Genomic DNA, 144,179 nt, shown 5'->3' with positions numbered 1-144,179 from the left:
ATGCGCAACTTTGAGGATCCACTTGGCACCATGCTGAAGTAAAATCATAAGGCCAGAGAAAGCAAAAGTAATCACACAGCTTCAGGCTGTAGGCCACCAACACTGCCCTTTCTTGCTCCCACCGTCCCAGGCTTTATCTAGGATCCAGGATCAATGGCAAAAGACTAGGTAACATTGGACTTAATTATATCTTTACACTCATTTTCCAACCCTTTGGGAAAAGGGTTGTAGCCGTAGAAATAAGTCTGTCAATTGGAAATACTGGTGCTGACCCTCCAGGATTTATTAGTTCAGTGATGAACATTAGTAACTGGCATGACTTCTGCGGTGCTCGAGGGAGAAGAGGAGACACATACACTCATTAGGAGCCCCAGTACTCCTTATACCCAGCCTGTGGTTACTAAACTGTCTGAAACTAAGGTAAGTGATTGTCCCGGGGAAATAGTAAGTATCTGTGTCCAACCAAAATCTCAGTCAGACAGAAGACAACTCTTAGGAAGATGGTGTTTGTACTAGTTTTCAGCTTTGTTTGGGAAAATGTTCATAAACTTTTATAAATGTCTGCATTGACCAACGTTTCTTCTAGGCTGAGGCAGAAGAATCACTTGAGCCTGGGAGGCGGAGGTTGCAGTGAGACAAGATTGCACCATTGCTCTCCTGCTCTCCAGCCTGGGCGACAAGACAACTCCTTTTTTGAGACAACTGCGTCTCAAAAAAAAAAAAAAAAAAAAAAGAAAGAAAGAAAGAAAAGAAAAGAAAAAATAAGATTGATCTCTAAAATTTTTTTCTTTTAATTTCATTTTAAACTTTCCTGTGTTTTATTTTTAATTTGAAATTTAGAATTACCGTGAAGAAAAAATATCTCTGTTCAGACTTCAAATACTAGGACAGTAATGCCACTTACTTCGTTAAGACCAGGATATTTTAACCTCACAGCAAAACCAGCAAAGAACCAACAGATTTGCTATGTATGGTCCCTATTGATATCAATGCCTTTTTATACTTGAAGAGTCATCAATCATCTTCGGCCTAGAAAAAGTGAAGAAAGGAAAAAAAGGTCCTGAAGAAATGGTTAAAAAGATTGTTCAAGGCAAAATATGTATTTAAAAAATACAGGGTTATGGAGAGTTTTACTGAACTCCATGAACTTGGGAACTGGCAAACCATTTTTACTTCTGCATAAGGCACATTCAGGGAATAAATTAGACATTTGTTGAGAAGCTGCAAGACAGGTTAATTAACTTTCTTTTATAGAACAAAAGGCTACCATTTGATGTGAAATCCTCAGGAGGCTATTCTGAACTGAGTGATTCAGGCAGTAATATTTATTCCGTTTGAATTCCATTTGAGTTTATTGATTCCTTCATCTAAGAAATAAACAATCAAGAAAAAACATGAAGCAGCTGTAGAGACAGCAACCTGGGTTTTCCAGGCTTTACTCTAAATCACAAGAAAGGATATGGTCTAAATTGCTTCCATTCATATATGCTTCTAGGCTGTTCCTTATGTGAAAAATTACTTACCTTCCAACTTCTTCTTTCATTAAGCTAAGATGGAAGCCTAGTAGCTAGCAATAAAGAACATTGCACTAAACAATTGGAAAAAGATCTTTCCTAGGAGACTAACTAAATGAAAATATGTTGGATTTTATCATCAGCATGAGTTGAGAATGATGTTCTTTTTATCTATGAGATGGTTTTTTGGGGCTATGCAGACCTGGAGTGCCAGCACTTGCTGGAAATCATAGCTGTAGGGAAGACAGCTATGATTAATGATTCCACAGCGCCCCAGGTATATGGCACATAAAGTTCATTTGCATTTCCGTTTACATAACAAAATATACCTAGTAATAAACAATGCCTTCAACCTTGATCTTTTCCTAAACTAATCCTATTCATTAATCAAACTAAACCATTATTCTAAGCCCCAAAAGCTTAATATACTGCAAAACATTGCCAGATACAGTGAGGAAGAGTTGATTTGTGATTGTGGTGATAAAAAGAAGAATGGGCTTTTGTTTCCTTTATTTTTTCCAAAGCTTGCTGTTTAAAACACACCTAAAATTCATAATTTAAAACCTTCAGTTTCTTCAGCGAGTGATATCTGTTTGTCACTCAAATAGCTGCCGCTTGCAAAGGGCCACACATCATAGAAACTGTAGAGCAAAGCCAGTGTTTCCATTTATAAACATGTGAAGACAGATGAGGGGCTAGGAGTCCACCCGGGAATAGAATAACCTAGCATAGAACACGTAAAAAATCTCACTCTGGCTGCAGCCCAAAGGTCTCTGAAATCTTCAATCACATTTTCTTGGCTGACTCATACACTGCAGCATGTTGCCATCATGTTACATATATTTACTCTCTCCTAAATTTTAATTTATCACTTTACCCTAGGAACTGTTCCTTGTAGTATAAAAAATTTACAGTAATCCAATTAATTATTCAGCCATTTTAAGATCCATTGACTTTGACAACATGTATAAACAACCCTAAATATTTTTTATCTCTTAGTCTAGTGATTCCACTTTTAGTAATCTCTCCTAAGATAATAACTGAATATAAGGTTAAATAAGTTTGTGTGTGTGTGTGTGTCAGGATGTTTATCAAAACATTATATTATAGAAAAAAAACAAAAATACAATAATAGAGAAATTTTTAAATTTTTTCAAATCATTTAAAAAATAAAATTTAAAACAATTACATGATAAGATATTAAATCCTCACTAAAAATAATGTTTTAGAAGCTATTTGGGAAAAGTTTTGTTTTCATTTTAATTATAAAAATTCAGACTAAAACAGAATGTTACAAAATTTACTATACATGAAATTTAATATACTTGTGATAAATTTGCAAGCAGCATGCATTTTTTTTTTTTTTAAATCAAAGGAAATACATCAAAATAGTAAACTTGGTTATTCTTGAGTGGTTAATTCTGAATGATTTAAACAATTTTCTTCTATTCACTACTTTCTAAGTTTTTTTCATTTATTAATGATCAGAAAAAAGATATAAAGTCAGTAAGTATAATTATAGAATGCAAATACTTTTTATGTGATTATCACATGCTTTATGCAGTCTACTATTTACAAGACTATATGAAAGTTTTTTATTCTTTTTATTTTACTAAGAAGAAAACTAAACTGTTTCCAGGCTTTTAATTTCCCTAGTATAGCTTCAAGTTTCTCACCCAGGAGGGAGTTAAAGGTAATATATTGCCATCTAGATTTGAATGGCCATCAAAGAAAAATATAGCTAGAGCTAAATTTAAAAATTAAGACACATTAGAAATGTATTACATCTCAGCAAACTAGGAGTAGAGAGAAACTTTCTCAACTTGATAGGAACATCTACAAACTCTAACATCATATTTAATAGTGTAAAACTAGAAGCTTTAGTGCTAACATCAGAAAGAAGGTAAGCATGTCCCCTCTCGCCATTCCTTTTTAACATCATAATGGATGCACTAGCTAATGCAATAAGACAAGAAAAGGAAATAAAAAGTATACAGACTGGGAGCTGGGCATGGTGGCTCACGCCTGTAATCCCAGCACTTTGTGGGGCTGAGGTGGGCAGATCATGAGGTCAGGAGATTGAGACCATCCTGGCTAACACAGTAAAACCCCATCTCTACTAAAAATACAAAAAAAAAAAAAATTAGCCTGGCGCAGTAGCAGGTGCCTGTAGTCCCAGCTACTTGGAAGACTGAGGCAGGAGAACAGCGTAAACCCGGGAGGCAGAGCTTGTAGTGAGCTGAGATCGCACCACTGCACTCCAGCCTCGGTAACAGAGCGAGACTCCATCTCAATAAAAAAATAAACAAAGCAAACAAACAAAAACATAAAACAAAAACAAAAAAACACACAAAAGTATACAGACTGGGAAGGAAGATATAAAGCTGTCTTTATCCACAGATGACATCTTTGTCTATGTAGAAAATCTGAAAGAATCAACAAAAAAACTAATAAGTAAATATAGCAAGTTTTCGGGATATGAGGTTATTATACAAAAGTCAATTGTTGTCCCAACAACAAACAGGTAGAATTTGAAATTAAAAACATACCCCCACTTATATTAACACCCTGGACAATGAAATACTCAGGTATAAACCTAATAAAAATTCATAAGATTTCTACAAGAAAAACTACAAAGCTCTGATTAAGAAATCAAAGAAGAACTAACCAAATGAGATATTTTATATTCATGGATAGACTCAATTTGACAAAATTGATGTTTGTAATTGTGCCATTACTTTTAATGGCAAAAACCACAAATATTTTTGCACCAACCTAATAGACTTTTTAGATACAACACCAAAGGCACAATCCATGAAAGGAAGAATTGATAAGCCAAACTTTGTAAAAATTAAATAAATTTTTCTGCTCTGCAAAAGACACTGTCAAAAGAATGAGAACACAAGCCACAGACTGGGAGAAATTATTTGTAAAGGTGTATCTGATTAAAAACTGATATCCAAAATATACAAACAACTTTTAAAACTCAAGAATAAGAAAATGAACATCTTCATTAAAAAATGGGTCAAAGACCTTAATAGACACCTAACCAAAGATACATAGCAAATAAACATGAAAATCTGCTTCATATCATATGTCATCAGGAAAATGCAAATTAAAACAACAATGAAATACCACGACATACCTATTATAATGGCCAAAATCTAGAACATTGACAATACCAAATACTGACAAGGAAGTAGAACAACTGGAACTCTCATTCATTGCTTACAGGAATGAAGACTGGTACAGACACTACAGAGGTCAGTTTATCAGTTTCTTACAAAACTAAACAATACACTAACTGTATAATCTAGTGATCACACTTCTTGATATTTACTCAAGGGAGTTGAAAACTTAGGTCCACACAAAAACCTGAACGTGAATGTCTTCATCAGCTTTATTAATAAATGCCAAAACTTGGAAGCAACCAAGATGTTCTTCAGTAGGTGAATGGATATACTGTGGTACATGTAGACAACTGCATATTATTCAGTGACAAAGAGAAATGTGGGAAATGTGTATCTTCAGTTCAATTTTGCCGTGAGCCTAAAGCTGCTCTAAAAGTTAAAGCCTATTTAAAAAAACTGTTGCAAAATAGCAAAGTAATTAATAACTTCTCATCCTGAGAAGCAATTTTTAATCTGATGAAATGAAGGAAAGAAGCAACACATGCTAATATATTCATGTTTTTAAAGAGTTCATATAGTCCTCAACTCTCATAGTCCTCATCTCTAATAACTGCTACGTTATCACACAACCAATGGCAAATGTTTTCCCATAGCAGATTACAATTGCCCAGAACATATTGCATTGGTTGAAGAAATTAACAAATTATTTTTATTTGGAAAAAATTTTAAATGACTCATAATTTTTGGTAACAATTTTGCACCATTACCAAGTGTTCAGTGTGTCACATCCAGTGTAGAATCCATATTAGTGGAATAGTATATGGTGTTTAGTTTACCACTTCATTTTGCACATACTCATTATTTCAATTATTTTTTTGGAAAGTGTTTTGGGAAGTAAGTCACATTTGTTTTTTCACTTTCACATTTTTCCAAGTCTTTGTACAACAATGGATTAACTTCCATAATTAGATGATTCCTGTAACATTTATACCATTTAAAAACCTCACTGTTGATCATGACTCTGAAGGGTAACATTTTTCACTTAAAACTTAACTATAAATATCTTTTAGCACTCCAGAGATAATACTGAATTGCCTTTGTTCTTTAAGACACTGATCCAGTGTGTTTGTGTTACGTATACAGTTGGTCCCTCTTATCTATGAGTTCTCTATCAGTGGATTCAACCAACTACAGATCAAACATATTTTAAAGATAGAAAAAATAGTTATGTCTGCATTGAACATGTACAAACATTTTTTTCTTGTCATTATTTGCTAAACATAGTATAACAACTATTTGCACAATATTTACACTGCATTAGATATTATAAGTAATCTAGGGATGATTTAAAGTATACCAGAGGATGTACATTGGCTATATGCAAATATTATGCTATTTTATGTGGGGACTTGAGTATCCATGGATTTTGGTATCCATAGGGAGTCATGGAGTGAACACCCCATGGATACCGAGGGATGACTGTAATACAAGTAAGCACAGCTTCCTTGTACTCCGTGAAGTCTTTGCGACTAAGAAATCCCCAACTACTGTCTTTCAGCCTGAACACTCACCTTATGTAAGCTGTGTCTGTCTCATTGAAAGCAGTTTACAACTAATGCAACCTTTAGTGTTGGTCTAAGCTAGTTGAGATCTCAACATAATCTAACCATTTACAGTTTTTTCACATCTGTTTGTAATTCATCTTTTTGTTTATTGTACATTCACTTTAGTTCTCTGCACATACTATTGGGATCACAATTTTGAAAAAAGCGATCATTCATTTAACAATGTTGAGTAAAATTATTGCCTTCTGTAGCTGAATATAATGAAAGAAAACATGATACTTAACAAAATCAAGTATTCATCAAAGTGGAGCTGCTGCTGACCATCTGGAGTGTTCAATTGAACTTAAAATTTTTCTTTTTTGCTTTCACTTTCTTTCATTTTTTTTGTTTTCCTTTTGAAAGTGTTCTAATTCTCATAAAAACATTTACCTTTTGAGTTGTAATGTTTATTACCTCTTTGGGCTATTTTTTTCAATGTTTATTTATTTATTTATTTTATTATACTTTATGTTCTAGGGTACATATGCACAACATGCAGGCTTGTTACATATGTATACATGTGCCATGTTGGTGTGCTGCACCCATTAACTCTTCATTTACATTAGGTGTATCTGCTAATGCTATCCCTCCCCCCTTCCCCCACCCCACAACAGGGCCTGGTGTGTGATGTTTCCCTTCCTGTGTCCAAGTGTTCTCATTGTTCAATTCCCACCTATGAGTGAGAACATGCAGTGTTTGGTTTTCTGTTCTTGCGATAGTTTGCTGAGAATGATGGTTTCCAGCTGAATCCATGTCCCTGCAAAGGACACAAACTCATCCTTTTTTATGGCTACATAGTATTCCATGGTGTATATGTGCCACATTTTCTTAATCCTTTTTCTTTATCTCATGACTTTGCCCGTGAAAGATTTCAGTTTCCTTGTGATACAACAGATGTTTGAGATTTTAAAGCTGCTGCAGGACTTCTTTCTTCTGAATAGGTTTTTAGCTTTTGGTAGGATACTTCTCTCCATCTTATTTAGATTTCGATAATTCCAATAATTTTGGGAAAACATACAAAATTAATCTGAATATAAGATGCACAGAAGCACAATTCAAATAAATTTTAAAAATGCTCCTACATTGTATAGGGCTACATAAACTAGTAATCAAATTACTCCTATAGTACATACATTGACTTGTTTATGGATAACTGTAGGGATTTTTATCATGGGAATATTCTTTTATTCAGGCCATTTTACTACCTTAGGGGCAATTCATGTGCAGTTTTGCTGTATCAGTTGGTTTTGCTATATCAGTGTCAATATTGTGTGCTTTTTCATCTGAAATTACTGTTGGGATGAGATGCATTCAGGCTAGTATATGATCTCATATAATGGGATGCATAAAACTTCACACACAGCCATTTTAGATGCATGTGGTGCTGCTATAGTTTTGCTCTATAAACACAAGCATTCTTATAAATCCTCTCCTGCATGACTCCTATCAAAAAAGGAAAAAATGTATAGAGTATTTAAAATGATGTATTCAAAATTATTTAGTTTATTCCTGTTAGAACATCCACTTTGATTAAGCATTGTGGAAAACCCAATCCTCGAATTTTGCGTATCTGTTAATTGGAAGAAATTTCAGTAGACTAGTTCCAGGTCTGCACATCCCAAGCTATGTTTTCCTGAACAACCCGCATAGTTCTAGGGCTAGGTAGATACTGCGTGTTGACATTGAAACATAATCTCTGGACCTATATACTTCATGTTTCATGTTGGATGCGTCAGCACCATGAACAGTAGTGGTATTCTTGAAAGTCATTCCTATACCTAGACAACTAACAATAAATAACAATGCCAAAAATAACCATGAGCTTTATATGCCCTATTAAACAAAAAATAAATGCTTCCCTAGGTCAACTCTCTTTGTTGGTATCACCCCAAATCCATGCTATTCTAAAGACCCTGACACCCAAGAGCAAGTATGACAAAGAAAGAATTGCAGTGGAAAGAGACAATTGTCTCAACTAGTGAAAATATCTTACTTTGGTATATTTTACAAAAAATATATGATTATGTGAACACATTTCTGGGTTCCTTCTCAGGCCCTTGGAAATAGTCCATGGAAGTAAAGAGCTCTGAAGTTTAATTAGTTTCACAGTAAATCTGCTTCTACAAACCACCAGCAAGATATATCACAGTTAATTACAGTTTATTGATTAATCTTGACATATTGCTGCTGATAATATATAACTATCAGAGAATTAATGGTTTAATTACACAATTTAATAATTGTGTCAATTCTTAATTATGTAATTATATGATATGATATAGGTATTAATAATAAATTAATTACAATGGCTTACACATTTATAGCACTAATTATGTAGCAGGTGCTTTGCCAGAGTTATTTAATCTTCACATCAACACTATGAGGTATACTATTATCCCCATTTTAGAGGTTGAGGTAAACAGAGGCACAGAAAGGATATGTGATTTGCTCTAGGTCACTCACATTTTAGTAGCGGATCTAAAACAATGCCTATATGGAATTCTAAGACAGGCATCCCAAATGCCTCTCTGGCCAGGCAAGTAGGATAAATGGGTGAAGTCTTTGGGTATAATCACACTAGGCATCCATTTTGAGACTGAGGAAACTGGAAAACTCTCTTAAATTGAAGGACTCAAGCCCCATTTAAAGGTCATTACTGAGAGGCAGTGGGTTGTGGCCCTGTAGAAATACTGGCCCAAATTGTCTGATTTTTCATAGAAAAATCCATAGAAATATGGATTTTTTGGTACATACTCTCCTAATTTAAAAATATTTAATTAAGTCAGGTAGCGCGTGGTGGCTCATGCCTGTAATCCTAGCACTTTGGAAGGCCGAGGCAGGCAGATCCCTTGAGGCCAGGAGTTTAAGACCAACCTGGCCAACATGGCGAAACCATGTCTCTACTAACAATACAAAAAATTAGCCCAGCGTGGTGGCGGCACCTGTAATCCCAGCTGCTCGGGAAACTGAGACAGGAGAATCACTTGAACCCGGGAGGTGGAGGTTGCAGTGAGCTGAGATGCGTCACTTCACTCCAGACTTGGGAAAAGAGCGACAGAGAGAGACCTTGTCTCAAAAAACTAACACAAAATAAAATAATATATTTAATTAATTCAAAAAGAAAACAACTGGCAGGTGAAACAAAAGAGCTGGTGATTCTAGTTTCCAGCCCCTGCTTGTGGGCCAGGACTGCTCAGCCACAATCAGATCTTTGAAAAACTGCGAAGTTTAATTTGTATCTTTACACCCTGTTTTCCATTCTGATTCCAAGTTTCGTGTTTGCTGTTTTAGCTGTTAACAAATGACCTAGCATTATGTTTGTCCCAGGGCAGGTGTTTAATAATTGATTGTTACTGAATACATGAAATCAGGTTACTAGTATTCCCTAAGTCAGAAGCAGGGCTTGAGCTCTCTAATTGGGTTGCTTTTTTTTTGAGAAAAATTAATAGTATAACAACATTTAACAGTTTATTGCAGGTAAAATTCAGGTGGTGCAATCTATCTTTAGAAATATATATATATATATGTATGGTGGCTCACACCTATAATCCCAACACTTTGGGAGGCGGAGGTGGGAGGATTGCTTGAGCCCAAGAGTTCAAGACAGCCTGAGCAACACAGTGAGACCCTGGCTCTACCAAAAAAAAAAAAAAAAAAAAATTAAAAAATTAGACAAGTGTGGTGGCTCACACCCATAGTCCCAGTTACTTGGGAGGCTCCTGATATCCTCCTGGGGTCACCTGAGCCCAGGAGGTCGAGGCTGCAGTGAGCCATGATTGTGCCACTGCACTCCAGCCTGGGAGGCAGAGTGAGACCCTGCATCAAAACAAAAATACAAACTATATATATTAAAATAAAAACTTTATTTATATATGCACACACAAATATATACATATACACACACATATATACATACACACGTATATACATATATATATACACACACACATATATATATAAAGCTGGAAACCATCATTCTCAGCAAACTATCGCAAGAACAGAAAACCAAACACCGCATGTTCCCACTCATAGGTGGGAACTGAACAATGAGAACACTTGGACACAGGAAGGGGAACATCACATACCCGGGCCTGTTGTGGGATAGGGGGAGGGGGAAAGGATAGCATTAGGAGATATACCTAATGTAAATGACGAGTTAATGGGTGCAGCACACCAACATGGCACATGTATACATGTGTAACAAGCCTGCACATTGTGCACATGTACCCTAGAACATAAATTATAATAAAAAATAAAATAAAATAAAGACAAAGTCCTATACATGGCAAAAATATAAAAAAGGAATTTTCAAAAAATGTGCTGGAAAAAAATAAATAAAAAAAAGAAGGACATAAAATGAGATCAAAGTCTGTAATTGCCACAAATGTTTCGAGTTCGAAATATTGCTGTCCCACTTTAATCTCAGCTGTATGAAATACATAATTGCTTTTTAAAAACACATAGCCAGTCAATTCAATAGGATGGCAGAACAACCTTTGCCCCAGTAATCTTGCAGTCCAGAAATCAGTGTTGCTAGTAGCAAAACTCATAAATACAACTAATATTCATGTTGTAGAGAGCTGTAAATTACTGTAAGCCTAGTAAATTCATTACGTTGATGATTTCCATTATCTTCATTTTATGTATTTTATTTTTCTTTTAAAACTTTGTTTATGGCCGGGCGCGGTGGCTCAAGCCTGTAATCCCAGCACTTTGGGAGGCCGAGATGGGCGGATCACGAGGTCAGGAGATCGAGACCATCCTGGCTAACATGGTGAAACCCCGTCTCTACTTAAAAAAAAAAAAAAAAAAATTGTTTATATGTTTCGTACTTTGATGACCAAAAGATATACACTTACATGTCAAATGGCTGAAACTGTTGTTTCCAGGAATTTCAGTAAGATGATTTTACTATTATCTGCCTGATCTGATTTTTGAGTTCATTTGATTCCTGCATATTGCTAAAGTTCATAAATATTGTGCCTAAAGCCAGCCTTTCAGATGTGGAGAACAGAGAAAGGCTCACCGGCTCTCCATCCCCAGCCTCTCCTGCGCCCAGTGGCCTCTGTCTCTGCTCCTGTCATCCGCATTTGGGTCTGTTATATTTCTTCAGTTCAAGCATGTGATTAGGCACTTCTGGAGCTTTGCCAGAGAATGCAGGAGTTTCTGCCTTCCAGTGTCTCATCCCCTAAGGCAGAAAACTCTATCTATTTAGAGAGCTGTTAATTAAGTGAACTACATTTGGCCAGGAATTTATGAGCAGAGAAAATAGGAATGTAAATGACAAGTGTGTCTTTAAAAAAGACCGAGTAAGCTATATGTAAACTTAAAAAAATAAAGCAACCTAACCAAAAGAATCTCTTGGAAAGGGGTTTTCCTCTATTCTAGTTTGGTTTTTCTCCTTAAGCAAATTTGAGAGCACACACTTGCTTTACAGTGATATCAGTCTCATCCCAAATATGCTTGTAAACTTGGGCAAAATGCAGAGAACTGAGAGGAATGTAAATAATGTATGTTCTCTCTTCAGGGCTGTTCAAGGAAATGCTGTTTACTTAGAAATAGAATTTTTGAAAGTATGTCTGCCATCTGTAGCGCAGATGATGATGAGTGTGGCAATGAATTAAACATTGAGAAATAAAATCTAATGGTTGTTTCTGTTTTTAAGGATGAGGCAACTGAAAAACGGCTTCATTACTCTTAATGCACAAAATAGCTGGAATTTGTTTATGTGCCATGTATCCATAACTTAGAAGATATATAAGGAAAGACATGATGATTGCGGATTTTTGAGAGTGTGTCTTGGCACAATTTCTGTATAGATTATCATGCATGAATATGCTAAGACACAGGAACAGTGCCAGAAATTTGAAAGCATTATCATCATCATCATTACTTGCTTTTTAAAGAGGACTCATACTCCAAGATAGAGTCACCATTTCATGTGTTCCTGCTCACATGCATGAATCTACATCTATCAATTAGTTCATCATGAAAATTACCATTTTTATCCAGCATTTATAAAGAACTTAGACAAATTTACAAGAAAAAAAAACATTAAAAAGTGGGCAAAGGACATGAACAGCCAATTCTCAAAAGAAGACATAGAAGCAGTCATGATTCTGGGCATGATTCTTTACTGAGTGAGATGCAAACAAAGCAAAACAAAAAACCAGCACTTCCCATGAAGAGTAGACAGTCTGAAGCATATATAGAAAAGGGTGATGAAAATATTCAATACATTTGTAATATAGCCACAAAATCAAGGCACCATGGAAGTATTTTGGTGTGGCTTAAAAAAACAAGAGCAAATTTGGCGTAGTGGTGGAGCAATGTTGGTGGAATCATCACCTCTCATCCAAAGTCAAGAGACAAATTTGGAATGAAGTGTAATTTCAAAGGTTTCTGCAATCGAGAAGGTTGAGAAGGAGGCACACATAACAGAAAATACAGTTAGACAGAAAATGAGGGACAGAAATCAAGTTGGATTGTGGGAGTAGTGAGGCACAGAAGTGGCCTATGGTACCAAATACAAAATACTAAGTTGAAACAGGCTATTCACCTGCAGCTCAAGATATGTAGTAAGGATTTAGAGAATTAAAGAATGTCCTAACCTTCTTTCTGATCTCACTCCCCTTTCTTACAAACTTTTGTACTTCTCTGCTATTAACCAAAACGACTAGTTGTTTTAATTAAACAGCACATATTTGTGGTGGAGAATGCTAGCAAAGAACTGGTTAAAATGGTCCTGCATGGGGTCTACGCTAGAGGGGGAAGGTTTGAGTACGGAATACAGATTGGAAGAGTCTTATTGAGTGGTGTGCTGGAGTCAACTCCTACAGTATTATAAGAGGAAATGGTGAAAATCTCAGGAATTTCGCAAGCCAATTGTTACATACATCTATGATTTAAAAATATATTAAACTTGCAATTAAATTATATTAAAAACAAAAGTCATAAATATTCTTATTCCTTCACTTCTTATTTTTGCTACAGTTTACTATTATCTATACTCTTGATGCAAATTTCTCATATTGTAACTATCTAATAAAAATGCTATTGAATGATGTGCTACCGACCATCTCTTTTCAATGCTGTGCTCAATGACAACACGCTGATAGCATGAAATCAGCTATATCAATAAAAATTTGCCAGGACGTCACTGGAGCTAGCTACAACATGCCATCTTCAAGAATAGTTCTACTGTTTACATCAGAGATGATTTTAAAGGCAAAATAAAATCCCATTAAAAAGTAGATGTGAGAAATCTATGAGTATAAAAGAAGTACCCAAGCTAACATTTCTCTCATTTTGCTGTCTGTGCTTTTTGACTATTCAAGTATTCATTCAACAGTGTTTGTTGAGCATGTTCTACCACCATGCTAGACTCTCTAGATACAGTGAAGTATATGATACAGTACCTGCCCTCAGGGAGCCTATAGCCTAATACCCTACTCCAGGAGTAATGGATGAGTACAATACAGATTGACACAGGAGGGAAGCACAGGTGCATGGGAACATGGAGAAGACAAACAAGTGTTGAGGCAAGTGTGGGACTAACACCATAAACAATACATTCTGTGCCAGCAAAAATAGGTTGGGGAATCTTATAGAAAGAAAGCATTAAAATGTACATGGTCCTTTAACTCTTAACATGCTTTGGAGAAGTTTGGGTTATACTCTAGGAGAAGGACTCCCATACCTCTATAGCTGGATGAAGTTGAGAGGGACAGGTGGCACCTACCAATTGCAAGATAATGGAAGCTGGGAGGCTTTGCAATCTGAGGAACGGCCTTACTAGTGAGATGAGCATCCTGGTATTGGTAGTTTGCCCATTTCAGTTAGCCACTGTGCAGTTCTTCCTGGGAGCAGCTTCATGCTAGGCTATCTGAGGACATCTGTTCCTTTTCATTCAACCAGACTGACAGTGTTTGGACAAAGAGGAAGGAAGTGTATTAAAAAATAAGGAGGCGTAATCTGTGTCTTGAAGTGGGTACAGTTAGAAGGAGGATCAAGACAAAAGCCATGGCCAGGTAACAACTACCTTGATTTCATGATTAATCCTCATTCAAAGAGCTATTTCTGGGATGTTTAGAAATAAACTTGAAAGATAGAAAAGAAAGGAGATAAGATAGTTTAGGGAAGGGATGAGAAACATTATCACTCAGTTGCTGATAAGATTTTCAGCTGGTGCTTCAGACTGGGCCTGGAACTCTGAAATGGTGATTAAATTCTGATCCAACACCTAGACAAATACTTCTAACAAAAGGTAACTGAGAAGTAAATTGAAATGACATTATTAGAAATAAGTGTCTAAGTATAATAATTTGCATTTCTTTGCTTGAAAGGAGAAAGTTCATCATCTATATTCATTGCCTTTGAAACTGCTAAATAGAATCCTATACTTCTTCATGCCGAATTGAAGCCTGTAGTTATCAAAATGCTGACAAGTTGAGTTATGGCTATTTTCAGGGACCATGCAGAGAGTTTCCCATTAATAATATTCACTGTGTACATTGATAGAAGAGAATTATTTAGAGCTATCAAATGTGTTGTTATAATTTATCCTAAATGCCCTGAAGAAGACTTTTTTGACTTACAGAAAGAAAAAAAATTTGCAGGGGGGGTTGACAAATGGCAAAATATCATTGCCTATAATAAATGGGAAAATGTAGCAATGCAGTTCTATGATAATTCAGTTAAAATCTACCACTCTCTCTTTTTGTTTTTCAGCAAGGTTTATCGTTCTTACGTCTCAGAAAATATGAGGTAAGTCAGAAGACCAGAACTCACATGAAGAAATTTGCTTTAAATTCTGATTTATCATGTGGGCTTAAAAGTTTATACTGAGAAAAAAATTCGATAATTTTCTTTATTTCACCCTAAAAGTATAAACTACCCACCTGAGGTTACAATAGTGTGTCACATGCCTTTAAGAAAAAAAAAAAATTTTTTTAATTTTCTGATTTTAGCTATGAAAGAAATGGCTCAGAGGTAAATATGGGGCTACCACTGTGGAGTATGACAAGTTTTATTTGGCAAATAAGAACCTCAGACTTGCCTCTTGTGGTGGAATTGCCTATATAAATAGTTCTCAAACCTTTTCTATATTTTAATCAGTGAACTATTTTGATAGGTTCAATATAATTTTAGATACATCCCTTCATACGTGATGCTACACAGATATAATTCATACCCCCACAACACACGAAACACACATATATGACCAAGTATGGTGGGGGAAATCATGGTACCGTTAGATGCCACTCACCCATGCAGTTGACGTAGATCATATGGTTCCTATGTGCCAAGTACTGTGCTAGTCACTGGGATAGACACATGAAATTACTTACCTCCTGTCCTTGGGAAAGTATTACTAGTATATAAAGACATAAAAAAGACAAATCACAATATAGTAAGGTAAAAAATCTTGTCAAACATGTGTGGAGAATAATGCAACAGAATTACCCAGAATCGAAGTATTCACCCTTCCCAGGATGAGAGGAAACTTTACAGAGAAACTCACAAAGGAACAGGATTTTGCCAGACAAGGAAGAAGAAAGGGCCTGGAATTAATAGATTTCAAGTCATTCTAAAAAATAAATACTATAGAAACACCATGAAAATTTTCCTGAATACAGTACACAGACTACGTAAAAGACCTTTCTGAACAAGAAGCTAACCTTGAGACATGATTTTAAAAAGTTCTGCCCTTGAGAAAAGAGATCATTTCTACCATATTTTCTGCAGTTCCTAATTCACTGGCAGAGTTATTTCATTAGTTACTGCATTATTTTATGTTCCTTCAAATTGTGCTTTAGGGGTTTTAGGCCAGTGACTGCTTATATTATCTACTTTTTGATGGGATATAGTAACTTTTTCTTACAATTTTGAGAATAAACATTTCAAATTCTCTACAGATTTTTCTCTCTTGGCTACCTGTAGAGACATGTTTTTAATCCAATATATTTTATATTTCACTCATTTCCTGATGCCACTTAGTGTACTCTACATGAGAAGTGTACTGAACTACTCTTTGAGTCAAGAGCCTCCGTTTTGAACTACGTTTCTATAGTATTAAAGTAAAAAGGTGATCCTGGATGATATAACATTCTAGAACTTTTTTGAAGACCTTGAAAAGAAGAATCAGAAAAGTGTTGAGGCTGAGCTTGGTACAACTCCATCTGGGCTGGACAGTTAATATCCCTCACTTGGGTGTAATTGTTGATTGATTACCTAAAACCCTGGGAAAGGTACTGCAGCAAAGATGCTGCTATGCGTTTGCTAATGCACTTCTTCCTGTTGGACTCAGAGAGAGTGTTGGCTCCCCAGGCTCCCCTGGGGTTGGCTGCGCCCCTGAGACTGAGTTCTGGCTGTCTGGGTGGAAGTGATGAAGGCCACTGTACTCCCCTTAACCCTCTGAGTTTCCTTTTCCTGCCATAGCTGTCCCAGAAGCTACCAGATGGCGTATGTACATAATGCAGTAGGACTACTCAATGTAGATCGAGCTTCACGTAAATGAGAAATGAATGTTTGTGTTGATTGCTTTTGACCTGTTGGAGTGTTTGTTGCCAGAGCAGAGCCTATTTTCTCCTTTCGGATACAGTTATGTGATTGTCTTGTTGGAGCGATAGGGTCAGATCATGGTACATGAAGATGAAGATGTAGTTTCTTCTAAAGAAGTAGGTGATCCTAGAATCAATCATCCTGGGAAATGATCAGGCCTGGAATAAGAAATAAGGATTTTGTAGGCAACTTGGGAGAGATAACATTTTCCTTCTCTTTGGGGCCAGAGGTCTAAGGCAGGGAGATTTTGGGAGCATTTATGACATTGGGATGAATATAAGGGATGGAGAATATTTGGGGAGAAATTCTCCATCTGGGCAGGAGAGAGGGAGAGAGCCAGGAGACAGGCTTGTGTCTGGCCAATAACTGTAAACTGTTCTCAGTGTTGCATTTCCCTTCCATTTTCCTCAAATCTTCAATAAAGTCTATTTGGAGTACAGCTTGGTTTCTGCTGTGCTGCAGGAAATCAGGGCAAGACTTGCCCTTGCTTCTAACACCAGTAAAGGAGACAGCACTGTCCCTATCCCCGGAGGTTACCAGCAAAGAACCAGCAGGTCCAGCTGCATGTCAGAGAACAGGGAGTAGGAAGAAGGGTTTACAGGGCAGCACTGTACTTGATTTGGTATCCCTCTTTTCTGCCTGAAACATAAGTAAAGCTAAGATGCTGAAGACCAGAAATATATTCTGTTACTGATGTACCTTTTTGATTTCAGTGAGTTTTGAGCTGAAATTTCATGGTGCAATTTTCCACAAAGTTTTCTCAATAGGAAAAACGTCATTCTGTCAGCCTTGTTATCATCAGCTCCTGCAATGTAGCAGTGAGGATGTTGCATTATGCTGCAGTAACAAACAGACTGAGAATCTCAGTGGTATAAAACAGGAAGGGTTTATTTCGTGTTTATGCTACCTGCCCACTGCAGGTCAGCTGTGGTTTCTGCTCAAAGTCATCCTCTTTCTTGGATTCAGGCTGAGGGGAAGCATCTGAAATGTGCCTAGTTACTGTGGCAGAGAGAAAGAGAACACAGCAAAGCATGCACTGGCCCTTAAAACTTCCACCCAGAAGTGATACAAGCCACTTCTACTTACCAAAAACAAGTTTCACATGTGGGGAAAGGCAAGGCAGAGTTAGGATGTTTGTGTACAGTCTGTTGATTCCTGCACACAACACACATTTCCCATGAAGTCCCTTGCATCCCTTGCTGAAGAGTATGCTGTTTCAATTCAATAAACTATCACCAAATTTAAAATGAACTGAACATGCTATTAGCATTCCTGACAAGAGAAATTCCATAAGGAGGGCTTAGTCATAGGTAGGGAAGACGAGGCGAGAGAGACAAAAGAAGAAGTGAAGAATGGGTGATGAGTGACATATAAAAAGAAAATAATGAAAGAAGAGAAATAAAGGAGAGAGGGAGAAGACTGACTGTGAGCATTGCCCATCCTCGCCCTGAATGGCTTTGTTACCACTTTTCTGTTCCTCTGAGTCCCCAATATTACTCATTTGTCTAGGACCTATTTCACTGAACAAAGAGAAACCACCAGGAAAGAGGAAGCAGAAGAGTAGAAAGAGGTTAAATCACACACATCAATTGGGGCCATCAAAGAAAAGCAACTGCAGGAAAGGAACAAGGATCAATGAGGGGGGAAGGAAAGTGGAGCCCACCCACGGAGAGTCTAAAATTCAAAAAATTCTTAAGCTTGGTAAGATACTGCAGCAACACGAAACAGTGAGTTTGTTGTTCCAGCCTTTGAAATACCAGATTTCCCCCGCATTCTGCCTGATGAAGTTTGCAAAGTTCACAGTCTGAAGATTTTTATGTGTGTCCCAGGGAAGAAGGCAACTAGTTGTCCCAGAATAACTACACTGGGGACTTTACATCTTGGCTTATGTGTTGGATGGACTGCATTGAAATGGGGCCAGCAGGTCAAGTCCCTGAGTCTGCCTCTTTCTGCCCATCTTTAGACATGTTGAGTCTCACCAGCTCCACACAGCCACAGCTTTGGAGGATATGCCAGGCCTGCTGGGTAGAGGTAGCATAACTGTATTCCAGAGAAAACTTACTTTGGACTATGAAAAATCAGTTAAGTTTTTTGTTTGTTTGTTTGTTTGTTTTTTAATGTATTTACAGCTCCACAAGCCAGGTGCTAAATGTATCATTTTAATGTAACCTGAGATGTTTTTAGTAGCACGTTACTAGGGGAAACTAACAGACATCTCTATTAAATATCAGACTATTTTTGCATAAAAAGTATGAAATTATTTTTGAACTCCAGTGCAAGAGAGCTGAGTCATCCACAGTGATGGTGCATACCAGGGAAAGTAGCAAGCTGCTCTCCAAGGTGCTGCTTAGACCTTGCTATGGCAGTGGTTGTTACTCATACCATACAGCCTCTATTTATCTTTTTTTTTCATGACTTGATTGCAAAACTGTTCAAAATATTTTGTAGTTTTCTAAAGAGAGAGCATCAATATTACGAGGCAACTTAAAGCACAGCCAATAGCTTAAGTTCCCTCTCAGTGTTCTGGTGAGTATTTCTCCTTCTTCTGAAATGAATACTTCCCTTTTCTTCCTCAATCTAAAAATATATGATTTCCTCAGAAGCTGTCATACTTTACACATCGCTACCACTAGCGTAATCAATGTGACAAAATGACTCAGTTCCATGGGTGCCCAGCTTGGAAAACCCAGTGTCAGAAAGAGGCAAAGGGAATCCCTTCCTCTGGGAGAATCCCTACTCCATGCTGCATGGTGTGGTGAGCAGACAATGTGCTTGGTTTCAATCTTCGAATGCCCTCCTGCTGGGCATCTTTGAGAAGTGCACCAATTGCACAACTATACATGTCAGCTCTTACATGGTCTTACATGATGTATCTCCTTAACTACATTTGATTGGCCCAGTGGTGGCTTCTTATACAAGTCAGGCCAATCAGAGCCCTTTTGTATAATTGTTTCCAACTAGACCAAGAGAGTCGGACCCTCTCTAACTGGTGAAAGCTAAAATGATGAAGATGAATGCATGAGCTACTGGTGACTGAGATTCCTACGGTTTGAAATAAAAAAGCCACGTGTAATGAGAAAAAAAATGAAAGCAACATACACAAAAAAGGAAAAGCAAGAGATCAGAATGTAGTCAGCACTGAAGTTTCTGATGTCAGTGGTACCCGAGACTAGCAGCAACCTTGCTCTTCTAGCAGGTGAGTGTTTTTGTTGTTTAGCCCTCCCTTGGATTCCATCGCAGCAAGTTGAGAGTCATGAAAAAATGCAGAGCACTGGAAAAGACAACCATGGATTATTGCAGCTAGCGCTTCCCAATGGGGCTCCACCTTGCACAGAGGAAACTCGTGAGCAGCTCAGTCAGAGAGGGGATAACTATAACCCAGGTGTGGCTTGAGTTAAGTGAATAAATGAGAGAGACATGTGCTTGTTAAATGATTAAGAGCCAGTAATTCCCCATATCTAGAAGTATGACCTTATGCAACTCTATAGACTTCAGTTTCTACACCCGTAAAATGAGAATTTTAATAGTTCCTATTTCATAGGTTTGTTGAGGGGATTAAGTGAAATTATGCATGTAAATATTTAAGACAGTGCCTGGCACCTACTCTTCAATAACAGTTAGGTCTGATTTTTATTAATTATTTCCAGTGTCATAATAGTGCTTGACACAGATTAGGCACTAGTAACTGTTACGGTGCATATACCAAACTAATTTTAGCCCTAACTTGATAACTAACATTATATCTTCTTAGGTAAGTGATTTTATTCTTTTTGAACCTGTTTCTTCATCTGTAAATCAGAATAACAGTAATTTTTTGACACATTAATGAAAAGATAACATAAGGTAATCTATATGAACAAATTTCATGAACTGTAAAATTCTACTCAACTATAAAATATAAAAGATTAATTTGCATCTAAGTTTGCTTATTTTCGAAAGTGCCAAGATATCAACATGTTAATGGCTAAAAAATAAATGGAAATTTTAAAACTGTCTTTCCTCTGTTGGATGCAACAGGTCTATATATCCTAAAAATAGAGACTTTTTCTACTTTGGAATCAATAAAACTATTTTTATTATGATTTTAAAAATGTGTCATTTAAATATTCTTATTATTTTTCTGCATTAGCCCTCATACAAAAGTTTTGCTTACCTCTTATGAAGTCTGAGAATTTTGATCTTACTCTAAGGCAAGTCTGGGAAAACGGCAATTTTAAAATTACCAATACCAGACTAGGCAATATAGCAAGATGCTGTCTCTACAAAGTTTTTTAAAAAATTAGTCAGGCATGGTAGATGCACCTGTGGTCCTACCTACTCAGGAGGCTGAGGCAGGAGAATTGCTTAAGCCAGGAGTTCAAGGCCTCAGTGAGCCATAACCGCACCACTGCATTCCAGCCTGAACAGAGTGAGACCCTGTCTCTAAAAAACACAAACAAAAAAAGAAAATAAGAGAAAAAACTATTTAAAATATTAGAAATACGAATGAAATATTTTCCTAATGTTTAAAACATTAGCCCGCCGCTGGACACTGTGGCTCACACCTGTAATCCCAGCACTTTGGGAGGCTGAGGTGGGTGGATCACCTGAGATCAGGAGTTCAAGACCAGCCTGGCCAACATGGTGAAACCCCATCTGTACTAAAAATACAAAAAAGTAGCTGGGCATGGTGGTGGGTGCCTGTAATCCCAGCTACTCAGGAGGCTGAGGCAGGAGAATCACTTAAACTTGGGAGGCAGAGGTTGCAGTGAGCCGAGATCACACCATTGCACTCCAGCCTAGGCGACAAGAGTGAAACTCTGTCTCAAAAAAACAAAACAAAAACAAAAACAAAAAACAAACAAAAAAACACCATTAGCCTGCATACAATGAAAGAAGTTTCATATTAAATTATCTGTTTTCTTAGCAAGCTAGTATTTGATAAGTGGAGATTTTGAATTAATAAATAAAACCGAATACAATCATCTGTGGACCATTTCCATGAGAGAATAACCTAATCAAAAAATTACATTATTTTTTCTATCAATCTGTAGATATAAGTAAAGATGTTCAGCAGAATACACTTAAGTTAAAGTAGAAAAATGTAAGACAAATTATGAGAATAGGAAAGTTGGACATAGTGCTACACCATCCTGTTTCCTCATTCAACTTAGAACATCATTATCTATTCTCTTCATACACCCTCTTCCCTTCTTAACTCAAAGAGTGGCAAGGCAGGACCTGAAAGGTAGAGGGGATCTGAATGAGTCCAGGTGTTTGACCTCAGACGTTTTCTTTCTTGCTTTGTCTTTTGAGACAGGGTCTTGCTCTGTTGCCCAGGCTGGAGTGTAGTGGCACAATCACGGCTCACTGTAACCTCAACCTCCTGGGCTCAAGTGATTCTCCTACATCAGCCTCTTGAGTAGCTAGGACTACAGGTGCACACCACCATGCCTAGCTACTTTCTTTAAAAAGAGAGGATCTCACTATGTTGTCTAGCCTGATGTTGAACTCCTCAGCTCAAGTGACCTCCACCTCAGCCCCCCAAAGTGCTGGGATTGCAGATGTGAGCCACTGTACCTAGCTTGACCTCATCCATTTTCAAGCCTGGTTGTAGACCTATTCAGAGAAGCTACTTAGTGATGTGGTTTCAAGGTTGTGTCAAGATGGTATTGGCTTTCCTTTGCTAGCAAAACCTCCACTTTTCTAAGTCTCAATATGCCCAACCCTAGAGGATAAATCATGGTTTGTTTCCGTCAACTCCTTACTGCTAGAGATGGGAAAATTGACCAAGTTCTGAACAATACGATGTAAGCAGAGTTTGCTGAGGGTTCTGGGAAAGAGTTTCCTCCTAGACAAAGCAGGAAAGGCCCATGAGTCCAGCCATTTTCCTTTCCTTTCTTTTCCTGAACACTGTTATGTGAGAATGTGATGCTTGGCGCTTCAGCAGACCTTCAGGCAATCACAATGGGAAGAGAAGCCTGTCACAGAGACAGACTAGGTGACCTGGCAGTGCTGAGCTGCTGACCCTCACCCAAAAATGCCCACATCTAGAGTTCCTGTTATATGAGTAATTAAGTAACATTCTTGGCTAAACTACTGTTAGATTTTATTTAGTTACTTGTAAGAAAAATCACCCTAACTGATAGAAGGCTTTTCCACAAAGAGTTTTACCCTTCTGCTTTGCTCTGCTCCCCCCACACCCCATAATACCTAGTAAAATATGGCCAAGCTTGATGCTACACATTTAGAACCACAGAATGTCAGAGCTGAAAGTCACTCCACATCTCCAATTCTCAGAAGATAAAATAAGAAATTTAGAAGTGATTCCTCTTGTTTGAGAGGTTGACCCTTGCCTAGTGCAAATGCCAATGGAAAAAGGAAGACACATCACCCATGTGAACTATGGCATGAAGGACTCTCCTAAGATTGTTTTCTAGGAACAGGTTTGTCTGTGGACAGAGAGCATGAGGCACTAGCAACTAGAGGTGAAGAAGGCTCTTTAAGGAGGGGGAAAGGTATAGAAAGGGAATCTGGGACTGGGTGTGGTGGCTAGTGCCTGTAATCTCAGCAATTTGGGAGGATGAGGTGGGAGGATTGCTTGAGCCTGGGAAGTAGAGGCTGCAGTGAGCTACGATCGCACCACTATACTCCAGCTTGGGTGACAGAGAAAGACCCTGCTTCAAAAAAGGAAGGGGGGTGGGGGGGGGAGAGAGAGAGAGAGAGAGAGAGAGAGAGAGAGAGAGAGAGAGAAAAGAAGGAAGGAAGGAAGGAAGGAAGGAAGGAAGGAAGGAAGGATCAATCTGGGGCTCTATTATCAGTTTCTTCTTCAATTTTTCCTAAAGCCAGATCTGAGGTATATTTTTCCACAATAATCATATGAAATGAAGAGTGCATATTGCAAACTGCTTCCAGAAATGTGTAGTGAGCATTTCCTCTAGAAGGCCTGAGCGTTCCAGCCTCACCACACAAGGTTGCCAGTCCCCACTTTGGCCTCGAGAGGGTCTGTGAATTATTAGGGGGAGGCCACTAGGTTTAGAAAACTTTGTGGAAGAGAATTTTAAAGAAACAAAGAACTAAAATAATATTAGGAGTATCAGAGACTAATTTCATAAGTTTCAAATATTTTCTGAACTTCTGTAAATCCAATTTGTCTATGTGCATGTAGATGCAATCTGACTTCTATTCACTTGAGTTTCTGGTTTACAGGTTTTTTGCTGAAATTTCAAAAATTCCTTCCCCTGTTTTTTCCCTCAAACTTTTATAAAAGCCAAGATTGTTTTGATCAGACAGACTATATTCTTTTAACTTAATTAAAAGAGCAATACATGTTTACATTCATGTCTGTCTGCTACATTGCATATCCCTAACTCTACTTAGCAAAGTGCACAAAACTTAGTAGATGCTCAATACATATTTGTGAAATGAACATATGAAGGAATGTAAGCAACTTGGAAATACAAAAAAGAAAAGAAATCAAGAGTTTAAAGAAACTCCTTCATTCTGTATATTCATTTGTAGAAAGCTAAATCTTGTTCCACGTATATGTCTTCTATACATATATATTTTATTTATTTACGTTTATTTATGTATTTAGAGACAGGACCTCATTCTGTTACCCTGGCTGGAGTGCAGTGGCACAATCATAGCTTACTGCAACCTGAAACTCTGGGGCTCAAGCAATCTTCCTGCCTCAGCCTCTTGAGTAGTTAGGACCACAGGCATGTGCCACTGTGTTCACCTTATTTATTTATTTATTTATTTTTTGTAGACACATAGTCTCTCCATGTTGCCCAGGCTGGTCTTGAACTCCTGGCCTCCAGTGATACTTCTGTCTTGGTTTCTCAAAGTGCTGTGATTACAGGCATGAGCCACTGTTCCTAACCCCTTCTCTATATATTTTAAGTTGTCCATTTTCTTTCCTGTAAAGGAGAAGATTATCCTTGTTGTTGATTCCTGAAAAGGTAATTTTTTGTGTAAAATGTCAATTGCATTATTCTCTACTATAACAAGGGGCAGATGGCATGTAAACTGCTTCCACATGTCTACATGTGTGATAAAAACAAACCTAAGTGCTCTAATTCCCATACAAGTTTCTCTACTCTGCTGCAGAAGACAGTCTAAGACATTTAATAGAGTTTTATAATTTAACCACAATGACTTAAAAACCTGATGTAACCAAAGCAAGTAAATAACAAATGTATCTCTTTATTTGCTATGACATGTGGTGAATGTAAGATGTGACATATTTTCTTTGCTCACTGGAAGAGTGATCTATGGACTGATTTCCCAAGCATGTCTCAAGGTCTATTGGATTGTGCATGCATCTTGGGATGTAAATGAGGGGGCTGTCAATGAAACTTCCTGGAAATGTCCTCATTAGCAGTATAATTTAACAAATATGATATTGATGTTCCTGCACTGATCCAGGTTGGACACACACGCCATTTCAGTAAGTTATCTGCAGACCTTCTGCTGTGATCAGAGCTGGGTGGTTTACACAGAAACACTGGGGGAGAATAATTCAGATAGAATTTAGTTTTAAGTTGCACTGGGCAGACCATTATGAAATTTTATTTCCACTGTCAATAAGGAGCCACAAAGAGATGCCACAGGACTTGAGTTAAAATTGTTCTGTATTTCTGGTCATGGATGACCACATTATTTGTGTACTGATTTGTCCTTACCCTTGGCAAAACTGACCTTGGGAAAAACAGGGAAATAAGGACAGTTCGTCTGAACTTCCACTTTTCCCATTCAGCTGTTCATTCTGTCTGTGGAAAGGGGAAGGAAGAGCAGGAGGGACTTTGTATTGTGGTTTGAGTGCCAGGTTAGCTGCAGTAGAACAGAATATCAGTTAAATTGCTAAGGTTTTTTACTCTAATCCCTGGCTCCCTGGACATGTCCAGGGTCTGGGGAAACTCACTGCCATGAAGGGAAGGGCCTTGGATGAGACCCAGTACTGTGCTGGCTTCAGGTCCCAGTGGTGGCCACAAAGGTGCTTGCATCACCACATCCCTAGTTCCAGGTGACCGAGCACAGAGAGAGGCTACATTTGTTTGGGAGAAAGTGAGGGAAAAGAACAAGAGCCTCTGCCTGGTAATTCAGAGAATTCCTCTGAATTTTGTCCAAGACCACCAAGGCATCACCAGGAGCTGACAGAAGAGCCCATAGGCTTTAAGTGAACAGTGGTGGTGGCCTGACAGAGCCCCTCTGTGGACCAGTGGTGGTGGTGGCCACAGGGAGAGGCTCCTCTACCTGTGGAAAGGGGAGAGAAGACTACAAGTCTGCAAAAAACACAACACTATTTGGCATGGGGCCCAAATGCCTCAAATACCTGGAAAGCCTTCCCAAGAAGGACAGGTACAAACAAGCCCTGACTGTGAAGACTGCAGTACATACCTAACTCTTCAATGCTGAGAAACTGATGAACATCCATAAGCATCAACACCATCCAGGAAACATGACCTCACCAAATGAGCTAAATGAGGCATTACGGACCAATTCTTCAGAAACAGAGATCTATGACATTTTCAGACAGAGAATTCAAAATAGCTGTTTTGAGGAAACTCAAAGAATTTTAAGATAACACAAAGAAGGAATTCAGAATTCTATCAGATAAATTTAACAGAAATTGAAAAAATTTTCGAAAAAGAATCAAGCAAAAATTCTGGAGTTGAAAAATGCAACTGACATGCTGAGGAATACATCAAAGTTGCTTAATAGCAGAATTGATCAAGCAGAAGAAAGAATTAGTGAGCTTGAAGACAGACTATTTTTGAAAATACACAGTCAGAGGATGCAAAAGACAAAAGAATAAAAAGTAATGAAGCATGCCTACAACATCTAGAAAATAGCCTCAAAAAGGCAAATCTAAGAGTTATTGGCCTTAAAGAGGTAGAAAAAGAGATAGGGATGGAAAGTTTATTCAAAAGAATAATAGAGAATTTCCAAAGCTAGATAATGATGTCAACATTCAAGTACAAGAAGGTTATAAAATGCCAAGCAGAGTTAACCCAAAAGAAGACTACGTCAAGGCATCTACTACTCAAACTCCCAAAGGTCAAGGATCAAGAAAGGATCCAGAAAGCAGCAAGAGAAAATGAACACATAACATACAACAGAGCTCTAATACCTCTGGCTGCAGACTTTTCAGTAGAAATCTAGGAGGAGCCAGGAGAGAGTGGCATGACTTATTTGAAGTTCTGAAGTAAGAAAAAAATCACCCTAGAACAGTATATTCAGTATAAATACCCTTCAAGCGTAGGGGAGAAATAAAGACCTTCCAAGACAAACAAAAGCTGAGGGATTTCATCAATATCAGACCTGTCCTACAAGAAATGCTAAAGAGAATTCTTCAGTCTGAAAGAAAAGGATGTTAATAATCAAGAAGAAATCATTTGAAGGTACAAAATTCACTGGTCGTAGTAAGCACAGGGAAAACATAAGATAGTGTAACACTGTAATGGTGGTGTGCAAATTACTCTTGACTTAAGTAGAAAGACTAAATGATGAACCAATCAAAAATAATAACTACAACCTTTCAAGACATAAACAGTAAAATAAGACAAACAACAAAAAGCTAAAAAGTAGGGGGACTAAGTTACAGTTATTAATTTTCCTTTTATGCGTTTATTTGCAGAATCAATGTTAACTTGTCATCAACTTAAAATAATGGGTTATAAGATAGTATTTGCAATCCCCACAGTAACTTCAAATTGAACAACATACAACAAATATACAAAAAATAAAAAGTAAGAAATTATACCACCAGAGAAAATCACGTTCACTAAAAGGAAGACAGGACGAAAAGAAGAGAAGACCACAAAACAACCAGAACACAAATAACAAAATGTCAGGAGTAAGTTTACTTACCAATAACAACATTGAATGTAAATGGACTAAACTCTTCAATAAAAAAACATAGAGTGGCTGAATGGATTGAAAAACAAGATCCCCCCCCCCGCCCATGATCTGTTGCTTACAAGAAACACACTTTGCCTTATAAAAATACACAGAGACTGAAAATGAAGGGATGAAAAATGATATTCTATGTCAATGGAAACCAAAAAAGAAGAGGAGTAGCTGTGCTCCAGTATATCAGACAAAATAGATTTCAAGACAAAAACTATAAGAAGAGACAAGGAAGGTCATTATATAATGATAAAAGGGTCAATCAAGAGGATATAATGATTGTAAGTATATATGCCCCCAACACTGGAACATTGAGATATATAAAGCAAATATTATTAGAGCTAGAGAAACAGACCTCAACACAATAATAGCTGGAGACTTCAACACTCCATTTTCAGCATTGGGCAGATATCCCAGACAGAAAATTAAAAAAGAAACACTGGAATTAATCTGCACTATAGAATAAATGAACCTCATAGATATTTACATAACATTTTATCCAAAGGTTGCAGAATACACATTTTTCTCCCCAGCATATGGATAACTCTCAATGATAGGCCATATATTAGGTCAGAAAACAAATGTTAAAACATTCAAAAAAACTGAAATAATAAGTGTTTTTTCTGACCACATGGAATAAAACTAGAAATAACTAATAAGAGGAATTTTGGAAACTATACAAACACATGGAAATTAAACAACATGCTCCTGAGTGACCAGTGAGTCAATGAAGAAATTAAAAAGGAAATTGCAAAAATTCTTGAAACAAATGATAATGGAAATACAGCATACCAAAACCTATAGGATATAGTGAAAGGAATACTATAAGAAGAGACAAAGAGGGAAATTTACAGCTATAAGTGCCTATATCAAAAAAGAGAAAAAACATCAAATAAATAACAAACAGTGCCTCTTAAAGAACTAGAAAAGCAAGAACAGGTTGAACTCCAAATCAGTAGAATAAAATACAAACAATCAGTGAAACAAAAAGTGTGTTATTTTTAAAAAGATAAAGTTGACAACCTTAAACCAGACCAGTGAAGAAATAAAGGGAAAAGACCCAAATAAATAAAATCAGAGATGAAAAAGGAGACATTACAGCTGATACCAGAGAAATTCAAAGGATTATTAGTGGCTACTGTGAGCAATTATAGCCCAATAAATTGTAAAATTTAGAGGAAATGGATAAATTCCTAGACACATAAAATATACCAAGATTGAACCATGAAGAAATGGAAAACCTGAACATACCAGTAACAAGATTGAAGCCATAATGAAAAGTCTCCCAGCAAGGAAAAGCCCAGGGCCTGATGGCTTTACTGTTGAATTCTACTAAACATTTAAAGAAAAACTAATACTAATCCCACTCAAACTCTTCCGAAAAATAGAGAAAAAGGGAATACTTCCAAGCTCATTCTATAGGCCAATATTACTCTGATACCAAAACCAGACAAAGACACATTAAAAAAAAGAAAACTACAGGTCAATATCTCCAAGGAATATTGATGCAAAAATCCTCAACATAATACTAGCAAACTGAATTAAACAATACATTAAGCTCATTCATCATGACCAAGTGGAATTTATACCAGGCATTCAAGCATGGTTCAACATATACAAATCAATCAACATAATGATATTAACAGAATGATATATTACAGAATAAAATCCACATTATTGTTTCAATTGATGCTGAAAAACATTTGATAAAGTTCAGCATCTCTTCATAATCAAAACCCTCAAAAACTGAGTGTAGAAGGAACGTACCTCAACATAATAAAAGCCGTATATGATAGACCCACAGCAAGTATCATACTGAATAGAGAAAAACTGAAAGCCTTTCCTCCAAGATCTGGAATATGACAAGAATGCCCACTTTCACCACTGTTTTCAATGTAGTATTGGAAGTCCTAGCAATCTGGTAAGAGAAAGAAATAAAGGGCATCCAAATTGGAAAGGAAGAAGGCAAATTATCCTTTTTTGCAGATGATATGATCTTATGTTTGGAAAAATATAGACTCCCTACCTAAGAACTATTAGAACTGACAAGCAAATTCAGTCAAGTTGCCTGATACAAAATCAACACACAAAAATCAGTAACATTTCTATATGCCAACAGTGAACAATCTGAAAAAGAAATCAAAAACGTAATTCCATTTACAATAGCTACAAATAAAATAAAATATCTACGAATTAAGTAAACCAAAAAAGTGAAAGATTTCTACAATGATAACTATAAGAAATTGACTCAAGAAATTAAAGAAGACACAAAAAATAGAAAGAGACTCCATGTTCATGGATTGGAAGAATGAATATTTGTTAAAAGTTCATACTATACAAAGCAATCTACAGATTTAATGCAATCTATTTAAATGCCAATGACAGTCTTCATGGAAATAGAAAAAATAAGTCTAAAATTTATATAGAATTACAAAAGTCCCAGAATACTCAAAGCTATCCTGAGCAAAAAGAGCAAAACTGGAGGAATCACATTATCTGACATCAAGTTACACCACAGAGCTATAGTCGCCAAAACAGCATGGTACTGGCATAAAAGCAGACACATAGAACAATGCAACAGTATAGAGAACCCAGAAACAAATCCATACACTTACGGTGAACTAATTTTTGACAAAGGTGCCAAGAACATACACTGGGGAAAATACAGTCTCTTCAGTAAATTGGGAAAACTAAGTATCTCTGCAGAAGAATGAAACTTGACCCCAATTTCTTCAATAAATACAGTCTTTTCAATAAATGGTGCGGGGTGTATTAGTCAGTTTTCACATTGCTATACAGAACTACCTGAGACTGGGTAATTTATAAAGCAAAGAGCTTTACTTGACTCACAGTTCCATAGGCTGTACAGAAAGCATGGCTGGGGAGGCCTCAGGAAACTTACAATCATAGTGGAAGGTGAATGGGAAGAAGACACATCTTACATGGCCAGAGAAGGAAGAGGAGAGAGAAAGGAAGGAAAGTGCTACACACTTAAACAACCAGACCTTGTGAAAATTCACTATCACAAGAATAGCAAGGGGTAAGTCTGCCCCCATGATTCAATCATCTCCCATCAAGGCCCTCCTCCAACACTGGGAATTGCAATTTGACATGAGATTCAGGTGGGGACACAGAGCCAAACCATATCACTGGGGAAACTGGAAGATATCCATATGCAGAAGAAAGAAATTAGACCCCTATCTCTTGCCATGTACAAAACTCAAATAAAAATGGATTAAAGACTTAAACCTAAGGCCTCAAACCATGAAACGACTATAGGAAAACATTTGGAAAACTCTCCAGGACATTGCCCTGGGCATAAATTTCTTGAGCAATACTCCACAAGCACAGGCAACTAAAGCAAAAATGGACAGATGGGGTCATATCAAGTTAAAAAGCCTTCTGCACAAGAAATGAAACAATTAACAAAGTGAACAGCAACACGCAGAATGGAGGAAAATACTTGCAAACTACCCATATGACAAGGATTAATAACCAGAATATATTAGAAGCTCAAACAACTCTGCAGAGAAAAATCTAATAATCTGATCAAAAAATAGGCAAAAGATTTTAATATACATTTCTTAAAAGAAGACATATAAATGTCAAACAGGCATATGAAAAGGTGTTCAATATCACTGATCATCAGATAAATACAAATCAAATCTACAATGTGATATCATTTCAGTCATGTTAAAATGGATTTTTTCCATAAGCCAGGCAATAACAAATGCGTTAAGGATGTGGAGAAACAGGAACTCTCGTACACTGTTGGTCATACAAATTAGTACAACCACGGTAGAGAATAGTTTGGAGGTTCCTCAAAAAAACTAAAAGTAGAGCTACCATACCATCTGGCAATCCCATTGCTGTATATATACCCAAAAGAAATGAAATCATTATATCAAAGAGATATCTGCTCTCCCATATTTGTTGCAGCACTGTTCACAATAGCCAAAATTTTGAAGCAACCTGAGTTTCCATCAACAGATGAACCTATAAAGAAAATGTGGTACTTATCCACAATTGAGTACTATTCAGCCAAAAAAAAAAAGAATGAGATTCTGCCATTTGCAACAACATAGACTGAACTAGAGGTCATTATGTTAGGTGAAATAAGCCAGGCACAGAAAGACAACCATTTCATGTTCTCACTTACTTGTGCGATGTAAAAATTAAAACAATTGAACTCATGGAGATAGAGAATAGAAGGATGGTTACCAGAGGCTGAGAAGGGTAGTGATGGAGTGGGAGGGAGGTGAGGATGGTTAATGGGTTAAAAACAATAGAAAGAATAGATAAGACATAGTATTTAATAGCACGACAGCAGGACTATAGTCAATAATAATTTAATTGTACATTTAAGGATAAATGCTTGATGGGGTGGATACCCAATTTTCCATAATGTGCTTATTTCACATTGCATGCCTGTACCAAAATATCTCATGTACCTCAAAAATATATACATCTACAAAAATTAAAATTTAAAAAAAATTTTAAAAGACTAATTTAGACGACGATATAACTGACCTGAAATAGAGGAGTTTTATGGATGCTGAGCTAGATATGACCCAAGATATTGTGAGCAGAGACAGTATATGTGGAGAATCAGAAGCACAGCAAAATGTTCCCAAGAATATTTTTGCAATTCTTCAGTCCGTAAGGACAAGAGAACAGTATATACCTGTACAGTCACTGACTGAAATGCAGCACCCATGGATCCCATGTTACATTATACCAAAAAACCTATCCCAGTTGCACACAACAGACATGACCAGGGTAGATTCAAAGGAAAAGAAACAAGGCTTGAAACTCAACACTGCAGCACTTAGCATGGTAGGGCACAGAAATCTCTAACAGAGGGTGCATCTGCCTATGAGACACAGACCCCTGCAGCATAGCCAGTTTCCCAAGCAGGATTTCCCCTGAACCAGAAGAAACAATCTCAGACATCCATTATCGTAAGTCCAGCAGATACTACCTCTTTAATAACCATGTTTAATGCAAAGGATTTTCTACAGAATCTTAGATTTGGCCCATCAGATGAAGAGCAGAAACTAGGATGCCAATGAAATGAAAATAAAATGAAACTACAATTCAGAGAAGATAAGCACAGATGCAACCAGATAACTAACTAGTTGTCACCATTTCTTAGAGTAGTAGACCAGTACCTTAAGCATATAAGTGGATGACTGAGGCTGGGAAGTGGTGGGACCAGGTTGTAGCAGTTTTTGTACAGTTTTGAATTGTGTGCTAGTTCAAAACTTTGCCATAACTTTTGCTTGATGGTTGACATATTTGCTAAAATTAAAGACTTTCATACCAAATGTGATGAAATTTGTCTAGAACAAAATGTTCAGAATCAGATGGAACAGGATTAGAACTCAGCTATCACAAATCTAATTTGCCTAGAGTTACAAATGACTACAGTTCTTTTTCTTTTTCTTAATTTGGATTAAGAAACATGGGTATACCTTGATCTCAAGGCTGAAACTCACGATTTAGGAACTTACCAGAAATTACAAATGAAAAAGATCACAGACCGATGTTTTATAAGACCATTTGATGCTTTGTGTTTCAAAGGGATAATGACTCTTATCTGTGTAAGCAAACTTACTGGCTTACAATTGTATTTTAATATTTACCTTCTAGTTTGTAATGGAGAATGTGTATTTTTGAAAGCTTTTTTCCCCATTGGTTAAATTAACATTACTTAAAATTTATTTCTTTTGAAAATAAATGCGGGGTAGAAATTTGTGTATATTTAGAGGGTATACGTCTCTCTAAGCCCCTCGCTTCTGATTTTTCATTGCTCTCTAGTACCTTTTATTGAAAATACTATGTTGTCAGTGGTAACAAACTTTAGTTTCTGAAACTTCCAAAACAAAGCAAAGGAATCTTGAATGAATCAAAATGTGAGCCTGTGTGTATATTTTACCCATACTTTAATCAAGAACAAGTCTTTGGCTGTAGAAGAAATGCTCAGCCTTCCTAAGACTTCTTTACTTATAATGAATACATTTAATGACTGTGCATTCTTCTCATAGATGTCTGACCATAATACCCTTTAATTGAAAATCTCAATACACAAATTAAAACTGAATAGGCTGTAGTATTTTTTATTTTGGGAGTCAATGTATGATTTGGGAGAGGGAATATGTATCAGCCCCATGAGAGTGTCACCTTTAACTATCATGTCTTTTCTCATAAATTCATTATGGCATTTTGAGCAATGCGATCCCATGTTGACCATGTTACTAAGCCCCTTCTTAGTCAGCTTGGGCTGCCATGACAAAATGTTATAGACTGGGCAATGTAAACAATAGACGTTTATTTCTCACAGTTCTGTAAATAGGGAAGTCCAAGATCAAAGTGCCAGAAGATTCAGTTCCAGTGAGATCTCTCTCCCTGGCTTGCAGTCAGCTGCCTTCTTGCTAGCTCCTCACATGGCAAGGAGAGAGAGAGAGGGAAGGAACAAGCTCTTTGATATGTCTTTTTATAAGGACACTAATCCCATTGTCTGGACTCCACCTCATAACCTCATATGAACCTAATTCCCTCCCAAAGGTCTCATCTCCTAATGCCACCACACTGAGGGGTAGGGCTTCAATATACAAATGGGGAGGGCTTGACATGTTAGCAGCAGAATGTATCTGAGTACTGTTGTACCAAATTATGTTACCAGCAGTGAAGCCAGCAACCTCAATTCCTGCCTCCTCAGAAGAAAGAATTTGACCAAGAGGCTTAGGTAGAGTGAGAAACCAAGGCAAGTTTTGCAGCAGGAGTGAAAATTTATTTAAAAGCTTTAGAACAGGAATGAAAGAAAGTATGCTTCGAAGAAGACCAAGCAGGTGACTAGAGAGATGAAGTGCATGGTTTGACTTTTTGACTTGGGGTTTTATACAGTGGCATGCTTCCGGGGTCCTGTGTTACTTCTCCTCTGATTCTTTCCTTGGGGTAGGCTGTCTGCATGTGCAGTGGCCTGCCAGCACCTTGGAGGGGCCGCATGCGCAGTGTGTTTACTGAGATTGTGCACATGCGCACTTGAGGCCTTCCTTATCAGTGGAGTGTTTCTAGAGGAAGGACCAATACCAGTTACTCTGTCATTTTGCCTCTTAGTGCATGTGCTTGAGACTACTCATCCAACTCCTGAGATTTTATTGGGAAGTTGCTGATCCTCAGTTTCAGCTTTTTTTCTATCTATTGGGAGACTGCCTTTCCCTGGCAACGGCTGTGATCAATTATTATTTTAGACAGACAGCTTAATAACTGTCTAACCATCCTGTGATGGTTACCTGACATTCCTGATGGTGGGGTGGCCCTCCCTTGCCCTGCTCATGTCTGACTAGCTACCTACTGTAACAGACACAAACATTCAGTTCATAAAAGCCCTCTGGGGTTTTTAATATTTTTATTCCTTTCACTTACAAGTACCTACTGAATACTCTTGAACCAGGCACTGTCTCTGGGATACAATTGAGTTTGTCAATTATACGATGATTCATTAAGCATACACATGTATCTTTTTACCCTATCATAGATTTACAAAGTTCTATTAGCATGACAAAAAGCAACCCAACACCATCTTCTTCAATGAGATTTTTTTGAGAAATTTCTCTCACTGTATCTTCAACTCAAATGAATTTTGCCTACATACAATTGCACAGATACATTTTTTTTTTAGTCTAAAATTCTAAAACCTTCATACCAACTTATTATTCAGCTTTAGGATAGTTTTAAGACCAGAGATATTTATGTAAAAACCACTTGCAGAAACTTTTGTAATCCTTTATTACAATTTCAAAATCCATAAAGCTCTAAATAATGTTATTTTCTTTTTAACATCTGATCTGAATAGACATGAAACTCTTTATCATCCTTATTCATTGCATTTAATGTGAATATTTTTACATTTTGTTGAAGAAATATTAGGGTTTTGCCCCCAGTGCTAAGAAGCCAGCTACACTAACCAAAAGGAAGCACACTTGTACTGAAGAGGAAATGGTACACTCATTTTTTTTCTCACATCAAATTAATAAAGGAGAACCTCTGGAGTTTTGTGTTCAATTGGCAGTAGCACATTTTTAAAGGGACAAAGACAAATGGTTTTGGGATCAGGGAAGGCCATTAGGAAGTTTGGTGGCTTGAAAAAAGTATGTCTTCCATGAGTTTGCAAACTTTGAAGCTTCTTGGTTCATGCGGTTCCCTCAACCTGGAATTTTGGCACCATTTCTATGTTTTGTCATCCTTCAAGGCCCTGTGAAAATACCACCTGCTTGGTCAAGTTCTCCCTGGTTCTCACCCCCAGCCTCTAAGGTGAATCAGTCATTTTTGTTCCCTGTGCCCTACAGCATCTGCCTTGCATCATTGCAACAAGAGCTTGCTTTTCAGTTATGCCTTACCTGACTAGGCCCCAAAACTGTTATCTCTTCAGAGCAGTGACAATTCTTATTTATATTTCTGTCCTCTAGTACCAGTCACATGACTTGCACATTATAGCCACTCTATTTATATGTATTGAATGAATCTGGAGATGTTTAGCCTGGGGAAAATAAAACTTGGGGTAAACATGAAAGCTAAACCCAAATATGTGAATGTGTATCATTTAAAGAGAGAAAAAAACACATTGATAGTGGCAGGAGATAGACAAATCCCTAGGAAGATAGGGGTGGATCCCTGGTGAAACCCCACCTTCAAACCAAAGACAGTTTAAAACCTGAAAGCCAAGCTACAAGTCTCAGAATCCAGGAACCAGACTGAAAACCTCTCTTCCCATTTGGAACACTTTTGTCTGATTGACCCCCACTCTTCACCTATTTTATATATACCAATCCTTACCTAATTGGTTTTTAATACTGTCATGCCCACCTTCAAGTGATGCCTTTGTTTTAGCCTTTTTTGCATACTCACAAACCAATCAGCCTGCAATCTCCCATTCTGAGCTCATAAAATCCCAGAACTCAGCCACACTTTGGGACTGCCTGCCATTGGGCAGGGGGAGCTACCTGACTTCACAGAGGGGGTTGCCATCTCCAGGTCCCCTCTCTGCTTAGGGCTCTCACTCAGTAAAATTCTCCACCCTGTTCACCCTGTGGCTGTCGGTGTAACGTCATTCTTCTTGGACATGGGACAAGAACTTGGGACCTGCCAAATGCAGATATGAAAAAGGCTCTAGTGATATAGCCCTCCCAGCCTCTGCTAGTGCCAGGTAGTGGCCCCATGTGACAGAAAGCTGCAGTGGTCTGGGCCAGCTCTGGAGCTATAGGCTGGAGTGGAGCAATGGGACTGAAAGAGCTGTTAACATGCCCCCATTCATCAGGCTGTGGACAGGGAGACTGAAAGAGCTGTTAGCATGCTGTAACATCTCCTTTAGGGCTTTGGGGTTGCTGGCATCGCTGTTCATGCTCCACCGCTTTCCCCCTGTCCAGATGCTGGCACTCAAGGCAGAGGCAGCTCGCAGCATGCCCAGCCCAGCTATGGGCTGAGCACGAATGCTACAGTGAGCACAGGATCCACGCCAGAGCACAAGCCAGTTGCAGCCCTGTAGGTCAAGTGAGTGGGTTGTCTCCTATGGTGAGTCTGGGGATGAGCAAGGGACAGGTGGGGGCATCACTGGCCACAGAGGTCTCTGGCTGGCAAAACAGCACCAAAAGCTTCTACATCAATATTCTGTGTTATGACAGAAGGCAATATTTGGATGAAGGCTGAAAATTAAACATAGACTTTATGCAATACAATTTAGCATGTTATTAATAAAAAGACACCAAGATGGAACATACTACCTCAAAAAAATTGGTGAGGGGAAAGTAAGAAGGCATTCCAACAAAAAGAGGGACCTGTTAAAGTGATGTTGGAGCTGTTTGACAGGACTATTCAAACCTGGGACTAGCTTAAGCATCTAAAATAATATTAAAAGTAGTGGACCATAATCCACTGGATAAAACGGAATCCATAAATTAATAATGAGACAAAACTAACAACAACTAAAAATCCCACACAGATCAGAGAGGGGGAGGAGGGAAAGTACTTATTTACAGAAGCTGGTCAACTAACAAATGTAGAAAAATCATCATTTGCAGTCATAATAATAATAATTGGCTGATATGAGATTAATCAATGGACACCAACATTTTGGAAAGAAAAATAGCTTAGAGCTTTCTGAGCTATGCAAGGCATACAAAATGTATTGAACCACAGAGACATGAGTATGCAGCTTCAGCCTTAACCACCACACCCATGCCTTGGAGTAACTGTTTAAAGGCATTTTGTTCCTGACTGACTGCCTCACCCATTGTCTTCTTGTTCCTGGAATTTGTGATAGAAAAAACAATGTATAGTCAATCAATAGCTTATATTATTTTAATGTAAACTCATGGTAAACAACTTAGGAGTTACTTCTTTTTTTTCTTTTAAAACCCACTTGTAACTGCTGCTAATTGCAAAATATATTCAGGGCAACTTCGATCTATGCTTCTGGGCTGCAGTCCTCAAACTCAGCCTGAATAAACTTTCTACTTATATTAGTTTTGCTACAGCTTTTTCTCTTAGGTTGATAAAACCATTGGATGAGGATTGTTTGGAATGGGACATAGTTGCTCAAAGTAAGTCCCCATTTTCACAAAAGGAGAAATATACTTTTATAGGGGAGAAACTCTACAAACCAATGGCCCTGCATGCCTCAAAAATATGAATAACATGAAAAACAAAGAAAGGCTGAGAAATATACCAGTTAAACTAAACTATAGAATAAAGGCCAGGCATGATGTCTCATGCCTGTAATCCCAGCACTTTGGGAGGCCAAGGCAGATGGATCACTTGAGCCCAGGAGTTCAAGACCAGTGTGGGCAACATGGCAAAACACTGTCTCCACAAAAAATTAGCCAGATGTGGTAGTGCATGCCTGTAATCTAGCTACTCCGGAGGCTGAGGTGGGAGGATTGAATGAGCCCAGGAGGTCAGGGCTGTAGTGAGCCATGATTGGGCCACTGCACTTCAGCCTGGGTAACAGAGTGAGACTGTCTCAAAAAATAAAAATAAAAATAAAGGAATGTGACCACCGGATATGTGCATGACCCTGGGTTAGATCTGCTTTGGAAAAAGAAAAGCTGCTCTAACAGACAGTTTGGAGACAATTGGTGAGATTTGAATGTAGCTTGTATATTAGATAATGTATCCGGATTCATTTTCCTGATTTTGATAATTACACTAGGCTTATTTAAGTTCTTGTTCTTGGAGATACACTCTAAAAAATATAAGGGTAAAGGATCATTTTCTCTGCAACTTACAAGTGGTTCTGTGGCAGTGAAAAGGAGGCTTAACATGACTAGCTCCATTTTGCTCCTGACTCCCTCCCCTGCAGTGATATAATGTAGGTTAACTGCTTCTACTTATCTCTGCACATAGGCCAAGATAACTATGGGAGGAATTTAGTTTATAGTTTAATTTTGAAGCAAAGATGATCACAGTTCCTTCCCAAAACTAAAGGCCCCAAGGAGATAAGAATAGTGTACGCACAAGTAACGATGCTATGTTAAAGATTTATAGAAGCATTTTGACCTAACCAAGGATACAATTTTCACAAGACTCCCTTGGACCATTGCTGCTGCCCTGATGTCTGTGATCATTAGCCACCTCTTGATCATAACTCCCTCCCTCTTCCCCTTCCCCTAACATAAAAGGAGCCTAAAATTCTATTAACTTAAGATGGTTCTTTAGGACATTAGTCCACCATTTTCTTGGCTTGATGGCTGTCTGATAAAATCTTCCTTGTTCCAACACCTTGACTCTTGACTTCTTGGCTGTTCTGTGACAAGAGGGGTATAAGTTTGGACTTGTTTACAAATTTGGCAATCTCATCAGCCTGGGGTGACTGCTCATGGTCAGTTGACTTTATCCAGGGAATTGTTGGGTAAACCCCTAGCAGCTGTTAGAGCCATTTGTTCTGTGAGTTCTGCCCTTAATTCCTCAGGATAGCACTGGCTGCCCAAATACATCATTGTTGAAGCAAGGAACCAACAAACTCCTGCGAGTTGATGGATTCAATTGGGAAGTAGAATAAGTTGCTTCAGTGTATACAACTGGGAACACTAGCAAGCAAGTGGGAACAAAAGCCCTCTGTTTGGGCTTTTCCTCAGAAGAAGTCACTTTGTTTTTATATTTGATTGGGGTACCCTGTTAGAGAGGAGAATAGTTGTTGGACTTTTACCTGATTTGAGAACAAATTCATTTGCATTTGTCTGTCGGTTGTTTCTTTGGGCCCCAGGCTTACATGTTTAAAAACATGGGAAAGTTCAAAGGCATGCCTGATTTTCTGGGACTCTAGCTGGTTATATATTACGACCTGCTTGGTGAATATTTAAAAACTGATGGGCAAATTACAGTAAGGAAAATTTAGAGCGCAAATGATTAACCTGCAACTAACTATACAGTTAGAGGCTTCTAAAGCTATTTCTCTTTTCTGACTGCTTTGAATCTGCTGTTATTAAGCTATTGGTGTTCAGATACAACTCACTGTTTATAGTCTAGCTAAAATGTAAACATGAGAAACTCATTTGAAACTAAACAAAAGGGTAAAATAGGTTTTTAAAAACCAAACTGCCATAGAGATTGTTTTATCCAAATTTTGGTCTACAGCTTTCGTTGGATTATTTATTTGGGCTAAATTTAACCATGTGAACAAGTCTCAAATTTGTGAGAGACATAATTTGGACCCAGCTATCTTTTATAAAGTAGTGAGTTTGTATTACTATCTCGTGGCTAGAGTTCCAAGGTAAAAGCTATTGGAACTTTGTGTATGTGTATATATGTAAGTGTACATATACATAAACACATCTACATATACATAGTTTGCTTAAGTAAATGAGTGCTTGTAAATTAAATAAACAAGTTCAAATGCTTTTCGAGTTCACGTGACTTAAGTAAATATTTAATAAGTAAACAGTTTTAAAAAGTATTGGTTAAAAAATAGAAATGTCTTCATAATTATCAGCATCCATTTTTGTCTGGGTTTACTGATTATATTTGCTTCTGCTAGAAATTTCAAGGTGTCAGGGTTTGGCACAAAGGTCATAAGACTATAAATCCAGACAAAAACAGAATAATATTTCTTTGTATAATTTTTTGACAAATAAGACTAATATTGTTGATTCAGAAAAAACAGTTAAATATTCTGGGTTATTGACAAAAATGTCCATGTGTTTAACTTTACGATTCTAACTTAGGTGAACACCTGATATTCACAGGCTTTAAAATAGGGTAACAGGAAAATAACTTTAAATGATGACTAGGTTTGTCTAGTATCTCAGTTCTAACAAGTAACCTAGATAAACTGCTAAAAATGAATGAATTGAGTAAATATGAATGAAATAAATGCTTGTAGATAAACTTTTTGTGTAGCTTTAATATTTAAATTTAGTTTGGATGCTCGTTAGCTGTCTGGGTCACTTTCAATTAAGAAAGGCTAATAATATGGGGAAATGTGTTTCTAAAATTATGGAGTCATTTCATCTATAAAATATTAGTATCTGACAGACAGTTCAATATTTCTTGCTTGCTAGGTTTTTACTAAAATTTAAGATTATTAAAGATAATAATTCTAGTTAATATATAATTCTGTATATAAAGTGAACCAAGGTAAGATGCAGTTTTTGATTAGAGAATAAGTTATAATAAAGACATAAAGTTGTACTTTTATTGGGAAAAATAATGATTGTATATAATATGAAGGTTATTTAAAAGTTATATATGGGCCTGTAATCCTAGCGCTTTGGGAGGCCAAGGTGGGCAGATCACTTGAGGCCAGGAGTTTGGGACCAGCCTGGCTGACATGGTGAAACCCCATTCCTACTAAAAATACAAAAATTAGCTGGCATGCTGGCATGCGCCTCTAATCCCAGCTATGCTGGATGCTGAGGTGGGAGAATCCCTTGAATCCAGAAGGCAGAGGTTTCAGTGAGCTGAGATCACGCCACTGCACTCCAGCTTGGGTGACAGAGTGAGACTCTGTCTCAAAAAACAACAAAAAGATTATTTATGAAAGAAGATAGAAAAGAACCAGTAAGCAGAAGAGAGGTGTGAAGGAAGTTATTAATATAAAGATGTGTTTTGGGTAGGGAAGTTTATAATGAGAAGAAAATTTATAATTCTGTATGTGATTAAGTTGGCGATAATTAAAAGTGAATTATTTATAATAGTCTTTCTAAGATGGATATCCAATATGGTTTAGATCTTTGTCCCCACCCAAATCTCATGTCAAATGGTAATCTCCAATGTTGGAGGTGGGATCTGGTGGGAGGTGACTGGATTATACAGGTGTTTCTCATGAATGGTTCAGTGCCATCGTTTTGGTACTGTCCTCATGATAGTGAATGAGTTCTTGTGAGATCTGGTTTGTACAAGTGTGTAGAACTTCCCCCTCTCTCTCTGGCTTGCTCCCCCTTCATTTTCTGCCATGATTTTAAGTTCTCTGAGGCCTCCTTAGAAGCTGAGCAGATGCCAGCATCGTGCTTCCTGTATAGCCTGCCAAACGGTGAGTCAACTAAACCTCTTTTCTTTTTTTAATAAATTTCACAGTCTCAGGTATTTCTTTATAACAGTAAGAGAACAGACTAATAACAGTCTCCTATGTTAAAATAAGATTTTTGCTTTTTTGAAATCTTTGAGCTATCACTTTAGCTAATTAAATGACTTACTTTACAGTGACTTGTAATACTATTTTATGATATCAAATGTTTTAAATCTTTGATATTTGATGAATTCTCCAAAATCAAATTCTAAATTCAGTGTTATGACCTCAAACTAAATGTTTAGAGGTCCAAGAGGGACATATTGAGTCAATTAGGCCTATTAAAATCATGGAAGAAGCATTGTAAAACATAAAATTGTATTTAACTTTCTTTGGGTTATATTTATGTAAATGTGTTATTAGTATGTATTCCAAAATTATCTGAGATTCCTATAATTCTGATATGTCTCAGTATATGTTATCAGTAATAATACTTATGTTAAATTGTTGTATGGACTTTTAACCATGACTGTCATAAGACTTTTATCACTCTCAATTATTGTTTTACTTTAATTCTTCTCAAAAAGCATTTTATTAGCAGCTACAGTTCAAAACATGCTTCTTTTGGGGAGTTCACGTAAAGGACTTGGGTGAGTATTTTTGAATACAGGTTTTTGATAACTTTGCAGATTGTGCCATTGGACTAGAAATAAAACTAGACTCTAAAAAGCTGATGTGTTCATTATCCCTGTAACCAAAACCCACTTGCTCCCTAAAAACTATTGAAATATAAAATAGATAAATGAATTAAATAAAGAAAGTTAAAAAGGAAGAATAAAATTTTAAATAACCTCACTAACCTACCTCTCATGATAAATTCTGCAATTGGTTGAGAAATTATCATAATCTAGAAAGTATAGGGCAGTGTGACTGAGCACCAAATGCAAAATCCCCAAATACAAACTCCACTAGAAGAATGCAGGCTTCTGAAAGAATTCCCAGCAAGATGCAATAAATATATTAAGGTAAGAGCAACAACAAAAGGCTGATGTGTTCGTTTTTCTGACTTTGATTCAATGAAATTGCTACTACCTTTTTTCCCGAGGTCCTGCAAGCTGAATCTTATACCTTGTGATACAGGTGAAAATTAAAGATGCTTTTAAGTCTTACATCTGATCACCTCAATTGACTACCTGCTAGACTCTAAGAAAACTGGTTTATAGATTGTTCCCAACAATAACCTTTATTTTTCTTCTGTTTGAAAGCCCATCTGCCATGCCATCTCCTAAAATAAGATGCAGCTGTTTAATGGGACTGGTCTATTCCCAGACTGGTTACATTTAAATGTTAAGTCTCCACTGCAAGCTAAACATAGATCATATGTTACATGCATGTTTGTTCAATATGCATGTGTCAGAACCATGTTCATGAATAATCATAGCTTTTCCTGTAACCTATTAAGTATGTATGTTTAGCTAACCTGTTATATCCACACAGGAACCCCAGATACAACTGACAATGGAGAATAAACTTACTGCCTTTCCTATTAATATGGGAGGGACATATATTCTGTAGTTAACACCCATCTATCCTATGATTCAAAGACTATGATGGTTACAGGGGTGTTGAGGGAAACTGTGACTTACCCCTTAGTGCAATCTTTAGATTGTCATCTTGGAGACCAGAATTGATGGGAAAAACTGAAAAGATGAACCATATTCTCAAAAGAAGCATTGTCAAAATATGTCAAGAAATGAATTTGATTTGGGATAAGTCATTGCTGGTTGCCCTGTTGTGGATTACAGTGGCTCTCTGAAGTAGACTCAAATTGAGTCCCTTATGGTAGGCTATTTGAGGTGTCTGCTCCAGTGGGACCGCCAACTGATGCTTTAAGAGATTTAGCAATTGCCAAATATGTTAAGACTCTGGGCATTATACTGACTTCTGTTCATGAGTTTGCTTCTAGCAGGACCACTCATCCCACAGATGTAGCGCTAGATCATTTTCAACTGGGAGACTGTGTCCTCCGAAGACTGAGAAAACAAGGACTTGAACACTGATTTGCTGCCAAGTTGACAGGGCCATTCAAAGTGCTGTCAAATATTCACTCATCAATTAAACTTGCTGGAATAAAGCCATGTTTGTCCTTTGGGGATTTTCATTTGCTTGGCAAAACAACTCTTTAGTTAGGATCTCGCAATCTATTGCCTCTTCTGCTAAACTCTCCCACTGCCAGATTTGTCTTCCTAAACTGTATACAATTTTACTTAGGTTGGTGCAACTGTGGTTTCAGACCATGAATTTTAAATCATTATAACCAGGCTCAAATATATCTTTATTAATCAAAATAGGAACCATTACAATCAACACATTTTTGCCAATGAGAAATAAGTTTGCTTATTCCTGTAGTGTAAAAATCCATGCTTAAGGATTCAGTGAACTCTTGGAAAGCATTTTCGGCATCCTACTGGTTGTGGAAGTTGTCAAGATGCTTGAAGAAGTAGTAGTCGGTTGACAAGAGGTCAGGTGAATATGGCAGATGAGGCAAAACTTCATAGCCCAATTTGTTTAACTTTCGAAGCACTGTTTATGTGACCTGCAGTCAGGCGTTGTCATGGAGAAGAATTGGGCCCTTTCTGTTGACCAATGCCAGCTGCAGGTTTTGCAGTTTTTGGTGCATCTCATCAATTTGCTGCACATACTTCTCAGATGCAATGGTTTTGCTGGGATTCATAAATTTGTAGTCGATCAGACCGGCAGCAAACCACCAGTGACCATGACCTTTTTCTGGTGCAAGTTAGGCTTTGGGAAGTGCTTTGGAGCTTCTTCTTGGTCCAACCACTGAGCTGTTCATCACCAGGTGTTGTATAAACTTATCATAGCACATCACAATCCAACTGAGAAATGGTTCATTGTTGTTGCTTGGAATAAGAGAAGATGACAATTCAAAATGACAGTTTTTTAAATTTTCACTCAGCTCATGAGGCATCCACTTATTGAACTTTTTCAGCTTTCTAATTTGCTTTAAATGCCAAATGACCATAGAAAGGTCAATGCTGAATTCTTCAGCAAAAAAGTGTAATTGTAAGAGGATCAGTTTTGATGATTGTTCTCAATAGGTCATTGTCAATTTCTGATGGCTGGCCACTATGCTTCTCATCTTCAAGGCTCTCGTCTCCTTACAAAACTTCTAACCACCACTGCACTGTACATTCGTTAGCAATTCCTGGGCCAAATGCGTGTTGATGTTGAGAGTTGTCTCTGCTGCTTTATGACCCATTTTGAACTCGAATAAGAAAATCACTCAAATTTGCTTTTTGTCTGACTTCATTTCCATCGTCTATAATAAATATAAAACAAATAGCAAGTAATAAGTCATTAACAAAAAAAAGCGAGAACTGTGCATTAAAATGATGAATAACATAACCACATTTATTTAAAAATGTATTCCAATATCAAACGGCAAATTTCAACAATGCAAAAACTGCAATTACTCTTGCACCAACCTGAAGCCTGTTTCTCCAATCACCTACAGAGTCTGATTGATAACTTCGTACCCAGAGGTCCATGCTTCTTTCTTACTCAGCACTGCATTACACATTATGTGCAAAGAAATAATAAAGACCCACAAGCCTACAAGTGTAATTTCTATTGACCAAATGACCTCCCTAGGTTAAGCCACCTATTGCACTTACATTAATTCCTCCTCTAAAGTAGAGACCCATATTAATAAAATTATACAATAGGCTACCTGACTTCAACAAACCTTAGAACACCAAAGCAGAATTAATCTGGGCACTTTCGGGGACTTGTTTATAGACCTATTCTCTGGGATCCCTAGTGGAATTCAGTTAATCCTGGAAAGCATTCTTAAATTGGGCCTTAATATTCTTCTTTTGTCCTGGTGGCCTACAGACTAGTAAAACTAACTAGGTATTGTGTAACCAAAGGTTGCATGAGTTTGACTAAAACTATCAAAGCAAGAAAGAAGATGTCCATGATCATTGCTCCTAAAAGAAGCACTAAGGAATATTTCCTTAGGCAGGTCAAATGATTTTATTCTACAGGCGCCCCTCATCAACTTGTTCGTCATCAACCTTGTCCAGCAAGAAATAGGCAGATGAGAGACAAAATTCTTTTGTACCCAATCCCACAAGACTGTGGAATGACCTTCAACAGTGCAGAAATTGTAGTAGTGAAAGCAGGTCTAGCATGACTAGTTCCACTTGGCTCCTAAACCCACCAGTGCCCCCAGCACCCTGCACAATGATATCATTTAGGTTAACTGCTTTTGATTATTTCTGTACATAGGCCAAACTAATTATGGGAGGAATTTACAGTTTACCTTTAAAGCAAGGATAATAGTCCCTTCCCAAAACAAATCCCTGAGGAGACAAGGATGGTGTACACATAAGTAACCATGCTATGTTAAAGATTTATAGGAGCATTGTGACCTGACCAAATGCAGTTTCACAACCCTCCCTGAGACCCTTGTTGCCACCCATATGTCTGTGATCATTGATCACCTCTTGATCTCAACTTTCTCCCTTTTCGCCTTCCCCTAACATAAACGCGGCCTAAAATTCTATTAACTAAAGATGGTTCTTTAGGACACCAGTACATTATATTCTTGGTTTACTGGCTGTCCAAAATAAAGTTGCCTTCCTTTCCCCAACACCTTGTCTCTCAACTTATTGGCTATTTTGCAGCAAGTGGTATAAGCTTGGACTTGTTTACAGCTCAGCAATATATATGAAGAAAAACAGAAATTTTATATATATACACATACATATATATATATGAGGAGAGGGAATATGTGGGTGAATCTAGGTAAAAGCTATATGAATGTCAATTTTAATAATCTTACAGATTTTTGGTCAGTCTGATTCTCTTTCAGTATAAAAGTGCATAATTTAAAAAATGTTGAGAGTTCTATTCTGAGAGGTGTTCAAGCAGAGACTGGATGAATTTCTGAGTAATAGGGATTTTTGCTTGGTTTATAAAATGGGACTGGATGATTTCAATTTGACCCTTAATGTGATGATTAACTTTATGTGTCAACTTGGCTAGGCCACAATACCCTGGTATTTGGTCAATCAGCAGTCTGAATGTTTTTGTGAAGGTATTTTTTTTTACATGAGATTACAATTTAAATCAGTAGACTTTGAATAAAGCAGGTTATGCTCCACAGTGTGGGTAAGGTTCATTCAATCCACTGAAGGCCTTAGGAGAAAACACTGAAGTCCCCAGAGGAAGAGGGAATTCTGCCTCCTGACTGTCTTCAGACTGAAACTGCAACATCATCTCTTCCCTGGGTCTCAAGTCTTCCAGCCTACCCTGCATATTTTGGACTTGCCAACCTCCATAATCACGTGAGCTAATGACTTAAAATAAATCAATGGTTTCTGTTTCTCTGGTGAACCTTGATTAATAAACTTAGATTCTATTTCCAGCTGCCTCCTTGCAATTTTCATCTTCCCAGAAGCCCCTTACCCTCTCTCCCACTCCTTGTGTTCAGGGCCTGACATGTAATAGAAGCTCCTCCCCACTACCAATTATGTAATGCAAGGCTGAGAAGAAGCTCAAGGTGCAGTCTAAAAACTAAGATATCATTTGTTATTCTTATTATTGTAAGTTTTGTAATTACCACGATTGCTATATAGAACATGTCAGGATCGTGGCTAGCCTGAAGCCTAACCTCTGAATGATCCATGTCTAATCACAGAGTATGAGTGTCTTAAATGTCATCCCACTCCACTGCTGTGATATATGCCTTCATTAAGATTAAGGAGAAAGAATTTAAATATCGGGGCTGAGCATTTGAACAATCATGTCATTTCTATTGATCACCTAATGAAAATGTATGGCATTTAACAGTGAATAAATCAGTTTACATAAGGATGCTAGCTTCTACCACTCTGCTCATGCCATTTCCAGGAAAGCCTTCATCATATTTACTGTAACAGTGCATTTCTTTTTTGTTTTGTTTTTTTTTTTTTTGAGACGGAGTCTCGCTCTGTCGCCCAGGCTGGAGTGCAGTGGCCGGATCTCAGCTCACTGCAAGCTCCGCCTCCCGGGTTTACGCCATTCTCCTGCCTCAGCCTCCCGAGTAGCTGGGACTACAGGCACCCGCCACCTCGCCTGGCTAGTTTTTTGTATTTTTTAGTACAGACGGGGTTTCACCGTGTTAGCCAGGATGGTCTCGATCTCCTGACCTCGTGATCCGCCTGTCTCGGCCTCCCAAAGTGCTGGGATTACAGGCTTGAGCCACCGCGCCCGGCCAACAGTGCATTTCTAAGGGTCTTCCAATTGCAGAAAGTACACTATGGCTGAAGAAAGGTTCGGCACTTTAGTTCTGCCATTTTGTTACCAAGTGATGTAAATAAAATTTAGACACTGGTCAGCATGATGAGAACCCAAAGAGATGAAATGTAGAGACTGGTTTCCTGCAGATGTGATGTTTTAGAGCAATCATAAAAAAATTCCAAATAGAGAGGATAAATATAAGGATAGAAACAGTCACGGAGTAATAAACTAACACCTTTAAAGAAAAGTAAAGAAGTGTATCACGTAGCTGAAATGGGTGAGAATTGTGTCACCTACAGAATCTAACTCATAGTCATCAGAGGAAATAAAAATATTCCCAAGAAGCCATGGCAACTGTTCCTGGAGGCAACTGTGGATGCCACTCCTGGCAACTGCGACCCTGCCGTAATTTCAGAAGTTAGACATCATTTGCTAAACAAGAAACTTCTGATTTCTTTTTAAATTAATCATGAGGATGGGAAGGGGGAAAGTTTCACTGTCCTCGATTTTGCAGATTCCTTTGAGCTCCAAAGCACACAGAGGGCCACAGGCATGCCTTCTTTTGAGAAAGACACTCTCTAACCTTCTTATCTAAAGCGGCACATGCACCCCATGGCGTTCTAGCCCCTCACTCTGCTGTCTCCACAAAGCCTATTCCTGCCCGAGGCCAGCAGGCTGGCAGCTGGTAAGGCCTACGACCTGAAGCTGGCGGCCTGCATGTGCGGCCTGCTTCTGTGACTTGACAGCTGGGGGGCGGGGTCGGGAGGAGGAAGACCTTGGAGAAGGTACTTAGTTTTTCTGTTCCTCCGTTTCTTCTTCCGAAAAATAGGAATGTTAATAGTGCCTCTCATAAGATTGTGAGAATTAAATGAGTTACTATTGAAAGCCCTGGGAGCACTGTCTGGCAAATAGTCATACTCTGAAATAAAACAGGTGAGCAAAATGTATTCATTGTTTATTGTCTGCCCTATTGGAAGATGAGCTCCACAAGAGAAGGGCCTTATCTTACCCTCTATTGCACCCTCAGTGCTTATGGCAGTGCCTGACCCATGGTGGGCCTCAGTAAATACCTGCAGAAGGTAAGGCTGGGAGCATTGTCGGCTGCTTTTGTGCTGCTTTCCTGGTTTCTCTCTTCTCTTACTCAAATGACCTCATTTGGGTGATCTGGCTTATGTGTTTAGTTAGAAACTCATTAAAATATTTTATGCCAACAAATTCTACAGGAATGTAATCTTGTTAATCCATTCATTCATTAATTCGTTTATTAAGATCATATAGTTGAAGGCCTATAGTGTCTCCTGACTCAAATATATGGCCCAGACAATACTCAGCATGTATTTCAACTATAAGATAATGAGATGTCATTTAAATAACCACTCTAGGCTAAGCCGTTGGGTACAGAGGCCAGCAGGGAAAAGGGATAAGTTAGGAACAGTCAGGGTTGAGATCAGGAACCAACTTTGCCATTGAACATGCATGGGAGGGGTGGCCTGCCTTCCAAATCACAGAATAAAAGGGATCCAACCAAGCTGGCAGCTTTATCTAGGGTCTTCTCTGGTGAACAGAGTGACACAGAGCACCCTGCGGACGGGGTAATCATCGGGTCTGGTCCTAGCTAAATGGAGGGGCAAGAGGACCCATTTGAATTGAAGCAGGTCCTTAGCAACTGAGCTGACCCAGGGTTCAACTCCAAGGAAGTTGGAAGTTGCAGTAGTCTGGGCTTAACTAAGAATTCACACGTTCTCCAGTCCCAGACACATGGCCTGTATTTTAGAACAGAGTCCAGTGCCAGCAAGAAACGGGAGAACTAATCAGTGACCAGTGCGCAGTTGCCAGGGAGACAAAACCAGCCCTACTGCAGTCTCCATGAAACACTTGGTTTTGGCCTTTCCTCATTTGGGGGGCTGGGCTTTCATATGCATTTGAAAACCAACATCCTTTAGTTCTTGGAAATGTTGCTTATTACTTCTTTAGTAATTACCTCCTTTCCATTTTCTCTCTTTCAGAAATTCTTAATTAAATCTATCTCCCAGTTTGATCCTCTATTTTTTTTATTATTTCTTTTTCTGTTCTCCTGTTAGAAATCTATAGGGGCTTTTGTTTGTTTTGCTCACTGGTCTATTTCCTTAAATTTATCTCCTAGCAATTCTACTGATTTCAGTTTTCAAATGTTAACTTCCAAGAGCCTACCAGTTCTTGTTTTATGGATATAGTGTATTCTTGTCTCCCTCTGAGGAATGTGGTTATAAAGTGTTTGTGGCTGTTACTTTTCTTGCCGTATAGTTGCTGAATCTTTTGAGTTCCTCTTTAGTTTTTCCTTTTTTGTCTCTGCCTTGCTTGTTGAAGAATTCCTTGACATCTGCTCCTCTTTGTCAGTCCTTACTCATAAGAGTGAGCCCCTTGAGAGTGGAGTGAAGCTCTGTGTTCAAGGCTAGTCCTTGTTTCCTGGTTAGCTTCACTGTGGGATTATGGGTAGAGATGGCCATTTTGTTGAGTGACCCTAAAATACTGGCATCTGTAGGTCTGTTCTCCTGCTCAATCTGTTTATCCAGAGAGCATCCTCCACTCTCCTAGCCAGAGAGCTAAGGCTGGTCACCAGAGAATGGAGGTTGAGTTGGGCAGGGGCTCACTACTTGGTATTAGACTTTCACTAATCCCCTGCTTCCATCCTCTTGCCTCTTCTCCTCCACTTCTCCCAACTGGTGTTCCTGAATCTGTCCCTTCTTTGGGAACTTCAGAAAGTTAATCAAGTCTTCCTAGCAAATTCTAAAGATCACAAGGAGTAGCTTATTCAGCAGGATCAATTTTACAGGGTTGCAAATCAGAACTTAAAGACTTTTTTCAGGCATCGCCTTTTGAGGACAATGATTAAAAGGGGCTAAAAAAACCATAAAGAGCTTAGTATAGAAGAGCACGATTGTGCAGGCTAGCATATTCACATGCATGCTCCCAGACACTTTAGGGTGTAGGACCGGGCATGGGTGGGAGTGGAGGGGCAGCCCAGGGACTTCCATGTGTGCTTTTGTTTTGGGTTCATAGTAGGAGCCTATTGGGTAAATCACTTTACCTTCACTAGTAAAATTAAATTAGAGGCTTAGAGTGTGGGATCTTTAGGTTCCCTTCAGCTCTAAGATCATCTGTTCTATTCCACAGTAATAAAGTCATCTCATTTTTATCCCTGTAGGTAGCTAGGATGAATCATATACAGACATCATAAATTCTACTTCCGGACATTAAGGTGATATGACATGAATGTCACAAATAACAGTAATATCTCCCACATCTTGTGGTTTGAAGGGATAAATGAAGAAGCAATGTTACCTGTGCTTTGCACTTGTAGTTATTTGAGCTTTTCTTTCAGGCTTGAAAAGGCAAAGGCTGTAAAATGGTTTCTTTTAAGGCTTGTTAACATTGGAATTTTATATTTAAAAACCTGCATTATGTATTTAGGAAATAAGAGTGAAAGAAATCAGTGTTGGTGGCTGGGGATGAATTTGAATGTGTAATTGTACACATCACTTCTGAAGGGCAGCTGCAGGAAGCATGTTGGTACGGTGTGCTGGGGTCTATGAGATTGGTTGCTAATGAACGCTTAGCACACACACATTTACACACACAGACACACTCACGCGTGACCTTGGCATCTGCCCTTGGAAATGTCTGGAAATGCTTTCAACACTGCCTTTGTGTACAGTGAAGTGTCCTAGTAATCAGACTTATGAGATACTGGGATCTATTTCAGCAAAAGAAGAAAAAAATAAAGAGAAGGTACTATTCCTCTGGAAAACCTTTGTTCTTCCATAAGCTTAGTTCCTTTCCCTCATACCTCCTTGGGATAAGAGTTTTCTCAATTAGAAACGCTTTTATCTGCAATTTGTAAGATAATGGCTCCCTGGCACTCTTGCAGGTCTCCACACAGGCCCTGGAGGTGAGGCTCAGCTGCAGCCTGACTTGTCTTGGTGAATGAACGCCTTGTCATGCTCTCAGGAACTTGGCATGAATGGCAGTTCTGTGTGGTGCTGTCAAGGCTGTTGCCATTCACCTCCCCACCTTGTGGGAGGTTGTCACAAGGTCATTTCCCATCTGTTTCCCTGGTTCTGGTGAAGCATGGGACTTTCCATCTGTCCCCCTTCTTCGGGAACAGTTGCAGACTATAATAGTGCTTGGCTGGAGCCTAGCGTTGTTGACTTCTCAGTCACAGGGTGAGGAGTGACCCACTGCTTGTGCTCCCCATCATCTCCCCCCTTGGCTTGTTGTCATCCTGTGGAACAATGGCTGCAGGTAGCTGGCACCACGCTGATCTGTTTTTTTTTTTTTGAGATGCATCGCGCTCTGTGGCCCAGGCTGGAGTGCAGTGGCCGGATCTCAGCTCACTGCAAGCTCCGCCTCCCAGGTTTATGCCATTCTCCTGCCTCAGCCTCCTGAGTTGCTGGGACTATAGGCGCCTGCCACCTCGCCCGGCTAGTTTTTTGTATTTTTTAGTAGAGATGAGGTTTCACCGTGTTAGCCAGGATGGTCTCAATCTCCTGACCTTGTGATCCGCCCGTCTCGGCCTCCCAAAGTGCTGGGACCATGCTGATCTTTTATGCTGTCTATATGAGTTACACATTAGCTAAATCCATTTTGGCTTGTTGTCTCCTTAACCAGCTGAATCTCTAGAAATACGGCCAGCAAAGCTAGCAGCAGCCCTCATGCTACTGCTTAGTGACTGCCTGGCTGCTCGGCAGAAAACTCAACCAGCTTAAGAAAGAAGGGATGTTTCCTTTCCTCACATACCAAGCAGTCAGGACACAGGCAACTGTTAAGTCAGCAACATGATGTCAGGGCTGATCCACTGCAAAAATTCCTCAGTCATCTTGGTCCTAAGATGGCTGTTCTGGTTCTGGACATCACATCACATCTGCATTTAAGGCAAGATGAAGCAGTGAAAGCAGGAATCATCATCTGTCTGCTTTATTATGAAAGCAAAAGCTCTCTCAGAAATACTCCAGCAGACTTCACCTTGTGCACTATTGGCCATAACAGGATCATAACACCCTGAGCTTCAAAAAGAAAAAAACCAGTTTCTGAAAAAGAGGAGCTAGATCAGCATGATTGGCCTACACTAGACCAGACTTGTCAGAGTACACACTTGGGCTGGTCTCCTTTCCTTTCTGAACCAAACATGAGTTTCATTGGTGGGACATAAGAGTATAAGGTGGATAGTCAACAAGTTGTATCTGCCATTTGAACCAATGCTGCCAGTCCCAGTCCCTTATCCCAGCTTAGTAGGAAAGACCTGTCAGTCGCTGACTCTGCTATCTCTTCTTGCTTGCACATCAATTATGTCTCATATTTGAACTGACCAATGAATAACTGGGGCATTGCAAACACAATTTCCAGTTCTTCAGAAACTCTAAGCCTAATCTGAAAGAAATAAGTTGAGAGTTGTCACAATTAAGGACTATAAATGCACCAGCCCCTGAACTCCTTTCTTTTCTTACCTGACAACATCAAATGTTCAGAAGCAAAATGACATTAGGTGAATGTTGAGAGTCTGACGCCACCATAAGCTTACTCACCTTTGCAGTATTCCAAATAAAATAAATTTCTTTCAGGTAAGAGTACTACTATATCCCCTCTTATTTAAGTAAGAGATAATTGGGATTATTGCCTGTGTTTGGCAATTTTTTTTTTTTTTTTTTTTTTTTTTTTTTTTTTGAGACGGAGTCTCACTCTGTCGCCTAGGCTGGAGTGCAGTGGCGCGATTTCGGCTCACTGCAAGCTCCGCCTCCCGGGTTCCTGCCATTCTCCTGCCTCAGCCTCCCGAGTAGCTGGGACTATAGGTGTACGCTGCCATGCCCGGCTAATTTTTTGTAGTTTTAGTAGAGATGGGGTTTTACTGTGTTAGCCAGGATGGTCTCGATCTCCTGACCTTGTGATCTGCCTGCACTGGCCTCCCAAAGTGCTGGGATTCCCTCAGGAGCTAGGCTATGAGAACTTCGCCTACCTTTTCCTTCTCTCCCACATAACTCCTAAATATCCCTCAAGATGCTGCTTAAAAATAACTTTCTTTTTCATGTGTTTATTATAATGCTTACCACTGGCACACTGGAATTATTTACTTAGACAGTTGTCTCACCCACTACATTAGGAAATTTTCCAGGGGAACGGTTTTGTTCCAAACACTGAGCACAAAGTAGAATGCACAGTAGTAAGTTCTTAACATGTTTTCATTGAATAAAATCTATTTATACCTTCCTTGATGGCTGTCAAAAAACTATTTAAACCATGAAGAATTAATAACATAATTAAGTTGTATATCTCCACCGAAGCACATCAAAATAAAAAGTGCATTTATGGTCCAAAACAAAGACATAAGTAAAAAGCAAATTCAAAGCAAGAAAAATATCTGCAACTCCTATCATACAAATATGATTAATTTCCTTAATATGTAAACCCTTAGAAATTGAGATGAAAAAGATCAATCAGCCAAAAGATACATGAGCAAGGACATGAACAGACAGTTCACATAAAAATGATCCTTAGTGAGAAGACACTCAACCTTACCCATACTTTTAAAAATGCAAATGAAATGATAAGTGAGAAGCCATTCTCACTTACCATGTTGGCAAAAATCCAAAAATTCAGTAATATACTCTGTTAGAGAGACTGTGGGAAAACAGGCACTTTCGACATTTCTGGAGGAACCCAAGTGACACAGCTCTGAGAGGGGACAATGTAGCAATTTCCATACAGTATTACAAATGCTTTCATCCTTTAACTCAATTAACCTAGGACAGGGAGTTTATCCTGTAGAAATCTCTGCACAGTTACAGAATGACATGCACAAGTGATGTGTTATGGTATTGTTTGTAACAGCCTAAGAAACAGCCCATTTCCATAAAGAGAGGAGTGGTTAAATAAAGTGCAGTATGTCCTCAAAATGGAATACTAGGTGCTGAAAAAGAATGAGGACACCTTGTCTGTTATATTGTGAGAAGGTATTCAGGATAGATGGTTCAGAAGAAAAGCTCAGAATAGTGAACCCATTACGATGCCTATAGTGTCATAAAGAAGAGGAAAAGAATATGTATTTGGTTTGGTTTGCAACTGCATAAAGTACTGGAAAGGTATACTGTAAGGAGGGGGGCCGACCAGGTGGATAGAATAGAAACAAAACTCAACGTATACCATTTTAATTTTTAAAATCCACGAATTAAAAACTAATAATCCACCTGTGAATTATTACTTATTAAAAGTTAAAACTTTTAAATCCTACACCTTGCACATAGTGTTTAGAGCCAAACTGCATGTGTTTAAATTTCTGCCTCACTTATTACATAAATGAATTTCAGCAAATTTCTTAACCCTTCTCTGTCTTGAAGGAATTTGATGGGTTAATAAATACAAAGGAATCAAGCCTGAAACACAGTGAGTTCTACATGACTGTAGTCTGTTATTAATACTGCATTTAACAGTAATAATTTTGAAGAACTCTTTAACCCTCTAGTGATAAGATTTCTTGAATTCTTCTGATCTTCCTCACTTCCCCCCCACCCCACACCAAAGGTGGTAAAATGAATGCCAAGAGAAATAGAGTAACATCAAACAGCACTGAGCCAGGGCCAGGTACAAATACAGGAGCCAACACTTGGGCATTGCTGGATCATTCCATGTCACACGTATGGAAACCCTAAGAAACAAAGTCATTGATTTCTCTTCCTGTTTAGCAAATCAAAAAGAGAATATAATAAATTGGATTATGAGGCATTATGAGTGCACAAAGTGTTGGAAGATGTGCAGGACATCTATAAAACACAGCTCCTGAAAGTATCTGCTGCAATTCTTGATGAAATCAATAGACGACATCTTTCCTAGATACCCAGAAAACGGGAGTCGCTGTCAGGCTGGGAGTTTCTAGAGACAGAATCTAAGTAAATATGTGGCCACAGGTTCCATAGCACTGCTTGTATTTACAGTTTTGAACACACCCATCCCATGGTTGCTTATTTAAAAAAATAAAAACTCACGGATGCAGAAATGATATAATCAGCAAGGCACTGTCAGTAAATTTGCCAACTCCCTTTGGATGGCTTATATTGCCTGTTTCTGTGGAAAATGAATTTGTGCATGACATTTTGATGTTTGGATTATCGGATAACGCCGATTCAAAACAGCACAAAGAAACAGCTTAGGCATTTTTCCTTCTAATCAGAAAAAGAAGCTTAACACATTGTGGAGAAATTGTGCCCCCTGCTGATTTAATTTGATATTAGCGTCATTGGTTTTTTGGGCTTTTTTTGTTTTTGTTTTTTTTTTAAAGACCTGCAGTGCCGCAGGGTAGCGCAGTGTCTTCAAGGTCAGTAATTTACATGGCCTCCTCTCAGAGGCTGAGGCAGCCTCTCCGTGCAAATAGGAAGTTTTTGCTTGATAGTGACCTTGGGAAAAAGGAAGCAAAGGAGGAATGCCTCCTTTTATGAGCTTTGTGGCAATATTCAAAGAACCTTCTCAGTATTGCCCGTACCTTTGGCGACTCTGAATAGGGAAAGCCAGCAAGCAGTGCAGAGAGAGGAGCTAGTTGCTGGTGAGCACACGCCCCTTGTAATTAATCCCCACTTCCGGACCGAAGGACGGTAGAGCTCAGTCTGCGAAAACTATTATCACCAATGAATAGCAATCGCGATGGAGCATTCCAGATGCTCAGCTGTCATTCTATTAACTAGATGTGAGCCACCCTCTGAAAGGCTCCAGCCCTGGACAATATTGTTAACCAGGGATGTAGCATTAGTAACGGCAGCCTCCTTCTGTGGCCCTCATTTTCATCTTGATGCTTTGTTCCCTTCTTGTTTATTGCCTCTCCACCCGGGCTTTTAATCTGCTTTCCTAGGCTGGTACTTATTTCCAACAAGCTGCCAAGTAATCCCTCTGGAAAAGTCAACGGCCTTTTTTTTTCTTTCTGTTCTTTACTTGTGTTTTTCTTTTTTTATGTATTTTTCTCTGTGTGTGTGTGTGTGTGTGTGTGTGTGTGTGTGTGTGTTTGCTTGTATTTTGCTCGTGTTCTTTGCTTTGCTTGTGTTCTTCTTCTGATATTTGCATCTTTAGGAGAAATTCCTGAATGAACACAGAGAGGACTTTAGCAATGCATTCGGCCTTGGAGAAGATAAAGGAGGAAGTTTTCAAAGTAGGGGAGGACCTTTCCTCACATCTCTCCTAGACAAGGCCGCAGGCTGCGTGGCTGCGTCTCTGCCGACTGGGACAAGAACAGCCTCTTCCAGTCTACATGATGCAATACTTTTCCAAGATTCAGTTAACAGAGAGGTAGTAAATATTGTCTTTCCCTCCTCTGTACCTTAAAAGGGCTTTCACTCTTTCCAAGGGCCCTTTGCTCTTTGGTTAGAGTTGCCAGATTTAGTGAATGAAAGTCCAGTGTACCCAGTTTGAATTTTATTTTAATATGAATTTCAGATAACGATTTTTTAAAAAGTATTTGTATTTGTTGTTTATCTGAAATTCACATTTAACTGGGCTGCCGTACTTTACCTGGCAACCCTATCTTTGATTGAACTCTGTTTTCACGCTATTTAGCGTGAAACTGTTTCCAGGGCATTCTAAATCGAACTGAGTGACTGCTGAGCCAGGGCGGGAGGTGGTGGGTCTTGGAACCCAGGGTGGCCTGGGCGGTGCGTCTCCTCGCGCTGCTGCCTCAGGCTCTCGCCTCCCTCTAGCGGCCGCCAAGGACTTCACACACTCCGAGCGGAAGCCCTACTGGGTGGCAGCTGCCGGCTCCAACCCGGGAAAGGGCACGTCCGAAAGAGCTCACCCTCAGCGACTTTCTCCTGGAGGGCTGCGGTGGGGGCCTGCACAAGAAAGTGGCCTTGTTCCCAATAGCGGAAATGGAGTTTCCCTTGTTTCACTTAAAAATACAATGACAAAAATGCCTCTGTACAACAGCCTAAGTTGACAGTTGATGTCTAACCCTGGGCTGTACTCACCACTAAACACTGATAGATGTTGTCATTTTCATGCTAAAGAGACCCCACTCATCCCAAATAATTTGTCAAGGAATATTCATGTAGACAGCAAGTTTTGGAAGGTGGAGATGCTTATCTGTCTTCTGTGATGTGCCTGTGCCTGTGCCTGATAGCCAGTAAATAAGTTTAAATGAATTGACAGTGAAATACACTGCAGGCTTGGCATTAAAAACAAAGAGGAAACCTATTCCTACCCTCAGAGAATGACCACTTCATCGCAGAGGAGATGATGGCTGCAGTGCTTATGCTCAGCAAAGACTATGGAATTTGAGTCTTGGAATATTAGTTCCTCTCTTAACTTAGGAAATGGATGTCTGGAGGTCTGGGCCAGCCGATAAGGGATTGATATACCTGAGACTGTTTTACAAAACACTGCTTTTAGTGTTTAATGACGTGAGATGGTGTCTAGAGCAGTAGAATGGAGCCAGAACATGGGTTCTAGAATCCAGAGATGACTCCCAGCTTACATCTGAGTTCCTTAAAGGACAGTTTCTGTAATGTAGGTGTTCCATGATTACTTGTTGAAAGAATGAATAAGACTGTGTCTATCACAACCATCTCCACACTCATTGGCTTTAGTGGAGTCAAGGCAAGGTAGAGATTTTAATGACAGAATTCTGGTGATAGGGGCCCCTACCACCAATGGCAGTATTAAGGGGTGATTAGGGAAAAGGGTAGCTTTTAGTCTCTTTCAAGTCACGCAAACAAAGATCACAGAATTTAAGCAGAAGCAAATGTCTTGCTTTACAGTTTCAAGACAAAGTCCCTGGAAGTTGCCCCCTTTTAAATAGATTGTCTCTTAGCCTTGCTATGCAGATACACTGGATCCTGTAACCATGTTAGCCCTATCTGTAATCTTACAAAGTCGGGTGGTAGGTATTTGCTCAGGAAATTGAGACACTAGGTACTCACACTTTTAAAAATAACACATAAGGAAGGCAATAATAATTACATAAGATAATATATTCCAGGCTCTATCTCTTGTTATCTCATTTAATCTTCACTGTAACCCTATAAGGTTATTATTGTTGCCCACATTTTTACAGATGTGGAAATGTCAGCTTAAAGAACTGAAGTAACTTGGCGAAGGTCATAGAGAGAGCCAATATGCAAACTCACATCTGCCTTATTCAACTCTTTCCAACATACGGTGCTGGTACTTGAGTACATGAGGAGGCCTGTTTGTATGCCTCCAAGCAGAACCAAATAGGAAATGTTTGCTAGAAATAAAAAGGAAGCATCAAAGGAAGATATGGAAGGGTCAACCAAAGGGTGAATGGGCTTTGTCCTTTCTTCACTGGAAGTCTGAGCTCAGAGGTGCTGGGTCTCAATAGCTCATTCCTTTAGGAATGAGGTTCTTTACACTTGGACACAGGGAGGGGAATATCACACTCTGGGGCCTGTCGGGGGGTGGGGGTCTAGGGAAGGAATAGCATTAGCGAAAATACCTAATGTAGATGATGGGTTGGCGGGCACAGCAAACCACCATGGCACATTAATACCTATGTAACAAACCTGCACGTTCTGCACATGTATCCCAGAACCTAAAGTATAATTTTTTAAAAATTAAAAATATATGTAAAAAAAGAAATAACATTCTTTAGGTAACAAAGGAGAGGGCAGTGATTCCAAAATCTTTCTCAGCTTTTAAAATGTACACATTTTCAGGCCTTAGCTCCTGGGTATTCTGATCTAGTAGTACTGGGATGGGGCCCTGGAATCTGAATTTTTAGCAAACATAGCAAATTTGAAACCCAGGAGATGTGATGTTATCTGATGTTAATTACTCCTCCAATCAACAACTTAGACTAAATTCTTAAGGTAATTTTCTAACAAATATTTGTATTATTATTTGTATAAGATTATGTTAGGAGAGGAACATAAGGCACTCATTGAATGAACTGGTGTATTTCTAGAGAGCAATATTAATATATCAGAATTCTGATGGTATTTTCTATGCCATTTCACTGGCATTTGGCAGCTTATAACATAGCCCCAGTGGAGATGTAAACTCCTTAAATCTGGTAATTCCACTTTATATTGGATTATAAAAGGTTATGTGGGGGTAAGAACCTCAAACCATTCAAAGAACAGTTAATCTCATGAAAAGAAAAATTTTGAAACCAAAATGTAATAGTGGTTGTTTTAATTCTATGTTCTTTCAGTCACTTAGATCCTCTACTCATTCTCTGAACAAGCATTTTGTAAGTGCTTACCATGTTTCAGGCTATGCTAGGAGCTATGAAGAAGGGGGAATAAGAGCTGCTTAGTTTCATTAACTTTAGTGTGATACACCTTCTGAATCCTGTGAATAAAGAGTCTGGGTAAACTAAGGTCAATAAGTAAAAATAAAACAGATTACAGATGTTCCCACAGTGAAATTGATCACTGTGCACACTGGTGTTTACTTTAATGGACACACGAATGGGAATGGCGTCAGCACCACACTCTGAGTATCATCAGTTGACTCATGAGAAATCCAAAACACTTTGAAAGGAGGTAAGAAGCTGTGTTACATCTTCAACTTTGAGCCCCATCTTGCTGAATCAGGGAGTCACCTGAATAGGCTTAATATTGAGACCAAACAAGAACGGTTTCAAGTTGTTCAACTAGATATTTCCTTCTTTCTTTGTTACTGTATGTTGTTTTTCCTAATTATCTAACTCTTAGGCCTCCCAATTCTATCCCTCCTTGTCAATTTACACCATCCATACTCTTCTGGTTAATTAGGATTTCCTTCTTTAGTCATCACCCCAGCACATAAATTTCATTATTTTTAACTTATCTTACTTATCTCAGTGTAAGAAACTCATCTAAATACACCTATCCACTTCCTTTTGCAGACAAGATCATAACATTTGTAATTTGTCTCAGTTGTAGCTGAATAAGTTACCTAGAAGATGATTTTACAGGTTATTTTTATTTCTTTGCTTATCCTCTGTCTACATTTCTGACATGTGCACCTGCTCCAATATCTAAGGTTAAATCTTTACTGGTTGGGCAGGTGAGTAGTTGATATATGACTAACAGGCAATTCTCCTTCAGGAAACTCAAGATTGTGTAAGTATGCCTGACTCATCCCTGCTGCTGCAACTGAAACATGTAATAAAAGAGCAACAACAAAGAGAGGCGATGATGACAACTTAGCTGCAGCATCTCGTTCTCTAGCTCAACAAGCCAACAGGCAAATTATGACCCTGGTGAAACAAGTAGCTCTCAAAATCATTCCAGTCATTCCAAGGAGTGATGTGATTTTTCTTCACATGTTCACAATGAAGATACTATGTAGTTTAATTGATGCTTTTTTTCAAAGTGTGTTCTCTTGTTTCTATATACCTCCCTTATAAGGCTCTATACTGTCATTCAACTTAATTTCTGTTCAACAGAGATTTCTTAAACACCTCCTACATGCTAAGCACTGTGTTAGGAGCTGTAAATATCATTAGGTGGATACAGACATGGCTGTCTTCTGGTACATTCTTTTTCTATCATTTAATCAGATTCATCTATTTTTAAATATGTTGATAATGAGTCAGGATATAAGAATATGAGGCTAAAAGCATGGGCTCTGATCAGAGAGACTTGGTGATGAGCCTTAAGCTTATCACTGTTATGGTGGTCATAGACTTACTTGCATGTACTACTGAGCCTTTATTTTCCCATTTGTGAAATAGAGCTCACAGTAGTACCTACTCCCCAGAATAGTTTTGAGGATTAAGTGAAATAAGTGCCCCAGTGTCTTGAATTTAGCAAGTGTTCAAGAAGTAGAAGTTCTATTTAATTATATGATTTTCTTGAGAATGTATACACAGACTCACTAGTTCTCTGCCAGAAGGTAAAGGACCTCCTTGAGCCTCCTAAGAAAAGCTTTTGACAAAGGTTAAAACTGATGTGTAACTGAATTCATAACAAACTTGTTGAATGGCCAACCAGGAAATATTAAGGTGAAGATTTATCATGTCAAGTGAAATTAAGAGAATATGAACTAGTGCTGTGACCCCAAGCTCCCTTTCTTTAAAAGACATTTTCTCTGATTTCTTCTGAATAAAACAAGTCTTGAGAGAGGCTGTGAAATAATGGTTCTGTGGTTATTAGGTCATCTTTAGAAAGTGCTATATAAAATATTATACATTATATATTCACAATGCACATCATTAGCATGTTAAAAATTCAGAGAAACTAGAAGAAAAAAAGCCAGTTTTAATTTCTTATCATTTTCCAAATTCATTTGTCTGTAGGATTCTTCTTTTGTTGAATAGCATCAAGTAGCATCTCAAGGAACACCCTTTGGGAAATGCTACTGAGAGAAGCTAAGAACTTGCTTCACAATTGTCAAGCACTGAAAAGGATTCATACTTGGGAAACTGGCAAACTCTTTTTCTGACCCTGACCCTTACCAGTAGTATAATCATGGGCAAGTCACTTGATTTCTTCACATATAAAACAAAATGATAATATATCCTCCATGGACAGCCATAGAGAGAAGATTCATTACAAAATGCATTTATGGTAGGAACAGAAGTTGACAATAAAAGTTAATATTGTCACAATGTGCATCCTAATTTACACCAAACTCATTGCAAGGAAGCAGGTTTTAAAAGTGAAGTCTTGATACTGGAAGACTGGGAAGAGTTTGGGTGTGCTCAGGACAGAGCTATTAACTAAAGTGTGGGTATGTGTAGAGAAAGAGGAGGAATCAAGGCTGGGAAGACAGAGAAAAGGAGGAAGATAATTTGGTGCTGGGGTGCTGAGGACACTAATAGAAATGGTGAAAGACAAATGTGAGAAGGGGTGGCTGAGGGGTAAATCTAGACTCTTTTTTGGCATGCTAGTTTGAAGAGCAAGCAAACCATCCAGTTGGCAATTTCATTTATCTAGATCTTAGGAAAGAGTTCAGAGCTTGTGAAACAGGAAACATTAGCATATTACTGTGAAATTTTTGAGAGAAGAATCATTTCTTATTCAGCTCCATATCTTCTGTGTTCAACCTGGTGTCTGGTGCATAGTAGAAGCTCTTAAAAGTTTGATAAATGAATTAATCAATGAACAAATTAATTATCGGCAAGTCTAACAATCCAAAGTAGATTCCAAGTCATATAATCAAAGCAGAATAAAACACCAGTTAAATGAATGAAATGATAGCTGAACCCCTGGAATTAGGAAGATTCACAATTAAAGGTACATAGAGAAAAAGAAGAGGACCAAATACAAAACAAAGAGGTACAACCTATTTGATGGCTGGCAGGAGCTACAGAAAACAGAGTCAGAGAGACTGAAGGAGAAATGGGTGTTTTGCAAAAGGACTAGAAAGAAAGGAGAAAGTAGGTGTCAATGATATAAAATGATTCTGCGAGATCAAGTAGAATGAGACTTATTTTCCATAAATATCGTTTCCTTTAGCTATGCTGTAAGAAGAGCAGCATAACCACAGGGTCCAAAGCCCTGATGTCCAAGACGTGGATGATATAGCCTGTGTAGAAGGAAGACTTACCACCCCCACCCCTCCACATACACACTTGGTTGGAATTTAAACTTAAAATAAGCTCCATAATAGGAGGAAACCAGAGATCTAACTTGGTTCTTCTGCTTTTGACATAGAATAGTTCTTTTTAAATTTTTAATCATAGAAAATTTTAAACATAGGCAAAGGTAGAGAGAGGAGTGTAATGAGCTCCAGTGTAGCTGTCACCCAAGTTGGACCATTATCAATTCATTCTCAATTTTGTTTTATGTGTACCTCCACCCACTTTCCCACACACACACACTGGATATTGCAAAGCAACCACCAGATACTATGTCATTTTACTCATACATATTTTTGTGTTTCTAAAAGTTTAAGGATCAGTCTAAAATTGCAATCACAATAACATTATTGCACACCAAAAAATTCAAGTTATTTTTTAATGTCACAACCAACCAGTATTCCAATGCCCTGAATTATCTCGTTCAAGATCTTTTGGTATAATTTTTTAATACAACAACTAGCACCAGAAACCGAAATGTCTTCTCCCCAGTAAAAGGAGTGGTGGTGTCATTTAAATTCCCTTGTGGATTAGTCTTTTCCCTGCAAACATTTCTGTGCATATTGGTCGCACAAATAAATGACTCATTGGCAGTTTTGATAGCTTTGATAGTTAAATACCTTTGAGGATACTACTTATGCTAATAAAAACCTTCTTATGGTGCACAATGGAAGCTTTATTAATAGGTGAGGAGGAGAGCCTCGTGGGTGTGGACAACTCTATTGCCAGCACAACCTAGAGTCGGGTCAAGGGGAAAGGATACAGAGTCAGATCAAGAGGAAAGAATAGGGAGGGGAGAAGAAAACAGAATGAAAAAAAAAAAAATCTTTGTTTTAGAAACTCATAGCCAGAAAAGGAAACCTGAAACAACGCTTTTTAATTCATACTTCCCTGGAAGGAAAGAAGACGCTAAAATAACAGAGGAGCTAGCCTAGAGAGAGCACACAGGATAGGCATGCTATCCAAATTAACTCATTTAATCCTCACAATAATGATCTAATGTCAGTACTATTATTTTGGAAATTTAGAAGCAGAGGCAAATGGAAGTTAAAAATCCCCATCTCCAAGGGAGCATAGCAGTATTTCTGCTACCTGGAAAGAAAGGCGATGGTTTTCCTACATATGTCAGGGAATAACTGGGCTTCTTTTCTTTTGGATAGCAAAGAGAACTTAGACATCAGACACCCCCAGGGTGGGCCCCTTTTGAGAGCAAGCTCTAAGGCACCATGCAGATCTCGGGGTCTAAAGCAGAGCACACAATTATCTGGAGAGACCTGGTGCTCATTGAGGAAGGAGGGGAAATGATATCACATCCTCACCTTAGACGTGAAAGAGTTGTGTAAAGGGGTAAAGGGGACCAACCAGACAGGAAGATAAGGAAGAAGCTAGGACACAGCCAGCCAGTTCTGCCCACATGCCAGTGAAATGGAGAAACTGATGCTGTTTATGCTTGTTGAGAGTTTCCATGGCTTTGCAGGAACCAACCCAATGTTTTCTGTGTTTTTTCACCTACTTTCTTATAGTCTATAAGAAAGCCTACTACAAAAAACTCCTGCAAGAAGAAAAGAGTTTGTGCGTTTGCTTTGGAAACAGCAGGCTGGGAAAAAAAAAAAAAAAAAAAAAAAACCTGGATAATTCCAAAGGATACTAGGAAAAGGCATCCGAAAGTAAGCAACATGATGGTAGCTGGTAAAGGGGAGGTAAGGAGGCCTAAGAATGAAAGGAATAAATTATAAACCTGTTTTAAGAGTGAGAGTAGCTTAAGGTTTTAAGATTTATTTTGGGTGGGGGGGAACTTGTTCCTTGACAACAAGCAATTTCAGCATAATTAAAAGAAATCCTTTTAAGAGTTTACATTGCAGTCATACTAGGCCCAAGGCAAATTGTTAAACATGCTTCTGCTCCTCATTTCAGCCTTAGACATCCCCTTACCTTTCCACTGTAATAGACTTTCCAGGACTGTTTCAAAATTGAGGTACACACATATACACGTTCATATGCACACATATATACACTAACATATTTGGACTAAGCTATTTCAAACTCATGAGAATGCCAGGTCACCATTTGTTTCTATTAGAATGGCCCTTGGTAATAAGTGAATAACCCTGGTTCTCAGTCCAGTGTTAAATCTCAGTAAAAGATAATGAATAAGGACACAACTTCTTATGCTCTTTGCATGATACTTGAACATTCTCATGCTCACATGTATAAAATCAATTTATTATTTAGCTAACTTTTGGTGGCAAGTGACAGAAAAGTTTGAAGTCAGGAAACGGAGTCATTGTATTACATAACTGGTGTGGCCAGAGTGCAGTTGACTTCAGTCACAGTTTGATCCAAGACAATGTCAGCAAGATATTTTCTCTCTATTGCCATCTGACATGGTTTGAAGGCTCCCTCCACATCTCATGTTGAAATTTAGTTGTCACTGTGATGGTATTAAGAGGTGGGGCTGGGAGGCAGAGTAAGATGGTAGAATAGAAGCCTGCAACATATGTACCCCCTGTAGGTATGCCAAATTTTCACAACTATCTACACACAGAAAAGCACCGTCACAAGAACCAAAAATCAAGTGAGCAATCACAGTACCTGGTTTTAACTTCATGTTGTTGACAGAGGATTGAAAAGGGTTGAACAGACAGCCTTGAGCTGCTGACACCGTTCCTCCCCCAGCCCTTTTCATGTTGTTGACAGAGGCATTGAAAAGGGTTGAACAGACAGCCTTGAGTTGCTGACACCATTCCTCCCCCAGCCCTGGCAGTGGCCATGTAGCACAGAGTCTATGCACTTCGGAGAGAGAGAGAGAGAGAGAGTGCAGTGACTGGGGTACTTTACCTTGAACTCAGTGCTGACCTGTCATAGCAGAAAGCAAAGCCATGCTAGGTTCAGCCAGTGCCTGCACATGGAAGGTGCATCTGAAGCAGACCTAGTCAGAGGGGACTCACCCATTCCGTAAGTCAGAACTCAAGTTTCTTGGCAAGCCTCACCACCGCAGGCCAAAGGGCTCTGGCGCTCTAGGTGAACTTGAGAGACAGTCTAAGACACAAGGACTGCAATTCCTAGGCAACTCCTAGTGTGGACTGGGCTTACAGCCAGAGGACTAGGGTGGCATGTGACCTAGGGAGACACCAGCTGAGCAGCTAAGGGAATGCTTGCGCCAGTCCTCCCCCAACCTGAGGCAAAACAGCTCACAGCAACAAACATGTCTCCTTCCTTCTACTTAAGGGGAGGAGAGCGAAGAGCAAAGAGAACTTTGCCTTGCATCTTGGATACCAGCCAGACGCAGAAAGGTAAGACATCTGAAACATGCTAACTACAAGTGTAACCTAGCACAGCCCCAGTTGTGGTGGCTACAGTGTAAAACTCCTTCTGTTTGAGAAAAGCAGAGGGAAAAATAAACAGAACTTTGTCATGCACTTTAGAAGCCAGCTCAGCCACAATGGGATAGAGCAACAAGCAGACTCTTGGGATCCCCGAGTTCAGGTCTAAGCTCCTGGACAGCATTTCTGGACCTGCCCTGGACCAGAAGGGAACCCACTTCCCTGAAGGCTGAGTCTCAGGCCTGGCAGCATTCACCACAAGCTAACTGAAGGGCCCTTGGGCTTTAAGTGAACATCAGCAGTGGCCTGTCAGGCCGCTCCCCATCCCCATGGGCCGGGGGGTGGTGCCAACAAGGAGAGGCTCTTCTGCCTATGGAAAGGGTAAGAAAAAATGAGAAAGACTTTATATTGTGGTTTGAGTGCCAGCTTAGCCATAGTAGAATAGAACATCAGGCAAATTTCTAAGGTTTTTTTTTTTTAATTTATTTATTATTATTATACTTTAAGTTGTAGGGTACATGTGCATAACGTGCAGGTTTGTTACATATGTATACTTGTGCCATGTTGGTGTGCTGCACCCATCAACTCGTCATTTACATCAGGTATAACTCCCAGTGCAATCCCTCCCCCCACCCCCCTCCCCATGATAGGCCCCGGTGTGTGATGTTCCCCTTCCTGAGTCCAAGTGATCTCATTGTTCAGTTCCCACCTATGAGTGAGAACATGCGGTGTTTGGTTTTCTGTTCTTGTGATAGTTTGCTAAGAATGATGGTTTCCAGCTGCATCCATGTCCCTACAAAGGACACAAACTCATCCTTTTTGATGGCTGCATAGTATTCCATGGTGTATATGTGCCACATTTTCTTTTTTTTTTTTTTTTTTAATTTATTTATTATTATTGTACTTTAAGTTGTAGGGTACATGGGCATAACGTGCAGGTTTGTTACATATGTATACTTGTGCCATGTTGGTGTGCTGCACCCATCAACTCATCATTTACATCAGGTATAACTCCCAATGCAATCCCTCCCCCCTTCCCCCTCCCCATGATAGGCCCCTGTGTGTGATGTTCCCCTTCCTGAGTCCAAGTGATCTCATTGTTCAGTTTCCACCTATGAGTGAGAACATGCGGTGTTTGGTTTTCTGTTCTTGTGATAGTTTGCTAAGAATGATGGTTTCCAGCTGCATCCATGTCCCTACAAAGGACACAAACTCATCCTTTTTGATGGCTGCATAGTATTCCATGGTGTATATGTGCCACATTTTCTTAATCCAATATGTCACTGATGGACATTTGGGTTGATTCCAAGTCTTTGCTATTGTGAATAGTGCTGCAATAAACATACGTGTGCATGTGTCTTTATAGCAGCATAATTTATAATCCTTTGGGTATATACCCAGTAATGGGATGGCTGGGTCATATGGTACATCTAGTTCTAGATCCTTGAGGAATCGCCATACTGTTTTCCATAATGGTTGAACTAGTTTACAATCCCACCAACAGTGTAAAAGCGTTCCTATTTCTCCACATCCTCTCCAGCACCTGTTGTTTCCTGACTTTTTAATGATCGCCATTCTAACTGGTGTGAGATGGTATCTCATTGTGGTTTTGATTTGCATTTCTCTGATGGCCAGTGATGATGAGCATTTTTTCATGTGTCTGTTGGCTGTATGAATGTCTTCTTTTGAGAAATGTCTGTTCATATATTTTGCCCACTTTTTGATGGGGTTGTTTGTTTTTTTCTTGTAAATTTGTTTGAGTTCTTTAATTGACAAATGGGATCTCATTAAACTAAAGAGCTTCTGCACAGCAAAAGAAACTACCATCAGAGTGAACAGGCAACCTACAGAATGGGAGAAAATTTTTGCAATCTACTCATCTGACAAAGGGCTAATATCCAGAATTTCTAAGGTTTTTTAACTCCAATCCCTGGCCACCAGACAGCATCTCTGGATCTGCCTTGGGCCTAGAGGACCTTACATCCTGAAGAGGACATAAGCCTGGCTGGCTTTGTCATGAGCTGATTTTAGAGCCCTAGGTCATTGAGTGAACAAAGGTGGTAGCCAGGGAGTGGTTACAGCAGGCCATGGGCAAAACCTAGTCCTGTGCTGGCTTCAGGTCTGACCCAGTGCAATCTTAGTGGTGTGACCACAGGGATGCTTACATCACCACGTCCCCAGTTCCAGGTAGCGCAGCGTGTGAGCGCGCGCACACACACACACACACACACACACAGAGACACTCCATGTGAGAGAAAGTAAAGAAAAAAACAAGAGTTTCTTCTTCCTGGTAATCCAGAAAATTCCCCTGTATCTTATTGAAGACTGCCTAGGTGATACCTCTATGAGTCTGCAAAAACCACAGCAAAATTGGGCTTAAGGCCAAAGTCCTTTCAAATACCTGGAAAGCTTTCTCAAGAAGGACGGGCACAAACAAGCCTGAGAAGACTACAATAAATACTTAATTCTTCAGTGCCAAGACACTGAACAACTGTAAGTACCAACACCATCCAGGAAAACAGGACCTCACCAAATGAACTAAATAAAGCACCAGGGACGAATACTGGAGGAACAGAGGTATGTGTTGTTTTGAGGAATAGTTGTTTTGAGGAAACGCAAAGAAATTCAAGATAACACAGAAAAGAAACGCAGAACACTATCAGATAAATTTAAAAATAGATTGCAACAAAAAGAATCAAGTACAAATTCTGGAGCTGAAAAATGCAACTGACATACTGAAGAAATGCGTGAAAGTAACTTAATAGCATACTTGAGCAAGGAAAAGAAAGAATTAGTGAGCTTGAAGAAAGGCTATTTGAAAATACACAGTCATGGCCGGGCGCGGTGGCTCAAGCCTGTAATCCCAGCACTTTGGGAGGCCGAGACGGGCGGATCACGAGGTCAGGAGATCGAGACCATCCTGGCTAACACGGTGAAACCCCGTCTCTACTAAAAAATACAAAAAAAACTAGCCGGGCGCGGTGGCGGGCGCCTGTAGTCCCAGCTACTCAGGAGGCTGAGGCAGGAGAATGGCGTGAACCCGGGAGGTGGAGCTTGCAGTGAGCTGAGATCCGGCCACTGCACTCCAGCCTGGGCGGCAGAGCGAGACTCCGTCTCAAAAAAAAAAAAAGAAAAAAAGAAAATACACAGTCAGAGGAGACTAAAGAAAAAGGAATAAAAAACAATGAACCATGCCTACAAGATCTAGAGAATAGACTCAAAGGGGCAAATCTAAGAGTTATTGGCCTTAAAGAGGAGGTTGCAAGAGAGGGGTGGAAACTTTATTCAAAGGCATAATATCAGAACTTCCCAAATCTAGAGAAAGATATGGACAATTAAGTACAAGAAAGTTATAGAACACCAAGCAGAGTTAACCCAAAAGAAGACTACCTCAAGGCACTATTAATCAAACTCCCAAAGGTCTAGGATAATGAAACAATCCAAAAAGCAGCAAGAGAAAATGAACACATAACATACAATGGAGCTCCCATACCTCTGGCAGCAGACTCTGTAGTGGAAATCTAAAAAGAGCCAGGAGAGAGTGGCATAACATGTTTAAAGTTCTGAATGAAAAAAAAAAAATCACCCTAGAACAGTATATCCAGTATAAATACCCTTCATGCATGAGGGAGAAATAAAGACCTTCCAAGACAAACAAAAGCTGAGGGATTTCATCAGTATCAGACCTGCCCTACAAGAAATGCTAAAGGCAGTTCTTCAATGTGAAAGAAAACGATGTTAAAAAGCAAGAGAAATCATAAGAAGCTACAAAATGTACTGATAGTCATAAACACACAGAAAAACAGAATATTATGACATTGTAACACTGGTATATAAAGTACTATTATCTTAAGTACAAAGACTGCATGATGGGCTGGATGTAGTGGCTCATGTTTGTAATCCCAGCACTTTGGTAGGCCCAGGCAGGTGGATCACCTGAGTTCAGGAGTTTGAGATCAGCCTAGCCAACATGATGAAATCCCGTCTCTACTAAAAATACAAAAATTAACCAGACGTGGTGGCAGGCGCCTGTAATCCCAGCTACTCAGTAGGCTGAGACACAAGAGTCACTTGAACCCGGGAGGCAGAAGTTGCAGTGAGCTGAGATCGTGCCACGGCACTCCAGCCTGGGCAACAGAGCAAGACTCCATCTCAAAACAAACAGACAAACTACACGATGAACCAATCAAATATAGTAACTGCAACTTTTTAAGGCATAGACAGTATAATAAGATATAAATAGAGACAACAAAATGTTAAAAAGCAGAGGATAAAGTTAAAATGTAGAGTTTTTCTTAGTTTTCTTTTTGCGTGTTTATTTACAGAATCAATGTTAAGTTACCATCAGTTTAAAATAACGGATTATAAGATAGTATTTGCAATCTCCACAGTAACCTCAAATTCAACAACATACAATGAATACACAAAAAACAAAAAGTAAGAAATTAAATTATACCACCAGAGAAAATCATCTGCACTAAAAGGAAGACAGGAAAGAAGGAAGGAAGGAAGAGAAGACCACAAAACAACCAGAAAACCAACAATAAAATGGGAGGAGTAAGTCCTAACTTTATGAATAATAACATTGGATGTAAATGAACTAAACTTTCCAATCAAAAGACGTAGAGTGGCTGAACGGATTAGAAAAAAAAAACAACAACAAAAACCATGATCTCTTGCCTGCAGGAAATACACGTCACCAATAAAGATACACATACACTAAAGAAAAAGGAATGAAAAAAGATATGCAATAGAAATCAAAAAAAGAGCAGGAGTAGCTATACTTACATCAGACAAAATAGATTTCAAGACCAAAAACTGTAAGAAGAGACAAAGAAGGTTATTATATAGTGATAAAGGGGTCAGTGCAGCAACAGGATATAACAATTGTAAACATAACACTTCATCCAAATGTTATGTAACATTTTTCTCCACAGCACATGGATCATTCTCAGTGGTAGACTATATGCTAGGTCATAAAACAAGTCTTAAAACATTCAAAAAATTGAAATAATATCAAGCATCTTTTCTGATCACAATGGAATAAAACTAGAAATCAGAAATAAGAGGAACTTTGGAAACTGTAGAAAAACATCGAAATTAAACAATATATTCCTGAATAACCCATGAGTCAATGAAGAAATTAAGAAGGACATTGAAAAATTCTTGAAGCAAATAATAATAGAAACACAACATACCAAAACCTATGGGATATGGCAATGGAGTATTAAGAGGGAAATTTATAGTTATAGGTGCCTACATCAAAAAAGAAAAACTTCAAAAAATAACCTAATAATATATCTTAAAGAAGTAGAAAAGCCATTACACTACCTGACTTCTAACTATATTACAGGGCTATGGTAACCAAAGCAGCATGTTACTGATACAAAAACAGACACGTAGACCAATGGAACAGAATAGAGTGCCCATAAATGAAGTCACACACCTACAACCATCTGATCTTTGACAAAACTGACAAAAATATGCAATGAGGAAAGGACTCTCTATTTAATAAATGATACTGGGATAACTGACTAGCCACATACAGAAGATTGAAACAGGAACGCTACCTTAATTCATATAAAAAATCAATTCAAGGTGGCTTAAGGACCTAAATGTAAAACCCAAAACTATAAAGACCCTGGGAGACAACCTAGGCGATACCATTCTGGACATAAGAATGGGCAAAGATTTCATGACAAAGATGCCAAAAGCAATTGCAACAAAGGCAAACATTGACAAACAGGATCTATTCAAACTTAAGAGCTCTGCACAGCAAAAGAAACTGTCAGCAGAATAAATGGACAATCTACAGAATGGGAGAAAATATTCACAAATTATGCATGTGACAAAGGTCTAATATTCGTCATCTGTAAGAAACATAAACCGATTTCCAAGAAATAACAAACAACCCCATTAAAAAGTGGGAAACGGACATGAACAGACACTTTTCTAAAGATGACATACATGTGGCCAACAAGCATATATAAAAAAGTGCAATATCACTGTTCATTAGAGATATGCAAATCAAAACCACAATGAGATACCATCACACACTAGTTTGAATGGCTATTACTAAAAAGTCAAAAAATAACAGATGCTGGTGAGATGGCAGAGAAAAGGATGCTTATGTACTGTTGGCGGGAGTCTAAATTAGTTCAGCCATTGTGGAAAGCAGTGTGGCGACTCCTCAAAGAGCTAAAACCAGAACTACTGTTTGACCCAGCAATCCCATTACTGTGTATATACCCAAAGGGATAAAACTTATTCTACTATACAGACACAAACAGGTGAATATTCATTGCAGCACTCTTCACAAAGACATGGAATCAACCTAAATGCCCATCAAAGATAGACTGGATAAAGAAAACGTGGTACAAATACACCATGGAATACTATGCAGCCATAAAAAAGAGTGCAATCAAGCCCTTTGCAGGAACATGGGTGAACCTGGAGGCCATTCTTCTTAGCAAACTAATGCCTGAACAGAAAACCAAATACCATATGTTCTCACTTATAAGTGGGAACTAAATGATGAGAACACATGAACCCAAAGAGAAACAACAGAAACAGGGGCCTTCCTGAGGGTGGAGAGTGGAAGATGGGAGAGAAGTATAAAAAAAAAAAAAAAAACTATTGGGTACTAGGCTTAGTAATACAGTGACAAAATAATCTGTACAACAAACTCCCGTGACACGTGTTTACTTATATAATACCCACATATAAAAGTTTAAAAAAAAAGAACTAGAAAAGCAAGAGCAGACCAAACCCAAAATTAGTAGAAGAAGAGAAATAATAAAGATCAGAATGGAAATGCATAATTTTGAAGAAAACAATACAAAAGATCAATGAACAAAAAGTTTGTTTTTTGAAAGATAAACAAAATTGACAGACTAATAAGGAAAACAAGGGAGAAGACTCAAGTAAATAAAATCAGAGATGAAAAAGGAGACATTACAAGTTAAACCGGAGAAATTAAAAGGATCATTAGTGGCTACTATGAGCAACTATAGGCCAATAAATTGGAAAATCTAGAGGAAAGGATAAATTCCTAGACACACACAACCTAACAGGAGGGAACTACAAAGAAACCCAAAATGTGAACAGACCAATAACAAGTAATGAGATTGAAGCCATAATAAAAATGTCTCCTAGTAAAGAAAAGCCCAGGGCCCAGTGGCTTCACTGCTTATTTCTACTAAACATTTAAAGAAGAACTAATATCAGTCCTACTCAAACTGTTCCAAAAAATGGAGGAGTGAATACTTCCAAACTCACTCTTTGAGGCCAGTATTACCCTGATACCAAAACTAGACAAAGACACATCAAAAAAGAAAAGAAAACTACAGGCCAATATCTCCAAGGAATATTTAGGCAAAAATCATCAACAAAATACTAGCAAACTCAATTCAACAATATATTGAAAAAATCGTTCATAATGAGCAAGTGGGATTTATACAAGGGATTCAAGCATGGCTCAGCATATACAAATCAATCATCAATGTAATGCATTATATCAACAGAATGAAGGACAGAAACCATAAGATGTTTTTTCATTTGGTACAGAAAAACATTTGCTAAAGTTCAACATCCCTTCATGATCAAAACCCTCAAAAACTGAGTATAGAAGGAATATACCTCAACATAATAAAAGCCATATATGACAGACCCACAGGAAGTATCATATGGAATGAGGGAAAACTGAAAGACTTTCCTCTAAGATCTGGAACACAAAAAGGACACCCATTTTCACCACTGTTTTCAACATAGTACTGGAAGTCCTAACTAAAGGAATCAGACAAGAGAAAGAAATAAAGAGAACTCAAATTGGAAAGGAATAAGGCAAATTATCCTTGTTTACAGATGATATGATCTCATGTTTGGAAAAATCTAGACTCCCTACCAAAAAACTATTGGAATTGATTAACAAATTCAGTCAAGTTGCATGATACAAAGTCAACACACAAATAACAGTAGCATTTCTATATGCCAACAATGAACAATCTGAAAAAGAAATCAAAAAGGTAATTTCAGTTACAATAGCTACAAGTAAAATAAAACAACAATGAAGTGAGAGATCTCTACAATGATAACTATAAGACATTGATTCAAGAAATTGAAGAAGATACAAAAAATTGAAAGATAGTCCATGTTCATGGACTGGAAGAATAAATATTGTTAAAATGGTCTTACTACACAAAGCAATCTACAGATTCAGTACAATCTCTATCAAAATACCAATGAGAGTCTTCACAGAAATAGAATAAATAATCCTAAAATTTATATGGAATCACAAAAGACCCAGAATTCTCAAAGCTATCCTGAGCAAAAAGAACAAAACTAGAGGAATCACATTGCCTGACTTCAAGTTATACGAGAGAGCTATAGTCACCAAAGCAGCATGGTACTGGCTTAAAAACGGACACATACAAAAATTAGCCAGGTGTGGTGGTGTGCACCTATAATCCCAGCTACTTGGGAGGCTGAGGCAGGAGAATCTCTTGAACCCCGGAGGCAGAGATTGCATTGAGCAGAGATCGTGCTACTGCACTCCAGCCTGGGCAACAGAGCTAGTCTCTGTCTCAAACAAACAAAACAAACTAACAAACAAACAAAAAACCGGACACATAGACCAATGGAACAGTACAGAGAACCCAGAAAAATATTCATACACCTACGGTGAACTCATTTTTGACAAAGGTGGTATATCTATATAGCAGAAGAATGAAACTTGTCCCCTATCTCCTGCCATATACAAAAATCAAATTAAAAATGTTTAAAGACTTAACTCTGAGATCTTTAAACTATGAAACTACTGTAAGAACACATAGGGGAAAGTTTTCAGGACATTGGTCTGGGCAAAAATTTCTTGAGCAATACCCACAATCACAGGCAACCAAAGCAAATATGGGCAAATGGGATCACATCAAGTTAAAAAGCTTCTGCACAGCAAAGGAAACAATCAATAAAGTGAAGAAACAACCCACAGAATGGGAGATAATATTTGAAAACTACTCGTCTGACAAGGGATTGAAAACTAGAATATATAAGGAAAAAACTCTATAGTAAAAAAAAATCTAATAACCAATCAAAAAATGGGCAAAAGATTTGAATGGACGTTTCTCAAAAGAAGACATGTGATTGGCAAACAGGCATATGAAAAGGTATTCAACATCATTGATCATCAGAGAAATGCCAATCAAAACTACAATGTGATATCATTTCAGCCCAGTTAAAATGTCTTTTATCCAAAAGTCAGACAATAACAAATGCTGGCGAGGATGTGGAGAAAAGGGATCCCTCATGAACTATTAGTGGGAATGTAAATTAGTACAACCATTAGTACAACTATGGAGAACAGTTTGGAGGTTCCTTAAAAAACTAAAAATAGAGCTACCATACCATCTGGCAATCCCACTGCTAGGTATCTAACCAAAAGAAATGAAATCAGAATTTCAAAGTGATATCTGCACTCCCATATTTGTTGCAGTACTCTTCACAATAGCCAAGATTTGGAAACAACCTAAATTTCCATCAACAGATGAATCTATAAAGAAAATGTGGGACTTGAACACAATGGAGTACTATTCAGCCATAAAAAGAATGAGATCCTGTCATATGTAACATGGATGGAACCAGAGGTCATTATGTTAAGTAAAATAAACCAGGCACAGAAAAACAACTATTGCATGTTCTCACTTTTCTGTGGGATCTAAAAATAAAAACAATTAAACTCATGGAGTTAGAGAATAGAAGGATGGTTACCAGAGGCTGAGAAGGGTAGTCAGGGAGTGGGGAGAGAGGTGAGGATGGTTAATGAGTTAAAAAAAAAAATAGGAAGGATAGATAAGATGCAGTATTTGATAGCACAACAGTAGGACTATAGTCAATAATAATTTAATTGTGCATTTCAAAATAACTAAGAGTATAATTGGATTGTTTGTAAAACAAAGGACAAATGCTTGAGGGATGCATACCCTGTTCTCCATGATGTGCTTATTTCACATTGCATATGCCTGTATCAAAATATCTCACATATCCAATAAATATATACAAAATTATGTACCCACAAAAATTAAAAATTAAAAGAGATGGGACCATTAAGAGGTGATTAGGTCATGAGGGCTGAGGGCTCTGCTCTCATGAGTGGATTACTGTTGTTATTTCAGGCAAGCGTTACATTGAGAGCGAATTATTATAAAAGCAAGTTCAACCCTTTCTTGATTGCTCACTCTTGTGCTGTCTTGCCTTTCACATTTTACCTTGGGGTGATACAGCAGAAAGGCCCCTCACCAGGTGCCAGTGCCATACTTTTGGAGTTCACAGCCTTCAGAATCATGAACCAAATAAACTTCCATTCTTTATAAATGACCCAGTCTGTGGTATTCTTTTAGAGCAATGTAAAATGGACTTATACACCATCTCTTAACTATGCATTTTTTGTGTTAACTTCGTCCCAAGACAGCCTCTCTCCACATAGTGGCAAGAGTGTTTCTCAGTGCCTGCTTTATATTCTGCCAGGTGAACAACTTTAGCAGAAAGCTTCTCTTCCCCAGTAGTGTCAGAAAATCACAGGGCTGACTCTGCTTGGCCCAGCTTGGTCTTCATGTCCATTTGTAGACCAATCACTATAACAGGGGTGACCGAATAACCTGGTGAGCCAGAAAGGGGTCACTAATTCCTCCTGAAACATATAAATTGGTGAGTGGGGACAGAGAGAGGAGGACAGGTGAATCCTCAGAAGTCACTTAGATTATAAACAAGTGGATGGAAAGGAAAACTGGGAATGTAAAGACAGATTAACATTTGATAGACAGATGGATTGATAGATGATGACAGACAGGAGATAAATAGTTATTTAGATTATTGATAGATGAATAATGACTATTGTCAGCCATTTACACCTTAAATATGACTAGAGCTTTTATGTACACATTTTAATACGTGTGTGTATCCACTGTTGGTATCTTGAATGGTTTCTTCACCTTCCTTTGCTAAGGGATAGATGTTAGCCTTAGTATTTGAAACATTTCTTCTCTATCAAACCAGGTAGACTAATTTTATTTCCTCCTTTTTTGGATTGCTGAAAGTGCTGAAAGGAAAAATAACAGCCCCAATTATTTCAATCAGGTGAGAGGAAATTTATTTCTAACTAAAATGACATTGATTAAAAATAAACATCATATATGTCAGCAAAAAAAGGGTCCCAGGACTTCGCCGAACAGTCTTTCATTGCTAATGTTATACAGTTCACAAAAGTTTGGCCTTCTTCTGCAAGGAAAATTATGTTTTTCATTTATTCACTCAACTTATTCAACAAATTGTTTATTGAATATTGAGGCAGATTTATCATAAAGCAAATGAAGGTTAATTTTTATTATTTTATTATATGCTTTTCAAAGACCTGGAGGAACCCTTAGAGATGTGTTTACATGCTTATATATTTTGGTAAAACTAGTGAATGTAAAAAATATTTACAATGCTGGCCATAAAAAAGAACAAAGCCATGTTCTTTGCAGCAACATGGATACAGCTGGAGGCCATTATCCCAAGTGAATTAAAGCAGGAACAGAAAACCAAATACCACATGTTCTCACTTGTGAGAGCTAAACATTGAGTATTTATGGACATAAAGATGGCAACAATAAATACTAGGTACTACTAGAGGAGGGAGGGAGGGAAGGAGGGACACAAAGGTTGAAAAACTAGCTGTTAATGTAAAAAACAAACAAACAAACAACTCTCAAAACTAGCTGTTGGGTGCTATGATAACTTCCTGGGCAATGGTTTCAATAGTACCCCAAACCTCAGCCTAACATAATATACCCACATAACAAACCTGCACATGTATCCCTGAATCTAAAATACAAGTTGAAATTATCTTCAAAAAATTAGCTGTAGTAGGTTAAGTGCACTCTCTTTCCACTCCAACCTTCCACCTGACCACTGAGGGTAGTGTTGAAGTAGCTGCCATCATTTTGGAGATCTGGCTAAGGAGAAGTTGAGTTAAGGTGTAGTTATTGCTAGCTCTGCTTGGGTAGGAATGGCATAAAGGAATATTCTACTGCCACTGTGCTGGCTCACTTAGTTTTATGACTGAAGCTGTAGAGCAGAACGTTACATCAAGCTATGAAACATATCTTACAGTACCTTTGGTATGGAAAGTAAAACAAAGTTTGTATGGAGCCAAAAGCAAACCATAATTATTTAAAAGAAATAAACCATTATTTATTTAAAATAAATTAAAATTTATTTTAATTTTCAGAAGCATAAAACTGATATAAAAATTGTAAGTCAAGGATTCAATTCTAGTTAAAATGGAAGTACATTCCTGTTAAGAATATGCTTGATAACACAGAGAACATGCCATACATTAATTTCTTTCTTGATGATATTTGTACAAGATATAATTTAACAGAATTTCTGAGATTGTAGGGCCCAGTCCTGCAGTGAGTATATCTGTGTGTAAAGCTGCATATATTATATATCCTAACTATCAGTAGTAAAAAGTAAATTTGTATCAGCAATGTTATTGCCGGGCATCATAGCTCACACCTGTAATCTCAGCACTTTGGGAGGCTGAGGTGGGCAGCCTGCTTGAGTCTTGAAGTTCAAGACTAGCCTGGGTAACAGCAAAATCCTGTCTCTACAAAAAGTTTGCCAGGCATGGTGGCACACGCCTGTAGTCACAACTACTCAGGAGGCTGAGGTGGGAGGATCACCTGAGCGCAAGAGGTCAAGGCTGCAGTGAGACTGCACTCCAGCCTGAGTGACAAAGTGAGACCCTGTCTCAAAACCAAACCAAACCAAAACAAAACAAAACAAACAAAACAATGTTAGAGGAAAGACTAAATTTTTATTATGATGTCGATGAAATAAAAGTATGGAGACATAAAGGGCCAATTCAATTTCCCTCTTGTGAAAGAACAAAGTGAATCAAATTTAAGTGATACAGACTCTTGAAGCACTCCACTTACACCATGAGACTCAAGTATATAAGGGCAGGCAGCGAAAAAGCAAAAAATCGTTGTGGTGGGCTTCCTGCTAGAGGAGACAAACACAACAAACAAAAATCCAACACCAAGGAGGAACTTCTCCCTTCCTCCTCCCAGAACACATGGCTTTAACTAGTAGAAATCCAGCATAATAGGATTTGTTCTGAATGAGCAAACAGAAATACTTATATATTGATTGAAGGAGAGAATGGCTTTGCATGATAAATTGAAAAGTCTTTCTTTTAAATAGGTTTGCTCAAAGAAAAAAAGAGACAATTTTAGAAAATTTCTGAATTTTCTAAATTAAGAATGAATTGAGAAAAAAATTTATTTGTGAAACTAGAGTGAGATAAATTTGTGTTTGAGACAGAATTTGTCAAATTTGTGTTGATAAATTTTGTCTCAAACACAAATTTGTCAAGTACAAATTTGAGACAAATTTTGAGACAAAAGTGTATTTGTGAAATTGGGTTGAGAGATCATGAAGTAAAGAACATTCTAATATCAGGAAAGTTTGGTTTGATACTTGAAGAATTAATAATCACATTTATATGGAGGGATATGAATGTATTTAGATCAGATGATTTAATATTGTTAAGATGTCAATTGGCATTCTCCTAAATTTGATCTATAGATTCAACAACAGCCCAATAGAAACCTTAGCAGGACTATTTGTAGTAACTGACAAGATGAGTCTAAAATGCATATGGAGAAAAGCAAAGAACTTAGAATATCCAAAGTAAGTTTGAAAAAGAAAAAGTTAAAGGTTTATATTATCTTATTTCAAAACTTGCTATAAATATATAGTAATCAAGACATTGTGGTATTGATGTAAAGATTAATATTTAGATCAACAGAATTAAATAGAGTCTAGTAGAAATTCACATGTATATGTTCAATTATTTTGTATCCTAGGTCCTAATATGACTAAATAGAGAAGAGGGAGTCTTAACAAATACTGCTGGCACAACTAAATATTTACTTGAGGAAAAATGAAAAATTACTCTTATCTCACATGATACACAAAAATTAATTGTAAATAAACTATAGACTTATAGTTTTAAGAAGGAAATATAGGAGAAAGTCTTTGTGATCTTTTGGTATGGAAAGATTTTCTATACAGAACATGAAAAACATTAAATATATAAAAAATCAATAAAATGAACTTTATCAAAATCAAAAACTACTGCTCTTCAAATGCTACAGGCTGAGGGGAATATTTGGAACACATATATCTGACAAAAATTTGTATCCAGATTATTTTAAACAACACTACTTAATACTAAGATAAACAATCCAATGTAAAAATAGGTAAAAGATTTGAACATTTTGCAGAAGAAACACATCAAAGAAGTACAATATTGTTAACATGAGGGAAAGACAAATTAAAGCCAATATGAGATACCACTACAAACCCATTAGAATGGCTAAAATTAACAACATAAACTAATGAAGACAAAACACTGATAATATTGTTTATGAAGATATGGAGGAAGTAGAACTCTTATACATTCTTGGTGGGAAGGGAAAATGGTATAATCATCTGCAAAAACAGTTTAGTAGTTTCCTGAAGAGGTAAACATGCAATTACCATACAACCTAGCAGTTCTGCTGTTAGGATGTTAGCCGTGAAAGATGAAAATATATGCCCACACAAATACTTGTACATGGATGTTCATAGCAATTTTATTCATATAGTCAACAATTGGAAGCAATCTGTCTTAGTCTGTTTAGTGTTGTTGCAACAGAATACTTGAGGCTGTATAATTTATAAAGAAAAGAGGTTTATTTGGTTTATGATTCTGGTGACTGGAAAGTCCAAAAGCATGGCACTAGCATCTGCTCAGCTTCTGATGAGGTTCACATGTTACATCACAACATGACAAAGAAGCAGAAAGGTGAGTGGGAATGCGCAAAAGGGACCAAACAGGAGGAGCAGCCTTTATAACAACCACTCTTGTGGAAACTAATCCATTCTCACAAGAACTAACCCAGTCTCTTGAGAAAAGTATTGATCTATTTTAATGACCTAAACACCTTTTCAAGGAACCACCTCCCAACACCACTATATTGACAAGTAAATTTCAACATGAATTTTGATGGGGATAAATCTCACTGAAACCATAATAATCCAAATGTCCATCAACAGGTCAACAAATAAATTGTGCTTATGTCCACACAATAAAATGCTACTCAACAATAAAAAGGAACGAGCTAGTGTTATATAACAATAGAGACAATTCAAAAACATTATGCTGTGCAGAAGAAGGTAGATACAAATGAGTACAAAATGTGTTATTTTATTTACATGAAACTCTAGAAAAGACAAACATAATCTACATTGACAAAGCAAGTCAGCAGTCCCTTGGAGCCAACTGCACACTTAAAATGGATGCATTCAGTTATGTAAAACAGGGGTCCCCAGTCCCCAGGCCATGGACCTGTACCGGTTTGTGGCCTGTTAGGAACCAGGCTGCACAGCAGGAGATGAGCAGTGGGTGAGCAAGCATTACCACCTGAGCTCCACCTCCTGTCAGATCAGTGGTGACATTAGATTCTCATAGGAGCAGGAACCCTATTGTGAACTGCATATGTGAGGGATCTAGGTTGTACTCTTCTTATGAGAATCTAACTAATGCCTGACGATCTAAGGTGAAACAGTTTCATCACAAAAGCATCCTCCCCCACCCACCATAGAAAAATTATCTTCCATAAATGTTTGGGGACTGCTGATGTAAATCATGCCTTAATAGAGTTAAAGATTAAAAAAAAAAACCCCACAGTGGAGGCAATGAAGATGAAATTTCATTGTCTTTACCTAGAACTCAATAAGGGAGAGAAAAGAGATAAAAATGATGAAAATGGGGACAGAAAATATAGAGAACAAATCCTAGAAACCCAATCTTTATATTTAGACTTCTAGAAAGGCAAATTCTTTTAAACAAAATTTAAATCCTGCGTTGAGTTGGATAACCAGGCAAAGGATAGAATCTCAGGTGGTTATCTCCCAACTGCACTTGGTTTGTTTGATCTTTCCTTCCTCCTTTTTTTACTCATTGTGGCATCCAAAGATTACTGCCATCAACAACATTGTATGAATTCTGGCTTAAATATTTATTCCACAAAATGAAAGTTTTCTTGCTTTAGATTCCCAAACTCTGGGGAAGAGAAAAAGTTGTCATTACATTGGACATCCTTTATTCATTTACACAGGACTACAGCAATCATGTTAGCCTACTTTTTCAGAAAGTGTATACTATTGAAATGTGTGTGTGTGTGTGTGTGTGTGTGTGTGTGTGTGAGTTCTTATCTTAGGACTGAAAAAGATGTGCACATCTCTCTTAAATTTTAAAGAGACTATTCAGCAGAGGTAGTGTAGATTCCAACACTTCCCTTCAAATGGAGTGGACCCACCCTTCCCAGGAATGAAGAATAATGGCAACTAATCTGTGACACAACAATTTGAGTAGGATTCCTAATATATTCATGAGGAGTAGCCAGGCTTTAGGAAATTTGGCAGTGTTAAGGTGATGTAGTAATTTTGCTAGAGGCTTAGCATAATTATTCAAAACAAGTCCCTAGAATTTCATTCATCTTTTGGATGAAGTCCAGCAGAAACAAACTGAGTGGTTTTGCCAACCAGAGAACAGTTTGAGTGATTTTTCAGCAATGTTACAAATACTTTCAAGGAACAATGAGATTTTAGGAATGACTTAGAGAAGATGCAGAGAACTTCATTCCCTTAAAAATTACTGCTGTTCACAAAAGAGATGTGATGTCACTTATCTTTAATTTTTATAATATTTGTGTTCTGAGACATGACTCTAACTGAATTTTGTGTCTCTTACTCTTAACTTTTTAAATTATGTTTGCTATTTAAGACTAATGTCAATAAAACTCTCATACTTGTACCACTAGAGAGTAAGTTGTACCGTGTAAAAACTAATAATTAGGTTGATGAATCAGGCATGGCAATGAGGAATTGGGTGGAGCTTGGCAAAATTTTTAGTTTCATTAGAATGGAGAAATTTAGAGAAGGAATTTTATTACCAGAAACAGGAAGGTGCAGGTGGGGTCTTTTTCTAGGTGTTCTTCTTTAGTTTCTAAAGTAAATTATTATTCTATGAGAGCCACATTATTTTAATGTGAATAATTTTTTCAGAGATCATTTATTTGTAAACAGAAATGACTAACTCTTACATCATAGTTTTCCTGTTAAACTAGTGTCTTTATACCACAGGCATAACCAACCACAATTGAAAAACATGGTCAGTCTAACTCATTGTGGTTTGTCTGTGTAGCCACACCTTGAGATGGGAGCCTGGAAATGCCAGTTTTGCTAGTCTCAGTCCAAATTAGCTACACTTCAGAAACAGATCATCTCAATTTCCTACCTCCTTCCTCTCTCTGTGTACCTATTATTTTCCTTTTCCACAAAACACATAAAAATCTCTCTCTTTCTTCTAGAAGAAAGAACCTGTCCTGGTAGAAGCTGTCCAGATTATACCCTGAATCTGATGATTTAGAGATCATACATTTGAGTAAGAGGCAGAGTCGTGGCCCTGGCCTGGGCTCAGGAGGCCTATGCTGTGCTCCATCTCTGCTACTGTTTAACTGTCTCAGTCTAGGTGAGAGATGCTTATTCCCTGTTCTCCCTTTCTGCACCATCAGAATAAGAGGGCTGGTCTGGATTATAGCTAACATTCTATGAATCTGATTCTTTCTTTCTTCTCATTTATTCTGCCCTAGCTGACCTCCTCAACGGGTGCTTTACAGTTTACAAAGCTCTTCCATACTTTTATGTTTTAAAAAGCCTTTCACACTCTTGATCTCATTAGATTTTTATAGCAACTTGGACAGATAGGCAAAGCAGATTTTACTACTTTTGCTTTACAGGTGAAGAAACCGATGCCAGTAGAGGATTTTTGACTTGCTCATTGGCTCATGGCTTCTAATGGATGAAGCCAAGGTTAGGAGCCACACTGTTAGTAGTCGTTTCCCATTCTATGCAACCACATTTCATGCTCCCCAGTACAAAACAGCTTAAAGATGGTTTGGTTTTTCCATTCTCATTTCTAAGAGTTGAAAACACAAACACCAATTTGTTTGTGAGCTTCCTTCTTTCTGAAGCTTCAGACACTGAAAAGTAATTTAAGGGTTGAGTTCAGAAAATGGCCAATGTACATGTGTTTAACAAGAATTGTTTTAGTCATTGAAATTGGCAGGGCCAGGAGTAAGGTGAAGTGAGTGAGGCCTTTGCTTCAGGCACAAAATTTAAGGGGATACAAAAAAAAAAGTAATCAAGATGAATATTTTAATGGAATTAAAGTGCAATTTAATATAATTTATGTTAAAAGAATAAAAATTATTGCAAAAATACCATGAACAACACATTAAATTTTTAAATAAAGATGGGATCAGTAGAGAAAAAGGATAAAAATTACATACATGTAATTACATGAATACAATTCTTCAATCTGATAAAAATGGCTACTATACCAAATCTGTGTCCTCTGCCTCCAGACTTCTGATTATGTAAGGAACAAAAAGCAAAACTATTCATTTAAACTATTATTAATTGTACTTTCTGTTACTTGCAGCCAAACACACTCTTGCCTGAATCAACATTTTTCAGTCATACTGGCTGACCATACCTATTTCCTACAACTTTATCTTGTACCAAGAAGGTGCACAATAAATATTTATTGATCTGAAAGAAATTTTTCATTAATTGGGGATGTTTTAAAAATAAAGTGCTGATGAGTTATGGGTATAATTCAAAATTGCTGGGATAGACATAGAGAGGCAGTGTTGAGACGGCCATAGCAAGTACTCAAGGTAATAATAGTAGGTAATGTTTGCCTACTATTTGTTATACTTCAGAGAATGTTGATTTTATTTCTAATATCTGCAGCTTTCTCAAAATGTAGCACTTATTTGCCTTTTAGTTCATGGATGCAATCCAAGCTATCAAAGTATTCCTAGGATGAATTATATGTCAATAAGTTTAGCTACTACCAGACTATTTATAGCAGCCATTTAAAAACTTCTATTTCTGCCTAACTTCAAGCCCTTAAACACCTATTGCAAGACTAGTAAGACGTTGTCTCTGCCCTCAAAGAACTTGCCATCTGATGGGAGGTTTATAACCCAATGAGGAGATTATCTCCCACAGACCTGTTTCCTCCCTGCCTCCTCATCTCCTATTCTTATCTTTAGTGGTCTTGCTCCAAGATTTTAGAGTGACTAGCAATGGCTTGGAGCTGAGTGGTTCCTGCTTCTATTGTGTTGGGAGTGTCAGCTATGATATTAAGTTGGTGTAAAAGAAATGGCAAAAATCACAATTACATTTGCACCACCCTGCCCCCAAAATAGTACTTTGAGTTAGAATTCTGAAAGCCTTTCTTAGAAAAACACTATTGATTCTATTTTTTTTTTTTTATTATTTCAGGTGAACTTTAAGTTCAATAGGCCCTGTGGGTAGGCCTGAGGATTAATATTTATGTATGACATTGTTTCAGCTGGAAGGCCAGATGAATGAATGATCAACAAATTTTTGGAACACAATACAACAATAACTGGGAGACTACCCATATAGATACTAGGTGCATTATGTAATATCACAATATGCCTGGGGAACATTCCCATAATATCAATTTAAACTAGCAGCAATGAATCCAAACTTGCTTAACAAGGCAAACTCTGTCATCATTCATTATGGAGGTCGAACATCTATTTAGTTACTATTGCATAAATTAACACTTATAACATGTCAGCTAGCTCTCATTTTCAAGATGATTAACATTTTTCTTAATGTTCAGAGGCATTTATTACATACTCTTGCATTGTGATATGTTGGGCATTTCACCATTTTGCCACAACTGCATACTAAAGGAATGAATAAAATTTAGTGCATTCTCAAGCACCATATCAATAATCTTAACTCTGCATCATTAACTCTAAAAACTTGTAACTAATAGTAAAAGTTCACTGTACTTATTTTAAATCTTCTTTTAATTTGTACTGTGTTCTTATATTAAACCATAACCTAATTTCCAGTAGAGATGAAACAAGCTAACAAATTACACACTTATTTCAGCCTATTATTCTATTTATTTGACATATACCATGTATACAATTAGCTTCCAATTGTTAAAGAATTCAGTGTAGTCTGGGTGTGGTGGCTCATACCTGTAATCCTAGCACTTTGGGAGGCCAAGGCAGGTGGATCACTTGAGGTTAGGAGCTCGAGATCAGCCTAGTGGACACGGTGAAACTCTGTCACTATAAAAAAAAAAAAATTAGGCAGGAATGGTGGTGCATGCTTGTGGTTCCAGTTACTAGGGAGGTTGTGGTGGGAGAACTGATTGAGCCCACAAGGTTGAGGCTGCAGTGAACCATGGTTATGCCACTGCACTCCTGCCTGGGTGACAGAGATTCTGTCTCAAAAGAAAAAAACAATAAAAACTTAAAACAAAACAAAACCAAAAAACCTGAATTCTAGTTCAGGCTCTGGCTGACCATAAGAACTTGGTCAAATAATTCCTAGTTTGTTTCTGGATAATTTTTTTTTTTTAATTTAAGAGACAAGATCTAGCTCTGTTTCCCAGGTGGGAGTGCAGTGGCATGATCATAGCTCATTGTAGCTTTAACTCCTGGGCTCAATTTATCCTCCTGCCTCAGCCTCAATTCGTTTATAGAAAAATCATGTGTTCTGTTAATACTGTCTCAAGGGTTTCCAATAGTGTCACATCTAAGACTGCACTGGCCACCAGAAATGTTAAACACAAATCTCTGCATGTCTAGGCAAGAAAATATATGTGTTATTATGAATATGTATTCATATATAATATACTATGAATGTGTATATATATTCATAAAAGTTGTCTGTAAATGAGAAGTAAGGTTTTATGAAGTGGTTCTAACTTTTTCTCACTTTAATCTAGACCTTGACTTTAAACACCTTTTATCTTGTAATTATTAGTTTCTTCACCAATCTTCCCCACAAGTCAATGGCTTTGTCAAAGTTTTGGGATGCACATTATTATCCTCCTGAGGCTACCACAATAATTGGTACATATAAGAAATTCTTTAAATGTTTGTTAAATGAATATATTCAACAGTAATCTGAGGGTATAAAGTACAATTACCACAAAAGTGATAGGTAAACTCTTTTTATGTTATCTAGGTTTTGGTATAAGTACACTACTTCTTCACTTTTTTTTTTTGAGACAGAGTCTTGCTCTCTCTCTCCCAGGCTGAAGTACAGTGGTGCGATCTCGGCTCACTGCAACCTCTGCTTCCTGGGTTCAAGCAGTTCTCCCTGACTTATCCTCTGGAGTAGTAGCTGGGATTATAGGCACCACCACCACACCCAGCTAATTTTTTTATTAGTACAGAAGGGGTTTCACCATATTGGCCAGGCTGGTCTTGAACTCCTGACCTCAGGTGATCTGCCCACGTTGGCCTCCCAAAGTGCTGGGATTACAGGCATAGCACACTACTTCTTGACAAGGAAATGTCTTGTTTCCAAAAGTATACCACTGTCTCCCTAGTAGTTATATAAATTTCAGTTACAATTAGGAAACTTCTGACATAAAATCTAAATATGGAAGGTTAAATGTTACATAAATTGTTGTAAGCTTAATCACCACTGAAGTTGTTCAAAAATAAGTCTTTGAAAGACAGTTAATTTCAGGCAGTAGTACAATTCCATAGCCATGTCCAGGTATCTTAAGAAGCACTTATACCATAATGATGTATATAAGAAAACATTTTGGACCAAGCTTAAAGCAATTAAGTTATATTAAATATTTAATAGGTCTATGAGAAAAACATTAAATGATCTGCATGTCTGCTTTATACCACATATACTACACCCACAATAGTAAAGAGTCCCATTAGTTCAGGGTGACCGAATTTCTATAAATCCCATGAATAGGAAAATCAGAACTTTTTTCTAGTTGCATATCACATGCTCATTAATTGTCCCTAAAGCTACTGCATAAAACAGGCTCCAGTCCAGTGGATAATTAAGGTGATCCCTTTCCTGAACTAAACAGCTCATGTGGCACTGTGAATGCCAAAGCAGGTAAACCCTGCCTCCTGTGATTATTGATAAATATAAATGAAAATGAAACAAGTTACAAGTCAAAGTAATTATTATGTAGTGTTACAATTATATGACAACAATAAGAAGTATTCTGCCAATAATATGATGGAAACTCTGTAATAATAATACTACTCATTGAATATTTAATATGTGCCAGTCCCTGGGCTAACTGCTTCTCTGGCAGTGTCTCATTGAATCCTCGCCAAAAACTTGAGAACAAAAGCCCAGTTAGGTGATATTGCCCTAGTTTATATAGCCCATAGGTGTCAGAGCCAGGACTTAAACCTCAGCCAGCTGACCCCAGAACTCATGCTTCTTAATCACTTAGCACAGACAATGGGAAATGTTAATTAAATGAACATTTGGCGCATACTATAAGGATCCTGCCACCTCACTATTAATAACTCAGCAACCAATCTGCAAAAAACATTCAAGTGGATTCTATTAACTGCAAACTTATGCTCCTTCCTCTATACAACTAAGGGAACACCTGACCATAGAATGCAGTGCAGGGTCAATAAGTGGGTGGCACAGGGAGTATGGCACAATCCAACATGACCACTGTGGCCAGGGAATGCTCCATGTTGGATCACCATTTCTCCTTTACAGACCAAATGTCCATGCATGGTTAGTCCTCTCACAAGTACCAGTCACGGGGGTGAGAAAATCAAAGCACAAGCCTCTCCTACCCAAGAGTGAATCAAAATGCTGGGAGAGCAGGACTCAGCGGTACAAAGGGCATACAGGGCCCACACATACAGCGATTATACTTTAATCCATATTCTCTGAAATTAACCTCTGATTTCTTTTTGAATACAGTTTTTTAGGTTTGGATGTGATTGTATTGTACACTTTAATCACTCCAGGTGAATCTATATCTTCATGAGAAAAAGATTTCACAACCTTTGTCAAAAAAGATACTCCAGCACATAATAACTCGCTTTTTTTTAATCTGATGATTTTCATCCTATAATGCATATTTTTGCTTAAATAATCAGAGTATCATCATCTCTATTACTCAACAAAGCCTATTTTAACACTGGTAATTGAATTTCTGCAAGTAGATGTTTTTCAGTTTGACCTGCTGTGTGTACCCTTCTTCTCTTCTGTTATGTTCAATGTAACTTGGCTTTTTCACTTTGTTTTAGTCAAGGTAAGCTAACTGTTGTAACAATGAGCCCCAAATCTCAGCAACTATCACAACAAAAGTTTATTTTTTGCTCTAATCACAGTTCAGTTCAGAAAACAGGCAGCTTGCTTCCAAAGGATGAGCTGGGGACCCAGGCCCCACCCTTGTCAACAAGCCGACATATTTAAACACGCACCTATGGAAGGGGAAAAGAGAGTGGAGATTCATGTGGAGAGGGTTTTCATGAATCAAGGGGGAACCAGTACCTGTTGCTTCTACTCACATGTACTGATCAGCTCTCAGTTACTGTGAGGGAGCTGGAAAACATGTAGCCAGAAAGAGGAGGAGGAAATGAATATTGGTGAAGAGTAGCTGTCTTTGCCAAACGTAAGTAGAGTAAGTGAGAATTATCTTGGCCCAGGGTCTTAGTATTTTATAGTTAAATAATAATTAAGGAAGATGTCAGTTAAAAATATTTTGCCATCTACAATAAACTCTTTCAGGAGATCTAGTCAAAACTACTAGGATGAATACTTGTAAAAAAATTAAAAAAAAAATAACCTTGTCCCCTGACCATGCAATTATGGTAGAGAAGTAGGCAAACCAAAATGAATTTTAAATACAAAAATGAAATATGGGATGAACTAAGCTACATCAATTTTTTTCATTAGGAAAAAGACTTCTGATGTGAATTAAATGTTGTGAATTAAATGTGAATTAAAACACTATCACTATATATTTATTAGAATGGCCAAAATCTAGAACATTGACCACACCAAATATTGACAAGAATGTAGAGCTACAAAGCCTCTCATTCATTACTGGTTTGAATGCAATATGACATGGACACTTTGGAGGACAGTTTGTCAGTTTCTTACAAAACTAAACAGTACTCTTACCAGAAATTGCCCTCTTTGATATTTATCCACAGTAGTTAGGATCTCATGTCCATGCAAAACCTAGTACACAGATGTTTACAGCAGCCTTATTCATAATTACAAAAAGTTGGAAGCAACCAAGATGTTCTTTAGTATGTGAATGGATAAACTGTAGTACATCTAGACAATGAAGTATTATTTAGTGATAAAGAGAAATGAGCTACCAATACATGAAAATATGTGGAGGAATATTAAATGCATACTACTAAGTGAAAGCACCCAATCTGACAAGGCTACACTATATGATTCCAACTATATGACATTCTGGAAAAAGTGTAACTGTAAAGACAGCAAAAGGGGGAGGGATGACTAGACAGAGAACAGAGAATTTTTAAGGCAGTGAAACTATTCTATATGGCACTCTAATAGTAGATACACATCATACATTTGTCAAAACCTATAGGGTATATACAACACCAAGAGTGAACACTAATGCAAGCTATGAACTTTGGGTCATCATTGGTTCGCTGTATCTACCTGAACCATTCTGGTGCAGGATGTCAATAGTGGAGTAGACTGTGTCTGTGATAGGGCAGTGGGTGTCTAGGACTCTCTGTATTTTCTGATTAATTTTGCTGTGGATCTAAAACTCCTCTAAAAAATGAAGTCTAATTTTAACATTATGATTTATAATGAAATTGTAACATGTGACTTGAAAAATTAGCATACAGAAGCAGCATCAATAATGCAATAACTTTAATTTTGCTTAGATGATTAATAAATATTTTTCAAGCACTTGTATTCAAACTGTAGGAGATTTGTAGATGTGTTCAGGGATGGCCATGGTATTAGTAATGTTCTTTAATCCAGGGATCCATGGCAGGCCCCTCTGGATTTAAAGTCATTAATTTCTATTATTGTCACAGTGTCTGACCATGAGCCCTTAATCTGATTATCTCTCCTGCTATTCTAACCAGAGCTATTCCACTACTGTCTTATAATGGGTGCAAATTAATTCCTAACATAAAGCAATAAGAGCTACTATAGAAAGTTCTTTAAATTTGTTTTGCTATTAAATGAACTTTGAAGTGCCTCAGTACTTGATTAAGAAATCATGCTATTTTCTATAGTGATTTTTGTTGCCTGAATTCAAATTATATCATATTAATCCGCAGTCCACAATATCAGGACTGAAGAGGTACAATTAATGTTCCAATAACTCATTAATTGAAAGATTTCTCTCTGCAAAGGAGATTTTATTATTTACATGTTTTATAAATATTTTCCAAGGGAACTCCATATTCAGAGCAGCACTGTAACTAGCTATGCTGTATAAATAACAATGAATTGAATCCTTTACTAAGTGGTTAACATACACAATGTATTATGTTACATTAAAAATGCTTAGTACAATCAGTTCCCAAGAAAGAGAGTATAATTTTCTAACTATAGAAAAGCCATTTTAGAAGTAAGCTTTAAGCTGTGAATAGATAGGAATAAGAAAGTCATGATGTTGATGTAAATAAATAATGAATAGTTTGTTTCTTGGTGGAGGGGAATGTAACCCTTTTTGGAAATGAATATAAAAACATATTGTGGATCAGTTATGACAAGAAAATAGCCTAGGGCAGTTATTCTCTTTCTTTTGTATGACTGTGAAAAGAATAATAATGCTGCAAACTACCTAGCCTTTCCCATTACTGCCACATAATAAATTAAGAAATGAAATTAAAATAATTTAACCAAATCTGAGGATGAATGAACTTTTAAGAGGATGCCAAGAAAAATGCGGGGAATTCACATTTATTAAGCAATTCCATGAAGCGGGCACTGTGCTAAATACTTTGTATGCATTTTTAAATTTAATTTCCATATATTAATCGAGTTAGAGGTTATATCCCCATTTTACAGTTAACGAAAGAAACTCAGAAAGATTAAGTAACTTGTTCAAGGTTGTATCAGTGACAAAGCTCAGAATGAATCCTCATTGGTTCAAGGATGCCTTCAAAAACATTTTTTTTTTTTTTTTTTTTTTTTTTTTTTTTTTTGTTGAGACGGAGTCTCGCTCTGTCCAAAAACATTTTTTTAAAGGAACATTGAAGAGCCTTCTGACTCAAGATGGTAGGGTAAGCTCATCTATCTATTTTCTATCCCTCTCAAGGCTCTGTTAAAAAAAAATAGTCAAATATTATCTAAAATGTCTAAACCTACAACAATGGGAAGAATATGAAGGGACTTTAGCAGATAAGATATTTCAATAATTTTCTGCAAGATGGAAAGTAGGCAGTTAAATTATAGACTCATGAAGCGAAGTAGAGGAAACTGCCACCAAGTTATATGCAGAGGCAGCTGTAGTGAAGGCGGTAACCAGGTTTTCAACCACAGCCCCCGAAAAATGCCAGACTGATGAATTGTTGTTGGAATAAGAAGTTGGGTCAAAAAAAAGGCAGTTTGAAAAGGCTGTATACAGAACAAACTCCCAGTTTCCTCATCCACAAAATTTATAGCATTATAGCACTTAAGCTTTACTTCTTATATTGTCATTGAAAAAAAGAAAGTTCTCTTATAAATTATGTTGAGAACTAGGGCTCCAGCTAATAAATCAACTAATAATAAATATCACCTGGATAGCTCCGTGGACTACACAATGAATTTGCTTCTAGAGAATATTGCAAACAACTGGACACACTAGAGATTACACTACAAGCCAGAGAGTAAGCTCAGTCTTTTTTTTTTTTTTTTTTTTTTTTTGAGTGGGGAGTTGCTCTTGAGAGTCAAATCAGTTGTATGAAGTGTTTGGTGCTCAAAACTACATTCCCTCAGCTTGCTGCTCATTTCAGGGCTGTAATGGACAGTTCCGTGATCACTGGCAGTGAGTGTCCCCTCTCAAGCTCATTTTTGCTGCTTCTCTTTTTGTTTCTGTCTCAGAGTTACTTAGCCTGAAAATAGGCATATCCCAGATGTCAGGGGGAGGGTACAGACAATGCTCCCGAGGAACCAACGAGAGACAGAAATCTGTAGATAGATACCCAGTCTCTCTCATCCTCCAGATATAAGATTCTAGGTGGTCTCTTTATGGTTCCCCAGAGGGCTCCCAGCAGATGTATTTCAGTGGCTCACGGTAGTAACCAGCCTAGAATATACCCTTGATTGGCATTCCCTCTTTCCCTATCTTACTCCCTTTACACATTCACTCTAGATTTCTAGAGGCAACGCTCAAATAAACTATCTGTATTTAAAATCTGTCATCAGCTCTTAAGAAACCCCCAAAATAAGAGAGGAGAGGTGTAGGAATCAGTTCTATGTTAAGATCTGTGGATGCCCAAATTAGGCCAATTATTTGGCACTCATCCAAACATTGAGAACCATTTATTTAACATTTTTTAAAAGTTTGGAGGTCAGAAAACTGCTTCTGCCAGTGCTACCATCACTGATAACATCATATCTTCCCCATGCTAATGAAGCTGATGATAAATGATGAAACATGGGATTCAGCTATTATCAGAGTTAAGTCTGTCTGAGCTATTTGAATTACCTTCTCTCTCCAAAAAACTCACTCACTCAAGTACATTTTATTGGTAGGATATAAACCAGATCCAAGGCTGTAGCTTCAAGGAAGGTTAGAAATACAGTTTTTTAGCACTTTAGCCTTTGCAATAAGTGATATGTGGGAGGGTATAAGAAAGGAATGGGAACGCATGTCAAGTGCATTGAACAATATTGAACACAGTGTGCTGTGCAGTGACTCAACATCCACAATCGTTGCCTATATTTTTTTTTTTTTTTTTTTTTTTTTTTTTTTTTTTGAGACGGAGTCTCGCTCTGTCGCCCAAGCTGGAGTGCAGTGGCCGGATCTCAGCTCACTGCAAGCTCCGCCTCCCAGGTTTACGCCATTCTCCTGCCTCAGCCTCCCGAGTAGCTGGGACTACAGGCGCCCGCCACCTCGCCCGGCTAGTTTTTTGTATTTTTTAGTAGAGACGGGGTTTCACCGTGTTAGCCAGGATGGTCTTGATCTCCTGACCTCGTGATCCGCCCGTCTCGGCCTCCCAAAGTGCTGGGATTACAGGCTTGAGCCACCGCGCCCGGCCTCGTTGCCTATATTTATCTTCCAAAGAAAAACCAGAGCAAAACCAACATGCTCCAATCTTGCATAGTACAATATGACTTTTTATAAACAAAAACATGATCACTCTCTCCTAAAACAGAAGATCCAAAGTCTGTTCATTGTATCCATCTAGTGATATTGTTCATTTCTCTTCCAGTTCAGTTATAATTCTACGTTGATATCTTTTAAACTTAGGGCTAAACTATAAATTTTACCATCAATAATATGCTTTATATCAAATAGGAAGGAATAGAGAGAGAAGAGAATTTGGATTAATATATACAAGTATAAACACAAAGCCGGGGAAAATATGCAAAACTATCTCAGATCTTGTTCTTGTAACTGTTCACAAAATCATAAATAGTATGGTTAACCTAATTTTCCACTATTTATTCCAATTGTCTTTTGCCTCAGTTATTATCTAAACTGGAGAGGATTCTTCACATGGTAGAGAAACCCCAACCTTCATTGCTGAAAGATTTGAGGCCTCGGTAATCCTGACTCTTTGGGATTACTAAAGGCATCCATGAAATTTTATCAATGGCCATGTAAATATGTAAATACTTGGAAGTACCAAAGAGGATCTAGTTCCAGACATAGACCTCTCTTTTTTACCCCAGCAATCACCACAGTAGATACAGTTCTCTTCTTTGTTGAATGGCAAAAGAATCCCTAAATTCTAGGTGGCCATTTTGACTTTAAGTGAAACCATTATTGTATCTCCCAGTAGAAACTTTCCTTCTCTGGGTACTGAAAATCTCTAAACCAGCAAAGCAAAAATTCGCGATGATAAAAACAAAAGATTACTGTATGTGGGTATAGTATTAATAGTATAAGAATCTGCTTTCAAACCTATCTCTTGGTTCCCAAATCCAAGCATCCTGGCCTGGGGAGAGAGCGCATAACACATTGGTGACTGGTTTCAGAGCATATACTATACCTTGCAGCAAAGCATCATAGGCTCTCAAACTCTTGTCTTAAGCTAGGGTCATAACATTCTTTAATAAGACGTTTCACTGATTTAAAGGCCACATGCTTCAGGGAGATAGACTATAATGGTATGTTGCAGATAATAGTTAGAAGCTCACAAATACATTTCCCATCTTCCTGGTGACAAACTTAGATTACATTTCTCAGCATCCTTTGCTCTTAAGTGGAATAATTTGAATGAGTTCCTGTCAATAGAGTATGGGTTAAATTTAATGATAATCACCTCCAAACCTGGGTCATTGGTGGCCTACTCCCTCTGTGAAATCCCCTGAGAAGCCCTTCTGTAGAGATGAGCCCTGAGAAGCTCATCTCCTCAGCTGAGTGCAGAAAACCAATTGAGGGAGGGAGGCCTGGGATCTCTGAATGATTGTGGATTCACTCTGCCCTGCTGACTGCTATTGCACTGTGAAAATGGAAATAGAATTTTAAAAAATTATCTATGTGTTCCATCATATTAATTATATTACACACTTTAATTTGGGGTTGTTACAGTAATTATCCTACCCAGACTAATACATGGAACAATAACTAAATTCCATATATGTGAGACCATTGCCTTATTTATTTTATTATAAAATGATTTTTTGGGATATGAAGCAATGTTCTGTGGCATACCATAGTGTTGGATAACACATTCAGTACATTTACAAATGGATCGTATTGTTGGCAAATTCATTCCAGAGTAAGTATCATTCTAGTAAGAATGAATTGATCCCTTTCCCTAATGGGAGCGGAGTGGCTGGCTATTCCAAGTCCATACAACCAGGTCAGCACTGGACTCTGCTGTGGGCAGGTGGGCACTCAGCAGCGGTGTTAGCCAGACCAACCTTGCTGAGAAGTCCATACCATTTGAGCCCATGTAAACCTCTCCCTGGTAAATAATACAAATAATACTTGTGTTATTTTCCTGTGGCTGCTATAACAAATTACCACAAAATTAGTGGCTTAAAACAATAGAAATTTATTCTGTTACAGTTCTGAAGACCAGAAGTCCAAAATGAAGGTGTTGGCTGGGCTCTGCTCCCTTTGAAGGGTCTAGAGGAGAATCCACTCTTTGCCTCTTCCAGCTTCTGCTGGCTGCTAGCATTCCTGACAGCATCACCCCTCCCTGCCTGTGTCTTCACATCACCATCTCCTCTTTGCAGGTATAGCATTTCCCTCTTTTTTTTTTTTTTTTTTTTTTTGAGATGGAGTTTCGCTCATGTTGCCCAGGCTGGAGTGTGATGGCGCAATCTCAGCTCACAGCAACCTCCGCCTCCTGGGTTCAAGCAATTCTCCTGCCTCAGCCTCTGGACTAGCTGGGATTCCAGGTATGTGCCACCATGCCCAACTAATTTTGTATTTTTAGTAGAGATGGGGTTTCTCCAGGTTGGTCAGGCTGGTGTCGAACTCCCAACCTCAGGTGATCTGCCCGCCTTGGCCTCCCAAAGTACTGGGACATTTCCCTCTTATGAAAACACTTGAATGGCTTTTATGGCCCACCCAGAGAACTCAGAGTTATCTTCTCATCTGAAGATCCTTGACTTTCACATCTATAAGGACCTTTTCAAATAGGGTGACATTTTTAAGTCCCAAAGCCACCATTAAGCACACTACCCTGTACTTTGTACATTTTGTTTATAAACCCAGTGAGCAAACACGGGGTGGTTAGGGAAATTAAGGAAGGAGGCTGACTAATATCCACAGAACAGATTATCCTGTCCCTCTGCTTATTAACAGCCTCTTCCACAGTAGGTGCCTTTGGTGAGCATTTAAATGGAATACACGAAAAAAAGTCCCACTCAGAACTGTTTATCACCAATCCTCAATTTTATTCCTTCCAAATCCTTGAGCATCTAGCCAAATCATTATCCGTTACCCAAAAAAAAACTGATATAAATTCACAACCCTGGGAAGTTTTCCTTCTAGGAAAAGGGAGCAATCAGATGTACTGCCCAAAGTTCTTTCATAAGGAGGATTTTCTTGCCACACACATTTCAGGGCAACTCCTAAGTGAAGCTGTAATGCTACCTCAGTTCATTTCCAGCTGGTGTTTGCATATTATGTGTAATAATTTATAAACCAGGCTTGATTACTTCCTTTTACGGTTTCTTAATAAGAGTCCCATCATAAATTAGACTTTGTCCCAGATGGTTTAAATACAGAGCCTTTAATGAAGGGATTGCATGTAGAGATATAGGCAGGCATAAAGAAACAAACAAGGGATGGGGAGGTACAAGAAAACTAGCAAGAATGTGATGCTGTTATTATTCTCTGGAGGGGCAAGGAAAGAAACAGAGCTCAGTGAGAATCAGACCGATGGAGAATAAGCTTCCCAGCAGGGGCTGCGGTTGTGGAGGAAGGTATGTAGGGTCAGAGATGCAACACTAAAGTAGGAAGAGGGCATGGAAGTGTTCTTCACACTCTGGAAACTTTTGTTCTCCCATTGGCACTTGCTATTGATTGAATCCAACTGGAAGAGAGGTGGCAAGGGAGCCAAGATGATGTAGTCCATATTGTTCAGCATTTCAGGGCACAAAACAGAGCAAAATGAATCGGAGGTGTGCAAACACAGCCAGCTAACATTTCATGGGAACTTTCATGTGGTCAAATGTGTGGGCTGAGGGAGAAATGACAATGCAGCAAGAGCAGGTGTGATGGTCACCTGAGGCATTGCTCATACCTCTTACCTGTGCCTTTATGACTTTCTACTTGATGAAGGAGTGCTGCTGTGCATGCCCTAGTTTATGACACAACACCCAGACCATGATGGGCAGCTGTTTACATGACCATTTTATATTCTGTGGTCAGATACACAAGTCTCTGCCATGGCCCAAAAGCAATCCAAGATCTGTTTCTTAACATTTATTTGGAGACTAGGTCATGGCTTTGCTCTAAGACCTCAAAGGATTGCACTGTAATTCTAAATCAAGGTTTGACAGGGGCCTCCTACAGGATTGCTTTCTGTCAAACACTCCAAGCACCATTTAATCTGTTGGATCTTAAATCTCAAATAGCAGAGTAGCATGCCCAACAGTTCATAGTTACAAATCATTCTCTTACTCTGGACCCCATTCAGAACTAGCAATCTTACGGATAACTTGATAAATGGGTCAAAGTAGCACATTTAAAGGTATGTACATTGTTTCAAAAGTTCAGTGAGATGGTAACAATCATTGGGTCTTTTTAATAGTGGGCAATTTTAATAGCGATTTTCTTTCACCCACTATTAAAGAGACACAATGATTGTTACCATCTCACTGGACTTTTGAAACAGCATATATACACCTTTGTATATGGAGCAGGAATTATCTCAACTTGCTATAAACTAATGGACTGCCATAAACTTTAGTGATGTCATGGTCTTTGAATTTGCATAATTTGTTTTATCCTCCCACCTTCTGGCACACACATTCCTTAATAAGGAATCTATGAAGGTTGCCACTTCCTACTCACATAGCCAATCAGCATGATGCTAACCATGTAGTGAAACAAAGTGATGTCCTATGGCATGATGAGACAGGCAAGGTTCCTGTGTACCAGATTACTACAGAAAACTGGATAGCTGAGGTCAGATGCCTTACCCTACAAGGTGAAATGACTTCTGTCATCTCTTTGTTAGAAGGGAGAAAAACACTTTTAACAGATTCATAGCAGCACGTCAGCTCTCAACATTTTATTTGCTTCAGTTAGTTAACTACATCTGTAACAGCCATTGAATGTGGAGTTACATGGTTAATAATAATACACTCTCTCCAAGACTCCCCAATTTCTGTGTGGGTCAAAGAGGAGTGTTAAATGGGGGTATGACAAAAAATCATCACCCCTGAATTTTTCAGACCTTGGATGATGACACAGACCTCTGACATTCACCCAGAAATGTGGCAATACTTTTGGTCTACTGTTTCAATAAGAAGGGGACATTTTAGGAGCTTCAACTTGGTCCTTCATACCATAATGGCCTTCATTCCATGAGATAGGGAGCCAATGTGGGAGTTCAACCAGAGGTTGAGTATGTCTAATCCAACTACACATGCAGGAACTGGGAAGGGTACGTTTGAGGATCCACTGAGTCACTGTGAGGTGAACTCAGATCAAAATTATATTTATCACCCAGCTTCTATTAAGTCCCCATTTTGACTGGTGAGCACAGTAGCAATTGGGGTGCCCAATGAGCAGCATCTGCTCTGAGTCAGTGTCCCAGTAATCTTCCCAAAGTGTGCTTATTTTCTTTCCCTTTTGGTGAAAGCTAGAAAAAGGATTGATGGTATATCCTCTGACATCACCACAGAATATTTCAAGGGAATCCAATGTTCCCTCCATTTAAAAAGCTCTAGGTCTGTGTACTGGACCAAGAATGGGAATTGGTGAGGGGCTGTTTCTCTCATTGTAATGACTCAAGTCAGGCCAGTGTTTACCAGATTAGTCAGTTATACTAATCAAGAAGGACCTTAGTCTACCTATTTCAGTCCTCAGGACATCACAATAAATTGGCCACCACCATAGACACCCATAGGCCTAGCCATTCTAATAACAACTCTGGCTCTTTTGCCCATGACTGTAATCACGTCTATTTTGTCTCTGGTATTTAAATACTCTGCCATTTGGCCTCTGCCAAGCTGATACTGTAATTCCCGCTGAAATTGAAATTAAGGAACTCATTTTAGGGACAGCTTCCTCCCTCTGTCATCATCCCAATCTATAGAAAGTAACCACTACAGAATTTTCCAAGGATGCTGGTGGAACTTTCCAATAGATATCTCAAACTAGAGAGGGGCTAGTCAACTGAGTCACACAAGGTAGATCTTCTTCAACATTCCTGACTCCATTAAGTCTCTGGAGTCTTTCCTCCATATTATTCCAAAGAATTTCTAACATATATCTGAGTTTAATACAGGCTGCCACTGAGTCCCTATTTCAGTTGAACAACTGAAAAACCAGTAAAGCTGCTCCTCACTGTTGAGTTATGTCCTCAAAATAAGAATTTTTGATAATACATAAGAACCATATCAATAATTTCAGTTTATTCTAAAGAAATGTTTCTCCCTGCCTTAACATCCTGAGAACCTATTCCTATGCCTTCCTGCAAATGAAAATTAGCCAAATCCTATCATTCCAACTGCCTCCTCCCAGGATAGATTTTGTATTTGTTCTCCTGGGGCATGCTGCAATCTAATTCTCTTTGCAGATCTGATGGCACTGAAAGGGGAGAAGGCAGGCATAAAGAGGATCAGCATCCCTTCGGAAGGTAACTACCTTGGTTGAGGTCATTATAGAATCTCAAGCAACAAAGGACTAATGCCATCTGAAAGGGAGGAGAGACTGCTTTTATGAACAGGCATATTCAAAGCAATTTAAAGATTCAGGTTCTCAGGTTCATCCACATCTACCCAAATATCCCCATTCTGTTTCTTTAGGTCCCATCCTTTCATGATCAATGCCACAAATTTCACATAGGAAACTACTGAGACTGTGAACTCAAATTGTAATTCTGCAACCCAAAGGAGCAAACTTTGAGTCTTGTTTTAAGGCATTTTAAGTCTGCAGCTATGATATATAAAAGGGTCTCTTGAGGGGTGGTCATAGAAGTTCTCTGCAACTTTTTCCTTGCCCTGAGCCAAGAATTTAAAATAAGAGCACATACTCTTTCTGTAAGCTCTTCAGTGCAATAGGAAGCAACCCTTCCACTCAAGTTTTCTCTATTTCTCATTTGCACCACAATAGTGCAATGCAGCAGCCAGTCTGTCAAAGGCTTGTCTTCAATAGCTATTCTATCCTATGTGGCCATATGTGATCATTTAGCTATTTGCTTCATGGAAAACAGTATCCCATTTCCCAGTGGTCATGAAGTTACCACTGCCTATAAACAACTAAGTCAGATAACCAATCTCATATTATATTTAAAAGTCGATTTCTTGATCAAATTTTGGTACTGAATACTGCATTAGGTAAGGTTCATCACATGTAATAGATACCACTCAAGGTATTCAAGCAGAAAATCTTTAATTTAAAAGAGTAGATGCTTACAAAATTATTGGTAACTTGGAGGAATAAAAGTCAGGAGGCTATCCTTAGTCTTTAGCTTCAAATTCATTCAACCACATCTGTCGTAAGTGCCGTCACCATTAGCACTGTCTGTATTCATAAAATTGATGCCAAGATAGTGGAACATGTTATCCAACTGTTTCCAACACTTTTGTCTGTAGGTGCCCACTTACATAATTGTGCTACTACAGAAAGGTGACACCCACCTCCTTCAGCCTTTGTAAAATTTCACGAGTGCCTCACATTGACAAAACCTAAATTTACGAGGGGATCACATGGGAATCTGAGAAATATAATTTTTAGTTCCCCAAACTCTGTAATACTGAAGGAGGGGAGAATGAGAACATATCAAAGGGAAAGGAATGGATTCATAGTGCTCATAAACATCTAGTACACTAACCTAAAGATGATGCTTATTTCTGAAGTAGTTAATATTTAGAGTAGACTTGAGAATGTAAACTCCAAATCTCAACCTTAATGATAAAGTAGAAATGTGTTACCCAAATTCATCTGGCTGCTGTTTTTCCTCATGAGTTCCCAAATTACTTTTATTTCTGGAGGAAAGATTAGGTACCACTTTACAAGGGCTGGCAGTAATAATTCAAGCATAACAAAAACAAATGTTGAATAAATACAGCTTTGAAGAGCAGCTTTTATTTTGTGATCATGTTTTATAACATTTTTACTGAGATCTGAAATCACAGTATATTGGAAACCTAACTGTATTACGTACAACTGATAAATCCTAACTATATAATAAGCTTATAAACATTGTAAATGTATTTGATCCCCAGATTTATTAATTAGAACACAAGCCACACTCTCAGGTGAGGTGAGACTGTTGCTAACATAATGCTATCTATCGTACAAGATTCAATCTATCCACCCTCCAATTACCAAATAGCTAGCTAATCATTATTCTTGCAAGACTGGTTCTTAGAACAGCTTCCTCACAGGGAGGAGAAACTCAGTTGAAATATAATGCATCATGAATGACAAAGAAGGGATTTCAACTGGATGCTTTCCTTTTCCTCCATGGCAAATTCAAAGAAAATAAAATTTAACTGAGAAAAGGAACAATCTGACTGGCTTCTCTAAAATTACAGAAAAGGGATTCAGGAATACCTAAAGACTGACAAAGTACATGGAATATGTATATAGACTGATAAAATAGTTATTCTTTATAACAATCTTGTATTTAAATTGAGAAATAATAATTTCAAGATCCTATGTTTTTAGAAATAGCCATATTATCTAAACCTTTCAAGATTTTTTGTATTTAGGATGGCTTTTAATTTGGACATATTGTGTATAGATGTTCAAAAGCAACATGACCTTCTGATAGTTGCATTATAATTAGATATTAAGTGATGTGTTTCAGTGTGCACTTGCTCCCTCTGAAAGGAGATACTACTTTATGAACACATTCCCTGGGATAACCTCATGTATGAGAATGGAAAAAAAAATCAAAATCTAAGTTCAGTTTCTATTTAAGACCAGATGGGTCTCCAGGGAAGAAATGTATGAAGAAAAATTTGCTCATGTATATTGATGTGTAAACATGTTTTATGTGGTAAATTGAAAAAGACAAGAAAAAAAAGAAAAGGAAAAAAACAACAGCCTAATTAAAAGAAAAAGAAGAAAGTTTAATTTCTCAAAGGAAACAGCAAAACCTACATTTCTAAGTCTGAAAGAACACCAAGAGGTGACTCATAGCATCCCCATTAATCATCTAAAGACAGCTCTGGATCCTCTTCTGCTAAGTCACAAGGCTCCTCCAGTGATACATTCTAAAATCTTACAGTCTTCATGTGGCAGTGGTTCTATATATCAATTATTTTAAATTTAGGTTTCTCAATCTTCTCCAGGATTCACAGCCTGCTATGAAAACAAATTCAAAAGGATCTGTGCCTTTCAATTCACAGCTGTGCCTTCCCCTCTGTAATTTATAGGCAAACTAACTTCTAACACTTGTATGATTTGTAGTATTTTGAAACAAAAATATTAGGTTGGTACAAAAATACTACAAAAAAAGAATCCATTTCTACTTCTCTTCCTTTTCACAAATATTCTTGTCATTCACAAGTTATCTGCCTAAAATACAAAAGACTAAGCATGGATTCTAAATTACACCACTCACAAGGACTTGCTTTCTAAGGTCACTTGCCAAAATTACTTGCACGCTGAGTGGCAGGTGACCAATCTCCTTCAGCAGGTTTTATGATTACTGCTGAGATACTGCGTGCCTATGTACACAGCTCAGTATCACAGTCTCTCACCTCTGCTGCCCTATTTACCATCCAGAAAGATGCTGAAATCTGCCATCCAGGTCCATGCTGAGCAGGCCAGCCAGCACACATCGTGGATAGCTGTAGCTGTTTTTTTCTTAGTAAGCACAGTGTTATGAGTACAGCTGGCTGAGATTATGGCTATAACAAGGAAGGAACTGGGAGAGTGTGAACTCTCCAGTGTGGTGTCTCATTCTGAAGGTGACAGAGATTCAAAAGTTCTGCTCCAATAGTCAATATATAGCATCTGACTTGTATTGTCCAATAGATAATACAACAAAAATCACTTATACCTCTATGTTCTTTCTTATTTACAGGGTAGCTGAGTTGCATATATGAAACAAGCCTGTAAATTAAAATATTCCTAATAAACTAAAAACACTGCTAGATTCCATGTTCTAAAGTACAAACATAATGATCCATGTTAAAATACTTTTGAATACCTTGAAAGGATGCATAACAAGAGAGAAAGAGAATGAATTAATAATATTAAAACTAAAACTAGTCATCAGTTAGTTTCCACCAGCATAACAATCAAGAGTAACAGACTTGGGAGGCCAAGGCAGGAGGATTGCTTAAGGCGAGTTCAAGACCAGCCTGGGTAACATAGTGAAATCGCATTTCTACCAAAAAAAAAAAAAAAAAGGAAAAAGTAACAAAGGAAAGAGAAAGAGCTACAGTCATCTATTATAGAGGAAAACTCACATGTCTCAGGTATTTCTAGTTATTGTAAGTATTCAACAAATTCCCTGTCTTCTATGTAAGAAAATGTTACTTTAGTTAGTGATAAAGTTTTACCGAGTAGGAGACACAAACTTTATTCATCAGTTTTTAGGTATCAGGCATGCAACATATCTGTGATAATAGATAAATTATGAAAGCTATTGGAAAAGGCTGTATTTATGACATCTTAAAACCATCTTCTATAAAGAAACTTACAGTAAGAACTGAATGATTTAAATGGAATACAAGAACTTTCCCATTTATGTTAAGAATAATTTAGAAGAAAATGGTATGTTTTATGTCTGAATGAAAAGCTCTTCCAAAAGCAACTAGTTTTTAAAGTAAAAATATGCTACTACAGAAAATAAGCTTTTTACCAGAAATTGTAGATACCCAAGTTCTAGTTTGATTGTTTTTCTATATAGGAAATTGCAGCAGAAAACAATTTAGAATGAACTAAATCAAATAAACATCTAGCAGACAGTTTACATTATAATAAACTGATTAACAAAAAAAATCATTTTTTCCACAGCAGAAGTATATTTATTGTGCTGAAATCAGGTAGCAGGGAATGAATAGTTCTTGGGAACCAGCACAGAATGTTCACAAAGATTTACAAATCTCTAGTCATTACACACTGAGCAACAAAACAAAGGTGTTGAATCCTCTTAGATCAAACTACTTTATATGTTGCAAATTTTCTGTAATTCTCATGACTGCATGCCTTTGGGGAAAAAGTGTTTAATTTTAATGCACAATAAATATGTTATAGCTTGCAAAATATTCTGAAATAATTTGTACAAACAGCATACATCCTTCACATGCAGCTTTGACATGTTGATACTTAGAGATATTCATGCTTTTTTGGTCACATTTTGTCTTTCTCTAGTAATCCCTTTGCAACATCCCTTAAAAAATTAACCTATGTAGTAAGACATGGTACAAATTCTTTCCTATTTTATTTCCAGTTGTTCACTTATATTACATGAAATACTTCATCTGTAAATAGCAAATCGAATGTCATAGTTCTGACTACTCTCACTTTTATTCATTTTGTGTTTTAACAACACCTTGTAATATTAAGCATTGAATTTAACAATCTTTAGCACCAAGGAGTCAAGAATATTGCACCAAAATGGGTTTATACTTCATACCTAGTTAATAAATAAGATCTTGCAACTTAGTCACAAGGAAAACGTTACTCCAAAATTAAACACATTGAAAGAGAAGAATAGTTTCACAGAAATGTTTGGTGTATGCTATTTGTCATAAAAGCAAAAAACAACACTAGTGGATTTGAAAGTTAATATTAAAATTTACATTAGAAGACTCCTTGATTTTTTAATTAAAATTTATTTAATTTTAAATGTTCTTTCCAACAGAAGAGGTAGGTATATTTCCACATATGAAAAATCAGTAACAGCCATAAATCAAAACAAGGAAAGCCTGATAAAAATCAACATATTCTAACAGCACATAAATGTAACTATCTTATGATGTTACTAATAAACACATGAGTTGTTTCATTTTTCAAACAGACAATAATTTGAATTTTTATATATTTCAGCTAGTAACAGGAGTATTCAAATGCTGCCTTTTCATCACAAAAAATTGTTTCCCCACAGTGATTTGTGCAAGTCATGGTGATCTCTGAGTCACCAGACAAGACTTTACTGCAATTCTTTCTTATTTTCACCAACACCATCATCATCAAGCCTCTAAGATTCTACAGAGATCAGATTTTAAAAATTTAATTACAACCAAAAGTATAGCCTGACTAGAGGTGGAGAGATTTGACCATTCTGGTCAGCAAATGAATTCAAATGTGCAAGTTAAATGTATACACATTTCCAGCTTTGGACAAGAAAATGTAACACCACTGATTTCAGTCAGTAGATAAGATAATTAGTAATTTGTCAAAATAATTCATAAAGACTGTTTCTGTGATCGTCTAAAATTCAGACCGAAGAATGAATGACTGTAAGATACACATGAAAAATCTCATCCTGTAGACAACTGGATGATGTGAACAGGGGGAGAATCTCCAAAGTCACATAATGATTGCTTTGGTCTGCAGAATATCAAGGCTAATTTTTAAAAAAATGTTTAAAATAAAAACTTCATAAATAAAACATCTGGGTATGGTATTAACACTTTACTCGGTCTAAGAGTTACTAGGACATAGAGCACATTTGTCTTTTCTCCCCACCCCCAAGCTCTCCTTTGCTTCTGTTTTCCCTGAAATTTTATATGACATGGGAGTTTTTCCTCACTGTCAACAACAGTTAAGGCCCAGTTCAATTTAATCTCCTTTTGCTTTTCCATTTTTCTGCTTTTTTCCATTTTCTATCACGAGTTGTTTTTCTGATTTGCTCACACCATTTGCTGAAATACCATTCATGGCTGTTTTTCCAGTTTTTGGTTTCTTAGGCTCTTTGTATGTCCGAATGTAGAAGTTAAGAAAGAGAAATATGAAGCTGATTGCGTAGGCAATTAGAGCCCAGTGCATCCATTTGGGGAAGGGGCAGTCAGTGTAAAGAGACAGTGCTGTGTGCCCAATGGTCACATGGAATTGAACCTGAAAAACAGAAATGACAGCACAAAACATTTAATCTGAATTGTAAACAACTTTTAACAACATCAGCATCTTCTACATAGCTATCACAGGCCCAAATTTTGCCACACTGTGCAAAATTTATTGTTTTCTGGCTCCCATGGCTAGCTCTTTCTCATTCACACCTCAAATGCCATCTCCTCAGTAAGGGCTTTCTGACAAGACTTCAATTTCAATTGGCCCTCCCAATCCCATTAACCAAAGAGCTTTTTGCATTTTTTTTAAGGAGAATTATAACTATTTGAAATTGTCTTTTGTATTTGTTATTTCTTTATTGCCTATCTTTCCACCAGAATATGACTCCAGAAGGCAGGGCTTTGTCTTGCCCATCAGTGATTCTTGAGTCCTTAGCACAGCATCAGGATCAAGGAACATGTGTTGAATAATGTTATCTGATGAAAGGGAATCAATGGCCTAGGAGAGTAAAATAATAGCATTGTAGGCTCTTCAATTTTGTTTTCCTCCCACATTTTAGATTGGTTTCCATCAAATATCAAAGTAGCTCATTTATTTCTTACAGAGAGTAGGCAAGTAAATTTTTATTTGAATGAACACTATCCTTCAAAAACTCATATTTTGATGGCCGGGTGTGATGACTTATGCCTATAATCCTGGCACTTTGGGAGGCCGAGGCAGGTGGATCAACTGAGGTCAGGAGTTCAAGACCAGCCTGGCCAACATGGTAAAACCCTGTTTCTACTAAAATATAAAAAATTAGCCGGGCATGGTGGTCTATGCCTGTAATCCCAGTTACTCGGGAGGCTGAAGCAGGAGAATTGCTTGAACCCAGGAGGTGGAAGCTGCAGTGAGCCCAGATTGCACCATTGTACTCCAGCTTGGGCAATAAAAGCAAAACTCTGTCCCCATACCCCCACCAAAAAAAAAAAAAAAAAAAAAAGATAAAAGCAATATTTGGATAAAATGTAGTAGACATTTCAGAATAAATACAAAAAGAATCACTTTCAACTTTAAAAATTTTTTAAAGGAAAAAAGCCAAAAGTGAGATGATTAAAATGAAATATTCTGATGTATCAATAAATGAATGGGTCAAGACATAATGTTAACAAGTGTTAATTTTTTATACAATTAACTTATATGACTGACTGTTGTGAGAACTTCTGGCTTGGAAATACAAATTCAACATCCTGTTTGAAACGGACAATTGTGGTTTCTCTTTTCAGGACAGCATTGTCCTTAAAATATTAATTGTTGATTAAAACAATCAGTATTACTTATTTTAAATATTATTAAAATAATGTATGCCATGTAAGCTAAAAATTTATACCATATTAAACAACTTTTATAATTTTCCTTGGCAAATATTTAAATTTGAAGAACTTTTGGTTTCACAATGGTTTTTAGAAGCTGCATCACCCAAAAGGGTGTGTATAAGGGTGTGATTGGGTATGGCGTCACTCAAGGAGAGGCAGGTGTAGGCTCCAACAAAACAGAGAGGACTAATTCACACGATTTTGATCACCTCTTCATTTTCTTGGGTCCATTTACTACTTACTGAGAGAAATGAATTACACAAACTGTGTTAACAGCTTTTACACAAAAACTGGAGGAAGCTTCCTGTACCACTTTGGTTACAAATGAATCCTTCACACCCATCATTTCCCAAAAGTTGTGCTTCCTGTTTGGTTAGCCAGCTGTTTAGCAACTTAAAGCAGAGATGAATAATATTTCCAAATGTGATTCCACTGATAAAATTGTGCACATGCTATGATTAAAGCAAATTATAATAAATTCTAAAGCTTGAAAAATAGTTACCAGGTTGGCTTTGAATTTCCAGTTTGATTACAGGCCAATGCCTAGCATCTGAAAGATACACTAATGCACACACTCAGATTGCCACAAGCAGGCTTACTGGGGGATGTGCTGAAAACTGTCTGGACTAAAGACTACCATTTGAAAATATCTGTCTCTGCTCTCTTAAGGACAGTGTTTTAGAGAACTACAAGGAGTTCACTTGTCCCTATTCCCTTCCTTTGCCCCACCCCTTCCTAGGCTATGTGCTTTCTTTTCAGCTGTATAGTCTAAATATATGAGCTATGTTAAAGACTGAAAAATGAAATAAAAAACAAAATTTTAAGCAAGGACAACAAGAAGAGAGATAATAAAATTTTAAGTTAAGAAAATCACCTGAGGGGAAAACTACATATTATTTTTCTATTCAGACATAAATCTACGTACTTTGTAGCATGCTTAGATCTTTAATCATCCTTTCCACAAATATGTTTAGACAATGTTTTCCTTAGAGAAGTGCTATGTCTAGTCTTTTAAGGATATTAGAAAAACAAAGACTTGCTGTGACCAACAAGTCTATAAATAAGTCGGCTGGAGTCAAGTGGGCCTAATTGCAATATAACTAGAGGATAAAGTTAATTTCATAATAGAAAATTGTCTAAAATGACTTTGCACTTTAAAATTAATCAAATTTAAACAATTTCAGTATTTTCCCAGAAGAAACTTTGGAAGCATTTAACTCACCAGTTGCAACATAGTCAGGTATCGTTTCCACCAAAGATATTTCTGAATCCATGGGCCAAATGCAGCTAACCCATAGTATGAGTACATAATCACATGGATAAAGGAATTCATCTGGGCTCCAAAAAATGCTTTAGAAAAACAACAGGTAATTACCAGATACAGAAAATTTTATTAAGCAGTAAGCCACTGAGATATACAATAAATGAATACACAGTATTTTTTAATATTTAATATTGAGTACAGATTAGGAATGAAAAATATAAAGTAGTACTAATAAAAAAGTTTTCCCTTCAGATTAAGCTAGATATTTTTAAAGTTTAGATTTGAGGTTTTACCATATAAATAAAAATGTATGTTCAAATGCAAAGGACTTTCAAAGTGGTAGGTTTTCAAATGGGGTACTCCAGTGAGCTTAAATAGGCCCAAATGTAGAACTGTTGCCTATGTTACTTTAATTCTACTATTCTTGCCTTTAGATGTGCCAATATACATATCTATAACAAAACAGCACTTATTTCTTAGGTTTCCAAATAGTTTAAAATATAACAGCACTACACATATTGAATAATTCATTTAATACATATAAATCTACAGAGATATTCTAGTCAGTCTAAATCAATGACATTCTTTCTCTTCAGAATATTAATTAAATCAAGGTATAGATGTAATAATAAATTAATTTTGTCATAAAGTGATCTAAGTGTTCAGTTCAGATTTACTAATTTTCTTTTAAAATTACAGAGGTTGCCTTTAACTGTATTGTTTTAAGGTTGGCCCCAATAATATATGTATTAATTTATAAGCTGCCAATTATCATAATATGACAATGAAAGCAGGAGGGTGAACTATACTATAATGACTTGTACCCTGGATCCTCCTCAGAGGAATCATCTGCATCAATCTCAACATAGTGAATCATCCTTAATCTACAGGCACCTGAAAAGATAGGAGGCAGATCTTGGCCAAACTATGAATTTAGATCCTCTTTAACATTAACAAGGCTATATAAAATTTCCTTTGAATAAGAACCAACAAGACCTATACAGGCTGAGTATCCCATATCCAAAATGCTCAGGACCAGATGTGTTTCTGATTTCAGATTTTTTTAAACTTTGGAATATTTGCATAGACATAATGAGGTGTCCTGGGGATAGGACTCAGGTCTAAATCCAAAACTTCACATACACCTTATACATGTATCCTGAAGGTAATTGTATAAAATTTTAAAGTAATTTTATGGGTGAAACAAAGTTTGTGTACTCTGAACATCAGCAAGCAAAGATGTCACTATCTTAGCCACCCATGTGGACACTGTCTGCGGTTGTTTGGCATCAATATTACGCTGTACACAGAAAAAGGCTAAGAGGGTCTTTTTTTTCCCTCAGGTATACTGAATAAAGTGTGTTGTGCACTTGTGTTTTGACTGTGACCCATCACATGAGGCCAGGTGTGTAATTTTCCACTTGTAGTATCATGCTGGTGCTCAAAAAGTTTTGAATTTTGGAGCATTTGGATTTCAGATGTTTGGATTAGGGATGTTCAATCTGTATTAGAGCAGGAGTGAGCTATGGGCCAAGATGGAAATCTTCAGATTTGAGGGGTTGTGTCTTGGTATTCTTTGGATCAGAACTACTAGTCCCGTTCCCCATCAAAATATTGTTTTCTACCTTTAGTCTTGGTTTATGCTTATCTCTGGGGCAAATCTTTAGGTATTAAAGTAGTCACAGATAAAAAGCTAAAGTTACACTTGCCTCAAATTTTTAAAAAATGAAATGATGGCTGGGTGCGGTGGCTCATGCCTGTAATCCCAGCACTATGGGAGGCTGAGGCAGGCGGATCACAAGGTCAAGAGATCGAGACCATCCTGACCAACATGGTGAAACCCCGTCTCTACTAAAAATACAAAAAATTAGCTAGGCATGGTGGTGTGTGCCTGTAGCCCCAGTTACTCAGGAGGCTGAGGCAGGAGAATCGCTGGAACCCAGGAGGCGGAGGCTGCAGTGAGCTGAGATCACGCCACTGCACTCCAGCCTGGAGACAGAGCGAGACTCCATCTTAAAAAAAAAAAAAAAAAAAAAGAAAGAAAAAAAGAAAAAAAAAACAAAAAGAAATAAACATGGAAATGATTAACCACGAAAGCAAGTTAAATGGTAGATCAAGTCAAAGTCCTAGGTTCTCATTGCTTTCCACTGAACACATAGATGCAATTAAACGCAAGCAGTATATTCCTGAAAATGCTCACCTTGTCCTCCTGCAACCCACTTAATTCCAATCCACCACAAGGTAAACATCGTACAGTGATGATACACATGAAGGAAAGAAACCTGGTTGTTTTTCTTTCTCAGAATAAAAAACACTGTGTCCAAATACTCAACTCCTTTAGAAACAAAGTACCACCACAGAGCAGCAGCTATCTGTAAAAAGGGAAAGCGTGTTATAAACACCAAAATGACACTATTGTACGGATTTATACTCATTGTAAGTAAGTTCAAAATAAATATTTGTATATTGTACAAAATGTACAAGGCATGGAATCATTTATGCCTAAGTAGTTTTGAAAAACCTAAGCATCTCTCCATGGGGACAAAATAGAAAATAAAGAGTCCAAAGCTCTGTCTATACAGTGCTAACAAGTTAGAGAACGTTTTCTGTCTATTCCAGAGGATAGATGTCGCATAGTGTCAAACTGCTGAATACAGAGCTGGAAGTACATTCAGACTGCTATGCTTTTCAATTTGGTAGAGGAACTGAGATGTTGACTTTGTAAAATGAGTTTAGTTGTTCATGCTCAGCCTACATTATACCTCAGAAAAACATGCAAGTAAGTTCATGTAGCAATTGGTCTCTGCAAGTGTCTGCCTGTCTGCCCACCCTCTCCCCTCACCTCCTCCTGCCTGCGCGCCCCACCCCCTCACCGCACCAACATGTGCAACAACATAAATATCCAATCACATCAGTTTGTATTAGGTATTAAAATATTTAAAATAATAAATGGGAATGAACAAATATTTCCCAGGTCATAAATATAATCCTGCTTACATGAATAAGTCTTTTCTTTTCCTGGGCTCTAATTAAGTCACCAGATGGTGCAGAAAGATTACATTACATGCTGAGATTAAGGATCCAGTGAGAGGTGACCTCTGTATGTTTTAAAATGTTTTACAAGAATCCTACTACAACAAAAACCAAAACTTAATTTTTTATGTCAAGTATTTTCTATGATAAGCATCCTATGTATAAATAACAAATAAAGCAGTACATAACTAAAATCTATTTATAAGCTTTTGTGTGTTAGGGCCCTGTCAGATTCATTTACACACGGGCTTAGGTGTTTTAGAGTTGAAGGATCCCTTTGTATTTTATACCTGCACCCGGTATACGTCATGAGATTTTTGTTTGTTTTGGCTTTTGCATTTGAAAAACAAAATTATAATTTTGAAGTGTGGGGAAAGAAGAAACAGAAAGCATATAAGAAACGAAGTATTTACAAACTGAGAATTATTTACTGGATTTACTTGAAAAATATCGTTAAAAATGATATGAATTGGTGGAAAATAAGCTTGAAATAGCTAACTACTCCCAGCAACACTACAGTTAATATTCACTATTATATTAGTTCTTTAAAATAAAGTAACTATCACCATTTTGGCATAGTAACCTGTAACTAAAAGGAAAGATATAATCACTTATTTTTCCTCCATCTGGACCTCCACATTTGCCATAATTCACATAAAATAATAACAAATAATAAGTCTCCTTAGTTTGCAAACTGCACTAGGTATCTTTAAATAAGCTACACCAAAAGTGATACTTCTTGGCTACATAACAATGAATACAAAAATGAGTCTCTCCATAAAATATTCACTCTATTGCATCCCATATTAGAGAGGAGAAGAGAGCACGAGCAAGATTCCAAATGAAATCTGTTGCAAATCTCAGGTTCTTTATCCTCCTAGATTACAGTTCTCATGATAGCTCATTTTTTAAAGACTTGAAAGTTTACCTCTGTAAGCGAGAGTGGTATTTTTAACCTTTATCCTAAAAATAGTAATATGTTGCCCCATCTAAGGGTTCTTCTATGCCTACTCCCAGAAGTCAGTCAGTCAAACACTTCTCCCTGTTCCCTTCCCTACAGCAAGCAAGAAGTCAGCTCTCCAACTGAAGAGATTCTTTGGCAACAGTTATCAGAAGAAAATTTTTCATAGCCAATACATCTAGAGAGGAGCCGCTCTCATTTTCTCTCACTCACATCCAGGTTTTATTTCCTCCTTAGTCATTTGTTTACATGGCTGCTGTCTGCCTCATCACCCTCACTAGAATGCCAGCCCCACAAAGGCAGGGCTTTTCAGCTCGTCCCCAGTGCCCCTCACAATACCAACAAATAGTAGATGCTCAATCCATTATTTAATGAATAAATAAAACCAACATGACAACCAAACCGGTGACTTTTCATCAGTCCATAAGTCTTCTAATAGGGAAATGAAGATATGTACATAACATGGTTAAGTACATTAAAGCAATTTGGTCTCCAGTCTTGATGAATACTGATATTTATATAGTGTCCACTCCCCATGGCAGGAAACTGTTTTTCTCAAGGGAAGTCACTGGATATTATTACTACATATACTATAGGTAACATAAAACATGTTATGTTTTATATGTAATTTCTAGTATGAACCACAGTATATAAGAAGAGCTCAATAAATACTTAATAGAATAAAGTAATCTGTTGTTTCTTTCGCTTAAATTAATGTTAATTTTACTCATGTAAGTGAATGGAAAACAAAATATAACATCTTGTTACTAGCGGTTTTTCTGCAAATATAATAATAAACTGAGTTTATGCCTATACAAATTGTTCTATGCTTAATTTCCTAAACATTCCACACTTCACAAAACATTTACTTTTCCTCACTTTCCTTTTTTTTTTTTTTTTGAGATGGAGTCTCGCTCTGTTGCCCAGGCTGGAGTGCAGTGGCCAGATCTCAGCTCACTGAAAGCTCTGCCTCCCAGGTTCACGCCATTCTCCTGCCTCAGCCTCCTGAGTAGCTGGGACTACAGGCGCCTGCCACCTCGCCCGGCTAGTTTTTTGTATTTTTTAGTAGAGACGGGGTTTCACCGTGCTAGCCAGGATGGTCTCGATCTCCTGACCTCGTGATCCACCCGTCTCAGCCTCCTAAAGTGCTGGGATTACAGGCTTGAGCCACCGCGCCCGGCCTTTCCTCACTTTCTTAATACATAACTAGGACTCTAAGAGTTTCTATTCTTGCCCAAAAACAAACAAACAAAAATCTAATATAATATCTTTAAAAGAAACATGAGACTTCTTTGCTTTAACAAATACTGCATTCTAGTAATCCAATGCATATTTGCTCATGCTGCAAAATAAAAAACATTCTTGAGATACAAAAACAAATTTTAAATTAAGTACTTTAAAAAAAAGCGTAGTTTTATTGACTCATAACAATCTAGTATAATTTCACTATCATATTAAAGTACTTTTTTGCCAGGTGTGGTGGCTCACACCTGTAATCTCAGCACTTTAGGAGGCTGAGGCAAGAGGATCCCTTGTAGCTAGGAGTTCAAGACCAGCCTGGGCAACACAGCAAGACACTGTCTCTACAAAAAGTAAAAAAAATAGCAAGGCATGGTGGTGCATGCCCGTAGCCCCAGCTACTTGGGAGGCTGAGGCAGAAGGATCAATTGAGCCCAGGAGTTTGAGGCTGCAGAGAGCTATGATCATACCACTGCACTTCAGTCTAGGGGACAGAGCAAGAACCTGTCTCTAAATGAATGTTAAAGAACCTGTCTTTAAAAAACTACATTCTACATTTTCACAGATTGGGGCCTATAAAAATCAAACCACTTTTACTGATCAAGAGTATTTTTAATGTACTTACCCTGACTTCATTAACATTATTAGAATAATCCACACTCTGGCAAATATAGCTATATCCCGCATTATATGATCCCATGAATAACTGGAAAAAGAGTAGTAATATTTGTAGTAAAGTTTTAGTAAATACGGCATTAAAAATACAATTATATACAAAACGTAGCCTTTCAAATTATTTTAAAAGCAATATTTTCTTTAAAAATTTCAAATGCATTAAAAAATGTCATGCATTCCAATTGCTAGAGGTTACTGTGCATTAATTTGTTCTATAATTAAAATATAAATTAAAAATCACATGTAACTTTTATACTGAATATTGACTCTATCTATTAAATACTTCACAGCATTAAGAGAAATTTTTACTGCTAGGACTCAGATTTTAAAGTTGTCCTACCTTAATTGGTTTCTATGTTTGATGCAGAGTGGTTTGCGTATAACAAATTAGGTACGCATATTCAAATAAATTAAAGTGTTTATGAAGTTGAGACTTGAGGCTAAGTTTTCAATTAAAGAAATATTTCTTTATCGAAGAAGAGTTATTGCTTATTTTCCAGCATTACTAGTCAGTTCTCTGGGATCACATAGAATTTTAATGAGTCTCTTAGGGAACAAATTCTTTATACTTATGCAATTTAAAAAATAGCTGTGTCAATCTAGCCTTTAGAATTTCCTTTGAAAATGTCATGGAGAATTTGCTCGTGCCCAGAAAACTATATAATGCTTAGTAACAACAGCTATATGGTAGTTAATTCATTTTAATTCCAGCCCCAAATACAACATTACATAAGAGGATTTACTTGAAATTGGCATATTTTGATCAGTTACCAAACCGGAAACTACTGAATAAGAATTATAAATAAATAGCTGCTACTGTTTACTGAGTGCATAATACATGCCAAACATTATGCAAAAATTATCTTACTTAAATCTGATAATAACCCGAGATGGCAGGTATTTAAGTGGGGAAAACAAAGCTAAGAAAAGTTAAATAACTTTCAATGCCAGAACCACTAATAAGGGTTCTTTTAGAATCCAGTTGTTCTTATTCAGACTTCCATTTTAAATAACTGCCCTATACTTCATGTTTAATTTTTTTGTTATTCAAAAGTGAAAAATGTCAAAAATGTACTTTTAGAGTAGCTAACAGTTATGTCTGGGTACAATATTACAATGATGGTTTTATACATTTTCATTTTTAAATATCCAATAACCTTGGAAAATTATTAAAGTGATCTTAAAAACATACCTCTCTGAAGATAAAAAAGTTAAGCAAAACCATCCCAAAATTATAGATAATGAGCACTAGACGCATCTGAAAAGGTTCTCGGTCCTTCATCCACTTTGGACCCAGCCACACAAACAGGAGATAAAGAGTGCTTATACTTAGTGTAGGCCAAGGAGACTGCATCAGAGGCCAATTCTCCACACGCTTATCTATAGAGAAAACAAAATATCATAAAATTAATCAATAAATGTTTTATAAAACACACTTTCTAGGAATCAAGATGTCTCAACTTAATTTCCGAATTTGACCAAATATGGATCACTGTCCTTTGAGTCCCAATAAAAAAAATACATGGTATAAAAACCAAAGAAACAATATCGAATCTTGCAAATGGCTTTTGAAAATTATGCTTCATTACTTATGTTGTCACACATTATGTTTTACAGAGACCCTGGAGAACAAAAACAAGAAATAAAGCTCACTAAAAACAGAGGTGATTATCTTGGGATGAAAAGTTAATGAAAAACTTCATACACAGAAAATAAATATCTTAAGGAAACATTTGTCTTCCATATTATACATGTGAAATTTCTCAGGGCAGCCTGGAGGCTGCTCTGTGTGTCCACTCCTAAAGCAGGCAAGAATTTAACTGGAGAGGTACAGGGTGATGGTAGCCATTTGCTGATATCTAGAGACACTGAAGACAAGAGTACAGGGCACTGAGAGATTAAGTTAGAGTTCACTACAATTCTATAATGTATTTAAATAGTCACCATGTTCAAGACATTTTTCTAACTTTTTCATTGAGAGCATGCACTTATTTTATTCCCATGAATAACTAACTTGAATGTTTTTCTCTAGAGCTGTAAGTCACATAACTTACATATGTGGAACTATATATAATGCAACACATTATTTTACTTAAAATGAATTGATTGTCCAGCATATTCAAATATGCAACCATAAATCAATTTTACAATGGAATGTTGCCACAAGTAATACATTTCTCAAACAAGAATGATAATGAAATATGGATGGGATTAACAAAAATCTTTTAACATTATAAAAATATGTTAATGTTAATTTTTATATTTCTAAAAGCTAAACAACAGTTATAGGTTGCAAATCTAATTTCTAGTTTATTCTTGGCAATGGAAAACATTTTTACATCCTATTTTGAGGAAATGATGTATTTTTAAAGTAGTAAAAGAAAATTCAAGTTCTTAGAACCAAACTAAATGAATTTAACTTAATTGTTGATTATAATAACTCCCTATTTAGACTGTCACTTTTACTAAAAGCTGTATATGCAAAATGCTTCTGGATTAGTGAACTCGGTATTAAAATATCTTACTTAAAAAATGAATCTGTGTCTATATACTGTCAATAAACAATAAGATACAAGATATAAAATATATACTGTCAATAAACAATAAGATACAAGACATAAAACACAATATTTAATCAAATAATTTGCAAAGTCAGGAAATGACACAACAACTATGGTTTTAATGAAATTAGAGTTGTTAAAAAGGTGAGCTATTGCTTGATGACCTGTGATATGGGAAAAAAAAAAGGTGATAATGACTTGAAAGAAAAACACATATGGGAACCAGGAAAACAGAAAAACTGATTTTATTTCATAGTTTTAAAGGGAGGTCTATTATTCATAGACATTATAGCTGTATCACTCAAATCAAACACATTTCAGAGTTAACAATAAGCCAATATATTTGAACCATAGGAGAGATAGTAAACCTCTCATAAGGAGGAAATGACTTAAAAGATGGCCCGGCTGACTTTTGTTAAAAAGGCATTGTGCCACTAAGGACTTATCAATGACTGTTCACTTTTCTTAATGGTATTTTGTCATTTTACGTTAATTATCATCCTATGACCGTATCTTTCAATGCTAAAGGCCCCCCATAAAACACGAGGTGCGCATCCACTTAGGCATTTCTTTTTCTATACTATAGAAAAAAAAGATTTAGACAAACCCCCTATATTATAGAAGAAACATTTAGACAAACTCTCTGTTCTAGGTCACAGAGAAGGAGGTGCTGTGGTATCCTGTTCTTTTTCACAAACTGTAAGGCAGGTGTTGTTTTTCCTATGAGACTTATACAAAGAGCAAAACTACTCTGATTAATGCCATACTCCACGTAACACAGGAAGATAAATTTGTGAGACTTTAATTTCTAACATCACAGATTATCTTTCACCCTTATCACATACAGAATTCCTATTGACTTCAAAGAAAGTTCTGAGTGGCGGGTACAAAAAAAAATTTAAAGAAATAGGTCCAAAACTCTGCCAGAAATGAAGAGTAAATAAAAGTGCTCATTCTTTTTGATGTGTAGTGTGGTATGCTGTATCTGTATCATTCTCATTCAACAGAGAAATTTAAAGAGAAGACTACCACAGGAGAGAGAGAAAGAGACATTAGTGAGAAGCTGAAGATCTTACAATATGAAACACTAATAGAGGCCAATAGAAGAATAGAAACAGGAAATAACAGAGGAATCAGAGAAAGCACACAAGACCCTACCAGTAAGTAGACTGGATTCTATTTACTTATTTATTTATTTATTTATTTTTAAGAGATGGCATCTCATTCTATTGTCAGGCTAGAGGGCAGTGGTGCAAACATGGCTCAATGCAGCCTTCACCTCCAGGGCTCAAGTGATCCACCTGCCTCAGCCTCCTGAGTTGCTGGTATCACCAATTAAGAGTAAATAAAAATGTTCATTCTCTTTTATATATAGTGTGGTACACTGTATTGTTCTCTCATTCAACAGAGAATTTCCAAAAGAGAGAAGGAAACAGGCACTAGTAAGAAGCCACCATGACCAGCTGACTGGCTGAGTTCTAACACTGGCTGTGCTACAGTGCACAGGACCTTAGGTGCACAGTCTGTCTTCATTTCCTCCATCTATAAAACTGGATGGAAAGTAGGTAAACTAGATTAGTGTTTCTCCAGTTTCAATGAGAAAATGAATCACCAGGTTGGGGGGTGGGTGGGCATGGTAAAAATGCAGATTTTGAGACAGTCTCAAAATCATTTTTACCCATGGTAAAAATGGGTCTGACATGCAGCCCATTTATTTTCTTTTCTTTTTTCTTTTTTGAGACAGTCTCGTTCTGTTGCCTAGGCTGGAGTAAAGTAGCATGATCTCTGTCCACTGCAGGCTCTGCCTCCTGAGCTCAAGCCATCCTCCCTCCTCAGACTCCCAAACAGCTGGTACTACAGGCACACACCAACACATCCTACTAATTTTTGTATTTTTTGTAGAGACAGGATTTTGCCATGTTGCCGAGGCTGGTCTCAAACTCCTAAACTCAAGCAATCCATCCATCTTGGCCTCCCAAAGTGTTAGGATTACAGTTGTGAGCCACCATGCTCGGTCCATGCAGCCCATTTCTAAGAAGACTGCATTTTCCAGGAAGCTCTAACTGATGCTATGCCATTATTCCATGGACCATCCCCTTTTGAGCAGTAACAAACTAGATGATCATTTAGGTTTCTTTTAACTTCTGAAAATTGTTACTTTTAAAAATAATTATTAGGAAGAAGAATAGACTAACGGTGAGGAAAACTGGATCAAGAAAATTTTAACTGGTCACGGGACGCATTTTGCATGGCCAGAGCACCTGCACATGTTACTATTCCATTATAGCACTCATTACACTGTCCAGTGACCTTCTTTTAAACTGCTTTCTCCCTGAAAAGAGGGGCTGGGTCTTTCATTCTTGTATTGCAAGGCCTATCAAGGTACCTAAAAATATATTTGATGAATAAATAAACAGCAGATAATGTTTTCACATTATTCCTCTATTCTCTGTCCTTTCTGCCAAATCCAACAGTATATTTGTTGACATTCAAGGTTTTCTCAGTGTCCAAGAACCCTTCCTACAGCTTTTCCCAGATCCTCCTCTATGTTGTCCTAATAACTTTACCCTCAACAACTCATCAACCCAGTATTTAGTGAATATGTGTGCTCTATAAAGCTCAATGATCTTTTACTTCATTCCTTACTCCAGGGGAAAAAAGCAATGCCCTCACTTCTTTGCCCAACAATGTAAGGCATGCATTAATTCAACAACCACTTAACAAATCCTTGTTTTCAGCCTATAAAAGGCCACATTTTACACCACACCCTTTTCAAATTAGCCCTTCTAGTTCGGAAGCGTCAGAGAGCTTTCAAAATTTCAGCCTCCCAGGATGATCATGAAAGCCGTAGTAACTGTCAATCCCTAACGCACAGCATAACAATTCCCAACCTTCTGATAATATTTGGATGAAATTCCTCCATGTCTTTACATGTTATAATACTATACAAGTTACGTTTGTCTTTCTGCATGTATTTGCATTAATATTTCCTTTAGTGCTTCTGATGAGATGCAAATATTCTATATTTCTTTCACATGTTTCCTTTTCCACTAAAAAGGGCTGTGTCCCAACAGTACCATACAATGATAGGAAAATTCACCATTACTAACAGTTCCACCTAAGTTTTGAACCAAAAAAATGTTGGGGGACTAAAACAGTAAAGGAAAATCATGAATACTAATGTTTCATGTATTTTATGTAAACTTTAAATATATTAAAGTAAATTATCCATATTTTCATTAACTCAAACGTTTAAATATATACATTAGTATTTTACAGCTAAATTAAAACCTCTAATTCATTTGGGCTATGTACTGAATCCAAATGTAGATTATACATATTAGAGTGACAGGAGATATATTTCTATTATGTTGTCAACATCCTAATCCTACACAGTTATCAGTGGGATTTCACATCATGAATTCATTAGGAAAAAAGACTGAAAAACATCTACTAAAATCCTACCTCTGTTACCACCACCGAAGTCACACCCTGTCGCCAAATAGTACAAAGATCCAAATACGTTTTATGTAGTATTCTTGGGAGTTTCTCTTTAGAAAGTTTTGGTGGGATGGAGGGGGAAACAAAAATGATACAAATATAAATGGACTCTCGTCAACTTGTTTTATCAAATTACTTTCATATTTTATACTATAAATATGCTTATTAACATGTTTGTACCTTCATGTGTTAGTAAATTTGCTCTTATTTTGAGCCTGTTTATTAACAATTTTAAGTCTTTCATGTTGTCAGGTAAACCTTTATCTAAACAAGAATCATAAAATTTTAGATTTAGAAATGATCCCTTTATCTTAAAAATGAGATTCAGAGAGGTCAAGAGACTTGCCACTGCAGGTAAAGCAAGAGCCTCATTTAACCTAGCAGCTGTTGTAGGCACTACTTAATCACCATGTACTTAAATCTTAAGGGAGAAAATTTCCCATTGATTTTTTCTGAATTATAGGTACAAATGCTATATTTTAAGACTGTTCTTTCAAGGGAAAGAAAATAAGAGAGACTTTCAAAAGTTCCTTCAATAGAAAGAATGACAAGAGTTACTCAAAGGAACCAAGTCGTACCTTCATTAGGTGCTGCATCTGGCAGACCTGGATCATGAATACTTCAAAGCCATGATACCGAATAAGGGAAAAAGACTAAAGACTAAAGCCTGGAAAAGAGAAACAGGCCTCAGCAAATACTAAGAGAACTTATGAGAAATCAGATTTAATCTCCATTTTCAGAGAGTGGAATTAGAACCAAGGTAAGTTACAGGAAAGTAAATTTCACCTCAATTCAGGAAATTTCTGACCAGTGGGTCTTTCCCTTTTGTACATAGAAGGAGCCGTCTCCTTTGGTAATGGGTTTCCCATCCTAGTTTTGAATGAAATTTAAGCAAACCTAAAGCCAAATATTATAGCAAATTGAGCTCAGGAGCAAAAGTCTTTATTTTAAAAATGAGAATTACTATCTCCCTATCCTGTTCATTGCCAGCACAGCTGCCTGACCCAGGTTTCCATCATCTCTTGCATTCTAGTCGTCTCCAAGTCTGCCTGCCTGTCAGAATCACCCGAGGGAGCTCAGATTATAGTGTCCAGTCCTACCCGCAGAGATTTTGATTCAGTAGGTCTGGGGTAGGACCTGGGAATCTATGATTTTACACTTTAACCTTTGCAGACCCTTAAAACATTAAAAAATAGTTTGTAATGAAAATATTTTGAGACTGATTTCTAAAGCTTATGCCAAATGGGACTGATTTGTTTAATGTGGTCAGCAATCATACAATTTTATCTTTATTAAAAGGCTACATAACAATTATATAACTATGGATGTTTGTCAAAATTCAAAAACTGTTCAGTAAAAGGAGTCAATTTTACTATTTGCATATTATTCCTTTATGAAAATTGAGGGGGCTGGGTGCAGTGGCTCATGCCTGTAATCCCAGCACTTTGGGAGGCCGAGGCAGGCGGATCACTTGAGGTCAGGAATTCAAGACCAGCCTGGCCAACATGGTAAAGCCCTGTCTCTACTAAAAATACAAAAAAAAAATTAGCTGGGCATAGTGGCGTGCACCTGTAATCCCAGCTACTCAGGAGGCTGAGGCAGGAGAATCACTTGAACCCGGGAGGCGGAGGTTGGAGTGAGCTACGATCACGCCACTGCCCTCCAGCCTGGGTGACAGAGAGAGAGAGACTCCTTCTCCAAAAAAAAAGAAAAGAAAAGAAAAATGAGGGGTCTACCTGAAATGGGGTTTTCCTTGAATACCTTCCACCAGTAAGTTTTTATTCTTAATCTGATTTTTATCTTAAGATCACATAGTATGATGGAATAGACAGAACAGACTCTGAAGTCAGACACTACTCCTTTGGAGCGAAGTGATTTTGGCCAGATCACTTGGTCCCTGACCTCTTAATGCTCAACTAGTAGAGGAAGAGACAGATACGAGAATTCAATTGCTATGCAGTGTGATAAGTGTAATGTCAGAGGACTGTCTTATGTACAGTGGTAGGACAGAAAAGGGGAGAAGGCAGGGTTTAAACACAGACATCTGAACTTTTTTTTCAAAGAAGAGGAATTTGCCAGGCAGACAGGGAGAAAAGTCCTTTTTCAGGGGGCAGAATTAGAAAGACCTATAAAAGTTCCCTTAGCACAATGACAAGAGATATGCAAATGAGAATATCTGAATACCCTGAGAGAACTGAATGTATAAACAGCCCAGAAGCAAGAAATAAAACAATTTGGAAACTAAGCAGACCCGATGGAGAGGATATATACAAAGGAAGAGGGCAGGAAATGACTGTGATGATCCCCTAAGTGGTCTTACAAACTACACTGAGGATGCTGGAATTTATCACGCAGATAATGAAGAAATATTTGTTTTGTTGTTGTTTGTTTGTTTGTTTTGAGACTGGGTCTGGCTCTGTTGCCCAGGCTAGAATGCAGTGGCATTATCTCAGCTCACTGCAGCCTCCACCTCCAGGGCTTAAGCGATTCTGGTGCCTTAGCCACCCAAGCAGCTGGGACTACAGGTGCGTGCCACCACATCCAGCTAATTTTTGTGTTTTCTGTAAAGACAAGGTTTTGCCATGTTGCCCAGGCTGGTCTTGAACCCCTGAGCTCAAGCAACCCACCTACCTCAGCCTCCCAAAGTGCTGGGATTACAGTCATGAGCCACCACACCCAGCTGGTTTTGGCTTTTAAAAGATCATGGTAGAGGCAGTGGGGTGTGGACTGAGGGGAAGGGGGTATGTCAAGAGGCAGGAAAACCAGCTGCATCAGTGGTTCTCAACACTTGTCTACTGCTAGACTACCCATGTAAGAATCATGTGCTTGTTAAAATTATAGATTCCCAGGTCCTACCCCAGACCTACTGAATCAAAATCTCTGCGGGTGGGACTGGACACCATGATCTGAGCTTCCCCGGGTGATTCTGACAGGCAGGCAGACTTGGAGACGACTAGAATGCAAGAGATGATGGAAATCTGGGTCAGGGAGCTGTGCTGGCAATGAACAGGATAGGTAGGTATGAAAGTTTCATGGGTGAAATCTACAGACTCCACGACTGTTGTGGATGTGAGAGAGGAGAGTCAAAGAAAAGCCCAGGATTACTCCCAGATTTCTGTGCTATCCGGCAACACAGATAGTGAAGTCATGATCCAGAACAGAGTAAAGGAAGAGGAGCAGATCTGGCAGAAACCGATCAGGGGAATATTAAATATCTAGCATCTGAGCTACTTGTGGGACAGCTAGGTGGAGGCATCCAGTAGCCTCTGGTGCTGCGGAGGAACTGCCAGGGCTGTGGACACACAGAGGGGTCACTGGACAAAGACAATCACACCAGAGTTTGAGGTCACAAGGGAAGGAGCATGTAGAGTGAGAGAATAACATGAAAAAGGAATGACTCTAAGGACAGTTGAAGATGAGTGGGTGAAATGGCAGCAAATAAGCCAGAGAGGCAGGAGAAGAGAAAACCATGTCACAGAGACCAAGAAATTTCCAAAAGGAAAGGGTGCGGAACATAATCTAGAGCTGGAAAAGCAACTGTTGTTGCCTTTTCTTTTTTTAATGAGGAAATAGTTACTTATAGGGTTAATATGTGATAACTAAATGAACCAAAGTATGTGAAGGTTCCTAGCACACATGGACACCACGACATCACGTATTCCCTTCTGCTGCAGCCTATTCTCTCCCAACTTTACATCTTCACAGTGTGTCTCATGTCAGAGATAATCTGAGCCCCTCCACTTAAAAGTCAAGCCCCTCAATGTCTTCCAGGATTTTTCTTCTCAACCTATATTCTGAATATGGACTCTCAAATCAGACTTACAAGCATTAGACTCCTCACTTACCAGCTGAATAAACCCAAGAAGTTACTTAGTGCCCCTGGCCTTATAGATGATAGTAGGGCTGTTGTGAGGAATAAAACAATATGTATACAGTATCTGACACACTGTCAAGAGTTCAATAATTTTTGGCATTTCATTATTATTGACACTGATCAACCACTAAATCCTCCTCTGTCTTCAAAGAGAAGAGTTAAACCAAATTAAATAAAAATTACCATGAATAATTAAACTTAGAAGAGTTTACACTGAGAAGAAAAAAACGTTTCATGACAGACTGAGAAGACATTTTGTCATTCTGTATTTATTTGTTCAGGAGATAAAATACATAAAAAATCCCACTCTGATTTTTAAAATTATTTAGAAAGGCTAATTTTTAAAAACTCTTTTTCATGACAATATAAACCAGATTTTAATAAATAATAAAATGCCTGTAATCTAATAGTTTTCATTTAACTCAGGTAACTTCTACTTAATATACAAACAACTATAATTAATACTTACAACAAATTATCAGTATTTTTATTAAAGCAACTTCCTTAAAAACCTCTAATAAACCTATTTTTTTTTCTAATTTCTTTTAAAGCTTTTTGCAACTCAGGATCTCCACCAGTCAGAATAAACTATCTTCCCCAAGTAATCTAAGTTAGTAAAGTTTTACTATAATCTCCCAAAAGAAAAAATAGTACTTAAAAAATGTTTAGAACATCCAAACCCCTAGAAGAATTAAATAAAAGGTATACAAGAATACAGCAGAAAATCATCTTAGATGATGGCAAGGGGAGTCACATGGAGCAGAGGCAGCTTGATACAGGGAGAGGGACAAGACGTGAATTAAAAACCTAAATTCTAGCTCTCATTTATTTTCTGGCCCCATGACTATGAACCTGAAACTCAGAGCCACTATTTTCTCATATGTAAAGTGAAGGTGATAATAAGATTAACCAAATCATTGGCCCTTTTGATTCAGGTAAAATGAGCAACAGTTACTGATCAACATAATATGGTTCTAGAAGACATACAAAATTCCTGTTAGGATAAAAAATAAATAAATCTTCTATAAAATACATGCTATCATTTGATATTTACATTAATAACTTAAGCACGTTTAAAAATTCTTCTTTTTCCATAACAGTACATAGTAGTAGATTGCAAAACAAATTAGGAATACTCCATTCCCTTGTTATTCAAAGTAGAGTCCATGCACCAGCAGAAAGGCATCACCTGGAACCTTACAAAAAATGCAGAATCTCAGGCCTCACCCCAGAACTACTAAATCAGAATCTGCATTTTAATAAGATTCCACAGTGACTTAACACATTAAAGTCTAAGGAGCACTGCTCTGGTCTACTCAGAAATGTGAGCCTACTTTAACAAGTAATTAAGTCACAAAATAAAGTTGGCTTGATTTCTTCCTAGATTCTATCTGAATAAATCAGTGACTTCCTCATCTTCTAAAACCATCTATATTTGTTTAATCTACCATAAACAAAAGAAGAACACAAGTCTAACAATCGCTAAATATTGAGCAGCTTCAGGAGTATATTCAAGACACCAAGAAGTCTGTACTATATTATTCCCTAAAACTATCCATCCTTTAATTTGTTAAAACCAACAGTTGCAAATTAACTCCTTTTTTTTTAAATATCTGGCTACTAATCACTACTAATATACTAAGTGATATTATTAAAAATCTATTTGCCTTTACTGATTACACACAAAGGTTACCTATTAGTATGTCACACTGTACACTGCAAGTACCTCAAGGGTAACTGTAGTCTTTTTCTTAAGGAAATAGTCAATGTCTTCCTCCATTTCTTACAAATGTCATGAGGGCCAATGCTATAGCCCTTATTCCTTGCTGTATCTCTGTAACAATGCCAGGTATGTAAGAGTCTTCAAAACATTTGTTAAAAGAAATTTTCAATGAAAACTGTAGATAACAGCTATCAAGAAGAGTCTGGGAAAGAGCTTATCTCTAACAAAGGGAGTAAACGATATATACCTTAAAGGCCTCTCCTAGGCTCAAATCTAAAATGTGATGCTTAACAGATTCCTCAAGCCATGTCTATCATTGAGGTGAAAAAGGCAGAACTAGAAGAGAAGGGCCTTTTAAATACAACCGGACAAATGAGGCAGGTAATGAACACTCTGAGATACACTCTAGAAATAAACAGATTCTGAAGGTGGCGGGTGAAGAATAGTATGATCAGTTTCCTGTTTAGTCAGCGTGATTAGCAGGGAAAATTTCTGTTATAACCCCTATGTACTCAAAAAAAGAGGATGGAAGGTTTGAGTTTGGAAGAGCACCTGGATGAATGGGAGGAAAGGGTAGCTTTTGCAGAATGCAGGGGTAGACAAGGAAGAGGCTGGGCTAAAAAGTGGCAAAGAAGTCAGAATGTGATGGGCAGACAGGAGGGAACAGAGACCTTCACCAGCAAAAGAGGGGAAAGCTGCAATGTCTCAAGGTATGAGAGAGCAGATGCCCTGAGAGTCATTCAGCACAGGGTTAAAACAAGATGTTTCCTCTAACTCAGTTCTGTAACAGTTACCCAAGAGCCTGAAAGAATGCAGGACAGAGTCAAAAAGCAGAGGAAAAAAGAATTTTCACTGCAAGTTTGCCTGAATAGAGATCATAATAATGGTAGAAAGTGAGAGAAATTACAAAATTTCCTAGAGCAAGCAAAAAATAAGAACAGATTCAGAAGCTGTAAAGAAGAAAAGACAGTAACACAGACGAGAGAATCAATGTGTGATTTCAAGCTGAAGGCTGGTTACACTGGGATTTCATTTGACAGGGTTAGTATTAGATGAATCAGGTTCAGGGAAAGTCAGTTTACTCACCTGGAAAATGGGGATAATAACAGTACCTAGCCCAAAGGAATATGAGGACTAAATGTGGTAATACATATAAAGCACTGGACACAGTGCCTGACACTTAGTAAGCATCCAATAAATGTTCACTATTATTACTGGGCAATAAAATGGTATTTATTGAATAAGTAAGTAGATAATGCTGCATTATAAAAAGGTCACTGTTGGGAAGGAGAAAGATCTTCATCCTATTCCAGTTCTGTTACTTTCTAGCTATGTAGCTTTGAGTCTATTTCTGCCATCTACAGATGGTTAAATAATATCTAACTTATAGAGATGATCTGAAGATTAAATATAAGGTATATAAAATGCAGTACTACAGCATCTTAAAATGGTCCTATACTAAATGCTCAATAAATGGTTGTGAGTTTCATCATGTGCAGATGATATCTGGTTTCAAACCCCTGACCTCAAATGATTCACCCGCCTCAGCCTCCCAAAGTGCTAGGATTACAGGCGTGAGCCACCACACCCAAGTGCAGATGATGTCTAAATTCATGACTTCAGAAAATGGCCTGTTCATAGGGGAAAAGGAGACAATTTCAAGGGGGAAAATATATCTCAAGAGAGAGAGCTGAAGAATGCTGCCTCATTTCCTGGAAGCCAAGATCAGAATACAAGTAGTTTCCTTCTCTCCCTGTTTCCAAATTTTGCTAGGCTTCTCAGAAAAAGTAGTCATAAAATTTAACCTGGGAGTTCCAAGTTCAACCATCCACTCAGTGCTGCCAATGAACTCAAAGCTTTAAGAAAATTGAAATGGTGCTTCCCTTTAGCAAAAAAGATGGAAGATACCATTAGAGTGTGTGAGTTAATGGGAACTTTAGCCAAAATCTTCCCTTGACTCTAACAGTTCTATAAGTTGAATAGTCACTGGGTAAAATACTGTTAGTCCTGAATGAATTTCATTATCCTTTCACTAACAAGTTTCTAGCTCTTGTATTACGCAATTTCGCAAATACTTTCATAATTCACTTTGAATAGACTTTTTTAAAACAATCCTACGCCATCATATGGAAGTTAACCATCTTCTCAGGCTAAATATCACATTTCGTATTCTACATATATTCACATATTTGTGTATGTATGTAGTATATGAATAAATATCACTTTGTAGTTTAATCTCACACACCAGCCTTTATAGCACCTTTGAATATTTAGATGTCTTTCTTTAGATGATCTCTAGTAATATTATGACTGCGTTCAGATTTAGCATTCTTAACAGTGATACTTTGTAGATAACAGTAAAAAAAAAAAAAAAGAAAGGTAAAATAAAAGAGAAACATAGATTACAGGCCTGGTTATTTCTTTATTGCTTGGCTAGTGTGATGGGAAGACAAGGGCAGTTGGCTAGGGACAAAACAACCAGTGCACACTCATTTGCACTATAATGACCACCTACAAAAGTTACTTAACTTCTGTAAACCTCAAGGACTTCTAAATATATGGAAAAATGCCTTCAAGACCTATCTCCCAGAGTTATTGTGAAGTTCTTGGCAAGACTATAAAGCAAAATACAAAGCTGAAGTTTTCTTTCTTGTTATTTGCTACTTTCTAGCCACTTGGATTTTTTTAAGCCAACAGCTATATAGTCTCTTTATAAAGTCATTTTACTTTAAACTGAAAAAATAAAGAAGAATTGACTGTTTTACCATTGAGCACTGAAGAGATCATTTCTACAGGTGCTAATGTATTAATTTTACAATATATGAAATTCTTGCATTGTTGTTTAAAAAAAGCACATAACATAAAATATACCATCTTAATCATTTTTAAGTGTACAGTCCAGTAGCATTAAGCATATTCACATTGTTGTGAATCTCTGGACCTTTTCTATCTTGAAAAACTGAAACTTTATACCCATTAAACAAGTCTTCAGTTCTCCTTCTCACCAGGCCCTAGCAAACATCTTTCTATTCTCTGTTTCTATTAATTTGACTACTTTATTTATTTATTTATTTATTTATTTATTTACTGGGCCAGGATCTTACTCTGTCACCCAGGCTGGAGTGCAGTGGCACAATTATGGTTCACTGAAGCCTTCACCTCTCAGGTTCAAGTGATCCTCCTCCCTCAGCCTTCTCAATAGCTGAGACTAGAGGCATATGGCACCAAGCCCAGCTAATTTTTAATATTTTTTTGTTGCCCATGTTGGTCTTGAACTCCTGGGCTCAAGTGATCCTTGAGCCTCCACCTCCCAAAGTGCTAGGATAATAGGCATGAGCCAGTGGGCCCAGCCTGAATTTGACTACTTTAGAGGGTCCATACAAGTGGAACCATAATGCCACATACATAATTATCTTTTTGTGACTGGACTATTTCACTTAGTATACAAGGTTCAACTATGTTGTAGCACATGTCAGAATTTCTTTCCTTTTTAAGGCTGAATAATATTCCATTGTATGTATATACCACGTTGTGTTTATCCATTTATCCATCAATGGACATCTGGGTCATTTCCAACTCTTAACTACCGTGAATAATGCTGCTATGTACATGAGTGTGAAAAAATATATAAAATTAGTTAAAAACACACATCTGTGCTCAGGTTTTTGTTTGATAAGTGAATAAAAATGAAAACAGAAAAGTTTGCTCCTTGGAATTCTGCAGTTCAAAATCACAAATGCTTTTATGTGATTATACCTGACAGTGAGTAACTGATTCCCTCAATGGATTAATGCAATTGTCTTTCAAATTCCAAAAATTTTACTCTAATACAATATAATCATAAATAAAACATCATACTAAGGTATTTGTTTACATATAATATTTCGTGAAGAAAAATATATGAGAAAAGATTTTAAAAATTTGTATTTTGATTTGTTAATGAACATACTGATACCAAAACCACTTAGTTTCTTTTGTTTTCTCTTCTGTAAGACCTACATATTTTCATCAATTTCACAAAAATCTTAAGCTATACTTCCAAACTTAAGTAAAAAATGCTCATATATAAAGTGTTTATAATAGAAAATCATTTGTAATGATGTATGTTAAAATTTCACATTTTCTACTGGAAAAATATGAAGACTGAATTTAGACTGATACCTAGGCTGCTGTTTTAGGAGATGTTATAAGGATTCAATAAAGTAAGTCTTAAAGGTTATGTAGTTCAACCCTCTCACGGTACAGGTAGAAATAAGAGACCCAAAGAGTCATGAATAACTTGCCTAAAATGACATAATATGCCGTCCTCAAAAGCTGAGTATCACAAAATAAATGTAATATATAATTGAGATAATTTTATTCTTTAATATTATTGCTACTGTTTTTGATAAAATAGTTGGCTCTTGGTTATTCAAGGAGTCTAGATAATTAAATAGGTATAGTGTTACAGCAACAAAAGCAATGTTATTTCAAAACAGATGCTTAAATATCTGTATACTTTTGTTTCTCTATTCCTCTAGCTATTTCTTATAAAGCAAATTTTAAAAAGTAAAAAGGACTAAATAAGAATCTGTTATTTGTACTATTCAGGCAGTGTTGATAACAGTTTTGCTGGAAAATATTTTATTTATTACAGAGAATGAGGTTTCTGAATCCCTGATAAATGTATGTTTATTTGAAACTGTTTTACCTATTCCAAGAATGAAGAAAGTGACATCTATATCTAGACTTTTAGAGTCAGGTAGAACCTTACAGATTACCTAATTTAACCCTCTTAATTTACAGATGAACAATGCTGAGAATTGGAAAGGCAAAGGAACTTGTCCAAACTCTCACAGCAAATCAGCAGGGCTAAAACCTAGGTCGTCTAAATCCCAATCCAGAATTCTTCCCATTCACTATACCACACCGCCCTCCTCACTTCCACACAAGGCAATGCTTCTGCATAGACAATGAAGAGAACAATCATATCTGATTTTATATGTCTTGAAATCTTCATTTCTTATCTGTTTTGTACTACTTAATGGCCTGATTTATTCATTAACTTTAGTTAACAGCAACTGAATTAATGACCAACTGATAAAAAATATCATTCTTTTAAAAAACTCTCTGGCCAGGGCACAGTGGCTCGTGCCTGTAATCCCAGCACTTTGAGGGGCTGAGGTGGGCAGATTACATGACACCAGGAGTTTAAGAGCAGCCAGGGCAACATGGTGAAATCCCGTCTCCATTAAAACCAAAAACAAAAACCTTCTATAATTTAGTGTGGTCTAAAGTCTTATTTATGTTTAGCAACCACAATATACCAAGATTCAAAATTATGCTAGATTAAGAGCATCATCTCCTGATACATATCAAATCAACAAATATATGTGATCATCTCTGGTGTTGGAGAGAAAAATACAAACGAGTGAAGTGGTAAATAACAATGAAAGTTTACACAGTTTGAGACTAGGGTCATAGAAGGAATGGCACAGGAAACACATGAGTAATTGCTAAAGACAATGAGCTCCTGTGAGACAACAACTTGCTCCAGGGTACCATGAACAAGAAAGGCTTTGCAAAGGAGCACTACTGTACTGGGTTCTGGTAAAAGCTATCTGGAGAAGTAAACAGAGAAAAGATGGGTAAAGGCAAGGGGAATGGTGGGATGAGAAACATAAAGGTGGACATGTATACATTTTACTCAAGAGTCAGTGAGTTATCCCAGTTGCCTAGAGCTGCAGGTCTTTGGGAAGGGGAATACTGAAGGATCAAGCTAGAAAGTTAACATGGACTTTAGCTTTAAAAGGCCATGTGTTTCCTCCCCTCTCCTTTCTGAAATCCAAACCCATAAGATTTTAAAAAATATATTCTAATGGAAAATAAAACAATAGCACCTTCTTTTGTTAATAGGCAAAATGTCCTATAATGAAGAGGAAAAAAAGCCATCTAAAGTGAAAAAAGATGGACTCTGTTACACTACTCATTTCGGTGTGCTAATATATGCCTAATTCGTAATAGTAAGTGGCTCAATAAATGAAATATACTTATGTTAATAATGTTAAATCATTTACAGGTGACATTATCCACAGGACTTGAGAGAAAAATAAGAAAACAAATTGAATTTTTAAAGGATGACCAAGTGCTCTGTGGCTCTTAAGATTACAAAAGTGATATAATTATCTGCATAATTCTTAAAACTTTGTCTTCCTAAGCCAAAGAATCTAAGTTAAAACAGTTAAAACTGTGTCCTGACACCAGTTTTAGAATCTGCATTGTTTACCCTCCTGGAATTCCACCTGCAATAGGATATTTTACTGTATGCTATCATTGGGGAATGGACAAGAGCATTAGCTATTAAAGTCTAGCAGTCAGCCACCAAAAATCAGATTGGGGTGAAGGAAAAGACAATAAAAACCAAACCAAAACAAAAAACCATAAATTGGCATGGACCTCCCAGAGGCTTCAGGGAGCTTATGAGTAAAGGATAATTAGGACCTCACTGAAAACAGTGACCAAGGGAGATCCCGTGTTAGGAGCTGGTGATGTTTCATTTTTTTTTTTTTAATTAGCTGCCTACAACTTGGAATCAGAATGTCTTTTCTCAAAGAAACATTCAAAGAAAACTGCCTTACCAGGCTAAGCCAAACAAAGAAACCTATTTTAGATAATAACATAGATGAAAAACTAAATATTAACTGTGACAAATAATAAAATTAATGTAAGCATACTGTGCAATATTTAACACACATGCTCCTCTGGGGCCTAGCAATCCCTAAGACAAACCTGCTTTTACTTCAGCTTATTGAAGCTGAGTTAAACATCCCCTCCCACTAGCCTCCAGCTTCATCAAACCTGGATGACCCACTGGCCCGGCCCTTAAGCACCTTCCCAGTTTCCATGGTTTTCAGTCAAGCTGTTCCCCTTGCCTTTGACACCTTTTGCCCTAGTCTCCCTCTCCAAATACTCTGACAGTAGTCACATCAACTCCTCATTCAAGGGCAGAGGGAAGTAAACTGTGGTGAAGCAGCTAAAATATTCTAAAAACAACCTGTATATTCCTTTCAGGTAGGAGAAGGAGAGATGAGAAGAGCAGGGAAGGACTTTTCTGATCTTCCCTAGGACCTAGCTAGGCCTGAGTCTGACAGATCACACTGCTTCCAGACCACGATATCGAGGAAAGGGGAATGACAGTGACCCCCTAGACTTTGCAAGCTACATGAGGGCAGTGACCAAGTGTCCTCCTTCCCTCCCCAGAGCCTAGAACTGTGCCTGTACGTGGCAAGTAAATACAGAAAGAATGAATGGTATCAAAAGCCTGGCTTCCACATTTTGTCATCCTACAGCTCTCCTCCCTCTTCCTGTACCACTCATCCCTTCTCCTTTCTGACCCCTCCAAAGTGAATTCAAGGACCCAGCAAGTTATGCTCTAACTGCAACTACCAAGTGGACAATTTTTTTCACCAAAATGTGGGGTACTGTATCTGTGAAAAGAGGGCCAATGCCAACCATTACCACCCCCAACCAACAGCACTCATACCCTGTGAACAACAGCTATTTAGAAACAAATGTTCAAAAGATATATGGCCTCACAGGAGACACCTGGCTTTACTGTAAGCATCCTACTAACTCTCTAGGGTGTTTATAGGCTAAATGTCAGGCATGCAAAAAGCTATTAAACATTTATTAAAAGCATGAATAAATGAATAATGTCGAAAAGTTGGGTATTCATAGATTGGGGAATATTTAGATTCATCAGTTTTAAAAATGTATATACAACTTTTATTACATATATACTTTGAGCCTAGGACCCCAATCCTAATAATTTAAATGTACTTATGAAGTGAAAGAATAGAAGGAAAAAACTAACATGATGACATGGAATACCTACTAACAACTGGTATAAAGTCCTACACCAGCCTATACTTTAATATAAACCAACGCTAATTTCCTCGTTCAAAATGTCTATAAATATAGAGAAATAAAAATTATTTTTGTTGTTTTTCTAAAGGTACAGTTCTTTCAAAGTTTCAATTCCAATGTACAAAGTGTTAATACTATAGTAAAAGTAACATTTTTGTTGTTAACATATTATGGACCATATTTTGCATTTGCTACACATGTGCCTTTGAAAAGCCCAGTTTTCAGCCATTGTTTTGGATGTGTTTGGATATTTAAAACACCATTTGATATAATAGCACAAAGTGGCACTTGATGAATTAATAAAAGAATGAAAGAAGCATGTAACTACAGCACTAGGAATGAGAGCAGCCAAGGACAAGTAGCCTACCTCATTTCTTGCTCGCCCTCAATAATTTGCATCCTTTCACCACACTCATCACTATTTCTCAAGACCATCTTTCTCTCCCGCCCATTTTTGTTTCCCCTTCTTTCCAAACATCTGACTCACCAACTTTTGTTTAACCTCATCTAATAAGCTACTTTTCCACTTTGATATCCCCCACCCAGATTTTCATCAAATTATGCTGAGAGGTGGAATCAGAGCAGAGTCAGTGAGTGCAAAAAAAAAAAAAAGGGAACACGAGTTGCACAGAATGAAGGAGAGTAAACGTAAATGGGACACCAGACTTCAAGTCTACTCGGCCTGGACCTCAAAAATACTCCTCCTTACACAGCAGTACAGCAGAACAGACTATATCCACTAAGCCTCTCTGTTGGTTAAGAAATACCATCTGCCTACATAAGGTAGCTCATTACAGAAAGCAAGGAAGCAGTCTCAGGTTTCGTAAGTGGATAGTCAAAGCACAAGCAAACACCTTCCTTGGGCCTGCTAGTGAGAGGTCACTTGTGTTCTAGGGCTACTCTCACTTCTCAGGCTTGGCCCACAATATTATATTATTCTATATGCCCTTCAAAACCTAGTAGCAAGCTTTCACATGCGGCAACTGCACAAAATGTCCTGTTTCATTTGTGTGTGTGTTTGTTTGTTTGTTTTTTAACACAAACATCATTAGGAAGGAATTCACCATCACAGAAAGGTGTATTCTACCTTTGCCCTCGATTTTTCCTTCTGAGACTCAAGAGATGGGAAAGCTCCGAGATAGGATAGGAATGACAGGACTGAGAACTCCTGGGTGTGGCTCTGGCTATATGGAGACTGGAGGATCTCGACAGTGTCTAACTCCAAGGTATGCGAAGTGCAATTACCTGCTAAAGAACTTGGCTGATGTTCAGCTCTATACAATTGTGTAATGGGAAGCCCTGATGCAATGTTTAAAGAACCGAAATCATAGACATGAAGGAAAGGGCACATCTTTACCAGTTTTTGCAGGTACAGTGTAACATTAGTGTAACAGCACATAGAAAAAACAAAAAAAACTTGGAGAAACACTCCTTTGAAAACTGCATTTTAACCATTTTCAGCTGTAATGAAATAAATAGCTTATTTATATTATTAAATAGCTTATTTCCCAGTGTCAAAGTTGAGATCTTCTGAAAAAGAACACACTTTTCTAAAGAAGTGAATGCAGTATTAATGTCAAATAATCATTTTGTCTCACACAAAAATAATTCCAGCAAACGTTTTTCCCACAACATAAGCCCTATGTATCGGACTACACTTATGCTGTAAACCACTGTCTCATTTCACAATAAACACAAAAACTACAGGAATACATTTTCATTTCGAAGTAGGGAAGGCAGAGTCATAAGATGGAACGTTAATATCCTTCACTGATAGGATGCAGTGTGATACTGCAAAAGGATCAGAAAAATTCACATCGTAAAATCATTTCTGAAATCCTTTAAACCTTATTTTAGATTTCAAAAACTTTTCAATGTTTTAAAATCAAAAGCAGCGAAGCAAATGAAGAAATAACCGGTAAAATGTAAAAATACAATATCACAATTGGGCGCTAGGAAACCTGCATAAATCAAACAATTGACAGCCCTGCCAAATTAACCGCAACAGCTAAAGAAAAGTTTGCTGATTTAAGAACTGTATATATGTAGGCATCTGGGACAACCTCTAGGTGTTGCTGTAGAGACCCCATTCCTAAAGACTGATTTCTTACCCGGTGTTTTGGCCTCCCCCTCCCTCTGACTGCACTGCAGTGCGCAAAGCCATTACAGACAATCACTTCAAACATATTTGCTGTCGAAAATGCCTCGGAAACTAACAATTCTTCAAGGTTCAAGGAGCCAAACAATGTTATTTTACTTTTCAGTCCAAATTATACTATAGATGAAGGAGCTAGATAGAAGAAAAGATTAGCAGGGTTGTGTCAAAGCAACCAGGGGGCTGAAGAAGCCTCCTGTACCTTCAGCTGCCCCTGAAGCCCTCCCTCCTCCCCAGCCCGCTCTCCACACAAAATAGGACTAAATGTTAAAAGGAATCCTGTGCACGGGGAAGAACTGTGAAGCAAGCTCGGGAGATGTGGGAGCAGAGGGTGGGGCGGCTCCTGCGAGGAGCTCTTGGCTGTACAGGCTCCATCTGATATGTCAGCTCCCGCATCCGAGAGCTGATGAGAGATGGAGGCAGCTCAGAGGAAAAATCTGCGAGTGTCGGGGGAGGGGAGGCCTTAACATTCGGATCAGATTAACCAGTGTTCAACCGCAATGCCCCCGTCGGCCCCTCCGCTGATCCGCAGCATCTGAAAGCCACAGGGCGCGGGGGCCTGTGGGGCCCGGCCCGGGCGCTCCGAGACCAGGGGTCGGTGACCCCCGCGGGGGACCGAGCGAGGATGGGGAAGTCAGCGGCTTTACCTGCGATGGACCAGGTCCAGCGGTAGAACTCCACCGTGTCGTTGAGTGCCGTGGACACTACGTTTAGGACACTACCCGGCTCCGAGTCCAGGAGCCCCATCGCGGCGATGAGCTGGCGCTGGCGGCAAAATAAAGAGGAGACCCCGAGAGGGGGCTGACTCCGGAGGCGGTGGCGGCCGACGGGGCGAGCGGCGGCCAGGGAACACCTCTAACGGCGGCGGCCCGGCTGCGTCTTCTCCTCCTCCTCGAGGCGCCGCGGCGGCGGGGATGCGGCGGCAGCGGCGTCTACTAGCAGCGCCGAGCAGCAGGCGTCGTCAAGGTTCCCGGGAGAAGGAGGAGGTGGTGGTGGAGGCCCAGCCGCCAGCACAGCGCGCTGCACCAGTCTGCCGTCTCGCGCCGCCGCCCCTCCAATCTCCTCCGCCGGCGTCACGTGGCCGCGCGCGGGGGCGGGGGGCCGGCCGCCCCTCCTCCCTCCCTAGCACTGGGACTCGCGGGCTTAGGGATGCTGCGCTCACGGGTGCGACGTGAGCCGGGCTTGCGCAGGCGCGCGCGGTCGCGCGGGAGCGGGACACCTGGGCCCCTCCTTGTCCCCTCCCGGCACGAGTGGCCCCATCATCCCTCCCCGCCCCTCTCCCGGGCATGGGCCCCTGCGGAGGAGTTCATTCACCGCCTCCCCACGGGTGACTTCTTATCCGCCCAGGATACGTCCTGGGAAACAGGACACGGGAAGAATGGGTGTTCTGTGGGCAAGGATGAGGTAGGCGTGGTGCTTTGGTCCTTACCTGACACTCACCTCGATTTCACTTGTGTTCCTGTTTCTTTGACCTCCACCAGCACATGCCTGTCACCATGACAAGAGAAGTGCACGTGTTATGCCTCTGAAGAAGCGAAGGGTATTTGTCTTCCATGCTTCAGCGATGGAGAATAGACTTTGGGGTCGACCCATAAACAAATTAACATATAATTGAATGAATGCTTGCATGTGTTCTGTAGACTTTTTTTGCTATACATGGAATGAACAAAGCAATATAATTGCTAAATTAGGCCATTAGCAGTTCAGAGAAGAGGGAGAACCAGGAGGGCCTGCCAGGTGAAGTCCGCTGGAACCTAAAGAAATTGAGGTGAATCTAAAAAAGATAATCGCTTAAGAGGCAAAGGGCAAGTTAGTGTAGAGAGGAAAACAAAGTAATTGTGGTTTATTTTGAAAAATTGTTTAGATAAGGTATAGGAGAGCCTACCCTTGAAAAGTAACGAAAATACACTAATTGCAATTCATAATTTGATGGTTTCTCACGTAAAACAAGATTTTTGAGAATAGTCCAATAACCTTTTCATCTACTTGTTATTTAAATGTGTCACCTACTTGTTTAACCTTTTCTCCACTTGCTCATTTTGGATGCTACATTTTAAAGACCACTGAGTCAAGTGTCTTATTGTTCCTGCCCTTTCACACTGTTAATGTGAATGCTATCTTTTATCATACTGAAATGATCTATTTCCCAATTGACCTGGTTATATATTGTCTGTATTTTATATTGGAAGCATCCTAGATGGTAAGAATTATGTTTGGTTGTTTGATGAGTACCTAACCCAGTGCTATAAACAATAATTAATAAATATTTATGATGACAAAATATAACATGTCTTTCAGAGAATAATAAGGATTATTGTGAGTGGCAGGAACTTTATTGCAGAACTAAAGCAAACACAGACTTCTTTAAATGCCCTATTCTTGAAATTAACCAAATAAAACGTAATTTATTAATTTGTGAAATATATTTGCAAAACTAAAGTTTTCTGGATTGGAATGACAATATCTCAAGCCTCAATCCTAAATTATGTGTAACAGATTCTAGTAGTTATAAAAAAAAGAAATCCAGTCAAATCTCTTCGTTTAGGGAGTAGATAAATATCCATTCATTTACGGTGGTGATCTAGCCAAGTTCGGATTAGTTCGAGCTTCACTTAAAAATTTGATTACTATTTCTATACTGTGGAATCCTGGATTGTTTAAGGAGAACATATTTCTACCCATACCTCCATTCACACACGTAAAACCGCAGCATATTATTAATACTTAATAGAAGGAGAAATTGTTAAAACGGCTTTCCCTGGTCTTTCTTCTGCAGTGGAGGTCAACTTAAGTCCCTACTCACTAGGGGGCGCCAGTCACGTATAAGAAAATCATAGATGAGCTAACCTTCAACTGGGAATGGCGGTGACACAGGTATCCCGGTGTCCACACTCCACCTGTAAAAGTAGAATGTTTATTTACATTTATAAGCCGTCTAAACATATAGCAAGAACCAGAACATAAAACTTACCCAATCTGGAACCCTATTGCCTGGCATGAACAAGTGGTTTATAAATACCAGTGACTGCCCAGAACCAAAGCCTACCCAGCTTCGTTGTGCAAAGGGAAGGAAACCTGCATGTCTGCCACCTAGAATGACAGCCATCTAACCAAAATCTTGGTAGCATCATAACAGAATAAAAGCAAATACAAGCAACAACAGCATCTGCAAATTTTGAGAACAGAGAGTTCTTTCATGTGGATCAAATGCAAATAGGATACTGTTACCTACAAAACCTAAGGGAGAGGATATTTTATCATAATTTTTTTTGTATAAAAGAGCAATTTTTTTTCTCTTTTTAGTAACAGGGTCTCGCTCTGTCAGCTAGGCTGGATTGCAATGGTGCAATCATAGGTTACTGCAACATTGAATTCCTGGGCTCAAGCTATCCTCCTGCCTCAGCCTCCTAAACAGCTGGGACTACAAGCCTGCACAATCATGTCTAGCTAATTTTTTTATTTTATTTTATTTTATTTTATTTTATTTTATTTTATTTTATTTTATTTTATTTTTTTGTAGAGAAGGAGGACTGGCTGTGTTGCGAGGCTGGTCTCAAACTCCCGCCTGCAAGCAGTCCTCCTGCCTTGGCCTCCAAAACCACTGGTATTACAGGCATGAGCCACCACGCCCAGTACAAAATATTTTTAAATGTCTTACAGTCCATACAAGGTTAGCAACATAAATCAAGCTATCCACCTTTTTTTTCCTAGTCCACCTTTCCATGTTGGTAATATTGTCAACAACCTCTGCTTTCAAAGAAAACTGAACTTGGAAGCCTGTTGAGTCAGGAGTAAAACGAAATAACCTAATTAAAGAGTTTGTAGAGAAAGACTTTAAATCTTCTAGAAGTAAATTTTGCTAAATGGATGCTACTTAGAGAAAATGGAGAAAATTGTTGATAATACTAACTACTGTCTATCAGTTCCAATCTTTTGTTCTTTCTGCTCACTACTCCTCCCCCACGTTATAGCCATCATATAACACAGGTACTTGACTAACTTGGAATTACAATGTTTTCCACGAGATATGTTTCATTCAAATGTTTAAAGATTTTTACCTTTTTGTTACCTTGTATGAATTATTTTTATTTAAATGGACATAGATTATCTTGATAATATATAAGCACAGATAAAATAACAAAATAGAAACAAAATGAAAATCCCCCCATAATCTCATCTCCCATTCTAAATACATTTCACATGCCTATATAAGCCTTTTTTTCTTAACACAGATGGTTATTTTTTAATAATGCTACTATATAATCTGCTTTTTTTAAAAAAACTTAATACATCAGGAATACTTTTCAACATAATACCAACTACTTAATATTCCATAATATGGATATACCCTCATTTATGTAGCCATTTACCCTATAGATGAGCATTTAGATTGTTTCAAATTTGAACTACTATATCAATTTGGCTATTAGTATCCACAGTATGCAATTTTGTGCACTTGTTTAATAACTCTTAGCATAAATATTTACAAGGGAAATTTCTGGGTCAAAAGTTTGGGACTTTTTTTGAGGGTGGGAGGTGGTTGTTTTGTTCTGAGATGGCATCCCACCCTCTCGCCCAGGATGGAGTGCAGTGGCACCATCTTGGCTCACTGCAACATCTGCCTCCCGGGTTCAAGCAATTCTCATGCCCCAGCCTACCGAGTAGCTGGGATTACAGGCGTGTGCCATCACATCTGGCTAATTTTTGTATTTTTATTAGAGACAGAGTTTCACCATGTTAGCTAGACTAGTCTCAAACTTTTGGTGTCATGCGATCTGCCCGCCTCAGCCTCCCAAAGTGCTGGGAGTACAGGTGTGAGTCACTGTTCCTGGCCAAAGGGTTTTAAATTTACAAATTTTGATACATCGTGCCCACTTAACCTCCAGAAATAATACCAGTTCACAATTCCACCAAAATTTATGAAAAGGTGCTCATTTCCCCACCCCATTCTCTTTGCTGAATTTACGCTTTGAAATCATTACCAGTCTGAGAGGTAAATATTGATATTTCATTGTTGCTTGACAGATTATCATGTTTATTGCAATTTTAGCCTTCTTTCAAGAATTGCCTGTTTGAATTCTTTAGACATTTTCCATTAGTTGTGTCTACCTTTTCTTATTGATTTGTAAGAGATATTCATATAATAAAGTTATTAACAGTTTGTCTGCATATGTTGCAAATATATTTTCCTAGTTTGCTATTTGTCTCTTACTAAATTTATTATAATGACTTTCAACTAGGTATATTGGATACTGGGAATAAGTTAGGTTCACCCACCACCACCTCCAACAGAATCATATATCAGAATGCCTTCTCAGCTTTGCAACCCCTGGTGCGTATTTCTAAGGTACATATGCTACTCATTTCCTAAGAATGACAACTACGAATTACTTACATTGTATATTCATTGTTTCGGTGTCACCCAACATGTACACCCAATCTATATTCTTTACGGTCAAAGCCATTAGCCCAGTCTCTCTTCACATAGCCATGTTTCAAGGCCATATCCCATACTTCTAGTCATACATGCAAGCATATAGTGATAAGAGGGCCAAACCATGGTGGTTCTGCCAGTTTTTCCTGGCTTGGTTATACCAAGAAAAGTTTTGTCACTCTTAATTGAAGTATTATCTGAGTTGTGATTCCCTTCACTCACTACTCTAACATCTGTGTCTTCATGGATATCAACAAACTTTGGTCCAAAAAATCTGGTAATAAATTCCAAGTGTTAATGGGGAATGCCTTCTCACCCTCCTCTTATCTTCCTATTACTAAAGAGAAATCTGC

General features: G+C 37.8%; 1 protein-coding gene and 3 long non-coding RNA genes across 6 annotated transcripts; 2 read left to right on the top strand and 2 right to left on the bottom strand.

Annotated features, from left to right (window-relative positions):
- Positions 1 to 44,519: 44,519 nt before the first annotated feature.
- On the bottom strand, positions 44,520 to 67,090 carry LOC135970585 (uncharacterized). Its single transcript, XR_010586341.1, has 2 exons — positions 66,998 to 67,090; positions 44,520 to 45,548 (listed from the first exon to the last, which is right to left on the bottom strand). It is a non-coding gene; the product is annotated as an uncharacterized lncRNA (long non-coding RNA).
- Positions 47,384 to 125,085, top strand: LOC135970584 (uncharacterized). 3 transcript variants are annotated; one of them, XR_012434440.1, is made up of 4 exons: positions 47,384 to 47,580; positions 118,291 to 118,337; positions 120,242 to 120,394; positions 120,643 to 125,085. It is a non-coding gene; the product is annotated as an uncharacterized lncRNA (long non-coding RNA). The 3 variants fall into 3 exon arrangements; XR_012434439.1 differs by having other exon boundaries at positions 118,291 to 120,394; XR_010586340.2 differs by lacking the exon at positions 47,384 to 47,580 and having other exon boundaries at positions 118,074 to 120,394.
- On the top strand, positions 96,289 to 105,545 carry LOC141410219 (uncharacterized). Its single transcript, XR_012434441.1, has 2 exons — positions 96,289 to 97,891; positions 101,749 to 105,545. It is a non-coding gene; the product is annotated as an uncharacterized lncRNA (long non-coding RNA).
- Positions 103,229 to 139,424, bottom strand: ELOVL4 (ELOVL fatty acid elongase 4). Its single transcript, XM_045390270.3, has 6 exons — positions 139,040 to 139,424; positions 117,866 to 118,053; positions 116,624 to 116,704; positions 112,966 to 113,137; positions 110,724 to 110,851; positions 103,229 to 108,194 (listed from the first exon to the last, which is right to left on the bottom strand). Exons 1-6 carry the CDS (start codon positions 139,137 to 139,139, stop codon positions 107,919 to 107,921), a joined length of 945 nt encoding a protein of 314 aa, XP_045246205.1. The 5' UTR covers positions 139,140 to 139,424; the 3' UTR covers positions 103,229 to 107,918.
- Between the last annotated feature and the right edge of the window lie 4,755 nt (positions 139,425 to 144,179).

The sequence above is a fragment of the Macaca fascicularis genome, chromosome 4 (genome assembly GCF_037993035.2).
Source record: "Macaca fascicularis isolate 582-1 chromosome 4, T2T-MFA8v1.1".
In the NCBI taxonomy this organism is placed as follows: domain Eukaryota; kingdom Metazoa; phylum Chordata; class Mammalia; order Primates; family Cercopithecidae; genus Macaca; species Macaca fascicularis.
This window is presented reverse-complemented; position numbering and strand designations above follow the sequence as displayed.

Excerpts from the sequence above, each read along its gene's own strand:
- ELOVL4 (XM_045390270.3), bottom strand. The coding sequence starts at position 139,139 with ATGGGGCTCCTGGACTCGGAGCCGGGTAGTGTCCTAAACGTAGTGTCC. Across the intron at positions 113,138-116,623 it reads ATAATGTTAATGAAGTCAGG|ATAGCTGCTGCTCTGTGGTG; the intron begins GTAAGTACATTA and ends CCCTTTTTACAG. Across the intron at positions 108,195-110,723 it reads ACCTGACTATGTTGCAACTG|GTTCAATTCCATGTGACCAT; the intron begins GTGAGTTAAATG and ends TCTGTTTTTCAG.